This window comes from Ceratotherium simum, chromosome 17 (genome assembly GCF_057802395.1).
Source record: "Ceratotherium simum simum isolate JZ-2026a chromosome 17, ASM5780239v1, whole genome shotgun sequence".
NCBI lineage: Eukaryota > Metazoa > Chordata > Mammalia > Perissodactyla > Rhinocerotidae > Ceratotherium > Ceratotherium simum.
Window position 1 is genome coordinate 18901313 of NC_141916.1, and position 137423 is coordinate 19038735.

At 50.8% G+C, this 137423-nt stretch overlaps 7 protein-coding genes across 17 annotated transcripts; 1 reads left to right on the top strand and 6 right to left on the bottom strand.

Annotated features, from left to right (window-relative positions):
- Nucleotides 1-636: 636 nt before the first annotated feature.
- GPD1 (glycerol-3-phosphate dehydrogenase 1) lies at nucleotides 637-6743 on the bottom strand. The gene is made up of 8 exons (XM_004429005.3): nucleotides 6630-6743; nucleotides 5923-6100; nucleotides 4968-5108; nucleotides 4216-4354; nucleotides 3866-3978; nucleotides 2948-3181; nucleotides 2308-2414; nucleotides 637-1355 (listed from the first exon to the last, which is right to left on the bottom strand). The coding sequence occupies exons 1-8, from the start codon at nucleotides 6668-6670 to the stop codon at nucleotides 1259-1261; spliced, it is 1050 nt and encodes a 349-aa protein (XP_004429062.1). The 5' UTR covers nucleotides 6671-6743; the 3' UTR covers nucleotides 637-1258.
- Nucleotides 6744-9628: 2885 nt separating this feature from the next.
- On the bottom strand, nucleotides 9629-23019 carry SMARCD1 (SWI/SNF related BAF chromatin remodeling complex subunit D1). 5 transcript variants are annotated; one of them, XR_015554948.1, is made up of 14 exons: nucleotides 22809-23018; nucleotides 21990-22177; nucleotides 21655-21697; nucleotides 21438-21560; nucleotides 20842-20964; nucleotides 19665-19781; nucleotides 17998-18099; nucleotides 17275-17436; nucleotides 17086-17183; nucleotides 14731-14866; nucleotides 12989-13111; nucleotides 11441-11542; nucleotides 10706-11309; nucleotides 9629-10217 (listed from the first exon to the last, which is right to left on the bottom strand). XR_015554948.1 is itself a non-coding variant. In XM_004429003.3 (13 exons), exons 1-13 carry the CDS (start codon nucleotides 22983-22985, stop codon nucleotides 11256-11258), a joined length of 1548 nt encoding a protein of 515 aa, XP_004429060.1. In that variant the 5' UTR covers nucleotides 22986-23018; the 3' UTR covers nucleotides 9629-11255. The 5 variants fall into 5 exon arrangements, 3 of the variants coding, with proteins under 3 accessions (XP_004429060.1, XP_087298549.1, XP_087298550.1); XR_015554947.1 differs by having other exon boundaries at nucleotides 10367-11309; XM_004429003.3 differs by having other exon boundaries at nucleotides 9629-11309.
- Nucleotides 23020-23819: 800 nt separating this feature from the next.
- ASIC1 (acid sensing ion channel subunit 1) lies at nucleotides 23820-48759 on the bottom strand. 2 transcript variants are annotated; one of them, XM_087442421.1, is made up of 12 exons: nucleotides 48523-48759; nucleotides 47278-47654; nucleotides 46428-46623; nucleotides 30168-30318; nucleotides 29402-29529; nucleotides 28972-29122; nucleotides 28518-28574; nucleotides 27685-27838; nucleotides 27154-27245; nucleotides 26390-26469; nucleotides 26200-26304; nucleotides 23820-26039 (listed from the first exon to the last, which is right to left on the bottom strand). In XM_087442421.1, exons 2-12 carry the CDS (start codon nucleotides 47637-47639, stop codon nucleotides 25935-25937), a joined length of 1581 nt encoding a protein of 526 aa, XP_087298547.1. In that variant the 5' UTR covers nucleotides 47640-47654; nucleotides 48523-48759; the 3' UTR covers nucleotides 23820-25934. The 2 variants fall into 2 exon arrangements, with proteins under 2 accessions (XP_087298547.1, XP_004429058.2); XM_004429001.3 differs by lacking the exons at nucleotides 46428-46623; nucleotides 47278-47654; nucleotides 48523-48759 and adding an exon at nucleotides 32992-33765.
- Nucleotides 48760-70519: 21760 nt separating this feature from the next.
- RACGAP1 (Rac GTPase activating protein 1) lies at nucleotides 70520-98261 on the top strand. 6 transcript variants are annotated; one of them, XM_087442426.1, is made up of 18 exons: nucleotides 70539-70600; nucleotides 71532-71710; nucleotides 77134-77222; nucleotides 83994-84196; nucleotides 85235-85371; nucleotides 86331-86400; nucleotides 88290-88343; nucleotides 88983-89063; nucleotides 89670-89787; nucleotides 90144-90274; nucleotides 91461-91625; nucleotides 92798-92893; nucleotides 92978-93176; nucleotides 94783-94888; nucleotides 95064-95196; nucleotides 95308-95443; nucleotides 96666-96774; nucleotides 97100-98261. In XM_087442426.1, the coding sequence occupies exons 3-18, from the start codon at nucleotides 77138-77140 to the stop codon at nucleotides 97173-97175; spliced, it is 1899 nt and encodes a 632-aa protein (XP_087298552.1). In that variant the 5' UTR covers nucleotides 70539-70600; nucleotides 71532-71710; nucleotides 77134-77137; the 3' UTR covers nucleotides 97176-98261. The 6 variants fall into 6 exon arrangements, with proteins under 6 accessions (XP_087298551.1, XP_087298552.1, XP_087298555.1 ...); XM_087442429.1 differs by lacking the exon at nucleotides 71532-71710 and adding an exon at nucleotides 83624-83722 and having other exon boundaries at nucleotides 70577-70600; XM_087442427.1 differs by lacking the exon at nucleotides 70539-70600 and adding an exon at nucleotides 70733-71003 and having other exon boundaries at nucleotides 71526-71710.
- A 9704-nt stretch (nucleotides 98262-107965) lies between these two features.
- On the bottom strand, nucleotides 107966-110487 carry AQP6 (aquaporin 6). The gene is made up of 4 exons (XM_004428999.3): nucleotides 110080-110487; nucleotides 109133-109291; nucleotides 108807-108887; nucleotides 107966-108178 (listed from the first exon to the last, which is right to left on the bottom strand). Exons 1-4 carry the CDS (start codon nucleotides 110470-110472, stop codon nucleotides 107966-107968), a joined length of 846 nt encoding a protein of 281 aa, XP_004429056.1. The 5' UTR covers nucleotides 110473-110487.
- A 6784-nt stretch (nucleotides 110488-117271) lies between these two features.
- AQP5 (aquaporin 5) lies at nucleotides 117272-121922 on the bottom strand. Its single transcript, XM_004428998.3, has 4 exons — nucleotides 120155-121922; nucleotides 118929-119093; nucleotides 118437-118520; nucleotides 117272-117651 (listed from the first exon to the last, which is right to left on the bottom strand). The coding sequence occupies exons 1-4, from the start codon at nucleotides 120908-120910 to the stop codon at nucleotides 117466-117468; spliced, it is 1191 nt and encodes a 396-aa protein (XP_004429055.2). The 5' UTR covers nucleotides 120911-121922; the 3' UTR covers nucleotides 117272-117465.
- Nucleotides 121923-128662: 6740 nt separating this feature from the next.
- Nucleotides 128663-133649, bottom strand: LOC101406893 (aquaporin-2). Its single transcript, XM_004428997.3, has 4 exons — nucleotides 133290-133649; nucleotides 130281-130445; nucleotides 129832-129912; nucleotides 128663-128872 (listed from the first exon to the last, which is right to left on the bottom strand). Exons 1-4 carry the CDS (start codon nucleotides 133647-133649, stop codon nucleotides 128663-128665), a joined length of 816 nt encoding a protein of 271 aa, XP_004429054.1.
- Between the last annotated feature and the right edge of the window lie 3774 nt (nucleotides 133650-137423).

Consider the following 137423-nt stretch of genomic DNA (forward strand, 5'->3'; position numbering starts at 1 on the left):
TTTTAATTATTTCCCTCCTCCTTGGCTTTCCCAGCTCCTGAGAGGTGCTGATGTAGTCAATACCTCTTAAGAAGGCCTTCAGATGACAAAGGAGAGCTGGTTTTGGAATGTCAGGACCTACCAACATGGGAACCTGCTCACCCTTCCCTGCCCCTATCAGCCTTTGGGCCACTCTGGCCCCCTGGCCTCCAGGTACAGGGGCTTGTTAGCTGCCTGGCTGCTCTGGAGGCAGCTGAGAAATAGGTACAGGGTTTGGAAGGAGGAAAGGGGTAGAGCCAAGGATGTCCTTGGGCACATAGCAGCAGGAAGGACCCAGCTGACACCTCCCCCCTACTAGAGCTCCTGAGAAGGGAGGCAGGGCAAATAACAAAGGTCACAGGGAGCAGAATGATCTGAGCCTGCTATGAAAAGGTATAGCTCTGTCAGCAGATTAAATTCCTGCTCCCCAAAGAGGGTGCTGGCGGGGAGGGTGGGGGAAGGCTCGGAAAGGTTACGCATGGTGGGGAGGAGCTGGCAGAGAACTAGGAACCAGGAAGGCCTTGGGGAGAATGACAAGCCTCAGGGCGAGAGATGCCAGCGTGGCAGCAACTTCGGTGCCAGGGCAGTTTGGGGGAGGGGGGAGGGGACGACCAGAGGTTTCCTAGTACGCAGATGTTGCTAGGAGAAGCTAGAAGAAGCTTATTTGAGATCTTTGTATTTTGGTAACAAACACTGAGATCCATTGATGCTGTGTGAGGCCTGGTAGAGGTCAGAGCAAAGGGGTTCCTGGGGCCTATGTCAGCTCAAAAGCCCAGACCCCGCCCTGGCAGCCCTTGCTTCATCCCTCTTGTGGCTGAGGTACTTCTTTAGCCACTGAACTGGGCTTAGGGACAGGATTCCTGGTCTGTGTGAAGCAGCAGTGGGGATCCCTTGCCTCCCTCTCCCGCCACCTCCCCACCCCCCCTACACACACACTGAAAGCAGGCAGCACTGGGGCTTGAGTCTACCCCTCCCAGAGGACAGGGAGAGAGCCCCACATCTGGAGAGGGACAAGGCAACTCCATTTCTGGTGAAATGTGGTGGCAAGAGGCTACAGGCTGCTTGGTGGTTCTGGATTTCCAAGCAGGTAGCTGGGCCCCACAGCCTCCTGTCTTCCAGTGAAAAACTGAGAAGTGGCTGCTTTGTGGGGAGTCCCAGAGATCCTGGTGGCCAGGTACCCCAAGCTTCTTCCTGTCTCCATTGGGGTAAAGAAGCTGCCTGGCCTGGGCCCCAGCCCCACTCATATATGTTCTGGATGATTCTGTAGGCAGCGGATGAATTCACCCACTGGCTGGTTCTCGTAGCATATCTTATAGACAGCCATGAACAGAGGGAACCTAGAATGGGGAAGGAGAGACTCAGCTTAGCCTCCTGGTATGCCCCCTACCCCCACACTCCCCACTCACCCCCTAATCCACCACTCCCCTGCTCGCCCGCCTTCGAGCTCAGGCAGACTCTGGCTCTCAACTTCCAATTGCTGAGAATATGAACTTCCTAGGCCTGCTCCCTATCGTATCAAACCTGCATGATTCCTTGGCATGAATTTTTTGTTCCAATTGGGCAAGCCACTTAACCTCTCTGAGCCTCAGTATCATCAACTGAAAAGTGGGGCCAATATAAGAAAGCAGTGGAGAAGTGATTATGTCTTAGGTGCAGGTGCTCAATAAGTGCCAGCTTCCTTCTTCCCATCCTCTTGCCCAGGCTGCTCCCTTTATCAGGAGGCTTTATCCTGACCAGCCATGAGCTGATCTTCTGAACCTGTTTCATACTCTCTTATTCTAGGATTCTGTCTCAGACCAACAGAGCTCTGCTCTGATCAGCCCGTCACCCCCACTGTCTTTGTACTCCCTGAAAAGGAACACCTTGAAGTGTCCAACTCCATCTCCTCACACTTCAGCACCCAGGATAGGATTCAGGGGACAGAAAGGTTGGCCTCTGGGGAGCAGCTTAGACTGGGGGTGATGGACAGAGAGGTGGGATAGTCAGATGAGCTTATTCCTGCTGCCTGAGAGCTCCAACCTCCATAGCAGAGGACAAAGAGGAAAGGACAGAAGGGAGGCTACGCAGAGGGCTCCAAGCAATGTGATATAAAGAGCACTAGACTGGAAAGAGTTCAAAGTCCATGAACTAGCTGGGGCACAGCAGGCATGCCAGACTCTCTCTGAGCTCTATAGTCTCTGTCTGTAAACAAGATACACTTCCCTCTCTGCCCACTTCAGAAGATGATGAATGGGGAGAGCACTTCTGGCTGTGGTTCCCTCCACCAATGGGGCTGTGGCAGACGCTTACTTGTCCACCAGGCCTTTGTGCTGGAGGATGCTGTGTAGCTCCCGGGCTGTCTGGGGCCCCTGCAGCTTCTGCCCATTCAGCATGTCTTTCTCCAGCTGCTCAATGGACTGTGAAGAAAACAGGATGGGTGGATGGAAATGGGAGAGGAGGGTTGTCAGTATGAGGTGGAGAGTCTGGGGCTCAGATGGGATGTGCTCTCTTAGAAGGAAAGAAAGGCTGGGAATGTTCACAGCAGTCTTTTTTTTTTTTTGTGAGGAAGATCAGCCCTGAGCTAACATCCATGCTAATCCTCCTCTTTTTGCTGAGGAAGACCGGCTCTGAGCTAACATCTATTGCCAATCCTCCTCCTTTTTTTTTCCCCCCAAAGCCCCAGTAGATAGTTGTATGTCATAGTTGCACATCCTTCTAGTTGCTGTATGTGGGACGCGGCCTCAGCATAGCCGGAGAAGCGGTGCGTCGGTGCGCGCCCGGGATCTGAACCCGGGTCGCCAGTAGCAGAGCGCGCGCGCTTAACCGCTAAGCCACTGGGCCGGCCCACAGCAGTCTTAATGTTTGTGCTCAAGAGATGCCTCAAGCCAAGTTCTTCTAGCTTGACACCTACAGGGCCCACCCACCATTCTGCATTCTCCCTGGGGCCCACCTTTCCTGTTCGGGCGAAGGCCTCAGCCACCTTGCGGTTCCGTCCTGCGTAGCAGGTAGTGATGAGGTCAGCAACACCACAGCTCTCCAAGAAGGTGGCAGAGGACACAGGGCCACTGCAGAAGAGCTTGGCAAAGGCGATCATCTCCATGAGCCCCAGTCGGATCACTGCCGCCTTGGTGTTGTCGCCAAACCCCAGCCCATCGCAGAAGCCAGCCCCCACGGCCACTATATTCTTTGGGGAGTAGAGGTCACGGGTGAGAAAGAATCCCCTCCTGCAGGCCCCACTTGGAGCCCTCAGCACCTGCCTCGTGCTCCTTCCATCAGCCATGACACACCTCCTGAATAAGTGGGGAATAGTGGAGGGGCTCCTCAACTATTTCCACCTCTTGGTTTTCCCACTTGCTGCACCCCCTACTTTTAGGCTGGGCTTATGCTTCCTGGCTCCCCACCCCTGTCCCATACTCCATCCTTGAGGACATTTCCCAAAAACCAATCTGTCCAGCCAGCTCTCCCATCTATGACTATTCTGTTCTCTATCCCTGATATCCACAGCTCCGTCCAGGATCCAGAGTTTTGGTCATCAGTCTGAGTGTCTTGGACATCTTGTCTCCCATTAGGCTGGATGCTCCCCCACGGCATGTCCTCTTCCCCCAGACTACCCCCTGGAGCTAGAGATAGGGATGTCCCACAAGGGGCTATAGAGAGAAAGGAAGAAGGAGGTCCAATGTCTGACGGTGAGTAATTGGCAGGCCTGAATGACCCTGGCCTTGCTTTTGCAGCTCTTCCTATGTGTGTGGGACTTGGGGAAGGGGAGCAACTGCCCAAGAGTGAGAGTCTGGAGTACCTTGTATAGCTAAGCCAGGCCCTCCTTCAGGACCTTCTCCCCACCCCATAGCTGCCTCTGCACCCCTCTCACCTTTAAAGCTCCACAGATCTCTACTGTGTCCACCTCTTGCACCACGGTAATACGGAAATTGGGTGTCTGCATCAGCTCCTTCAGAAGCTGTCCCTGGGCCAGATCCTTGCAGCCTAAAGTGGGGAGAGGACAAGGCTTTAAGGGGAGACTCTTGACTCTTCTTCTCACAACTGCCCTAAGCAGGAGCTGCAACCCGTTCCCTGGAGGTGTCCCAACCCTCCCCCACCTCTGATGCTTGGGTCTTCTTCTTTTGCCTGCCTTACGGGGAGAAGATGGCTAAGTTGAGGGGGGTATGGGAAAGGGATGTAACTGGAGCTGCGTGTGTATGTGGGTAGTGGTGGGGCTCTCACCAATGGTTGTCTCACAGAACTTCTCATCAGCCACCTCGCTGGCAATGTTGGCCCCCATCAGCACGCTCATGGGGATGCCAAGGCGTTCCCCAATTACTTCAGAGATGAGCTTCAGCCCGTTGGGGCCTTCGTCTACCCCCTGGGCATAGGATGGAGCTCAGGCCAGGTGCCCTTTATGCCCAACTGAGGATTTCCCACCCAGAAATCCTGCCCCTTCCAAATCCACTGTTCATCAGTGTCTCTCCCCAAAAGTCCTGCCCCATTCCAACCCAGCCAAAGCTTGCTGTAAGGAGGAGCCAGCATGAGAAAACAAATCCATCTGAAAACTCTCCTTCCACACACCCTCAATCAACCTACCTCTCCAAGGCAATGTATCCCCTCCACATCCCTAAATGACCTGCTCCTGAGTATCCCAAACCAACTTTCCATTCCAGCCACTGTTCTAAACCAACTCCCCTTTCACACCCCTCAAACCAGCTGGCTTCTCATACCCCCCAGGCATCCTTTGTACACCTCCTAAACCCCCGAGACATCTGTCTCCAAACAATCTCTTATCTACTCCCCAACCAACCTCCCCTTCCCAACAGCCCCCAGCATCTGACTGTTTCTCAAGCCTCCCCAAAGTCAACTCCTCTCCTCTCTCCAGAAAACTCTTGGCCTACTTCTGCCATTTTCTGTTGTCCTCACTTCACCCACCCTGAGCCCCACAACAGTTAGCTGTAGCCCCATTCATATGTAGGTGTCCTTGGCACCTTAATAAGAGATATGCCAATGGTGTTTGCCTTCAGGTGGCCCTTGAGCTGATCACAGATCTTGCCGATGAACTGATGGGGCACCACAAAGATCAGGATGTCGGCATCCGCTGCAGCCAGGACCAGATCTGGGACAGCCACCTGTGGGGGTGACCAGTGCTCGTGGGCCTGAGAGACTTCTTCTAGACCCCATGGAACCCCATTCAGGAGATCTAGGAGCCAAAGAGTGAGGCTGGTGCGGGAGAAGGAAGGGCAGTTTGGGGACTGAATCTGAAAGGGCTGAACTTGGAGGAGTAAGACACTCTATTCCCTCTTCCTAGCCTTCATTCCCTCCAGCCTCAGATATCTTGGGCCCTTGAGGACTCCTGGAAACCTCCCCCCAGCACTCTCCTAGCCCTTGGCTGTGGGAGAGTGAGGGAGGCCAAAGGAGACCTAGGCTTGGCAGGAGGAAGAGGCCAAGTAATTTCATCACCCTGCTCCTTAGGGCCCCAACTGGGAAGGGAGAGCCCCAGTCTTCCTGCTGTCTTCTCTGCTCCCCCTTTCCAGGTGGGGAGCAAGCCACATGGATTTGACCAAAGACCTTAAGTCCAGGGAACAGCATCCAAGTCTGCTAATAACCCAGTGAATGAATAACAGGATTAGACCCCAAGTCTGGGAGCCAGAGAACCTGTCTTTGGAGGTTGTTGTTGCTGTGGAGACCAACTTCTTTGTCCTCTCCCTCTCCCCTTCCTGCCTGGGAGTCCATAAAGGGGAGGAGGGGGGTACATTCAGGTTCTCCTCAGTCCCAGACATTGCCCAGGGGAGCAATTTGGGGGCTGTGCATAGGGGTGCCCTGTGCATGCAGCAGCCCTCCTGAGATGTTCCCCAGGTCCAGGTGGCACCTGAAATGGATCCCTCTCAGCAGGAGGCACCCCTCCACTTCCCTTTCCCTTCCTTGCAGGGTGTTGCGGCTCACCACGTTGGGGGGCAGCTTGTGCCCTGGCAGGTATTTGACATTCTCATGCTGCGTGTTGATGATCTCTGTCAGCTTTCTGCCCCCGACGTCTTCCTCAAACACCCACATGATCACCCGTGGGTCAAAGTGTGCCAGCTGGGCTGCATTGCCACCCACAATCTTGGCGATGGCTGAGCCCCTGGCAGGAGGGGGAGCACAGAAAGTGGAGGAGTGGGGGCGTGAGGGAGGGAACAGGGGCAGGGGAGGGGGCAGTGCTCCACCTCAGGATATCACAGCAGCCCACCAGATTATTTACTTGCCACCTTCCTTGTCACCCCCACCCCTGTGACAGTGTGTCCCTAGTGACCTGGCAGTAGACAGGAGACTCAGTCTACTTCACACTTTGCTGCTGGAGAAGGGGGCCAGCCTTGTGATCTCCCCACCCCACCAAACCCAAGCAGCTTTTCAGGCAGGGAGCACCCTGGAGGCTCCCTTCCTGTGGTGAACAGGTGCAGCTGCCCAGGCAGGCAAGGGCCAGAAGAGGTTTGGACACTGTCTGTCCTGTGGGGGTAGGCACAGGAGAAGATAGCAGCAGGGGTGGAACAGGAACCGGAGGGCATTTCCTACCTACTCTCTGCCTCCTGCCCACCAAGCCTCCCTCCCCAACCCACTGTGTATTTGGGAGAACCCCCTCCCCACCTGCCATACCCCTTGACAGAGCCGCTCACCAGTTGCCGGAGCCTACAATGCAGACTTTCTTGCTGGCCATGGTGGCGCTTCTCTGCCTGAGCCAGCTCAGTGCTACACTCCCCAGCTCCTCTGCTGGCTAGGAACATATAACTCCGCCACATGTGGGTGCAGCCAAGCCCCGCCCCCCAGGGTGGGTGGGGAGGCGAGTGCCCAGGGAGACAGCCTGGCAGAGCCAGGGAAAGGGGAGGAACGGGTAGAGACAGGTGGGGACCACGAATGGGGCAGAGACCAGGCCCCGCTTTTCCTCTTAGGTTTAACAGCTGACAGTGCTGGCAAGCATCCGCCCTTGGCCCCAGCCCAGTTTCCCACCCCGTCCCCGCAATGGTCCCATTTTGAGGTCTGCCAAGAAATAGCCCAGATAAGGAGCAAGTGACTGGCCCCCCTCACTCCCTCCTGTCCCTCAGCCCTGGAATAAATTGCATTCAGCCCTAGTAGCAGATACAGGAATGCTTTCTTTTCCAAGGGAGGAATTGCCCTGCATATCCTCCCAGGACCCCCAAAACGACTCTACAGGTTTGTCCTCTAGCAGTGGCAGGGACCACATGTCACTGGCCCCACACTAGCTCCACTGCAGGGCCGTGGGTGAGTGAGGTGGGTGGGTGTGGGCCCACTTTTGAAGCTAAGACCACATTAAGAGGTAAGGGCCTGCTTTGGGGCAACCCAACCAAGGATAAGGAGACCCCAGGAGCCCCGAGAGACAAGGTCATCTCAGTTACCCACATCTCAGGGTCTCACTAGTGGGCCTCTCCTCATCTCAAAGGATCGCCACCTGAATGTCTTCCAGGAAGGGAGGGTGGAAAGGTCTAAGGTAGAGGCTCTAATGCCAGGTAGCCCACAATTCTCCTTTTGCAGACTCTGGGCTTAAGGAAGAAGAGGACAGGAGAGAAGAGAAGGCAGCCAAGTGTTCACTGTTCTTGAGAGGCTTTGAGCTCCCTTCCAATTCTTCCTTGGGTTTCCAAGCTGCCACACTAGGGGCTCCCTCAGGTTAGTGGCTAGTTTGCAGAAGCCAGAAAGGGGAAGGGAGGCAGTGCCTGGGGCAGCTGTGACCTCTGGAACTTTCTGGTCTCAGATCCTGTAACTGAGAGCAAGTGGGGTGTGTGATTTTGGGGGGAGGGGGAGAACGAAAGGAACACACTGAGCAGTTCAGGGCGCCATATTGCCCCGTAGCCATCTGTTTGACTAAGTGGGGGAGCTGTGGTTTCTAGGCTGATCTGGAGAGTGGGGCAAAGGCCCCTAACACTCCAGCTGTCTGTGCACCTTGGCCTAGAGGGCAGACACCACTGTGTGCTCACATGCCGACCTCTGGGCTTGGCAGACGGCTTAGTGGGTGTTTCCATCCCCCTGGGCTGCTGTTGGCGGGCAAGAGGGGAGTCTGTGTGCAACCACTGGGGAAGGGTGAGTGGGGCATGAGGTCAAGACTGGGGAGAAATGGTTTTCTAAGTTCTAGGGACTGCCCAGGAAAAGCCCACTGTATTCTCTTCCCATGGCCAGGGTGTGAAATCAGTGGTTGACTGTTTCCCTTAGGAACAAAGTTGTGCCTACTAAGAGCCAGCTTCCCACAGATCACTGCGACTGCACTGGCACAGAGACAAAGGCACCAGTGCCAGGCTGCCAGCTGGGAGCACTGATTATGGGTGATGGGAGAGAATGCTTCTGTCCCTGGCACATATGACGGGAACCCCAAAGAATAGATGTTTATGCATAAAATAACCCCCTTGTTTTCGCCTAACTGCTTCCACCTCTCATTTTGCCCCTACAATCATCATTTTAAGTAGTGTGGAGACAAAGAATTTGTTCATTTATACAGGAATAAAAAGTGTGCAGAGATTCAGATTTGGCTCGTCACAGGAAGTTATCTGTACCACTAGAGCTCTTTTCCCAAGAGCAAACTGTAGATTATTTGCTTGAAATTAATAATGGTTCATCAGCCATTCATTACACATGTAATTAGCCTGGGTAAAAACAGATGCCATTTCTATGTCCTTGACATCAATTTTTTCACTCCAAGTTATCACCCACACACATTCTTCTCTGCTTTCCCTACTCACGTCTGATAAACCCCCAAGTTCCAGATTAGGAACAGTGGTTGTATCCTTGTTGAGTCTGATTACATACAGGCTATACTTGAGTATTCCCATCCATGGAGGCCAAGGATAATTTTTTAGCTACAACTTCGGAATATGGCTGCACTCATCCTATGTTCTAAACCACCTCCTTGGGTAGAACTAAGCTAGATAATGGTACAAAAGAGGAAAGTAATGAGCCACCAGGTGGGAAGCAGGCACATTATGATGGGAACTGTAGCAGAATTTCATGCTAATGGGAGTATCAATCTTGAGCAGTCTTCCCAACTCTGCTAATGAGGGCCTGGTTGTCTACAGTATGAGGATGACAACACAGCACTTCCATGTTGACCTTAAGAAGCGAAATCTTCATCAGGGCCATGAAAGTGGGACCTTAAAGAATGGCAGGCACAGGGGACACAAATGTCTTTAGCTGTGCAGGCCCTGGTCTGTTATCTAGATAGGAGCCCTGAGAAGTGGAACTGCTCTAGAGACACGTTCATCAAGCCTAAGGGATCAAAGGCACCCAAGGGCAGCACACTTGAACGAGCAGGTGCCCTAGAGCTCAGGACAAGGGAGAAGATGGTAGTGCCACTGTCTTGTTAGTACCTTCCTAAAGGGAACTGGAGGCAGAACTCTAAGATCTAATGATGAAGCCCAATACTCCCAACCAGCACCTGGCCTGCTTGGACCACTGGGCTGACAGAGCAAGCTCTAAGGTGAGAACCTGAGGTCCACAGGGTAGAAACCTTGTTTTCTACCACATCCCCAGTGCCTAGCACCACAGCTGGCACACAGCAGGTGCTCAAGAAACGTTTGTCAAATAAAATGAACAAACACCATGAGCATGGCTAGTGGTATTGGAATAGAAAGAGCTCAGGGAAAAGCTCTCTCTCAGTAGGTAGGGGGACCCATCCTTTGGAAGAGTCTTTTATTAAAACTGGGTGACATTGATAAGGGGACAGTACAAAAAAATTTTGGTCCATGAAAAAAACATAATAATTCAGTTAATAAAAAGTTATCTTCAACAGGGACACTGTAGGAGTGCTCAGCTTCCTTCTCATGGTTCCAGCCCCAAGGACAGAGGTGGTCCAGCGTCACTGTGGGGAGAACCTTTCAAGGGAGGGGTGGGATAATGGCAGGAAGGAGAAGATGGGGAGAAAATTCTGCTGTTCCCAGTGTGGAACAGGCAGGGATATGGGGCTGGGGGATGTGCTCGCAGGAGCCTGAGGAGGGGGTGGGGAAGCAGGGGCTTTGTCAGTTCTGTGGGTTTAGAGCCCATGCTGAACGGAAATCCCCCTCTGCCCAGCTGTCTCCCACCCTGCTATGTTGTCTGCGAGCCTGGAATATGCTAACTCGGGGACAATACAACCTGGAAGAAGAATCTGAGGCTCTCCTGGAAAGATGCAAAACCATCTCAGTTCCAAGGGGCCAAGATCACAAGGTCCTGCTGCTACCTGAGGGGTCTGAAGCTTTGAGGGCAGGGGCTGGGGAGTCACGATCCTGTGAGGCAGGGAGAGGCAGAGTCACAGACCCGCTCAGAGCTCTTCTCCAGCCCCAGGCGCTTTCACTCCTCAATGCCCTAGAAGTCACCAGTGGGTGTCAACTGGGCAGACAGGGACAGGAAGACAGGGATGGCCCAGGGCTTTTACCCGTTTGATTTTAGGCCTGTTTCTCCATGAAGGGATAGGGCAGGCAGGGTGGAGTGAATGAGTCACACCTCCAAGCAACAGCAGGAAGGAACAGCCTCTGCTGGCAATGACAGTACCCCAGGTTAGATCCCTGAGGCTCTGACAGGGAAAGGCAAGATTCCGCCACCCAAATGCCCTGGGTTAGGACAGACAGGAAGGAATCCCAGAAAGAGCAGCTACAAGGAGTGTGCTGGGGGGAGCAACAGTTAAAGAACAAACTCCAATACTGATGTGGACCCCCTACGAGGGAGTAAGAGAAGCACTGAGACAGCAGGCCGATCCAGAGGGCTGCGGACTGACCTGGGGCTCAGGGCTAGAGGGCAACAAGTGAAGGGAGACTTTGCTCCAAACCTGTGGAGGGAAGGAAGGAAATTGGATTCTGTTATCAGGAGAGCCAAGATCAACTAGCTTATAGAGTGCCCCTAGGCCTGAGTCTCGGAGAAGGTACTAAGGCTCCCAACTCCTAGGTCTCTGAAGGGCAGGATCAGGGTGGCCAGTCCCGTTGAAGACCACTTGGCTTTAGGCCCAATCCAGTCAATGCACTGATTACCACTACAGGTTCTCTCTCTAATACTATCTAGAGGTCCTATGTAGACCAGGGGAGGGTAGAGGCACATGGGAACTTTGTGGGGCAAAGGGAAGCTGGGAGGTGGGAAGGGATGGGGTGGAGAAGAGGGTAATAGGTGTCTTGTGAGACAGCAACGTGAGACCCTCTTCATTCTGGTGTTGTCCTTGAACCAACGGCATCCCCTGGAAGGCCCCAAGCAAGACCAAGGCAGGTGCTATGAGGCAGGCAGCACAGGGCCCAAATAAAGAATCGGTGCAGCCAAATCAGGCTGTGGGAGAGGCCCTATGTATTTCGGATTCCCAGGGCTTGCTCTAATTCTTGCCGTCTCTGCTGCACCTAGGGAGAAAACAGTGGAGGGAGTAGAAGCTGAGACAAACCAGAAGTTGGTGCCTAATATCACAGACCCCCATCAGGGGTGCAGACCCCTGACCTTTTGTCAGTTTCCCCTGTGCACCCCAGGCGACTACCTTGGAGTAGAAGTATCGGCACACAGCCTCTTGAGCCCAGGGCTGGAAGTAGAACTCAGCTCGGCGCTCTTCCTCTGGGTTACCTACCACGTCAGTCATGGTCTGAGGGAGATGAGAGGGGAAGAGAGAGGAGAATAGACCTGTTTCCTTCCTTCCCATCTGTTATGTTATGGGTTGAACTATATCCCCCTAAAAGATGTCAAAAATCCTAACTCCCCAGCACCTGTGAATGTAACCTTATTTGGAAACAGGGTCTTTGCCAGATGATCAAGTTAAGATGAGGTCATTAGGGTGGGCCTAATCCAATATGACTGGCGTCCTTATAAAAAGGGGAAACTTGGACACAGAGACAGACATGCACAGAAGGAGACAATGTGAAGACACATGGAGAACACCATCTGCAAACCAAGGAACGCCTGAGGGCACCGCAAGCTAGGAGAGACCCCTGGCACAGAGCCTCCCTTACAGCCCTCAGAAGGAACAACCCCCGCTGACACAGCGATCTAAGACTTCTAGCTTCCAGAACCGTGACACAATAAACTGCTGTTGTTTAATCCCTCGTCTATGGTACTTTATTATGGCAGCCCTAGCAAACTACTAATACAACACCTAGAGTCACCCCCAGCTATCAACAAGTCATTGCCTGTTCGGGGATCCTTTCTGGCACCCCTCGTTCCTTGCCCCTCCGCTCAGCCTCTATAATTGTAGTCACAGTCACCACAGGAAAGGCGAGAACTGAGGGCACATTTCACACATTCTGTGCTCATTCCTACCTTGTTGCCTGAGCTTATGGTGCTCCTCTCTCTGGGAAATAGCTCAAATCCCAAATTCTCCATGAAGCCCTCCGCAGCTATTCTAGCCTCACTGATCTCCCTTCTTTGAATTATCTTATCGGTACTGAGGAATTCTGATAATGTCTTACTACTTTTTTTAAATCATATTAGCGGGGCTGGCCCGGTGGCTTAGCGGTTAAGTGCGCGTGTTCCACTACCGGCGGCCCGGGTTCGGATCCCGGGTGCGTGACGCACCGCTTCTCCAGCCATGCTGAGGCCGCATCCCACATACAGCAACCAGAAGGATGTGCAACTAGGACATACAACTATCTACTGGGGCTTTGGGGAAAAAAAAGGGGGGAGGATTGGCAATAGATGTTAGCTCAGAGCTGGTCTTCCTCAGCAAAAAGAGGAGGATTAGCATGGATGTTGGCTCAGGGCTGACCTTCCTCACAAAAAAAAAAAAAAAAAAAAAAATCATATTAGCGTAGTTTCTCCAAAGAAAGTGCATGCCGCCTTGAAAGCAGAGATCAAAGCTTCCACTCTGTATCCCCTACAATACGGTGCACAGTGACAGCACACAGTAAGTACCAGATAAACACTTGATGGGTCCACCTCCATTTCCCTACTTAATTGAAAAATGGACCCCGGAACATGCTAAAAAGAATCTGGTCCCTCACTTCCCCCTCTGGCTCTTCTACCAGATGCTACAGAGATAGAGCAAATGTGTGCCTCACTGACCTAAGTCCCTTTACACCTCTCCTGGGTTCTTTACCTTGAGGTCCCGGCACTGGGACTGAAGCCAGTCATTGATGAAACCCTGAGGGTCTCTGGCAAAGCTCAGCATGAACTCCCGCTGGGTCTTCAGCTGATTGATAGTTTCTATTGTCTCATGGATCTGAAAGGAGGAAGGAAGCTCATAACATTTTCAAACTGGGGCAACGCAAAGTTAAACAGCAGACAGTGTCTGACATTTCCATGAGCCACTCCCACCCTGCGTGCAGTGCACTGCCCAGAAATGGCACTAGTGTGCAGAGCCCCAAGGGCTCCGGCACTCAGCATTCTTTCCACAGGTAATTTGCACTGTGTCTCTACAGACCCCACGTGAGGAAAGTTTTCCTTTTAGTTTCTACAGTGTCCACTATAGAGTGAAGCTACATGGTGAATACTTAATCCACAGCACAAATGGGTCCAAAAACACTCTTAGGTAGAAAAGAAGTGGTATGGAAGGCTGTCTGTCTCAAAAGCTGTGGTCCATGGCTTTTGTTCTCTGCCCTATCTTATTCTCCCTACTCTTCACAGCAATTTCATCTATTTGTATGTCTTCCATTACCACTGACAGGGTAATGAGTCCCCAATCTGCAGACCAGAGTCCATTTTCTAAACTCCAACCAATCCAACTGCTTGACATCTCAAGGTACCTTACACTCTCCAAAACTAAATTCACTTCCTTTCGTCCAATACTTGCTTCTCCTCCTGGTCCCAATCTGAATGAATACTACTGTGCACCCAAGCTAAAAACCTGGGACATCATAAATGCCTCCTTCTCCCTCATGCCTCACCCCACCATCCCCATCCAGTGTCCAAATCCCTCAATTCTACTTTGACACCTCTCAATTCTGTCTACTCATTTCCATCCGCACTGTCAGTACCATAGGTTTAGGCCCTCGACATACATACATTACTGCATTGGCCTCCTCACTGGGCTTCCTCCCTCCAGATCTGCCCCTCTTACAACTGACTCTCCACCTTCCTGCCAGTGATCATTCTAAATCCAAGTAGCATCAGTCCCTCCAGTCTTCAGGACGAAGTATAAAACAGTTTTCCCTGCCTCAAAGCTTCCTCATGATTAGGCTCCTGCTTCTCTATCCCGTTTCCTTTCCCCAAACTTCCCATCCCTGGCACCCTGAGCTATATCTAACACGCTAAATGGCTTGTACATCTTGAACATACCAGGCTCTCTCTCATTTCTGGATCTTTACATACTCTGTTCTCTCTTTCTGGATTGTCCTCTGCCTCCCATGCTCCGAAGCACCACTATCCTTTCTTCCATTTCATTAACTCCCACTTTGTCCTTCAAGATTTAGTTGGGGCATCAACTCTTCCAGGAAAGCCTCCCTGTTCTCCTTTGTATTCCCAGAGCATTTCTGGCTTTCCTTGCTTGGACTATGTCTAATAATGTTAATGATGATAATGATAATAACAACAGGAGCAGCAGCTACCATTTGTTTTTATGTGCTAGATACAGTGTCATGTCTTTACATACATTGTCTCATTTAATCCTCATAACAACCTTATAAAAATAGGTATTATGGTCTCTATTTCACAGATGAGAAGCTGAGGCTTAAAACTATTAAAAGCTATAGGCAGAATCAGAACTTGTGTGTCTGGCTCCAGCCAGCACCAAGCAGTGCCTGGCATATACAGGGTGTCAATACATCTTGAATGAATACCAAGAATCAAAACGCTGCAATGGAGGCTGGTGGCAGCCAAACTACCCAGAGTGGAGGCTCCTACCTTGTTGTCTAGAGTAGCAATCTCCTGCTGGCTGGCAGTAGATAGCAGAAAAGAATTCATCTGGGTCTTCAAGGTATCATCCACTTCCACATCAATGTCATAACAAGCTGTCTTTTTCTGATCATTCGGGTCAACACTGGGGAGGAAACCAAAGGGGCCTGGTAAAGGACTTGTACCCCAAGATCTAATTACACAGGGTCAAAAAGATGGCCCAAGAATGAAGGAAACGGGGTTGACTGCAAAAGGGCATAAGAGGGCCAGCCCTGTGGCTTAGTGGTTAAGTGCACGCGCTCCGCTGCTGGCGGCCCGGGTTCGGATCCCGGGCGCGCACCAATGCACCGCTTCTCCGGCCATGCTGAGGCTGCGTCCCAAGTACAGCAACTAGAAGGATATGCAGCTATGACATACAACTATCTACTGGGGCTTTGTGGGGAAAAAAAAAAAAATTAAATTAAAAAAAAAAAAGGGCATAAGAAAACTTTTGGGTGTGACAGAAATGTTCTCTACCTTCCTTGTGATGGTAGCTACATGGTATACACATTTGCCAAAAGTCATCAAACTATACTTTAAATAGGTGTGATCTATTGTATATGAACCTCAATAAAGCTGATTTTTTTAAAAAGTCAATGGTAAAAATTCAAATGTTACAAGATATCCAGTGAAAAGTTAAGTTTCTCCCTCCCCAAAGGAGACCACTACTACAGTATCTTGTGTATCTTTCTCCCTGTTAAACTAAAATTGACCCTGAAAATAAATTCAAACAAAACACAAACCACACAAAATAAAGAGCGGCCTAACTTGAAGCACAGGAATACAGGACACACTAGCTTCTACTGACCCAATGTAGAGGTTGTAGGAGTTACTACAACTTCTACTGACCCAATGTATAGGTTGTAGGAGTTACTATAGCTTCTACTGACCCAGCATATAGGTTGTAAAAATTACTGTTGGCTAAGTGATGGTTCAGGGTCTAAAGAAAGGAAGGCCTTTATTGGAATTAATGTGGAGTAAGGGAGAGAAGGCAGAGAGACTATATCCAACCAGAGAGACATGCAGCTTTGAGGAGGCAGTGCCTTCCTTTACTCCATATCTGCCTACAGATGCCTTGCTCATCCATCTTCTGAACAAAAAAGTAGAGGGAGGTAATGGATGTGGAGTCTCAGATTGGAATGTCCTGCCATCCAGAGAAAAGATGGTAGCCCATCAGTGATGAGCTGATAAATGTCTAACAACTGATTTTTCCAAAAGAATCGGAAAAAAAGCCCTGATTTGTAGCATTTGCCAATTTCTATAGTTTAAATATTCCCAACATGGTTGATTTCAAGCTGCCATTACATTACTGATAAACGAGTTGGGAAGAGATGTGCAGTAATACATTACTATACAGTTATTTCCACCACACAGACACAATAGACATAACCTCAAAAACACAAATACTTGTAAGATATAAGAAAATAATTAGGAAATGATGAGTTATTGAGTATATATTACCCTCATTTTTTTTTTTTGTTGAGGGAGATCGGCCATGAACTAACATCCGTTGCCAACCTTCCTCTATTTGCTGAAGAAGACAGGCCTGAGCTAACATCTGTGCCCATCTTCCTCCACTTTATATGTGGGACACCTGCCACAGCATGACTTGATAAGAGGAATGTAGGTCCATGCCCAGGATCCGAACCTGCGAACCCTGGGCCGCCAAAGTGGAGTGCACAAACTTAACCACTACGCCACCGGGCTGGCCCCACCTCATTTTTAATATAATATATTTAATTGTAAGCTTATAATTTTAAATAACGGCTGTGTTTAACAACCTGTTTGATGGGCCGGCCCCGTGGCTTAGCGGTTAAGTGTGCGCGCTCCACTGCTGGCAGCCTGGGTTCGGATCCCGGGTGCGCACCGACGCACCGCTTCTCCGGCCATGCTGAGGCCGCGTCCTACATACAGCAACTAGAAGGATGTGCAGCTATGACATACAACTATCTACTGGGGCTTTGGGGGAAAAAATAAATAAATAAAAGTTAAAAAAAAAAAAAAAACCAGGGGCCGGCCCTGTGGCTTGGTGGTTAAGTGCGCGCGCTGCGATGCTGGTGGCCCGGGTTCGGATCCCGGGTGCGCATCGAGGCACCACTTCTCCGTTCATCCTGGGGCCGAGTCCCACATACAGCAACTAGAAGGATGTGCAGCTACGACACGCAACTATCCACTGGGGCTTTGGGGGGAAAAATAAAATAAATAAAATCTTTAAAAAAAAAAAAAAAAAAAAACCTGTTTGCAAATTCCTGAAAATCTAACAGTTGGCTTGTGCAAGCAGCTACAAGCCAGCTCCAGCACACTGCCTCCCATACGCATGTTTACCTGATGACATGGTTAATGATGATGGGCTCTGGTGGCATAAGCAAGGCGTGGAGGCGTTGGGGGATCTCCGAAAACTTCATACGCTGAGACTCAAAGATCTGAGGGAAAGAGGAGAAGCAGCTAAGAAGTCGGCATTTTGAGCACTAGTGCTCCATAGACTATAAGCAAAAGAATGGATCCTTTTCTTACCTGCTGGAGGTACTTGTCACAGATGACAAACTCCCGCTCGTGAGGGTCCTGGAGCTTATGTGTCTTAATATATTGCCACAGTGCTTGGATGATCACTGGTCGGGTCTGGGTGTGGATGCCCAGGAGCCGAGCCAGGCGAGGGTCTAATTTAAACTGGGGAGGCTACAGAGAATCAAAGAGTACAGAGATGAAATTAGTGAGCTGGGGCTACAGGCATTTTGTGGTGCAAATAAATGGCCATACATTCAAGCCATTCAACAAGCATTAATGTAGTGCTTTCTTTGGAGCAGAAAAACACTAGGAGGAACTCAGAGATGACTAAGACCCTATCCCCATATTTAGGGACCTTACAGTCTGGTGGCAAATTATCCACAACTAGACTTAAACCTTTATTTTTTATTTATTTATTTTTATTTTTGGTGAGGAAGATCAGCCCTGAGCTAACATCCGTGCCAATCCTCCTCTTTTTGCTGAGGAAGGCTGGCCCTGGGCTAACATCCGTGCCCGTCTTCCTCCATTTTATATGGGATGCCGCCACAGCATGGCCTGACAAGCAGTGCGTCGGTGCGCGCCTGGGATCTGAACCCCGAACCGCCACAGCAGAGCACGCGCACTTAACCACTACGCCACCGGGCCGGCCCCTAGACTTAAAATCTTTAAATGTCAGCCTACTGAGGGGATGCGGGTGTGAAAGCTGGACCCCCTCACATCACCACAGAATACCTGGTAATCCAGCATCAGTAGGACAGTACACCGTACATTCACGTCTCCTGGCCGCTTCACCTGGAAGCCATCCGTCTCCTGGGTAGTGGCGGTCCTGTGCCACTACAGAGAGGAAGATGTCAGGGGGTGCTCTCCCAGAGGAAGAGCTGGGGTGGGAGGGAAGAGCTTCTGTAATGACTGAATATTCAACTTTGATTACTGAGGCTATTGGAGAAGAGCAACAGCATGAGACATTTTTAAAAACTGCATATGGTTTTGGAATTACTGTGTGTGTATAAGTAGATTAACTTTTTAATTCTGACTATTCGGAGTCACATTTTTATTTATTTATTTATTTTTATTTTTTTAGTGAGGAAGATCAGCCCTGAGCTAACATCTGATGCCAATCCTCCTTTTTGCTGAGGAAGACTGGCCCTGGGCTAACATCCGTGCCCATCTTCCTCTACTTTGTATGGGACGCCACCACAGCATGGCTTGACAAGCAGTGCGTCGGTGCACGCGTGGGATCCGAACCTGTGAACTCCAGGCCTGCAAAGTGCAGCGTGCACACTTAACCACTGCGCCACCAGGCCGGCCCCTCAGGGTCACATTTAAATTAGCCTGAATTTTCAGCGTTAATTTTATCCATAAAATGGATAAGACACATGTGCACAGTAAAATAACGTAGCTATCATTTATTGAGTACTTACTGTGTGCAAGAGTATTCTAAGACATTTACTTGGATCATCTCGTTTAATTCCCACAACATCCATAAAAGATAGGCATGATTAAGCCTATCTTACAGATGAGAAAACTAATGCTTAGAAGAGGAAAGTGACATGCCTACGGTCAAACAGCCAGTAAATGGTGGAGCTGCGATTTGAGCTCTGGTGTGTCTGATTCTACAGTCCACATTCTCAGTCACTATGCTCTACTGCTATAAAGTTAAGGTAAATATATTTACAAATTTCTATTGATTCTATGACTTACTTCCCTTATTAGATGGTAAAGACCTTCCCATGTCTCTTAGTGGTTGAGGTTAAGGGGCTGCAGCTACACTGGCAAAGAAAGGAGCAGGTTAAGTTCACTTGGGGCATGGGACTGTCTCCCTCTGGCTTTGACTGTATCCCAAAGAACACTCGCTAACATGGTCTTTAGAACACTGTGTAATCAGGCATTATAATAAAGGATTTCTGATGATTTGGCATGTGAATCTAAACAGAGCACAGACCAGAAGGAAGTCCAAGATCTATAAAGGTAACCTTGGCAAGGACTAGAACCCTATTAGTTAAGCCCCTTCATGACAGCACCTGCTGCCAGAAAAAAGTATGAATGGTGTGTGGATAACTACAGCTCACCATTATTTATAAGCATGATGCAGAGATGGCCTGGCATGTATAAGAGGCCTCCATTAGAACTTCCCTTGAAAGAGGGGGCAGCAACCAGGATAGTAACATTAAAAAGGTGGAACAAGTCAGACTGTAAGAGTTCTTGGGTCCAAACAGTACCAGAACTAAACACAGCCAGTGCCACCAGGAGGTCAATGTGCAAACTGCAATGGTAGTACTGTACATCTGGGGTAACCCTTTATTTAATATACCTCCCCTCTCCCTAGACATTAAAGTTTGGCTCCCAAGTCCATCATCCTCCAGTCACAGAATCAACACCTAGAAGGCAGAACTACTCACTTCTACCAGATGGTTGTCTGGCCCATACAGGTCTTTGTCCAATTCAATCACCAAGGACTTAAAAAAGGAAGAGAACTTCCTCTTTTGTTTGGTGGCATCATATTTGGACAAGGCTGACTAGAGGAGAGAGAGGAGAAGTCATGTTAGAAAAGGCCAGAAGAAATTCCCCAAGACAAAGTCCCATAAAAAAGGAACCCAGAACAACAATAGGGAAAAACTCAAAAATGTCATCTGAGTATTTCTTAGGAAATGGCAAGGTAGGTATCTGTGGGTATTAAACAAGTCACAGTAGCAAAAGAACCCTGAAGAAGCAGCCTAGAACATGTACAGGGTCGCTGACTTACTCACTTCATTTCCCCAAGAGAAAGGAGGCAAGTTAAGCCAAATCGATGCACATAACAAAGCGAGTCTGAACAGAGAAAAGTCTGACTCTAGAGGGGAAATGAATCACAGGCAATAAGCAGCCAGAACAAAAACAGCTTTCTTTGGATGGAATGACACCACCAGCAGATGGACTGGACCTATATAGAAAAGAAGGAGGCTCTGACACTGAGCCCTGGTTCTCCTGCAAAAATGCATTCAAATTAGCTTGCCTGTGAATAGCTAAAATAGAGAGCCAGAGAGTGTAAGGGAATGAAAGGTGAGCTTCCCCAAGGAGCTTCTGGGGTGGGAAGTTTGGGGGCTATCACCTGTCTGCTCATGTTCCCCACGAAGCAACAAAGAGCCTGTCAGAGAAATCTATCCCACTTAAACTGTGAGATGTCTCCAATGAAAGTTGGGAAGATGGAGATGCCAGTGGGAATCAAGGACTCAGAGAGGAAAGCATGGCCTCAAATGCTCAGTGCAAACTCACTTGATTAAAAAAAAAAACACAAAACCTAATTGAATAATCTGCGGATACTGCTACATCCCAATGGCCAGCGGCATCAGGAGGAAGGTAAACAACAAATCAAATCCCAGGACAATAACGTTCTTGATATGATACCACAGTGAGGGCCAAGCTGTGGGAGCCAGACACAAAGAATCATTGTCTTTTAGTACAGGAACACTGTGACCTCTCCCTGCTGTTCCCAACAAGGGCTGTGAGCACCAGTAAGGCTTCCTGCCAATCAGACAACACTGCTTGTTCCCAGCAGCTCCCACCCTAGATGCCGACCACAGTGGACCTTGAACTCACATCTTCCAGGAGCCGTCCTTCTACCCGAAGCTCCCAGGAAGCCACCGTCCCTTCCCCATCCTCGGCATCTGACTTAGCCGGATTGAAAGTGTTAGAAATGAAAATTCGCAGCTTCCGTTTTTGCTGAGGAAGGCAGAAACAGGATTGATGGTGGGGCTTCAGTGGTTTGATGTTGAAGGGTCTCCCCAAACCCCAAAATTACTCCTAACAGGAGTACTGTCTACCCAGTCCCTGGGGTGGGTGGATGGAGAGTCCATCTAGAAGAGGAGTACTGGCCATTGGCCTGAGTGCAAGTGCATACACTGGGATGCCAGGTGGACAAACTCACGCAAGGTGCCAGGTTCCTAAGGTGGCAGAGCTGTTAAAGCAAAAACCCGGAGAGGGTACGTTTCTGGTGCAAGAGATATCAAAAGCCCCTCCCCCTTTGCTATCTGTTCTCATGCTTCTAATGTAACACTCAGTTCGTAGGCGGAAGGGAGAGATATAATTTAAATGCCAAGGAGAGCTGTGCTGCGCCTTTGATTTCTCATCCTGAGCCTAGTGAAGGTTCCCGAGTCCTTGCCTTTGGCTCTCTGTCTAGCCCTCTCCCGAGTTACCTTGATGGGACGTTTCAAAGCCTCCTGGATATCTAGCCGTTTCCGCATGATAGTCTGGTCCAGTTTCCTTTCAAAAGCCAAGAGATCCATATAGGCTTGGGATTCTGGTACCAGTTCACGAATCTTAGAAACAGAAAGATATCATTGGGATCTAGAGCTGACCATCTCTATTCTCAAACCCACCACACCCACAAGAAGACCTACAGCCTGGACTCACCCTTTGAGGTAGAATTTTGTCAGCCATCTTCTTTTTCTTTGCACTGTTTAGAATAAATACTGTTATCAGGTTGGGATGGAACTAGCCAGAACATGAAAACAGGCTGTCAGCACCTCCATTTATAGTAAAGTAGAGAGACTGCAAAGCTTCTCTCAAATCAAAGACATCCCCCTGCCCCCAACCAACATGAGGCATTCTCAAGAATGAGCACCCATCTGCTGACACAGCACCACTGCTTCTTGGTTCAGGTACTCCCACCACCTGTGTCCTCACAGGCCTCAGGCCTCCTCCTTCTCCTCCTCCCTTCTCCCCCCCTCTGCCCTGAGGCGTCTTACTTGTGATTTCGGTTTTGGACCGCCTGCTGCTGGACCTGCTGGATCTGCTGAGGTGCAGGTCTCTTGCGGGACTGGTCCATCCCTGACTGGGCCAGGCCAGGTCGGACTGAAGGGTTCCCCCCATAGCCGGGGGGTCCCATGGAAGGTCCCTGAGGTGTCATTCGGCTGCCTGGCAGCATACCTGGTCTCTACAGAGAGGAGAGGACCCAGAGATGTCATGGCTTCCCCTACTAACCTCACTAATAAAGGTAAAGTGGGGGATGGCTGAGTTCTTTGAATGAAACAAGGCTGGGGGTGGGGTGGAGCACAACAGGAGGGGAGCCTTCTCCCTCTTTAAAACATAACTGGAGCTTCCTCTGCTCCAGTTGTGATTCCATAGGAGAGTACAGCCCAAAAGCTAAGACATAATCAAATTATACTCAAATTCTCCCCAGTCAGTTTTTTATGTGACACACTGGACAGCTCTCCTAGTCCTACATTTACTCAGCACTGTAGCTGACCTCAATTTGCCAGCTACACCTTCCGTGTTCCTGTGGGCACTGGAGCTGCCCAAGCCCTTTTGCACTCCAGCCCTCATATGCCCACCATTTCATCCCGCGGGTTCTATACCCTGACTCCCCACGGAAACAATGCCCCTAGAAGCAGGTGGGGATGCTAAGTGCCTCCCCTCCTTTCCTCTGCACTGTCTCCCCTTACCCCCACTCAGGGCCCGAATCCCTCCCAGGGGAGGTCCTCCTACTTCTCCCCTACCCCTGTCACTCCCAGGCCCCCGCTCGGCCCCGCCCCCGGCCCGCGCGCCCCTCCTCCCGCCCCACTCACCGGATAGGCCGCTCCGGGCATCGGGGAGCGGTACAGCCCTTGACCCGGCGCTGGGCCCATTCGCACAGGAGGCCCCGGAGTCCCGCCTGGGCCCAGAGCAGCCGCCGAGCCGGCCCCTCCAGAGGCTCCGGCGCCGCCGCTCGGAGCCACAGACTGGAAACCTGCCCGGGCCGCCATCTTCCCCGGAGCCTCGGCTGCAGCTGCACAAAGAACCGGAACCGGAACTCCCCCCGCCCCCCGCGCGCCCCCCGCGCGCCCCCCGCGCGCCCGTCTGTCCGCCCGGCCGGCCGGCCGGCACGGGAGGCTCGGGGCAGCGAGACTGTGGGCTAGAGGGGGGCGACTAGCGGAAAAGGCGTGCTGACCACTCCCTCCCCCCCTTCACGGTCCGGGAGGGGAAACCATCGAGACGAGCTCGGGATAGAGAGGCCCTGTGAGCGGGCGCCCCCAGGCGACGGGAGGAAGACAAGGACTGGAAAGGGGACCACAGCCCCGGCCCCAAAGCTCGGAGGAAGAGGGTGATTGAGTGACTGCTTCATCTTGGCGCGGTGCATTTAACTTCCCAAAGCGCTTTGATTGTTTTTTGTTTGTAAGCCCGGGGGGCTGAAGAGGAGAATGCACTGTTTATTCCATTTGACAAATACGAAAGCTGAACTCAGAGTAAATGATTTGGCAAAGGTCAACTAACAAGTTAGCCGTAGAGCCGAAGCCTAGAATCCAGATCTTGTGGCTCATAGCTTGGGACTCATTCCACAGATAAAGTGCCTCAATAACTACCTCGCCCTAGAACTTCAACCCAACTTTGTCCCTGAACTTTAACCTAACCTGCTTCCAGATTTTAAGTTTATTTTGAATTTTGACCCTGCCTCCTCTCCAAAGAATCCTTTGTGATAGGACTTCTCTTTGGGATCTTTGTTGCCTTTGATGCCTCTCTTTCCCTGCCCAGTGGTTCAAACCATGCTTGGTGTGATGGTCAGCCTGTCCCACCCCAGGAGGACCAGGGTCTCCCTGCTCAAGCCTCCTTAACTCCGCCCCTGATTGTTTGGCTCCAAGCCAAACTCAGCTGTAAGCACTTAGTGGGAAGTCCTAAATACTCTTCAAATAAGAGAAAAACGACACTGAAGAGGAGATGGTTGAAACCCAGTTTATTAGACCAGAGGCATGCGTCCCCCATAGCCCTGCCTGCTGTTCCCCATCTGGTGCACACCCCTTGGCCATGCTCCTGCTTCCTTCTGGAGAGGTCTGATCTCTAAGGAACTCCTACAAACTAAGAGTTCCCAAAGATCCTACAGCCTCCCTCTCCAGCACCAGGCCAATGCACAGGTGACCTACTACAGTTCCTGTTCTGGGGTTGGAGACCAAGAGACAGCTGGGCAGAGAAGCTCTGGGAAGGGGGAGGGTTCTGGCCTGGGAGGAGTGTCTGGTGGAGGGGGCGTGGCGAGCCCTCTACCTCACTTATGTTTCTCACTAACATAGGAAGAGAAGGACAGAAGAGCAGAGCTTTCAAGCTCCCCTCTAGGCCTGTCTCTTTCCTCCCACTACCAAACCGTACCTCACCAGAAAATATAAGTGGTGGGCTTGGATATCAGGTGAGGAAAGGGGGCTGTGCACCCAGAAGGAGGGAAAGGCCACTGACTAAGGACCTCAGCTTCTGCCTGTCATCTGCACCGCTCCAGCTGCAGGAGTTACCAATCCACAGCTTCCTCTGTCTCTGACACCCTTGGCTTAGTGTAAAGAGCAGATCTCCATCCCTTGGGTGAGGGCTTTCTCTGCAGCAACCCCTTCCCTGGGGAGGCCACCATCAGCCAGGCAAAGGACTTTGAGCTGGGTGGAGCAGGGGAGGGAATGTTAAGGCTGCAGGGAGGGCAGAGGGTGCCTGGGGTTGGGGGAAGACGGTGAGGCCAGAAAGAGGCAGAGCTTGTGATTCACAGCTTCCTTTATGTCGCCACCGAGACAGTGTGAAGGTTACAATGCGCGTGTCGTCTCCTTGTGCTTCTCAGAGGGATGTGTGTACACAGTACAGACACCAGGGGAGAGAGTCCAACTTTTTATACAGGTGAAGGCATTCAGAGACCAGGGAGGGGGCAGAAACACAGAAAGGGGAACTTGGGGTGGAAAGATGGTTCTTAGAGACAAGAGGGGATGGGGTATAGACAGACAGAGTTAGGGGAAAGTATATACAGAGATATAGCAATATAGAGTCTGTATCGTATAGAAATAGAAAATGCAGATGAGGTTGTTGAGAGAAGCAAATGAAGTTGGGGAAAAGGACTTGGGAGAGTTCCATAAGAAAATTTATGGATGTGGCCCTCTGCAGGGGCCCCTGGGAGAGGGACCAGTGAGGTTAGGCACCAGTGCCCCTCTCCCTGAGCTGGAAGCCAACTAGCTGGATCTTTTATGGGTGGTAGAGGAGGGCTGCCTCTTGGGATTTCTCTCCAGCAGCTCTGGGGTGGGGGTGAACTTGTAGGTATCAGGATGTGGCCAGAGCACCAGGGCCACATCTTGCCCCCATCTCCACTTCTTCAGGGGATCCCCCACCTCCCAAGAGACTTCACATGGTGGTGTTGGGGGGACTAGGGTCTTAGTTCCTGCCTGGAGACTTGGTTGGGGGGGGGGGTCAGTGGGCTGAGAGGGTCTCTTAAGGCTGGGGAAGTCCCCCCCCACTAGCCCTCCCCTTCAAGGTACATTCTCTGGTTTGGGGCCAAATTCCAGACCCCAAGGATCCCCTCCACCCCCCACTGGGAGGGGGCTTTGGTGACTGGTGGCAGCAGAATGTAGGTGGACACTCAGATGACAGACAGCCAGACAGACAGAATTCAGGCTGGGAGCTAGGGGAGGCAGCATGGAGCAGAGAGGGGCAGCCTGAGGTCACTTGCCCGTTCTCTCTTTTTAGTTTCTTTTTTAGATTAGTTTTGTTAAAAATAACAAGAATGGGAGAGAGGCAGGGAGAGGACTCTATGGTCAAGACTCTTTCCTCACCACAGACAAGAGGAAAGGACTGCCCAGGAGTTGAGGGCTGCCTCGGGAGGGGGGAGTGAGTCCCCAGGGCAGATGCGGGGGGCCAGCTGGGGGCCCCCTTGCTCTCCTAGCCCTCCCCATCTAGGCCTTTGGTACAGTGGCCTGCAGGGCTCAGCAGGTAAAGTCCTCAAAAGTGCCTCGGGCCGGATGGTGAGGTAGGATGTTGGCAGCGTATGTCATCCCAGCAGGATGGCCCCGGAGGCTCTCACACGGGTTCTGGGGGAACAGCACAGGACAGCGACTGGTTATCCGAAGGGCCACAGGTGACGCTGGGGAGTGGGGGAGGCAAAGGAGAAAAGGTGGCGGGGGGGGGGGTGGTCCTGGGGTGGTGGGGGAAGGGGCAGGGCTGGAGGGCGCCCCTGTCTCTCTCCCTCACGTGTCTTTTGACGTCATCCAGGCTGAGGGCCACGCCTTTGTCTGCACTGTTCCTTTTGGTCTCCTTCTGGCACTTCCCTCGTCTGCACAGCTTGTGCTTAATGACCTGGGAGGGAGGTTGGGGTGGAGGGGTGGGCGGACTGGAACCCTGCCCCTCTCGTGGCCCCACCTCCATCCCCACCCCCGCTTACCTCATAGGCGTAGTCAAAGAGTTCCAGCACCGTGAGGATGCTGGCCCCGATAAACAGCCCCATCTGGCCCCCAATGTCACCTGCATGGGGGACACAGGGAGGTCAGTGGGGTCAGGACACCGAGGGAGCAGCAGAGCTCACTGGGACAGGGGCAGGCAAGTCCTGCAAAAGCATCAACAGCCTTCATATAGAAGGCGCACAAAGCAATTCTGGTGGGATTTTTATTTTCTTTATGCTTTTCTGCATTTTTCCTCCTTTTTTTTTTTCCCCCAAAGCCCCCCCAGTAGATAGCTGTATGTCATAGTTGCATATCCTTCTAGTTGCTGTATGTGGGACGTGGCCTCAGCATGGCCGGAGAAGCGGTGCGTCCGTGCGCGCCCGGATCCGAACCAGGCGGCCAGTAGCGGAGCGCGCGCACTTGACTGCTAAGCCATGGGGCTGGCCCTGCATTTTTCTACTTTTCTAAAATGAACAGGTATTATTCAGAAAAAAATAATTGTTTACAAAATACTCCAACACTCTTATTCTCTGGGCAGATTTTCCAGGGCATATGAAATAGTCCCATGTTCATGCCCACAGGCCTCTTCAACTTTGCTCTAACAGACAGCCCATCTTCCTCCCCCCACCACATACCCAGACAACAGAGTTTGGGGAAAGGCCCCGGGGGATCGCAGGGGAGGAGGAGCTCATGGGACACTTCGGATGGTAGGGTGTCACACCATGCCCATGGCATGGGAAGGGGACAGGTGCCATCAGCAGCTCACCCAGGAGCCCTGCAATCTCATAGGCCTTCTTCTGCTCAATGGTCTCATAGTTGAGGACTTCAAAGAAAATGTCCAGCACGAGGATGTTCTCCCTGCAAAGGGGTTGGGGGAAGAGACCTAGGTTCAAGTCACATCTCTGTCCCTTACTAGCTAGGTGACCTTAGCAACTTATCCTCTCTGAATATCAGCCTCCATCTCCATCAGATGGGATGCTGATGGGGATACCTGCTTTCTGGGGTTGTGGTGAGGATTACATGTGGTGGTGTATATGAAAAGACGCTCTGTACACTGGTAAGTGTGAGGAGGTGATTCCAGTTACGGCTAAGAGGATGAAGATAGAGGGTAAAGCGAGGAGGAAAGAGAAAAAGGTGCTTCCTCTGCTTGTTCCGACTTGATCTTCCCTCCACGCCCACCCCCAGACTCTTTGCTTGCCTTCCCCATGTTATCTCAACTTCCTCCTCTCTGGCAGCCCCATCAAAGCCCACTCATACCCTTCACAGTCCCAGCCCAAGGGCCGTGTCCTGCTCTTACCCTATGTACTGCTCAGACTTGTTGAACTTCTTGGCCAGGTACTTAGCTGACGCTTTGCTGGGGATCTTGACCATGGACAGCTCCTTGCCATAGCGGGTCAGGTTGCAGGGCATTTCACACACACAGTACTCCTGGTCCTTCTCCACCAGGAAGTCTGCGCCCAGTCAGGTGAGAGGCGCCAGTTGAGCGGTGCCCTTCTGCCAGCACCTTCCCAACATACACATCCTGGCCCTGTCCAAAGGAACCCTGGGCCCCCTTCTCTTTTTCTGACTTGTCCCTCACCTCAGCCCTGTGCCTACCCTGTGTTGATCTTCACCTACCCCCCCATAGGTATTTCTTTCTTTCTTTCTTTTTTGGTGAGGAAGATTGGCCCTGAGCTAACATCTGTGCCCATCTTCATCTATTTTGTATAGGAGATGCCACCACAGCATGGCTTGATGAGCAGTGCATAGGTCTGTGCCTGGGATCTGAACCTGCGAACCCTGGGCCTCCAAAGTGGAGCGCGCAAACTTAATCACTACGCCACGAGGCCAGCCCTCGCCGTGGATATTTCTTAATCCTACATCTCATTCCCTCAGGGTCCTCAGGGGTCAACCAGCTGAGGTACTGATGAGAGAGGGTGAGGGCCCCTCCTAGGTGACCCCTGTTCATTTTTCACAGGAGCCTCTAGAGATACTATTCCCAGCCTTGCTAAAGTCAGACACAGAAGAGTTCAGGTTAAGCTTGATCCAGGAGTTATTTGAAGTTTTAGGAGCTTGGTCTGAAACCCCTATGCATGTGGCTGGCAGCACCTCCTTCCCTCCCCCAGACTGCCCCAGGACAGGGGCGCTCACCCAGAGCAGGATCCGCACACTCCTTGTACTGCTCTGGAGTGCAGTATGGGGCATCCCCTACAGAGGAGAAAAGACAGTGGTGCAGGATGGAGATTAAAGGGGTCTTGTGACAGTGGTGGTACCAAAGGCCTAGAAGCTGGAAGCTGGGAAAGGATGGGAGGGTACGACTAGTCAGCCCCCAGTCTGTCCTGGTGGTGACCCACCCCACAGTCCATCCCTCCTGGACCCTTCCCACCTGTATCCCTATGGGTACCATATCCCTCTGGGTACAGGCAGGAATTGAGGTCAGAGAGACAAGAGCCATATGCATATGGAATGGGGCTGGAACTGGGGTGGGGAGAAGCCAGCTGGTCTTGCTTCCATGTTGGCAGGAGGTTGATATGCATGGGGAGCTGGCGAGGGGCAGTGCAGGCTGCGGGGCCCCAGGACTGTGTCTGGAGCTTTGGGGCCGGACCTGGCATGTGCACCATGCGGCAGTTACAGTTCTCCACCAGGTAGCGTGTCTCACAGTCAATGCGGCAGGCGGTAATGCTGTAGGAGTCGAAGAAATCCGAGTCCATGGTAACAGCTTTGCAGGTGCCCCAGGGCGGGGGCAGGTAGATGAGCTGCTGGGAGAGGCGGGGAGCTGGGGGATGGGGGAACTTCTCCCTGAGTCACCTTGATGGACTTCTCTGACAAGACACAGAACTCAGGAGTCCTGCCCTTCTCCCTCCACAGCCTCTGAAGGTCTCAGAGGTTACAGAGCATTCCCGTTCACTAGATCATTCATGCTTCTGGCTAGTCAGATCGCTGCCCAGGCCCTAGCTCACCTGTCCCTCCTGTTATTGATTGCCCACCACTCCATCTCGACCCCTCAGCACCCCAACCTCCCATGGCCCTCTCACCCGCTGCTCCTGGCAGGACACAAAGGTCTGGAACCCTGGCGCCACGCCAAAGCCCAGCTGGTCGATGAAGGGAGGTTCATCCTGACTGTGGATCTGCACTTTGATGCCCGCTTCAAAGGACGTCTCGTCTATGGGAATGAGGGGGGGGTGTGTGTTGGGAGGGCTTCTGACTCTCTAACCTCCTTCAGAGCTGGGGCATCCTACCTCTCCTGGGAATAAGCACAGCATACACTGGGACTAGGGGGCAGGGGGGATAGTCTATGGGGCCCTAGCCCATCCCCAGCCTCCTTCTGGGGTCACCAGCATCACGCTGCCTTGATGACCCCTGTGTCCTACACACTTCTTTTCTTACCTGGCTTCGGCTATGCATCTTGGTATTTCAAATTCATTCTCACTGTCTCAGATGCTCTCCATTTCTCCCCGTCCTTTTCTCCCTTCTCCCCCATCTCTCTCTGCCCCAAGGCCCCCAAGACCAGACAGACAGCAGGCAGCCCAAGAAGAGAGGGAGTTATTTATAGAGTGAGCGGCGGCCACTGATGGAAAGGGATGGCTGGTTACCTTGGAGAGTAACTGAGCCAGGAAGGGGGAGCCGGAGAAATGTGAGTGTGGCAGTCAGGTAGAGTTGGAGATGGAGATGGCGAGATGCTGGGAGGAAGGAAGGAGAGCCCGAGCCCTGGCTCACGTCCCCCAGGGGAGCACGGGGGGCCCCTGGCGGAGGCTGAGGCCCGCAGCCATGGGGAGGGGGCCCCTGAGAGAGGTGACATACCAGTCTCCCCCCAGACGGGCAAGTACTCATCCTGCTGGATGTCCAGCATGATCTCCAGCCCGTTGCCAGTCCCACCCTTCATGGTCTTCAGCCGCGGACGCCCATCTCGGCCCGAGTTGAACGTGTAGCACTTTCCATACCGTGTGAAGACCTGGTAGGGGCAGAGTGGAGAGCCTGAGAGTCCTGCTGGCACCCCCTACCCACCAAGGGCTGTCCCCAGACCCCCCAGCTGCTGGAATCTCAACAGCATCAGGAATGATTCCTCCTGTGCAGCCCATTCTCCACCTGTCCTCCTTCCCACCCATTCTCTGCCCTTCTTTGCCCTGCTGTGTGCCCTGGAAAGCTGATCCCTGTGGGGCTCACTGCCTGTGCTCCTTTGCTCCTGGATGGGCTTCAGGTTGGGTTTGGTCAAGGGGAGGTATCAGTAAAGGTTCAGAGGGGGAAGGAAGGGGAGATCAGGGTACTTATCCTTCCCCACCCCTCACCCCTCTGAGAATGTTCTAGCAGTGGCTTAGACCCTCTGTGACTACAAATCCTGCCAGGAGGGCTCCCTGCACAGCACTGTTGCCTCCTTGTGCTCCTTCAGCCTGTATGTGACAATTTCCCAATATTGCTAGGTGCCTCAGGCCCCCTTACTGGTTTCCTTAACTGTGCCCACAGCTCTGTAAACAGTCCTTTTGTTAAAGTCTTTTCAACGAAACTAGCCAAATGGAAATGGCTAACATATACACCTCCATCACCAGGATCCCGTCACTGCCATACTCCTAGTCCCTCCTTGAAACTCTCTCCTCAAGCCCAAGCTTCTGGGGCCTTCTGAGACATGTCTTCTCCTGGATTTCACTCCAGGCCTCTGAAATCCTGCTCTCTCCAAGACCCTGCCCCAAACCAAGCTAGGCTTTTTAGTTTCCTCTGGCCATTTGCCCCTTATGTCCATCACTGTCCCATTATCACCAGAATCTGAAAGTAGACCCAGTTGCCATGCCAAGGGCAATGCTCACCCAAGCACCAGCACCTCTGTTTGCAGAATCTGGTCCTGAGCATCCAGGGCATGGCATGTTTGGCAATGCTTGTGCGGAACTTTGAGGGCCTCAAAGAGATCTCAGCCCTGGGGGCAGTCTCCCCACTCTATGCCCTAGAGCGGCCCTTATCACAGCTCTGATTACACAGCCACAGAGAAGAGTGAACCAATTCTTTATGGCTCTTTCCCCACAGCTTCCCTGAATGTCTCCAGGCTCCCACAGATGGGGTGAATGTGCTTTTCCTACTGCTGGATGGTGACAAAGTTCACAAAGCGAGTCACAAGGTGAGTACAGACACAGCCCAGAGAAAGAGAGAGACAGAGTATCAGGCCAGACTGCAGCAGCGGAGGGAGCGGGGGTACTAGGAAATAGAGTCCTTGCCCTCTTCCCCTTTCCGAGAACAGCCTCCTCCTCCCCACTCTAGAAAAGCAAACATGTGCTCTCCATTATTTTGTGGGTGAGGTCCAGAGGTGAGGTAGAGAGAGAACTCTGATGACTCCTAATGCCCCAGCCCCACTACCAGGTTTTGTGGCATTCAGCCACAGGCTCTGGGCTGGACACACACCCATGCCTACCCTCCATCGGGGGATGTGAGGGACTCCAGGTGGCTGAGGCCAGCTGGGAGCTACAGCCTGGCAGTGACTCAGAGGGCTGTGCTGCTAGCCGGTGGACTGCTGCCGCCACCTGGTGGTCCTGTGTGAGAAGTGTCTGCTCTACCCTTAGGTCCAGAGGAAACCAGGTTGACCCCTTCCTTGTCCCATGTTCCTGTATCTCCTGGCCTGCCTGAGGCCCAGTTGCCAAAACCTCCAGACTTTTCTGTCTGCAGTCGGTCCACGATGCACTGATACGATAACCCCCCTGCCCCTGCACTAGGGAGGAGGTAGGGCATGGAGGGATGGCTGTGTGGGGAGGGAAGGACTGGCATCTGGCACCTGGAAGGGGCAGGAGAGGAGTCAGGCCAGACAGAACCGGAAGCTGAACTGGAGAGAGGGTGGGGCGCCACCTGGTCCCTCAGCAGGGAAGGCCCTAGACTCCAGACTGGAAGGGCAAGCAGGAGGCCAACTGTCCCATGAGGACTTCCGCTGGGGAGAGGATCCCTGTCATTTAGAGCTGGGGGAGAGGGGAACGATTTAGAGGAGGACTGTTTTATTCTCCCTCAGGTACACACACACACACACACACACACACTCTGCAGGAGGAGCACAGGAAGACCAAGTGAGGATATAATGAAGTCCCTGCTGTGGGAGCTGCTGACAGAGTGCGGTGGGTTGGAGGTGGAGGCTGCTCCCACCCCTCTGCCTCCCTTCCACACCCTTCTCCTGCACCTCCAGAGACCAGCTGGCACCTGCCCTAGCTCCAGTCCAGGGGTGATAGTCAAAATTGTTAAGGCCAGGCATGGGCACTCACCGTCAGATCAAAGGTTGACCTCAGAGATGGAGTAAGGCCCTAGGCTCTGCTGGATCACAGCGAGGTCTGGGGGAGGGCTGGAGATGCTGGAGGATATTCAGGGAGACACCAGGAGCCTCAGGGCAGCAACTAATTACCACCTAGCACAGATGTATTTCAAGATTCTAACAGGAAGAACAGTACTGGCACAGACTGGGGACTAGCAGCCCAGCTCCAGACCCTGGGGCTCCCTGATGAGCTCTGGCCAGGCCTCTCAGGGCATGTCACAGAAGGTGGGTGGCCTAGGTGAGGTGGAGGAGGCGCAGGATGGTCACCAGCCTAGCCCCAGGGAGCGATGGTCAGGGTGAGCCATGGCAAACACTCTTGGGGTGCCGTGCCAGGTATGGGTCCCCACTCACCACCGAGAAGTTGTGGGGGCCGCAGGGCCCCCCGCAGTAGGAGCAATATAGCAGCATGTCCTCCAGCCGGTGGCAGGAGCGATCGTAGAAGCGGTGCAGGTTAAACGGCTCCCCAGAGAAGGCCTCAGGCCCTGGCGGGGCAAGGGGCACCCCGGGGTCATCACTTTCGTCCAGCCCCAGCATGGGGGCCAGGTAGAGCAAGTCGGGGTAGCTGAGCTGGGACAGCCGTACAGCATTGGTGTTGCAGAGGGTGACTGCCGGGAAGGCCAGCTCCGTGGTGGCCACCTCGTCTAGCAGAGTCACATGTGGGTAGCTGAGGTAATAAGCAACGCGGTCCCCTACCTGACACAAGAAGGCACCCAGTGCCAGGACAAAGGCCACTGCCCATAGGGCCTGCCTTGGCCCTGGACCCCCCTCAACGAAGATGTGGCTGGCGCCATGGAGGGTGCAGCTGTTGGCAAAGGCCACCAAGTCCGTGGGCAAATGCCCTTTTCTGGCCTCCTTCCTCGCTGCCTCCTTTTCCTTCTCTTCTTCCTCCTCTTCTGATTCTGAGTTGTCCCACTGCTGCTGCTGGTGGGGACCCCAAACATCTCCCAAGGGCCCCGGGGCCTCCTCTCCAGAGGTGAATGACACAGAGCAGAAAATCTGGATGGGCATCTTCTCCAAGGGCTTCCTGGCACCAGGGGATTGGCAGGAGAAGGGGTAGGAGATGTGATCCCAGGCAGGGTCCAGCAGGGCCAGCCACCCAGCCCTTCTGCCAGGTCTCCGCAGCCCAGCTGGCCGTCCTGTCTCTCCAGGGCCTCTGTGGCAGTGTGGCTCAGGTGGGCGGGGCGTGGATAGGAGGACCAGCCTGCCCTGCCAGGGAGGGCGGGTGTCTGGGCTGATGAATAATTGATGGCAGTGGGAAAGGGAGGCTGATGGAGAGCAGGCGGGCTGGAGCCCCTCTCCTGTCACCAGCTCCAGCAGGACAGAGGGGGTTGAAGAGAGAGTGGAAACCCTAGAAAAGCCTAGGGTCTCCTGGTACCCACCTCTGCAGGTGAGATGGGACCTAGCAGAGTCCTTTGCTCCGGCTGCCAAGACAACTTCAGCCAGCAACAGTCCCTGCCCCTCCCTCATGACACACACTTGAGCTCCCTCCCATCCTCCAGCCTGCTTCTCAGCAGGTCCCTCAGTCTTCCCATACCAATTCTGGGTCCTCTCTCTCATTCTCACCTGGTCCAGTCATTCCTGTGGGATACCTGAGCCCCCAACTCTCTCGGCACTCTCTCAGACCTCTAATTCCTCTCTAATTTCCCCTGACTCATAATCTCCCCCAATTATTTCATTGACCCCTCCCAATTCTCCCAATACACCCTTAGACCTCGGTTCCCCTATAATTATTCCTTTGATGCTCAGTTCCCTTCCAATCACTGTCCTGATTCCAATTAACTTTCAGTTACTTCTTGAACCCCTAACTCCCCCGCAATCACTCCTTGACCTCCAATTTCGCTCCAGTCAGTCCCTTACCCCATTTATCCTCCCCTCATTCCCTGACCCTTGGCTCTTCTTCAAGTCAGCTCCCTCCCCCACAATGAGCCACACTTAGGTCACTTCCCCTCCTCCACTCCCTTCTGTGGCTTGGGGGGCGGCCCAGCTTCCATTAGCAGAGGTCTCTCACTGACCACAGACTCATTTATGGCCAGTTCCCGGCACCAGAGGAAGGGACTCTGTCTCTTGCAGCTGAAAAGCTTCCTGGCAGATCACCACTACCCCTCCCAGCATGCCCACCCCCCAACAGTCCAGGAGAGGAGTTCGAGGAATTCTTTTCTAGTGGGTGGAAGAAACTGAAGTCAGAGCAGAGACAGGGTCCTGGGTCAGGGGAAGAGTGCTGGGAACCAACCTCGGGTACCCTCAAATCCTCAGCCTCGCAGACCCCCTAACCCCTCAGTCTCTGAGGCTCCCCCTGGCCCCAGTATCATTCCTCGCCCCCAGCCCCTGGCCCTTCTCTCTGCTCTGATTACTCAGGGCCACTGGTCGAGAAACCTGAGCCACCAGCCAAGTCTCCAGGGCTGAAAAGGTGACCTGAGGGGAGGGGAGGGAGGGAGGGAGGGAGGGGAAGTGTATTAACCCTTCCTCTTCAGGGCCAGAGGAAGAGCAGTGTGGGTCAGGCAGGTCTACTTGGGCCTTTCCATTCTTACCCATCTCACAGCCCCAGGCCACACACCCCCTTTTCTCCCCTCACGCACTGCTCCCACACCTCTTTCCTTCTCCATTTGCATGCACAGACCCCGGGTGTGTTGGGAACATGAGGCAGGGTGCCAGGTTCTAGCAGAACTGACTGATGTGGGACCTTTGGCCTCAGCTTTGCTGCCAGGGACACAGAGGCCCCAGAAGAAGAGCAGCCTTTGAGGTCTGGCCCCTCTCCATCCTTCACTATTGCGCTCAGACTGGCCTCCTCCTCTTTTGCCTCAACAACAGCCTTCCAACTGGTCTCCCTAACTCCCCGCCTCCCCACAGTTTCTCCCCACCTGCTCTGTAATTCTGACCATTCTCCCGCTTGAAGACCTTCTTTCACTCCCCAGTGCTGCTTGGTAAAATTCAGTCCCCCTCCAGGAGGACCTATAAGGCCTTTGCAATTTACCCTCCAGCCTCACCTCCTACCCCTCCACCCCAGTCCAGTGTCCAGTCACCATGCCCATCTCCCATTCCGTAGACACACTAGGCTCATCCACAGCCCCATGCCTTCCCTGGACTCCATCTGGAGAATTTCTACTCATTTTTCAAGATCCTACTTACATGTTACCTCCTACAACAAGCCCCCCCTGACTCCACACAGCAGAGTTAGTGCCCACCTAGGGGACACACTGAAGGGTCCAGTTCTGCTCAAGGCCCTTCAGGCATGAGTAGTGACCGGTTGCTTCTTGAGGACAGGGACTGTGAGACTGATAGAGTAGAACTCAGGGACCATGTGGAGAAACAAGAACCAAGAGAGACCAGGAACACTCAGCGCAGGGCAACTTGAGATAAGTCACTGCAGAGATGAGGAGAGACTGCCCCCCACCCCCAGCTGTTGTTCTCAGGCTTCTCGTGGATGAATTCATGAGTTCCTTTTCTGTTTCCTGTCCCATATGCATTTTCTTCCTGCCTACCAGACCTCAGCTCTTGAAGGGCTTTGCATGTCCCCAGGATGTGTTTCAGAAATGAGTTCCAGACTTGGGTTGGGGGTGGAGCCAGCCTAGGCTCAGGCTTGGGCTGGGGAAGCTGCAGCTGCCCATGCGTTCCATGCCCACTAGAGGGCATTGTTCCCTTCCTTTAGACTACCTGGAAGGGGAAGTAGATTGGACTTCCAGAGAGAAGAAACTAAGGCAGGGGAAGCTTCCAGTGTGGGGCCTCACCAGACAGAAGGGCATGCACATACAGAGCAGCTTCAGAGGACAGCAAATCTGGTATGGCTGGACACTTCTTCCTTCACACCAACACAAAGACCCACACTGCACACCTACACATCACTACACAAAGGCACAAAGCCCTCTTGTGGGGCAACACAGACACACACACACACACCCCAACTGCACTTCTTCCCTCCTCCATCATCTAACATTCTCTCCTACCTCATCTCATTCCAGTAGACGAATCCAAATTTTTCACAGTAATGGGGAGGTGAGGAAAGTATCAAGCAACACACACAGACCCTCAAGCATACACAGAGGGCCCCAAGAGAAGCCCCCAAGCAGACACACATGCAGAACGACACTCAATTCTGAACCCTCTGTCCTAGGATGCGACGCTTCCCCAGGTCACTCCCTACCCACTACCTCTCTTAAGCTGTGTGGTTTCTGACTTTCTCTACATGTCTGTCTCAACTCTGACCACCCCTCATATCTGTGGAACTGTTCATGCTTTTCAACTGATATCTCATGGGATCCTTATACAATCCAGTGAAATAAGCAGGTTTGACTAACTTCACCTGCATTTGACAGATGAGGAAACTGAGGCACGGTGACCTGTTCAAGACTTGTAGAGAGCAAGTAGTGGGCTTGAGACTAGAATTAGGTCCTCCCTCTCCAAATCCCTTCTTCCTCCTTCATTCTTTCATTTACTCATCAAATATTGACTGAGTGTCTGTGTGCTGAGGATGCGTGGAGAACAGATAAAGGACCAGGACCCTGCCCTTGTGGAACTTACCCTCTAATGGGGGAGACAGACTTCTGTTTTTAAAAACTGCAAAAATAAATATTGAATTACAAACTATGATAAGTGCTATGAAAAAAATAATGGTTCTATGGGGGTGAATGACAGTGGGATCTGACCCAGACTGAGGAATCAAGGTTTCTCTGAGGAAGTGATGTTTGAATTGCAATCTAAAGAATAAGGAGGAGTAATTAGGTGAAGGTCTGCAGGTGTGTGTATGAGGGGATGGTATTCCAGAGAACAGACTCGGTGCAAAGGCCCTGAGGGAAGAGAACTGAGAGGAGGAGAGGAGCTGTAGCCGGAGAGGAGGGTAAGGAGAGGCTTGAGAAGCAGGCAGGACCCAGACCCCTCAACACCTTGAAAGCCACAGAAAGGATTCTGGTCCAAGGACGATGGGAGACTCCCCATGGAAAGACTTCAAGTGATCAGAGCAGTGTTTTGAAGAGCCCACTCTGGAAGGGCCAGAGGGGTTGCTGGAAGACCCATTAGGAAGCCACTGTCATGGTCTAGGTGAAATGTGGAGTGGTGGGGCCGCTTGGAACAGGGTGACAGAGTGGAGATGTTTAGGAGGCAATGTTGGCCGATCCCATTGAGGGAGGTGAGGAGATGGAATGTCAGGGATGATTTCTAGTTTGCATAAGTGGGTGAATGGTGGGGTTGCTCATGAGATCAGGAATACAAGTCAAGGACCAGTTTGGGAGGTAAGATGATGAATCTGGCTTTGCACCTGCTGGTTTTTTGGAGCCTTGGGGACATCCAAGTGGAGATGTTAAGTGGGAAATTGGCCACAGGGGCTGACGCTAAGAGGAGAGCGCTGGGCTGAGACATACATTTGGCAGTTGTCAGTGTGTAGATGGTAATTGAAGTCATGAGTGAAGATGAGACTGCCCAAGAATAGACTATAAAGGTAAAAAAAAGGATAGGAAAAAGGCCTGATTTGGCAGTATCCACTAATGCTAAACAGAACCCTAACCTCTGACTTACCCACAGCTCCTAGTTCTATACCCAAGCGAAATGAGGGCATATGTCAACCAAACACATGAAGAAGGATGTTCCTAGTAGCTTTACTTATAACAGCCAAAAACTAGTAACAACCCAAATTTCTAGCAAGAATAGAACGGATAAATAAATTGTGGTATATTTATATAATGAGATACTACACAATTGAAAAAAAACTAACTACTGCCACACACAACAATGAGACTGAATCTCATAGATAATCATAAGCAAAAAAAGACAGACACGAAAGTGTATATACTGTATGGAGAATACATATATTCTAGGAAGTTCAAGAACAGGTGAAACTTACCTATACTGACAAAAGTCAGAATTATGGTTAACTCTTGTGGGGTAGCATTGACTAGGAGAGGGCCTGAAGGCACTTTCTGGGGTGCTGGAAATGTTTTACACTTTTATACCAATCTAAATACATACCAATGTAATATGTAAAATATTACATTGTAAGATACACCAATGTAAAAATATACCAATGAAAAATTCATCAAGTTGTACCACTAAATCATACCCTCACGATTTAAAAGCAGAGGAAAGCTTGGGATTGAGACTTGAGTAGTGCCAACATTTAATGGCCAAGTAGAATAGAATGAACTGGCAAAGAGACAGGGAAGGGTTGGCTAGACCAACGAGAAAAATCAAGAGAGTACGGTTGTCAGAAAATATTGTTCAAAAGAGAGGTGGTGGTCAACCATTTTGAATGTTTTTGAGAGATCAAGAATAAAAAATGTTTGTGGGATTTGGCAACGTGGAGATCATTAGCAGCCTCACTAGACCATTTTGGTGGAGTGCTGGGGATGGGGAATGAAGGCAGCCTGGAGTGGATTAGAGAGTGAGTTAGAGAGGAGAGAATAGAGATGCGGAATATATACAAGAATTTTGTCTGTGAAAGAAAGCAGAGAGAGAGTGTGGGGGCTGGATGGGGCTGTGGAATTGAGAAACGTGTTTTGGATGTTACCTTAAGCTAAAGCCTGATACATAGAAAGTGCTCCATAAACGTTAGCTGTCATGAAAACTATATATTTTAAGATGGGAGACTCTTAAGCATGTTTCAATGTCAATGGGAAGGTTCCACTGGAGAGACAAAGTGACTATAGAGGAGGGAGAGGCAGAATCTTTAGGGTAAAATTCCTATAAAGATAGGAGGAGGTGGAGATTTCAGCCTAGATAAGATGGATGTTCCCTTCTGGGGGTGGGTACCCAGAGGAAGAGGAAGATCTTGTCTGAAGCTTCTATGTTCTCTGTGAAACACGAGGCAAGGTCATCTCCTGAGGGTGGGAGGGGACTAGGAAGGGTGGCTGTTTGAGAAGAGTGGAGAAGTTTGCAGTAATCATTGGGGAGAGCAAGTTGACCAGGAGAACACAGTGGGGCTGCCAGGCAGCACTGCAGGTCCATTAAGGATGTTGGTTATGAATGCAACATGATTCCAAGCTGGCCTGTTGTGTGACTTCCTGTGGCAGAGCCTGGCAGCCCTGGAGGCACCCTGAGGAAAGTCAGTGATGGGTCCATCTAAGGTTGGGACTTGGCCAACTGGTGCAACGAAAAGGCAGAGGAGTCAAAAGACTTGGTGTACTCCACCTGAGACTGAGATTCCTTCTCCTCTGCACCCTTTCTTTCCCTTCCTGCCTCACCACACTGCTTCTTTCCAGAGCACAGGCAGGTGGGGAGCCCACAGCACCCTCCTCCGCCACACACACTCCCGCTCCTCCAGTCAGGCACAAAGAACCTGGACTTAGAAGATCTGAAATCAAGGCCCCGCTCTGTCATTCACCATCTATGTGACCTCAGGCACGTCACCCAACACCTCTGAGCCTCAGTTTCCTCATCTTTCAAATGAAGACATTTGCCTCCCAGAATCATGAGGATCAGAAGAGCTGAAGTAAAGGGAATTTGTAAATTGCAAAGTGCGACTGAAAGAGATGATTAGTTTTGCTGATAGGTGCTCTGCATGCGACTGAAAGAGATGATTAGTTTTGCTGATAGGTGCTCTGCATGTGACCAGGGTTTGCCCGCACACAAGCTCTCTCCCACAGCCACACAAAGCGAGCTGCGTGTGCCCACGCACATCCCCACGTGTCCACTTCACACCCCAGTCTACGTCCACTCTCCGACTCTCAGACACAAACAGGGAGCTGCACATGTGTGCTTGCACACCTGGGGCAGACATGCAGTGAGTGTGTCATGAGGAAGGCTGAGTTGGCTGCTGTCCATGGTCAAGACTACTGCAGCAGTCTCTCCCCGAGGGATGTGCCCAGCCTGGCATGATGATGTGACACACTGACTAGAGACACACAACGCTAAGCTACACAGGCCCCCAGGACTGTCAGCTGTATTGAGGGGGCACAGATGAGAAGGGTGGGAAAGGGTTTTCTTTCCAAGAACTCACAGGAGCTCAGAAAAATCACAACTTCTCCTCCTCCTCCCTGAGGAGTGGCCTTGGAGAGCCTGGGGTGGCAGAGTCTCTGTCCTTACATTTTCTTAAGGGAACTTCCCCTCAAGGTGAATGCACAGCAGTTTCATGCTCATTTTAAAATTTTCCACGAGGAAGAGGAAGGCAATGTGTCCACGAAGGTTGGTACTGCACATCCATTCCACACATGGGCCAGCATGGGCTTACCAGAGTCTCCGAGGCTGAAGGAGAGGCTGCCCCTTGGCAAAGAACAACTTCACAATCCACTTAGAGCCCCCTTTCCTCATGGGAAATTGGGCCCAGCAGTTGAGAAATGGAGCCCAAAGAAACTATGCCCAAAATAGAACCCAGCAGTCCCAACGCCCAGCCTCATCCTCCACCCCAACTAGGTATTACTTCTCATTCTTGCTGCCTCCTTCCCAGTTTTGCCTCCCAGAATCCCCACACAAGAGTCCTGACTGGAAGATTCTCAGCCAGAGGGTAGAGGCTCCTGGATCAGCCACCTCTGACATACAGTGAGGAAGGGCTTGTGCCTGGGGGGCCTGGCCAAAGGCAGGCAATGACCCTTGCCAGAGAGAACTGGGCTGGTCATTGGCTGGGGGAGGATGGGGTGGGACCACCACACCTTCTATACACCTGGAGTTTCTGAATAGCTGAGCTGAGCTGGGGAGACTGGAAGGACTCCACCTAGATGTTGAGGGTCCTCTCATCCCTGGCACGTTGCTCCTTGCTCCGAAGCCCTATGGCTTCCCTTAGTACCACCCCACCTTCTCAGCTCTGAGCCTCCCTGGGTACTGCATTTAACTCTAAGCTCCCTGAGGGCAGAGACAGGGTCTGCCTGGTCACCACTGCCCTCTGGCACCTAGCACGGGGCTCTGTCTGTCTCTGTCTGTCGCAGGAATGAATCAAGTGGACTTGACACTCCCCAATCCCAGCTCCTCGTTCCTAATATTCCGTCTCCCTCACCATCGCCCCAGAATTGAAATTGCCTTCAACAAAAGTGAGGCCTGCTCAGAAGCAACCTCCACCCGTAGCAGAAACATTCCAACCTCTCTGCAGGCCTCCCCTCTGCTTCCTGGACACACACCAGGTGCAGCCACGCCCGGGCATCCCTTTGAGTACTCCACAGGCATGGAGGCCTCCTCCTCCCCACCCCTCCGCTTCCGGCTCTGCCCCCAGAGGCACCGAGTTACTTACATCAATTCTCTATTACTTTAGCCAACAGCCCAGAGATCAATTAACTTAGAGTAGCCTCTTAGCTGAAGGCACTCCGGGAGAGGGGTGGAGTCAGAAAATGGCTGGGGAGGAGAAGGAAGAGAGGGAGGAGGTGAGAGAGGAAAGTAAGTTACTCAGAGGATGTTTGTGTGTGTGTGTGTGTGTGTGTGAGTGTGTGAGAGAGAGAGATGGGGGGGGCAGGGAAACAAGGAGAGAAGGAGAGAGGGAGAGAGGGAGAGAGGGAGACTCCAACCCAGGGTTCTCTGGATTCTTGCAACTGGCTCTATTCCAGTCTCCTCCCTCCAACCTCGGGCACTTCTGAGGGAGGGAGGCAGGGAGAGATGGGCAGGATAGGCTGGAGGAGGTATCCAAGAACGCCTGGTGGGGGGCGCCCCTCCTCGAAAGTTAACTTCTACACTAAAGCCTCCCTGTCCCTCTGCAATCCATATGTGCTCCCCTGTTGACGCCTCCCCGCCCCCCCCCCCCCCCCCGCCCTGGCCACGCACACACCAAGACCGCTGGGCCTCTGGGTAGGGTGGCCTGTGACCCTCCTTTCTCCTTGCTTAGAGGTCTGGGCAGCCTTTCCCCTCAGGAGCCCCTCCATTCCCTGCCTAGCTGGAGGGAACAGATCCAAGTAGTAAGGTCAGCATTCCCCAGGCACTCTTGGTCTGAACCCCATGGGGGTCGGGGGTGAGGCAAGCTAGGGTGTGTGGGTGTGAGGGGTGTCAGTGAAGGGGCAGAGCCGACCCTGGGAATAAGGAAGCTCCCACACTAGTGCCGGCTCTCCCTGGGACCTGCCTGCTTTAAGGCTCTGCTCTGCTTGCTTTAAGATGACCTCTCCCTCCCCACTCTGGGTCCCGGGATCACCCACCTCCACCCACTTCTTATATCAGCATCTCACCCCACTAGGTGCTCCAGAAGATTCCTGTCCCCCTCCAGAACCTTGAGGGGGATTTCTGTGCCCACCCCCCTCACTCATCCTCTCCTCTGGGGGATTCCTGCCTCTACTCCAGGGTCCTGGGGGGACTCCTGTGGGCCCCTCAGCGATTCCTGTCCCCCATCACTCATCCCCCAATTCCACGCCCTCCTGAGAGAGAATACTATCCCCACTGCACACCCACTCAGGATTTCCATTCTCTGCCTTCCCCTTCCTTCTCTTCCAGGATCCAGAAATGAATTCCTGCCTCTCTCTCCCCCAGGGAAAGGCTCTGGGTCTCAGCTGGAGGAGGGGGGTGGCATAGGGCAGACTGGGCAACCATCTGCCAGCCCCCTCCCCTTGGTGCTGTTCAGCATTCCAGCCACATTGGGGCTCCCACTGCCAGGGACAGATAAGGTGCAGCTGGAGGCTAGCACCAGCTGCGCTGTGCTCACTTCCCCGGCTCTCACCCAGACACCAGCAGACAGCTGCGCCCCCCGCCCCCTTCCACGGAACCCCTGCCCTGCCTTGGCCTGGCTGGCCTTGAGGTGGAGTGGGAGAGTGAAGCCTCAGACCCTGTTGCCCGGGAAACCAAGCACCCTACCACAAAGGAAAAGAGGGGGCCAGGGAAGCGGGGGCCTTGCGGGTGGGTCTTTGGTTGCTCTTTTGGTAGCTCAGGAGAGAGCTGCTGAGGCCTGCTCAGCTGGACTGCCGTGGGGAGACTTCCCCCATTGCCCTCTGGCTCTTCAGTCCCAAAGGGTTTCCAAACCAGTTTCTCTCAGATATAGCCCAGGGTCCCCATATTTAACCCCACTCTCCCAAGCTGACTCAGCCCCAGTGGGAGAATGGACCTGGTCAAACACTCTGTGACCACCAGTCCCTCCGCTGAGGTGGAGCTGGCTTCAGAAGCACTTCTGGGGGCCATGCTTGTCGCTGCAGACTACCACCAGTGGAGCTGGGGGCTTTGAGGGACCAGAGTGTGCCCTTCCTATGCCCCCTGAACTGTCCTCCAGGAGCAGGGTTCTTATTGTTGGGTGAGCATTGTCCTTGGACCCCACAGAAGCTTTCACATGTGCCCATGCACACTAGATTTTGCAAACACCTTGAGCTAGGGCTTGGACCCCCATTTAAGAACCTCTGCTCTTGAGATGGCAGAAGATGCCAACATTGTCTCCCTAAGCTCTGACCCGATAGACAGATGTTTTCTGTCAGTGCCACATCTGCACTGATACACACCTCTTGGCCTAGCAGAGAATGGCAAGGATGGACAGGCAGATGTTAACCAGGAGACCAAGGAGAGGACAGAGAAGGTGGAGCATCAGGCAGGGTGTGTCTGCACCCCTCAGCAGCAGGGAGCTGGAGGAAAGTGCCAGAGCCCTTCTCCTCCTCCCGGGAGATGCCAGACATGGACTCACAACTAACCTCCCATCGAAACTCCCATAGGAACATCCCTATGGGCAGAAGTGGTAGAATTCCTGACAGGGAAAGGGGCCAGTGTGAGGCCAGCCAACGAGGGTGGAAGGATAGGCTGAGAGGTTTGGGTCCAGCCAGACTCAGGGTCAGGTCTCTGACATGGGCTCAGAAACAGCAAAAACCTGGTCTTCCCTGACAACCCAGAACCAAGAAGTGCCAGTGTTGGGCCTGCAGGCTACTGGCTTGTTTATCTCTGTCCCCAGCAAGAGGAAGAACTCTGATTGCTCCAGAACTTTGTGAACCAACCATATCTCCATTTGACTGCTTAGAATTGTCCCCTAAGACAACATGGACCAATTACATTTCAGTGTCTCCATTTCCATGAGTCAAACATGTCTTAGCATCACCACGTGGAATCCTTTTGGACATGAGGGACAAATGGAGCCTCAACTGAATACTCTCTATTGATTAATTGTACCCCCACTTTATATCTTAGCACCTTTCCGGTTAAGCCAAGCAATTCCCTCCCTCATCCAACACTACAAACCATCCAGACTAATGGGTTTTCTCTATTTTTCTTGGTGGTCCCTTCTGCTTATGCGTTGGGTATGTTGGAGGGAAGGAGGGCTCTGGCTTTCACTTCCAACTTCACTACAGTTCTACTACTTTTGGGAACATAGCTGGTGAGCCTGGGAACTCTTTGGTCTCGGGCTTTGGGTAATCCAGAACTCTCCTGTTTTGAAGAAGGAAGAGAGGGAAGGAAGTGGTTCTTGTATCACACTAAGCTTCCCATTAGCTCAGCTCAGCAAGGAGTGTGGTCACATTACCTCTGTCCAGCAGGACTGACAAAGGCCAATGAAACCAGTCTGCAGAGCTTAAAGAGATTGGAAGTCTTGTGTAACCTCAGCAGGAAAAAACAAGCATGACCATGGCTCCAATCTTTCTACACAAACAAATGAGTTCATGCTCTCATAATGCTAGGAGCAAGCAAGCAAGTGGGAGAGAACATGGGCAGGAAGAAAAGGGAGGAGAGCGGAGAGTTGGGGCAGGCATGGAGAGCAAGGGGGCCCGAGGGGTGACTGGGTTTTCAACGAGCAATGGCCAGAATTGGAAGTGGACACGCTGACTCCAGGGTCAGCAATATGAACAAAAAGAGCACACTGCATTGGGACTTAAGGAGACATGAGTTCTAATCCTGAATCTGTCACTAATCAGCTGTGTGAGCTCGGGCAACTCATTCTACCTCTCTGTGTCTCAGTTTGTGAATCTGTAAAATAGAGATAATATGGCTATTTATCCAGGGGATTGAAGGAGAGCTGAGAAAGCATTCTGAAGAGTTACAAGCATCGTCCCCTCATTTGGTGTTATTTTTCATACACAACTCCAGATTCTCTGGTCCCTTTCCAGCCTCTGAATCTAACCCCTCAGGAATCTGTGTGACTTGCCCAGGATCACCTGACACGTGAGATGCCAGTCAGTTCCCCTAACCCTCCCTGGGGTGCTGACTTTGAGACAGCCCCCTCTGTGGGGGGTGGTGTGAGTGTCTGTGAGGATCTCCATTTTAAGAAGCAAAGGGAGCCTCCAGTTCAGCCATGACTGTGTACCCCAAATCATCTCCCCTTCCTCAGCCCCCGGCTCTGTGGCTATTGCTGGCGGTGGGGAACTCAACTGGACAGTGTGCGTGTGTGTGTGTGTGTGTGTGTGTGTGGGTGGGTGGGTGGGTGGCACAGAGAGAATTATCTGTCTGGCTATTTAAGAGAAAGCTTCTCTTCTTGTGTTTCACAGTGCTTCTCAAACTTTAATTCAGATCACCTAGGGATCTTGTGAAAATGCAGATTTTGATTCAGTAGGTCTGGAAAGCGGGGTGGCAAAGTCCTGCATTTCTTTCAAGCTCCCAGATGATGTTCCTCAAACCTCATTTTGAGTAACAAGGCTGCAGCTTACTTAACCACCACCCCCAGCTCTGACACCTGTGGCCCAGAAGGTAAGCTTGACTTGACGGGGTCAGGGCCATGCCAGGCTGTGTGTGGCGGGGTGTATGCATCTGTGTGTTGTGTGCTATGGGCTCTCTTTCCTGCCATCATGGACACAAGGCTGAGGCTCAGGCCATCACACAGAGCAAATGCGCTGCTGTGCAGAACAAAGTCCCCTCCTGCCAGAAGTGAACCCCAGGGACACACAGCTTCCTCTCCCCGAGTAGCAGCAAGCGAGCACGATGAGGAGCCTGCCTGCTCCCGAAGTCTCCTCCTCCTCTGGGGGTCGGGCTGACCCACGCCCCACACCAGGGGACTCACTCACCACCTTGAAGTCTTCGGCGCTGCAGACCTCCCCCCGGAAGTGGCAGGAGAGCAGCATGTCTCGAATGTCGTGCCCCGCGCGGTCGTAGAACTCGCGCATGTTGAAGGGCTTGGGCTTGAAGCTGCGGAAGTTGGCCTTGTCCTGCAGTATCTCCAGCTGCTTTTCATCTGCCATCTGTGTGTCCGGTATCTCATACCTAGAGCCCGGGGGGGAGCGGCGCATGCATCAGCATGACCTTCGGTTCCTCCTTCCTTTGGCCTCCAGTGTCCCATACCCAACCTCGTGGGGAGGGGAGGGAGGGCAGCATCCAGCCCTGGGGATCAGGCCTGGGCATAGGCATGGAAGGAGAGCTGGGCATGTCCAGAGGGCCTGCCTCATGGGGTCTGAGAAGACGGAAGGATCTGCAGGGGCTGCCCAGGGGCTGGGCATCTCAGCACATGGGGAAGGGTGGGGTGGGCAGAGAGATCAAGGCGGTGGCTTTTAAGCTATAGTCTCTATCCTTTAAAGATCGTCTGCCCCCATCTCCCAAGTGAGGAGAAGATCAAGATATAGTGACAGGATGGTGGGCAAGGTCACTCCAGAGAGGGTGACGATGTCTCACAGCTCAGGCTGGGGAGGGGCAGAGCTGTTTTGGACTATCCTGGGATCAGAGATTGGGTGCCCTTAATTGAGCACTCAGCGGTACCCAAATTCCTTTGCTGTCAGTGGCAGGTTTGGGGAAGGGGCTGGAGGGCAGCGTTGCCTGGGCTTTATGGTGGGTTAGAGGGGCAAGCACCCTGATGGGGTCTCTGGGAGCTGGGATGCATGCAACTCCAGGAGCCCGGCTGGAGGATGGGTGGGAGCCACCCACCTGTTGTTGAGCAGAGCCAGCAGCTCCCCAGCATGGTACAGGTCATTCTTGGAGACTTGGCTAAAGCGGAACTCGTTGAGGTTGCACAGCGTGACGGCAGGGAAGGTGAGCTGGGAGGCAGCCACTTCATCGAGCTTGGTGACGTGGTGGTAGTGGAAGTAGTACTGCACACGCTCGGTGCAGACACACAGCAGCACAGCCAGTGAGCCCAGGAAGCACAGGGCCCAGAGCGCCCGCTTCAGCGACAGTCGCTCGTAGGAGAAGATGTGGGCCAGGCCGTGCAGTGTGGAGCTGCTGGCGAAGGCCTGGATGCTCACCGGCTGGACACCACCCACTTCCTCCTCCTCAGCCTTCAGTTCCATCCTGGGAGAGGGGATCTTGGGGGTGGGAGGGGGGTGTCTGTCATTGTCCTGGGATGAGAGTGCACATGGGGTCCCTCCAAATGTGTCCATCCGGAATCCCCATCTCCAGAGGTCACTGCCTCTGGGGCAGGAGACTTCCCAGGTGTGTGAGCCCAGAGGTGGCTGGCAGAGAAACACACTCCCAGAAGAGGATTACTCCAAATGCAGGGGCTGGGGGTGGGCGGGTGGGTGTCAGCTCAGGCCAATAAAATGCTCTGCCAGGGAAGCTTCCCAGGCCAAGGGAGACCCCAGATGCCGTCATCCGAGGGCGAAAGGGAAGTCCCAATGTTCCCACAGGCAGGCACAGGAGTTCCCTCCAGATGTGGGGTCACTCTGGGACAGGAATGTCCACCCCATCCTGGAGATTAAAACTCCCCCGGATGGGCTGAACCCGAGGTCAGGAGCTCGTGGTCAAGGGTGTCCCCAGTACTGGGCTTTCGCCCCCGGTCAGCTAAAGCGGGGCCAGAAATCCCTCAAGGAGGTGGGGAGGGGCCCAGCCTGAGTCCTCACCTGCGGGCGTCTCCAGTTCTCATAATCGCGCAGCCTGTATGTGTGTATGTTTGGGGTGGGGGTGGGGGGTGGGGGCTGGAGGGCAGCCTGAGGTGGATGCGTGGTGGGGGGGGGGCGCGGTTCCCTATGACAACGAACTGTCCCCGCCCCGGACGCAACCCTCCCCACCCCACAGTCCAGCTTCTCGACGCAGCCAGATCCCCTGCCCGGCCCCCGCCCCCCTCCCCAGCCACCGAGCCGCCCCAGCAGCTGGGGAAAGCGAGAAGGGAGGAAAGTCCCGGCTTCAGGGCACTGGGGAGTCCCGTAGCCTAAGACGAGGGGATCGGAGACCTACCTGAGGGGGCTTCGGGAACCCAGCAACCGGCGGCAGGTCCTGGGGCGTGGGGCCGGACGCGGCTCAGCGCCGAGCGGCGGAGGGGCTCATGGCCCGGGGTGCGAGCCGGCGGCCGCCGCGGCACGCCGCGCAGAGCCCTGCAGGGAGCGGCCCGCCCGGCCCGGCTCGGCTCGGCTCGGCCCGCCCGCCCGCGCGCGCTCGCTCGCTCGCCTCGGCAGGATCCGCACGGGCTCGGCGCGGTGCGCGGTGCGCGGTGCGCGGTGCTCTCAGCCCTGGGATCTGCAGGGATCCATCGTCCGGCCGGGAGGCGGCGGGAGGGGAGGCGGAGGGGGAGGAGAGAGGGTGCGCGTGCGCGCCTACGAGTGTCTGCGAGGGTGTCTCTGGGCCGGGGTGCGCGTGGGGCCCCTGGACCCCGGAGCGGGACCGAGGGCTCCCCCCGCCGCCTCGTCCCCTCCTCCCGGCCGCTCTCGGCGGCGCTGCCTCCCTCCGGTCCCGAAGCCGTCTCCCTGCCTGCGAGGCCCTATGGCTTGTGTGTGTGTGTGTGTGTGTGTGTGTGTGTGTGACTATGTGCGGGGTGTGTGTGTGTGTGTGTGTGCGCGCGCGCGCGCGCGCGGGAGGGAGGGTGTCTGCCCCCAGCCCTCCCCGCGCTGTCTCCTCCGGATCGATGCTCCTGCCTCTTGCTACTGCTTCCTCTGGTGGCACACACGCGCGTGCACACACATACACGCAAGCTCCGAGTCACACTTGACTGATTCAAGCACTTGCCCGTGTGGAGACACAGTCGCACATACAGACCAGAGTTACACCACACCACTCACAGCCACACACACACCCCACAGACACCCACACATCCTAGAGGCCTTGCCCACAGGACAGGCACTCACGAGCTTACACGTATTCACCTGTTCTTATCCCTGCTCCCCACCTACATGTGACACGTACACACATGCACATATGTAAACAAACACACAGCGTTGGCTACCCAAACCCCATCCTTGTAGCCTTGGGCTTGCCTTGGGTATATTTGCAGCTCCTCACTGCCAAACCTCTAAAGAAGGAGCAAAGAGAAGGGAGGAGAAATAGCCAGAGGTCAAAGGAATTTGGACAGTCAAGAAACAGGGAAAGGGAAGGGAGGAGGGGGGTGTTGGGAGGATGGAGAGTTAGGTGGGTGAGAGTGGACAGGGTGAGGAAGGGATGGAAGGGGGAGCTGTACTCAGGCATGGAGCAGAATTCTGGGGCCCTGAGCCCAGAGCTGAGAGCTGCTCTTGTAGCCCTCACCTTTCTCCCTCCCTCCTCCTTTCTGAGAGGCCTTGGGGGGCCCTCCCTATCCAATTAACAGAGAAGGAGCAATCAGAGGGAAGTTGTTAATTTGCTGATGCTCATTAGGGGCTCTTAGCACAGAGTCTGTTGAGGTCTGATGGTGTCAGGTGATGAGGAGGGGCTGAGGGGGACCAGAATTCTATCTCTAGCAACTTGTTCACTCCACTTGCAGGCTGGTGCAGCTCTGGGAGAAGGGAGGTGAGAGGTGTGTTCCCAGGGCTTTAAGTTAGAAGAAAGAACGTGAAATGAGAAGGGGCTGGCACAGTGGAAAGAAGTTGGATGAAAAGTTGTCAAAGGTTGGGGTCAGGGGACACATGGGAAGCCAGAGAAGGGAGCTGGAAATCCGTAGAGGGAGTGTGGGCTTAGGACTGTAGAGGAGGGAGAATGGGATCTGTTTACTAGGAGCCTGGGCACGGTGCTGCCAGAAGGAAGGGAGGCTCTTCGGTTCTGGTCTTGAGTTGGGGAGCTGTCCAGCAGCACCAGGAGGTGCGCGAGGGCTGCCATGTCCCCGGGCAGCCACTGGGTGGCAGCACTCTCCCAGATTCTTAGAATCAACCCAAGGTGGGCATTTGAGAGTGGGAATTCCGCCTGGGAGGGCCCCAAGCAGGGAGTCAATGAAGCATTGGGCAGAGCCTGATTCCTGAATTCCAAGTGTCCTCAGGAGGAGGGGAGAACCATCTTGGAGCATCTGTAATTCCCCTAACTCCCTATCCTGGCAAGCTGAGTGACACGTGGAGCTTCTTCAAACGGCTGCAAATTGCTTCAGTCACCTGGGATGTTACTGTGGGAGAAGCGGGGGTGGAAGAAAGGTGATGAGGTGAGGTGGAGGCTGGCAAGGACTGATCGAGGCCAACGAGCAGGCTCAGGAGGCGTCTAGGAGAAGATAGGAGATGTGAATCAGGTAATCTCAGCTTCTAGACCTGGCCATACCTTTCATTAGCATGGGCCAGTCTCTTGCCCTCTCTGAGCCGTTTCCTCATCTATAAGATGGGAATAATATTTATTCCACAGGAGTTTCTGAGGATTACATGAGCTAATGCATAGGAAGTGCTTAGCACCTTAGCTTGTACTTAGTAAATCCTCAATAAGTCATTATTATTATTAGCATTAGTGTTTGGATCCAGTGGTAAAACCACCAGTGCAGCCAAGTTGTTTTTTTTTTTTTTGAGGAAGATCGGCCCTGAGCTAACATCTGCCAATCCTCCTCTTTTTGCTGAGGAAGACTGGCCCTGGGCTAACATCCATGCCCATCTTCCTCCACTTTATATGGGATGCCGCCACAGCATGGCTTACCAAGCAGTGTGTCGGCACGCGCCCAGGATCCCAACCGGCGAACCCCGGGCCGCCGCAGTGGAGCGCGTGCACTTGACCGCTTGCGCCACCCGGCTGGCCCCAGTGCTGCCAAGTTTGACAGTGGGTCTCAACTCGGGCTGCACATTTGAATCACCTGGGGAGCTTCTAAAAATGCTGATGCTGTGGCCCCACCTTAGACCAATTAAATCAGAATCTCTGTGGGTGGGGCCAAGATTTCCTAACTTTTCAAGACTTCTGATATTGAGAAACCTTGATCTTCAGAATCCATGGGCCTGAATCAAGGCTTCGTTATGATTCCTTGTATGACAGGCCCCAGCCTTGGAAGTTCTTTCTTATGCACAACCTAAGTCTTTCATGCTATTGTTTCCTGTTCATTTGAGGTGAGATGGATCCCTACACACACACACACACACACACACACACACACACACACACACACCCCTCCCCGACCTGTACAGTTCAGCAAACGTTCATTGAGGCTTTTCCTGTGTCACACCCCAGGACTGGTCCTGGGGATGTGGTGAGGAGTGGCATAGTCCCTGCCTTCAAGATCTCTCAGTGTCAAAGGAGAGATGAGCGTGTTGACGACTGACTCTAGTGCAAAGGCCAAGAGTGAAATTGAGGGACCGGCCAGGGTCACCAGCACAGAGTGTCAGAGGGGCAGGTCTCACCGACAAGGGTTTTTGGTGCAGGGATGAGGAAAAGGGGAAGTCGGCTTTAGTAAGGTGACACTAGAGGGATCCAAGGACTGTGACTAGTGTCCCACAGCTCCTTCTTGCTTCTCCAGGCCCACCTACCTGTTGTTCAGGCCGTGACAGATCCTAGCTCCTTCACTCGCCTTCTGGCTTCTTGTCCACACTTCCCTCCTCTCTGGCCCCTGCAGTCCCTAGACCACAGTACCCTTTCTCCCCTGGGGCTGAGAAATAGGCCTGAAGATATTCCTCCCTCCGCTGGCATGAGGCATCTGGCCAGGACCCACCCAGGCCTTTGGTATCATGCTGACCCGGATTCAAAGCCCACCTCTGTTTCACCAGCGCTGTGTGATCCTGGGAAAGTTACTTAACCTGTCTGAGCCTCACTTTCTCCAGAAACCATAAAATCTGGCTAATGCCCACAGTGATGAAACAATGTGTGCCTAGTAAACAGGAGGTGTTCCATTGAAAGTGGCAAATATTTTTATCCCTGTAGGGCTGATGGGGGCAAATTCCCCATGGACACTTCCCCTGCAGATGGCCCCATCTGCTCTAGGTGCAGAAGCACCCTTCAGCCTCTCAGAGACAGGGGAGAGGAGGGAGGGCCAAAGAGGGGGACAAGGCCCCCTGGGACTCCCAGGCAGCTCTTCTGTGCTCCCCGCATGCGTGAAATCACACACGCCCCAATCTGTCTGCATCCGCTTCATCTGCCAGCTCAGCAAATGCAGAGACAATTAAGGAGTTAATTAGCAGGCGAGGGGAAGGGGCTGTGGACCTGAGGCTAATGGGACCCATCAACAGCCCCCCCTCCGGGTCCAAATGCTCTTCTTACCCTCCCCTCTCCTTTCTCTGCTACCCTTGCCTTCCCCCCGCCCCCAACCTGTGCTGTTCTCCTGTCTTCTTCCTCATCCCTCTCTCTACTCTCTCTCCTCCCCTACTTAGCTTTTCCTCCCTTTCCCACCCAAGTCACTGCCTTCTCCATCTTTCAGGGGCTCACCCTTTCCTCCTCCCCATGTCCTCCTCTCATTCTGGCCCCTCTTCACTCCCCACCCCTTCTCCCTCTCCCCTCAGCACCCCTCCCTCTCCAACTTGAGTGTGGGTCTCAGAAAATGTGCCTTGTTCACTGGTTCACGAGTGTGGGGCTCTGTATCTGCCACAGGAGTCGGCGGGTTCAAGGTTCCCTGCCAGGCTGGGTCCCCACCTCTGCAATACTGAAGGGGGCGCCTCTGGTCCTCACCCTCTCCCAGCACCTCTCACTCCTGGCTCTCTGGGTGTCTCAGGCTCTTTCCCGTGCCAGTGCATCTCTGGGGAGCTCTCACCCCATGCTGCTACTGCTGCCTCTCTCGGGGTCTTGGCAGTTCGTCTGCACATTCAGGACCATGCTGGATACTACTTTTTCCTCCCTTCCTCCCTGGGGGCGGGCAGATGGTCACCTTTTTTCCATCACAAGTCCCAATTTGTGTGTCATCATGTCATTTGGGGAGTCACGGCTTCAGAGGGAAGGGATGATTAAGGAGAAATCATAGAGGTTGAGAGACAGAGAAAGGCAGAGAACAAGAGAGAGGTAGAGAAATTGGGGCCAAGGCAGAGATTAAAAGGGCAGATGCAGGGTTGGGAGGGAGGAGGAGGAGGGGCAGGGAGCAGAGAGAGAGAGAGATTGAGATGGAGAGAAGCAGTAAGGAGAGATGTAGAAATAGACATAGGGAAGAGACAGCTAAGGTCCCACTCTGCTTTAAAATTCTGGGTCTTTGAGAAGAGAGAATAAAGGCCCACCAAGTGCCTGGGGCTTTTCCCCTTTCAGGAAACCTCCCTGGTTATTAATCCCTTACCCTAGCACTGACTTCCAGTTCCCTCCTGCACCAGCTGCCCTTGTCTCTCTGTTTTATGGGCTCTGGCTGCCCAGGGAGCAGGTCTGTCCTCTGTCCTCCCCTCGCACCCTCTCCCCAAGGCGAGGTGCTCCCCCAGAGTGGGCAGCGGCTGTCTTGACCTCCAGAGGAGGCGAGGGGGGATGGGGTGTGTACAAGGAAGCTCCCCGGGAGGGGACTGTGCTCCATCCACACTCAGTCGGATCCTGGGTGCCTCGAGGGCAGGGACTGTGTCTCAGCTCTAGGATGCCAGGACCTGGCCCTGCCTGGCAATTGCAGCTGCTCAATGGTGTTTAGTGAGTTGCATAAATGAGGAGCATCCCTGGGGGCCATGGCTGCATCTGGGAGTCCCCTAGGCTTGGGGACACCTTCCTTCCTCTGCATCAGCTGGCCCTGCAGGGCGCTTGTGGCTCTGAGCTGTCCCCTAGCTAAGCACAGTCCTTCCCTCTCTCCGCTCCCCCCCACAGGAGGACCCCTGTACAGCCCACACCTTTCCCATGGACCCTCCTCCCACCTTACCCAGGCCCCTCTGGAAGGCGCAATCTCAGCGCCCAGGGCGGCCTCCGAGCCAGAGGAGGCAGTGCCAGTGAATAATTCATGGGGCTGAGAGGCCCTTATCTCCCAGGCTGGCCCCACCCGGGGCCCCTTCGCTGGGGCTCCGTCCTGCAGTTCCTTGCTTTATCTCGACGCCCAGCTTGTAGTGCAGCCCGCCATATCACGGGCAGAAGGGGAGATTAATTTTCTGGTTTTGCATGGACAAGGAGGGGAGGGGGCAAGGGGAGGTGTTGGGGAGCAGAAGCTGGGATCTTTCCGATTTCAGACTCCAGCGGCTTAATCCTCTCCCAGGCCTGCAGGAAGGGGAGGAAGAGGGTGTTGCAAGCCAAATTTCATCATCAGCGGCAGCCCCAACAGAGGGAGGAGGAGGCGAGGGGCAAACAGACGGGAGAAGCAGCGGACTGGCGCAGAAAGGGGAGTTGTTTGGAAACAGGCTAAGAGGCGGCCCTCTCAGCCTGGGCTCACAAATGGCTCAGTGGCTGGGACTCCGGGGCCTGTGGGGTGCACACGTGGGCACATGTATGTGTACACACAGGAGCCCCAGCACATGGCCATACTCTTAGGGAAGTGGCACCAGCCTTGGTGTCAGCCACACCTCACACAGGGCCTGGCACAGAAGAGTCTAAAAGAATTGTTGACTGACTGAGGGGCCGAATGTCTGGGGGAATGCTGATGAGCTGAGCAGACACAGCTCCACATGCTCCTGGAATCTGGCTCTGTTATCTTTCCATCCTCCCCGTGGGCCCTGGTGCACGCGGACTGCTGGCTCCCTCGGTTTGCTGTGCCCCCATGGTTTATGTAGGCCAAGGAAGGTGGGGACACTGGCCTGGGGAGCCTGCAGGTCTCTGCTGCTTCTGCTTAGATGCTGCAACTACCCAGAGCTAGAGGAATCTGCCACCTGTTAGCTGAGCACCTATTATACACCAGGACCTGGGCAGGGCAGCCGTGTGTGCCCCAAGATCAATTAGAAGTGAGTCTTGTCTTTAAGAAGCTTATGGCCCAACTAGGATGACCAGACACATAAGTAATTGACTCTGATGTATGACAGAATGTGATGCTTGCCAGGAAAGAGCTACTAATAAAGTGCTCCAAGGAGGGAGGGAATTGATTATGGCCAAGAAAGTGTCTTGGAGGATGTATAGCATTTGAGATGGGTTTTGAAGGATGAGTAGGAGTTTGAATTGGCCGTAATGGCATGGGAGGGAGGCAAGGCATTTCAGGAGGAGGAACAGTATGGAAGAAATGATGATAGGGGACCAGGGTGAAGCAAAGAGATAGTAATTTCGTCTTTCTGGTGGGTGAGGGAAAATAGTGAGGGTCAAGGCTGGGGAGCAGGCAGAGGTGAGGACATGAAGGTTCCTGACATCGTGTGGAGGGGCTTGCATTTGTCTGGGTCACTGGGGAGCAACTGAAGAGTTTTGAACAGAAGGTGGCATGAACAAAGTAGTATTGGGGAAAGATGAAGACAGCCAACATGATTGAGTATTTGTGTGCTGGATATTGTTCTAAGTGCTGTGGAAGTAATTCTCTCATTAAATCCTCACAACCACCCTCTTTAGGTAGTAATATCATCCCATTTTATAGATGAGGAAGCAGGGTCATGGAGGTGTTGGCAATAGAATGGGAACTAACTGAAGTCAGCAGAAATCACAGATGGGAGGTTTAGGATGATAAATTCTTTAATGTCTCAGGCACTTTTGGGCATGGAGAGGAATACTCATTATTTTTTCTACTTTGATGTCCAATTTATTAATTTTTATTCAATTATTGACATTCCCCTGGGACTGGCCCCGTGGCATAGCGGTTAAGTGCATGCACTCCGCGGCTGACGGCCCCGGTGCACACCAACGCACCACTTGTCAGGCCATGCTGTGGCGGCGTCCCACATAAAGTAGAGGAAGATGGGCAGGAACGTTAGCTCAGGGCCAGTCTTCCTCAGCAAAAAGAGGAGGATGGGCATGGATGTTAGCTCAGGGCTGATCTTCCTCACAAAAAAAAAAAAAAATTCCCCTGAATATTCTTATACTATTTACACCAAAAAACTTATGAATTTAGTAAATTATATTTCCCAAAATATTTAAACATTGATTACAAATAAAATCAAACTCTTCATAAATCAGGTTTTCTTAAAAGCTTTAAATATATTTAAAAGCAGACAAAACAGGGGCCGGCCAGGTGGCGCAAACGGTTGAGTGCATGCACTCTGCTCTGGCTCCCCGGGGTTCGCCAGTTTGGATCCCGGGCACGCACCGATGCACTGCTTGGCAAGCCATGCTGTGGCAGCGTCCCATATAAAGTGGAGGAAGATAGGCATGGATGTTAGCCCAGGGCCAGTCTTCCTCAGCAAAAAAAGAGGAGGATAGGCAGATGTTAGCACAGGGCTGATCTCCTCATAAAAAAGAAAAAAGCAGACAAAACAAACAATATTATGAGGATTGCCCAAAAAAGCGCATTACAAAAACAATATCATGAAGTTAAATTTCTTTGTTCAATAGTTCTAATATTATTTTCTTTATCCTTATTCTTTTTCCTTCCTAGGGTAGGATTTTCCTGACTTAAACTAGAGAGTCGAGGTTTACCTGCTGCTGCAGGGTGAGGCTGCAGATTGGATGGACTGGAGATGATGTGGGTCCCAGCACAAAGGTCCTGGCAGGGTGGGGCTTCCAAGGAGATTTTCCTGGACTTTGTTATACAGCGCTTCGCGGATTTCATCAGGAACTCTCTTCCTAACGCTCAGACCAATCATAGATTCTGAATTTTTGTGTGTGACCCTAATCTTTTCCCCAAAATGATTCTAGTTCTGAGTGTCTTATCTTTACAGTACAGCCCACTGTGTTCCGAGTGGGTCTGGTCTGTAAGTTAAGTCTAAAGCCCTTGGTGGATTGGTTAACTGGAACCACATCCTTTCCTTCTCATCAGCCGCTAAGTCCGCTGCTATTGTCAGCTCGCCGCTGAAGCAAGGGGCTAAGACCAGGTATTAAGGGCCTGAATTAGAGCAGTGGCAATATAAATAAAAAGAAAAGGACAGTTTTCAGAGACTCCATGAAGGCAAAATTGACTTTTATTCAATGGGACAGAATAGTTTCCCACATAGAATCAAAAGAAAATCCATGGAAGGCCCTTTGTACAGTATAAGCACCATTAAATCCTAGCTGTTTTTGCTTTTGTTATTATGTTGCCATTCTGAGACTGCCAAGGGCAAAGCCTTAGGGAGTTCACCCAAATTTAAGGAGTGAATGGAAGGAGGGGAGGCAGGAAAGGTAGCTGAGAGACAAAGGGAACTGAGGAAGGTTGGTCAAAGAGAAGAACCAGGAGAGAGAGGTGTCCCGTAGACCCAGGGGTGGGAGGCACGAGGACAGTTAGGTGTGCTTTACTGAGGTCCAGCAGAGGAGGCAAAGGTCTGAACTAGGGTGGGGACAGGATGGGTGTGTCGGGAGGGAGAAAGGAAACAAAAGAGGTGAGCGATGTCTTGGAATTGGCAGATGGACCTGCTGACGAGGGGCTAGAGGGGAAGTGGGAGATTCTAAGGCCCTGCACCCTGGGGGTGGGGTGCCTGGGCAGAGGCCAGAAAGGAAGGTTGGAGTGGCCCTGGGTTCCTACAATGCACAGAACGAAGGATCCCCACTGTGACCAGGCTTGACCATCCTCTGCAAACAGAAACTCTTCTCTCAGCTGTGTGGCCCTTGACCTTCTGGCGTCGCTATCACCCTCCATTCAACCTCTACCCTTTTCGTGCAAATCAGAATCAGAGAAGTTTAGAACTGGCAGGGTCTTTAGAGATCATCTAATTCAGCCTCTACCTTCAACTATTACCATTTAACAGATGAGGACACAGAAGCCAGAGAGCAGAAGTGGCACAATTAGTGGTGACAAAGCTGGGATTAGAATCCTGGTTTCCTGACTCCTGATCTAATATATTTTACCTCTGTCACACAACCTGGTGATCCTACTGCAAGAGGACTTGGCCCCATGACACCCAATATCACCTCCTGCCTAAAGAGACTTTTCCAGGTAAGTAAGCTTTATTTTGGCTTGCCAGACCAAAAAGCCCTGGCATTGGAGTAGGTTAGGGGGCTTGGCAGTGGTCGCTGAAGGCATGAGCCATCAGAAAAGATGAGACCCTTCTGTGCTTATCAAAGAACAGGGGTGATATTGGGGGGATTTTAAGAAATAGCAGGTCGTCAGAAGTGGGGAGAGATTAGAGGCAGGAGATGGAGGCAAGGGGACTCAAGAGGATGGGTTCCCCTGGGATCAGCAAAGCTCTGGCCTAAAGCCTATGGGAAAAATTGAGAGGGAAGATAAATTAGTGGTGGTGGGCTGTGTCCTATAGGGATATGGATCTGGAGACCAAGGACATGAAGACTCAGTATAGGATAGGATGGATGGCTTTATCCAACTTCAGAGCACCACAGCCCAGCCCCCAAACTGGCAGCACCCCTCTGTCTCCCCTGGGCCTCTGACCACTCTCTGATTGCTGGTGGTAATTGCTCTCCATTTGGCAATTACTTAGCTCATTAGTTGTCTAAAGGAGAGCATCAGCCTAGGGTGGGGGTGATCAACAAAGAAAGTAATGGGGAGGGAGGACTCTAGGGGAATGGATATGGATCTGGACCTGGAATGGGGCTGGAGTGTGATGGAGGAGGGTGGGTCTTGCATATCTGGCTCTACTCAGCTGGATTCCTATGCTCAGATATAGTTTGGAGGAACCACTTTTCAACTGTAGTATGGACACCAATACTTTCACTCTCCAGTACTGTACCATCCCTGATCCAATAGCACTCTGCATCTCTCCTCCTCCACCATCATCAGTATTACCATTCTCCAACTTTCCTCCTCCTCCGTCATCATCACCACCATCACCATTGTGGTCAGCAGCCTCCAAGGTGACTCCCAATGACACCCTCCTCTTAGTATTCATGCCCTTGTGTAATCCTATCCCCTCAAGTGTGGGCTGTATTTAATGACTCACTTCAGCAGAGGGGATGGGACATGACTTCAAGATTAGGCAACAAAAAGACAGTGGCGTCCATCTTGGGTACTCTTACTTGCACTGGGGAAAGCCAGCTGCTATGTTGTCAGCTACCCAATGGAGAGGCCCACATGGCAAGGAACTGAGGGAGGCCTCAGGCTAATGCCCAGCAAGGTCCAAGAGCCCAAGAGGAATTGAATCCTGTCAACAATCATGTGAGCGAGCTTGGAAGCAGATCCTCCTCCACCAGAGACTGCAGACGAGATTGCAGCCCCTGCTGATACCTTGTTTGCAGTCTTGTGAGAGACTTGGAGCCAAAGGCACCCAGCTAAGTTGTACCCAGATTCCTGACGCACAGAAACTATGAGATAATAAATGTGTGTTGTTTTGAGCCGTGAAGTTTTGGGGTAATTTGTTATGTAGCAATAGATAATTAATATAGCCACCATCACTACCACTACCACTGTCATCCCCACCATCACCATCATTACCACCATCACTACCACCATATTCAAACACACATCCACAATATCACCACCATCACTGCCAACACCACCATGCTGTCAAACTCACCTCCACAACTGCCATCGCAGCCATCAGCACTGTCACCACCATTCCTATCTCTACTTTAAACTTGAATATGGATTCTATCATGAGCACCATCACCACAAGCATCACCTCCAGCTGCAAAAGTCTTTCTTTTTTTTTTATAATTTTATTTATTTATTTTTTCTCCCAAAGCCCCAGTAGATAGTTGTATGTCATAGCTGCACATCCTTCTAGTTGCTGTATGTGGGACGGGGCCTCAGCATGGCCAGAGAAGCGGTGCGTCGGTGCGCGCCCGGGATCTGAACCTGGGCCGCCAGCAGCGGAGCGCACGCACTTAACTGCTAAGCCACGGGGCCAGTCCCAAAAGTCTTTCTAACACCCAATATATACCAGACTCTATGCAAGCCCCAACATTACAAAGAGGTAGGTGGCATAGTCTATGCCCTCAGAGAATCAGTTGGGGACTCTTTTGGGAAATCAAGACATATTCATAAAAAATGAATAGTAAGTCAAGGAAATCTATGCTAATTGTGACTTTGGGTGGTAGGGAAGGCTTCATGGAGGAGAGGTCCCCTAATTTGGGCCTCAAAGGATTGGTGAGATCCTGGAAAGGGAGTGGGGGAGGGGAAGACATGAATCAGTGTGATGTGTCAGGAGGAAAATGGAGTGAGGAGATCTGGCCGGAGGAGAGGACCATGCAGGGGAGCGGTGGAAAATGAGGTTGAAACCAGAGAAGCAGCACATGAGGTATAAAGCATTTGGGCAGGGCTCTACCCTTTCCAAAGCATTCTTTGTGCTAAGTTGGTTAAGTAGTGCTGTCCTCTTAAAGATCTGCTCAGTTTCTCAGCTCAGCCACGAGGAGCCAGGCCTGGGACTGAAGCCTCGAGTCTTCTGCTCCAGCAGGAGGCAGTGTGGAAGGGTGGGATTGGCAGACCTGAGTCGCGGTTCCTTCCAGCTGATAACAATGGGCAAGTTATTCAACCTCCCTGTCAATTACACCTACCTCTCGGTCTGTTGGATAGACCAGATATTGTATGAAAAACACTGCGTGTGTTTCCAGGCAGCCTGGAAATAAATGTTAATTCCAACTCCTAGCCTCCCAGCGCCCTCTCCTGCCCAGCACCTTGTCCATTCACCTGGTGGCTGGGCAGAAGTTGTCTCACTGGTATCCAGGCAGACCCACCACACTGCACAACTCCAGGGGGCACCATTTACACATGGACATGAGGGTAGGAGGAGTTAGGAAAGGGACACTATTGACCAGCTCCTTCTGAAACCTCTTCCTTCAGAATGTCTTCCAGGATTGGTCCAGGAGAGTTGACTTCTCAGTTCAGGCCCGTTTGACCAAGAAATCATCTGCCTTTCCCGGAGAGACTACACCCTCCACCCACTGGGGAGGGCAGGGCCCAGAACCAGGATCCTGGGGCTGCAAGGAACCCTCTAGAGCTTCTGGATGAGGCTCAGGCCCATCCTTCAGCCAGGGAACGTAACACGAATCCCAGGTAACAACAAGACAATGCTGTCCGCACAATTATTTATAGCTCTCCTATCCTGGCTTTGTTGATACTCACCTCCCTCCTAGGACATAGGCGTTATTTGCTCCACTCTCATTTTATAGATGAGTAAATGGGAGCTCAGAGAGGTTAAGTGATGTTGCCCAAGACCACTGAACTGATGAGTGGCTGAGCTGAGCCCAGGTCTCAGGATACCAAATGCCATGTTGTCCCCCCACCTCACCTGCCCCAAGGCTCAGAGAGGCTCAGTGACTTGCATGAAGTCCCTGGCTTGGAGGCAGTACGGGAGTTAGAACCCAGGCCTCCTCTCCAGCCCCTGGAGCAGTGTTCTTTCTGCTCCATCACCCTGCACCGAGTAGAAAAACTGCTTCAGGAAAACAAGTTTGGCAGTGAAAAGGGAGACAGGATGGGAGGGGAGGGAGGAGAGAGCTGGAACCCTGCAGTGACTGTGGAGGATGGGGTCGATCTGGAGATGGGAGGGCTGGGACACCAGGGTCCCCAGTTGGCTGGCGCTGGGACCAGCCCTCCCCACTCCATCAGGCCTGGGGCTGCAGGCTGCCAGTGCTCCTCCACGCAGACCCCCCGAGAGCCCGAAATCAAATATTCCTCCTCCCCTGCTCAGGCAGCCTTATTGCCATTGACAGCAAATGTATTGCTCTAATCTTTTCTCATTTTGCCAGGATGGGCTCCATTCTGACCTCCCTCCCAGCCTTGAAGGCTTCACCGAGGCGGGAGGGATGCGCCAAGGTGGGAGGGAGGTGCTGGGGGTGGGCTGTAAGTGGGGCAGCTGCAGTGATCCCAGATTCAACCTGGCCTTGTCTCTAGTAGGCTGAAAGAGACTCAAGAATTTGGAGATCTCTGGGGGGCACCCATGATTGAGGGTTTCCCTGTGAAAGCAGATGGGAAAAGCTTGGTGAGCCATGAGGGAGCAGGTCCTAGGGCCCCAGAGAAACAGACTTCTGCAGAGCTGACAGGCCTGGTGTGTGTTTGTGTGTGTGTGTGTATGTGTGTGTGTCGGAGCCAAAATTCTAAGCTTGGGAGATGGTCCTGTTGAGACGGGGGTAGGCAGGGTGTGCCCACACTCTCCAGAGTGACTGGCCTGCCCCGCCTGTCCTGCTGTCCACTCTGTTGCCCGGAGAAGCTTTGCCAATATGAATGCCCCCTGCTCCTCTGGCTGCCTTTCCTGGTCTTCCCTGCTTAGATGAGCATTCCGGCTTGGCAGACCTCAGAAAGGCACCATGGAAGGGCCAGAGGTATGGGAGGGTGGGAGGCACTCAGCCTGGGGGTCAGGGCTGGTGCCCAGAACCCAGGCAAAGGGGGAGACGGGCTGAGTAGGGCAGAGTGATTGTGGGGAGGAGTTTGCTGCTCAGAGCCAGTTGGGGGTCCATGAGAAGGGAACAGCAGATGAGTGGAGCTTGGCCAGGGAGTAGAAGAGGGTGGCACATGTAGAACAGGGGTGTGGCGGGCAGAGGTGGGGGGGTGTCCAGTCCTCTGGCCTGAGGGGGCTGGAGGCCCTGGGCCCTTCTTCATTTGTTCTGTTAAAATCAACCCTGAACGTTTGCATGTGTGTGTGTGTGTGTGTGTGTGTGTGTATCTGTCTGTCCCAGGGTAAGGAGAGTCCCTGTGTCCCATCATGGTGAGCACTTGTCTGTCTGGGTGCACCTTCAGCTTGGGCTGGAAAGTCTTCTGGATGATGACAGTTTATGAGTGTGATAGGGCCTCATCCTCTGGGGTATGTGCATGGGAGCCCACTTCTCCCTTTGAGGTTCTCTTGCCCTTGCCAGGGAGAAACTCCTGACTGGAGAGCTTGAGTTGGGTCAGAGCTCTGCCCAGGGTTCAGGGTTGGGGTGGAGGGGTGAGGGGGTGAGGGAGTGGAGCGAGGGTGCTGGCCTCTCCTGTCCTCCTCTCTGGCCATGAGCTGCTGTCTCCTATTGCTGGGAAAGGCAGGCCCACATCTTAGCAAAGGTCTTCTCATAATTATTCCCTCTTTAGCCAGAACCCCCTGCCTGGACTGACATTCTGCTCCTCTCTGATTGTCCCCAACTCCACCTTCAGAAAGCCTTCCCTGCTCCACAGGTCTCCATCTGCTCCCTGCACTCCTGAGGTTCGTGCAAAGGTCACTCACTTGGGATGGTCATCTGTGACCTTGTTCAGTACCTTTTTTTCTCTCACTCCCCCCTTCCCCTTGCCTGACGAAAGCTGAGGAGAAATGTGAGAAACTTTCTATGTGGCAGGCCAGGAACTGGAACTCAAGGTCCAACCAGATAAGAATTACCACTCACTATCACAGATGTGTGCACAGTGCTGAGTGACCTGGGACAGGTCACTGTCCCCTCTGGGTCCCTTACCTCCCCCGGCTCTGGAGATAGATCTCTCTTGCAGAGCCTGGTGTGTAGCAGAGCCTGGTGTGTAACAGGTCAGTTGTGGTCTGTGGACCCAGGACTGGGACCTTGGCCCCACCCTCTCCCCGTTTGGAGCAGCCTTCTTGCCCACAGCCTCAGTGTCCGCATCGCACAGGGCTGCAGCGCCCCCTGGTGGCCTACAGCTCCTTCTCTCGTGTAGCTGGTACCATGGCAGCTGAAAGGGCCTTCAGAGAATATTTAGACCAGAGGTTTCCATCCTTTTGAATTCCACAAGAATTTCCACAACTGCGACATCTTAGTAGTTGTATTTTTGATGTGTTGACTGATAAAGTATGTAATGACTGAGTTCTGAATCACATCATTAAAACTCATTTGTATTTTATTCATCCCCAGCAACAAAACTGTTACACAATCAGTTACACCCAGATGGGTTACTCACCGTCTTCACGGAGCCAGGGGCTGAATCTCCTGTGATCACTCCAAGGCAGCTGCAGTTTTGGAACCACAGATTTAAACCATTCCTCACATCACAGATGAGGAGACAGGCCTAGAGAGGGGAAGAGACTGTTCAAATTCACACAGCTAGTGAGGGGCTTGCACCAGAATTTGAATTCAGGTGCCTAAATAGGGAGGAAGTTGCAGGCAGAGGGTTGAGGGAGTAGGTGAACAGGACCATCTCCAAGAGGTGCAGAGAGCCCCCACCCTGAATTCAGGTAAAACGTGCCTAGAAGAGCTGCAAAAAGAATCTAAGGGGAGGAGACGGCAGAAGAACAAACAGAGGGATGAGTGGAGGGGAGCAGCCAGCTCTGCTTCAAGCCCTTTCCCCCATATTCCTAGACTGCACAGACTCCAGGCAAGTCATTTAACTTCTCTGAGACTCTGCTTTCTCATCTGTCAAATGGGAACAATTGTGGGAACAATGCCTTTCCTACCCAGAGGACTGTTGGGAGAATCTAAGGAAATGCGTGTGGAAGCTCTGGGTGAATAGCAAAGTGGTTGTGGAAGGGAACTTTGCATCCATAATTTCCTTTTTAATCTTCACATCAGCCCTGGGAAGTAGATGCTATTATTCTCATTTAACACTGGAGGTAACAGAAGTTGAACAGAGAAGGAGAGAGCCTAGATTTGACTCCAGGTCTGACTCTTGAGGACTGGCTCTTGGCTTGACTTCTAGGGTTAACAGTTAGTAGAAGTAGTACTTGTTACAATTTACATAAATCTCTGGTCTTTTTTTTGAACCAGCTCCTCTCTTCTCCCTCTTCTCAGCCTGTCTCCCTACAGTTCCAGCCACCTTGAACCCAGAGTAGCCAAGTGTCCTCTGACTAAAGCACAGGCAGGCAGTGTCTCTTGCCTGGGACAGGGTTAGCTGAAGTGGGCACAGAGAGGAGGGGAATACAAGAGTGTGGGGGGGCAGTAGAAGGCCTGGGCCATCAGAATCACCTGGAAAGTTCTTAGAAAATCTGAGTCTCACTCTTCACGATTCTAGGCCTTGGATCCATATTTTAGATGCTCATGACCAGCAGAGCGTGAGAAAGGGATGGCGAGGCTACTTTACCTTCTTGGATGTAGCCATGCGATAGCTATTATAAAGCAGTGATTCAGATCCGTGGCATCAGCATCACTTGGAAATGTGTTAGAAGTGCACATTCTCGGGCCCCTCAAAGACCTACCGAATCAGAAACTCTACTGGTGGGGCCCAGCGGTCTGCATGTTAACAAGAACCCTCGCAGATTCTGAAGCACACTAACGTTTGAGAACCGCTTGTATAGCGTAGGGACCCACTGAAGGTCGGGCATGTTGTTAGAGATGGATCTGTGTTTTTAAAGAGGCTGGAGTCTGGTGGAGATGCTTGGAGCCTGGGCACGTTGGAGAGGCACAGGTGTGTTTCTGAAGGGGACTTGGTTCTATTAGAGTCTGGTTTAGTTTAACATTTTATTCATTGTGAGAGAGTGATTCCTAGGCATGAAGCAGGGAAAACCACAGATTTGGGAAGATTTTTTTTTGTTTTCATTTTTTTGATGAGATGGAGAAAAGTCGTCAGAAGAAAGAGAGGAAAGAAACAGAGAGGGAGACAGGGAGAAACAAAATAATAATAACTAAGACTTATGGAGCACTTACTGTGTCCCAGGCACTGTGCTGAGAGTTTTGCAAACTGTCTCATTTTTTTTTTTTATAATTTTATTTATTTATTTATTTTCCCCCAAAGCCCCAGTAGATAGTTGTATGTCATAGCTGCACATCCTTCTAGTTGCTGTACGTGGGATGCGGCCTCAGCATGGCCAGAGAAGTGGTGCGTCGGTGCGCCCCCGGGATCCAAACCGGGGCCACCAGCAGCGGAGCGCCCGCACTTAACTGCTAAGCCACGGGGCCAGCCCCAGCAAACTGTCTCATTTAATCCTCCCAACAGCCCTTTACCCTATAATTATCATCCCCATCTAATAGGTAGACAAATAGAGGCACAGAGATGTTGCCCCATCACACAGGTCATAAGTACTGCAAGTAGAGCTTGAACCAGGGCCATATAACGCCAGAGCCCATGCATTTAACCATTGTGCTTTGCTGCTTCTCTTAGAGAAATAGGAAGTACAGGCCTGTCATTTGCTTAGCAACTTTCCATGGCCCACTAGTGCCTCAAGAATTAAATTTAACTTATTTTGGCATGGTGTTCAAGGTCTCTCACCCCGTGCTCTCAAAATTCCTTCCAGTCTTACCCCCCACCCTCCACCCCTCCCATCAAGATCCTTGCACTGGGTTGACTTCATTTTCTCTTCACGCTTCCTGACGTCTTCACTTCCCATTCCCCTCCCCGTTGGGATCTTATCCATCCTTCAGCTCAAATGCCTCTTCTTCCAGGTAGACTCTCCTGGTTCCCAGCCAGAAGTGGCTCGCTTTCCCTGAACCCCCAGAACACAGTGCCCACCTCCGCCCTCTGCGTTGTTTGTACCCCACCCCACCTCCGTGCTTGGCACACTTCCTGGAACGCAGAAGTGCTCAGCACATCTTGGTTTAATTGACAAAGGGAATTAATAATTCTCGAATGGAGGTAGAGATCAAATGAGATCAAATGAGAAGAAACCGGGAGGCAGAAAGAGAGAGGGGGAGAGAGGATGAGGACAAACCCTGGGCGGTGACCACACGGAGCGCAGCCAGGGACCGAGTCTCCCCCCGCCCCGCCAGGCCTCCCCCACTGCCCAGGGACGGCTGGTGACAGTTCCTCTGTGGCGACTTCTGGGCAGGCGGCCCGCCGCTCGAGAGCTGGGGCGCTCACCCGCGGCCGCCCCATTAGCATAAATCCCATTAGCGGCTCCCGGCGCGAGGCGGCGTAATGGTCCTCGTGCATCCTCCGACGGCGCGTTCCAGTAAACGGAAGCTCTTTTACAGCCATTACCTCGCTGGCAGCTCAGAACTACCCGGCGAGTGGGTCTCACCAGAGGCGAGAGATTCACGAACCAGGCCAAGATCGCGCCTCTACCAGTAGCAGAGCAGGGAATCGAACCTATGCTTTCTGGCACCAGCTCTCGTGCTTTTCCCGTTACAGGGGCAGCCCCAGGATGTCTCTCTACCCAGAGAACTATAGTTTGGGAAGAAGGGGGGTTAGGAACCCCCCTTAAACACACAGACACACAGACACACACAGCCTGACCTTTCCTGTGCTTTCTTCTCACCAGCTGGTGAAGCCGGGAAGGGGGTGGAGTGGAATGCGAGGGGTGTGCTTGTGCCTTAGGTGGAGGGAGATGTAGGGGGGACAGTGTCTCCAACCCCCATCCATCCTTTGGGACACAGGGATTGGTGGAATGCTACCAGCATCCCTTTGAACTCAGCTCCGCTCCCTCGATGGCCATTTATTGGAGCTGCAAAAGCGGGAGAACATAACAGTAAATCAGAAGAGTGCCATCTCCCCTTCTCTGGAAGTTTAAAGTCTAGCAGGGAAGATAAAGGAATTTTTACTGAGCACTGACTGTGTGCCAGGAACTGTGCTAAGTGCTTTACATGGATATCTCATTTATTCCTCTCAACAACTCTATGAACTCGGTATTATTATGATTTCCATTTATAGACCAGTGAGCAGAAGTACAGATGACTTGCGAAAGGCTGTGTAACTGGTACCTGGAAGAACCAGGAAGATGAAACAAGTGCAGTGTCATGTATGAAAAGGGAGGTACAGGGTTCTCGGGGAGCTTGTCGCCTAGAACCTAGCAAAGGCCTGGTTCCAGGCCTCTGAGACCTCTGGAGCAAGGCAGGAAGCATTGAAGCTGCCCAGGAGGGTGCGCGTAACTTAGCCAGGTGAAGGGGCGGTGGGGCTGGGGAAGAGGAAGTGCAAATGCCAGAGGGTCAGCAAGTGCCACTCAGGGGCAAGAAGGCCAGTTAGGAGAGCTTTGTTAATTGTCTTCACTGAGGAGGAAGTTGAAGTCATTAATGATTTTAAACGAGAGGGTCATGTTTAGAATTGCATTTTTAAAAGATTGCTCAGGGTGTAAAGAATGCGGATGAGGGGTGAACAGTTTCCTTAGTGGCTTGGACTACTGAATTGGACTAGGGTGGTTATGGTAGCAAGGAGAAAAGTGGGCACATAGAAGAGATGCTTAAGAGTCTCGCTCAGTAATTGGATAAGGGGTGAAAGAGAGAAGGAGAAAGCTGAGTCATTTTACACCCCCTTCTCTCCCTCACCCCTAGGTCCAATCATTTAATAAGGCCATTTCGTTTCATGAATATCTTTGCCACCTGACCCCTCCTTTCCGTCCCCACTGCCACTGGTCTAATTCAGTTCGTGTCCTCTCTCCCTAACGATAAAGCAAGAGTCTTTTTACCTTCAGATTTTTCCCTCTCCAGACAATCCTCCATGCCATCTGAGCATATGACCTATGTAAAATGCAAACCTAGTCAAAGTCAGTCCAAGCCCCATTGTCTTGTCATTGTGTCTATTATGGGATAAAGTCCAGTCCCTTCCTAGTCTGGTCCCAACATACTTTGCTAGCTGCTGCTTCTCCTCCTCAGGACAAAGCTGCCCAGAGGCATCACACCCACTGAAGCCCCAACATCACCTGCATGTTGAGGTAAATGTTCCTTCACAGCCCTAAACCTTCATAAATTGTTTGCTTGTATGTTTATTAAATATACTCGTGACTCATTCCTGAGAGTTCACATGATCCTCCCATTGCCAGGAATTTGCCACCCCCTTCTATCTGGTAAATTCCTATTCAGACAAGTCCTAGCTCAGATATCAAGTCTCTGTATAGGCTTTTCTAACACTCCCACTCCCCAGATAGGATTAATCGCTTCCTGATCTGTGCTTCTAAAGTATTTTAAACATATTCTGTCCTCACACTTATTTAATTGTATTATAGGTATCTAATGAGGCACAGGCTGATGCAATCAGTGAGTGCTTGAAGGGTGTGGAGGATTAAATGGGCTAACACAGGGGCTGGCTCAGCGGTTAAGTGCATGCGCTCTGCTTGGTCGGCCTGGGGGTTGGAGGTTCGGACCCTGGGCGCGCACCGATGCACTGCTTGTTAAGCCATGCTGTGGCAGCGTCCCATATAAAGTAGAGGAAGATAAGCATGGATGTTAGCTCAGGGCCAGTGTTTCTCAGCAAAAAGAGGAGGATTGGCATCAGATGTTAGCTCAGGGCTGATTGTCCTCACAAAAATAAATAAATAAATGAGATAACATACATACAGTTAATGTTTCCTTTCTTCATCTCTTCCCTAATAATATTAATAACAATCTGTATTACAGTTTACAGAGTGTAAACTTTGAAAGTGTTCCACACACTCTCTTGTTTGACCTGAGAATAAGCCTGTGAGACAGGGATGGTACTATTATTTCTATTTTACAGTTGCAGGAAGTGAAGTACAGAAGGGTTAGAAAGTGGTAATGCAGCTGGTTCAGTGGTATGCCTGCCTTACAAAAGCGCTTCATCGGTATTTGTTTAAATATAGTCAAGTTTTCTGGTTACAAAACCTGTGATCTTTCCATTATACCACAGTGCTTCTTCTAAGCGTTAGCCAGTATTTTTTTCAAATTGCGGGTATCGCTCATTACTGAGTAATAAATTCAATGACAAAGGGACAACCAACATGGGGCAGGGCGGAGTGGGGACAGAGACTAGAAACGTTCGGAGTACAGGGTTCTGTGATATTTGGCTGTAATGTAAAATGTATTTCTCACCATGGGGCTGGATGAAAACGTATGAAATCCCCGTGCTAATGCTAAGTTCTAAATGAACGTTTATTAAATGGAATTATAGCACTTTCATTTTGTATTTATTTTGGCTTTCCAGAGCTGTCTCCTCCATTCGTAGCTACTGGAAAGCAGAGATCATATCATCTTTATTTTTCCGATTCCCAGTAAAGGGCTTGTTACGAATTTGGCGCACTTAATAAATGAACACCTGGATGAAGGCATCAATGAATGAAGGCATTATATAGTTCAGTAAATATGGTTGCAAATGACTGCTGTCCTATCTCTCTCCAGAATTCTTCCGTTCAACAAAAAGACTCGACACTGTTCAGTTGACAGTTTCCAAAAACTTTCCTGCCTGGGGGAAACAGTGAAGCCAAGAATAATTTGCACTCAAGAAGCATCACTTGCCCTTAGTCAACATGGTATCCTGAATGGCTTCAGGCAAGGGCTACGGGGGAAAAAAGAATAAAAACCTGTTGACCATAGTCAAAATGGCTGCCTTTGGCGTCTCTTTACCACCATGCGCATGCCCAGTCTTGTCCCCGCCCCTCCCCCGGCCCTGAGGCGCGCGTCGCAGCGTAGAAGGACAGCGCGGGAGGAATAAATTTCTCTGTGATTGGTCGGTGCAGGATTTCAAACCCGGGCTGAGGCGCGGTGCTGCTCTGCCGTTGGGTGAGGCGCGGAGGGAAGTGGAAGGCGGTCCGGGTGGGGCCCGGCGGACCCGGCCAGGTGGGCGCTGGGGCTGCGAGAAGAGGTGCGTCTGGCGCCGGGTTTGCGGTAGGAGGGAGGGCGTCTGAGGCGGTGAGCCGTGGCGATCGCGGGGTTGGGGGGAAGGCGGCACCTCCGGCTCCCTCCGCTGGGGCTCTCCCAGTGCCGGGAGCGGCCTGAATGGGCGGTGGCTAGGGAGCGGGGGGCTTCTTTCTTGGCGCCCTGTTTTCTGGAAAGCCGGGGGCGTCTTTTGAGGTGGTGGCTTGAACAGGACAGGAGCCACCCCAAAGAAGTGGCTCTCAGTTAAATACAGAGTTTGGGAGTTGTTGGGGCAACAGCCCCATCCTTTTCAGAGGAACTGGGCTTTTTCGAAGGAGACAGCCCTGGTGTTGGAGAGGCCGGGGCGGCTTGAGGTGGAGCCCCTCTCCCTGGGAGCTGCGTGTGTCTAGGTAGGCTGGCCCAGGCAATGACATGTTGCCCTTCCCAACCTACTTCTTAGCCTTAGTAAGAACGAGGCCTTACTTTTACACTTTCATGTACATTTCTCTTCCCAGGATTTCATTCATAGGCGGAGTGTGTGTAGGAACGTGCGGCGGGTGGGAAGATAAGCTTTTTTTCTTTCTTAAAGAAGTGTCATTATCATTCTTTTTAATGTGTGGGATGAGCTTTTCGAGTTGTTGAAAGTGTTTAGAGAAGGCGCCTTTCCTATAGCTTAATCATTCAACAGGTATTTATGAAGTGCAAAATAGAAGTACAAGCCAATCCTATTTGGCCTTAAAAGAGCTTGCAGTTTATTTGGTGTGATAAACTTAAAAAGATAAATGATGATGGTGAATCTAGTAGGCCTTTACACTGTTGAGAGTACTGTACATTAGTACAGCCCTTTTAGAAAATATTTTGGCAATATCAAGAGCCATAAGAGGTTTTTACCCTCTGATATAGTAACCCCAGCCTTGGAAATCTCTTCTAAGGAACAGGGCCACCTGAAGAAAAACACCGTCCACAGTGATGTTCAATTCATTCATTCGGTGAATGTCTATTAATCATTTGCCAAGTGTCAGGCACTGTTCTGGGCACAGGGCCTCAGCAATGAACAAAACAGAGAAAAATCTCAGCCTTCTTGCAGCTTACTGTTGGAGAGACAGACAATAAACAAGTAAGTTAATATATGAGTATGTTAGATGGAGATAAGTGCTTTGGAGCAAAATAAAACAGATGTGTTGGGGGAAAGGATGCAATTTAAAATAGGGTGGTTAGGAAAGACCTCACTGAGAAAATGACATAAATCCCTGAAGGAGGGGAGGGAGTGACTGTGCCAAAGATTCCAGGCAGATGTAACTGAAAAACTGGAAATTACCTAAATGTCTGAAGAGGAGAATGGTTGAACAAATAGTTATTCATCAACTTTTTGGAACTTAATGGAAACATGATAGAAAAAAGCAAAACAAAATTATATATAATCTGTGATTGCAATTCTATGAAATATGCATAATGGGCAAAGATTAGATGAGAAGGTATATATAGTTTAGGGTGGTAGGTTTTAGTTTCACTATTAAGAAAACAGTTTTTTTTTGAGGAAAATTGGCCCTGAGCTAACATCTGCCAATCCTCCTCTTTTTGCTGAGGAAGACTGGCCCTGGGCTAACATCCATGCCCATCTTCCTCCACTTTATATGGGACGCCGCCACAGCATGGCCTGACAAGCGGTGGTCGGTGCGCGCCCCGGATCCAAACCTGCGAACCCCGGGCCACCGCAGCGGAGCGCGCGCGTTTAACTGCTTGCGCCACCAGGCCGGCCCCGAAAACAATTTTTTTTGAACATGGAAAATTCACAGTATGAGGCAGTGTTAATTATATTTGCCAAATGAGTGTTTTAGATAATAAAGAAGACATTATTTTGGACTGAAATGGTTAGTGAATGCTTGAGTGAATTGGTAAGACTTATATTAGACCTTGAAGAATGGATGCTTCAGAGTGGGAAGAATTCACAGAAGAAAAAAAGGAGAACTTAGTATGCCGAGCTGGTAATAATTTTCTGAAAAATAATAATTCAACTCCTCCCTTCCCTGTTTTAGTCTTCATTCATGTTGGACTGAGGACGTTCTGTTTACTCTTTCTGCAATTGATTTGCTGATAAGAACATTTGGTTTCAAGATATTCCTTCTGCCTGCCAGTTGTATAGAGGCTTTCGATATGGCGAAGCAGAAGCTGGACATTTGGGAAAAGAATCTTTCTGAAATGCTTTCATATGCAAGAATCTTGTAGGATTAAGACTGTCTTAGGGAATGGTTTTCCTTAGCAACAGAGAAACTATATTGTTGATTTCTTGGGAATCTCCAGATTTAGTAATGTTCGTGAGAATGTTTTTCATTAAACCTCTTTCCTGAAAAACTCAGGCAACCTTCCATTGCTTTGTCTTGAAATGTGTAACACCCTTGATGCATCTAAAAAACCTGATCTATAGGTCTTGTAATAATGTTGTTTGTAGGGGGAGGAAGAAGAGGATAGAGACTTTTCCCAGGATACTCTGCAGTTAAGATCTGTAATAGTCTGTTATTCTGAAGGACGATGTCTGTCTCTTGGCTGCGTGATTGAAATTAAATTGGGGACTCAAAGCAATCACATCAAGCTGCGACTCTTTCCTGGTGATGCAAAATTGCTCCCTTAGGGATACTCAACAGATGGGGAATCTGTAACATGGTAACTTCTCCACCTCTGGGGCTTCTCATCAATAACAGCTGAGATTCTCTAGCACCTTTTTGTTTAAAGTGCTCCACAAACTGATTTCTTTGCTACACATAGGGATCATTTCAGCTTTCCCGAAAGGCAGCCGCCTCTGTAGTGAAAAGTGACAGCTGTTTTACAGCTTCAAAGCAATGTACGACAATATGACTTTGTTTTCATTTCCATTCACATTAGTATATCTCCCAGCTATCGAGCCAAATAATAAAGGGGGGAGAAATAAAGAAGTATTCATGAGAGCGAAAATGTGACCCAACAGGAAAATTAAGACCATTTTCAATTGACATTGAATAGGATGAGTAAATTTTAGCTTTTTGAGTTACAGTTTGGCTGAGATATCAGAGTTAGTACTGATGCAGAAAGATATTTTTGTCATCTATAAATAATTCCTGAGAGTCACTTCTATAGAACGTTAATAAAAATGCATGGTCCCCAGCATATAAAGAGAAGAGGATTATATTTTGCTAGTGCTGTTTTTGGATTACCCTAAGTAAACCTATGTAAGAGGAAAAACTAACTCTTCTCAGATGCTGCAAGCCTCATGTAGAACAGCTTGTTTAAGGGCCTAGACCTGGTCAAATTTTGCTGTCTCCTCCATTCTTCTTGGTCTGGGTTCCAGCTATGATTTGGTAATCGCTGTTCTAGGATGTAAATAACAGCTATCAGACCAAAACAAAAACAAAAATTTCATACCCGCTCTAATAATAGTTTGTATTTTTATGGTAAGGTTCAATTTATACATTATAAAACTTTTACCTGCATTAATTGATAATATTCTCTGAGGTAAATATGACAAGTATTGTTTCTATTTATAGATGAGTCTCAGAATTTAAGTGACTTACCCAAGGTTATACTATTTTCTTTTCATCTGTATTACATATTGATATTCAGGTAGAATGGAGATTCTTTTGACAATAGAATCATGGGTGTCTGTCTGTATGTATGTGTGTTTGTTCTCTGACTTCCTTTTATCAAATATTTATTTTTGAATACTGAGTGTGTGTGTAATACAGTAGTGCCAAATGTAAGATTTCTTCTCTAAAATTTACAGTCTACCTGGGACATAGGGTAGAGACATGGTAAAGTTAAATTAGAATGCAGGGTGTATGTGTTTGAGTGCCAGCTGAGCAAAGCAGTGCGGGGAAGGTCAGTTGAAGCGAGTGATGATGCCCTACAAGTGGTGAGGGGATGGGTTAATGCACATGAGAGAAGTCCATAAGGTTTGGTGATTGCACTTATAGAAAAGGGACTACCTTAAGATTATGCTGAGATTTGGACTGAGTGATTGAGAGAATGATAAAAGTAAGGAAATTAAAATTGGGAGTCAGTAGGGTAGGGGGTAGGTATGTCAGTGGGTAGGGAAGTTGATGACCTATGTGAGGGGGAAGGACAGAACAATGTCTCAGAATCAAGCTGAATGTCTAGGGCATCCCAAGCAAACTGAGAGCCACAGGATTGGAGATGGGAGAGAGGCTAGAGCTGGAGGGAGAAAGGGTGAGTTGTCTGTAGAGACGTAATAACTACAGTGAGATAGTTTGATATGTTCTTCGAGAGGTTGGATCTTTAGGGAATGTCTTGTGTTGAGAGGGAAGATTAGAGGAATATCCATAATCAAACTATTTGTAAAACTCTAAATCTGGAGACTGTGACGAGCTGACCGAGTTAAGGGTTACTTACCTCTTTGTTGCTTAGTGATAGAGTACTAGGAGTTCAGTTAAACTGCTCTCTCCTCGATCTGAGGTATCATGTTAGGAGAACAATGTGGATCCAGGTAGTTGTATGAGATAACAGTTACCATGGTGAGGCGATGTCCCCAGGTAGGTTCTCTGTGTCTTTAGTCTTTTCAGGAATCGTGATGGTTGTGTTTTCAAGAGAGTACCTCCCCCAACCCTAACTCTAGGGAGTGGTGTGCACAAAGAACATAGGAGAGAACAACAGTGGACTAGAGGAACTTGAGAAAATGTGAGGATTTCTTTTAAACGGGAGAAAGGATCCGGTTGTTGTATTGTCATTTAAGGCATAAAGATCTGAATTTTTTTTTTTTAAACAACTAGTTTTTAATACTCTAGTCGCACTGTGAAATTTTCCTTATCTGCGTTCTTGGACAGATCGAAGTTTTCCTGTGTGCTGAGCTCACTGTCTTATAGTCTCAGAATCTACAGATGAGAGCCGAGATGATAGAAATCAATACCCCGTGTTAAAACTGATCAGTGCCTTCCATTTTTACTGGGAGCCAAAGAAAATCATTTGAATAGGCTACTGACTGCCCTGTTCCTGCTTCTGTCCTGTAGCGCAGGTATTTTTGCCTGTTTTGTCATATTGTTAAATTCATGGGCATCTCCATGACTTCCAGATCTCTTCCTGCCAGTTTTAATGCTATTCTTTTAGTCTTGTTCTTAGTTTAGAGAAAGATCTTTGTAATAAATTTGTTGGGCTGGTTGCTTAGCAGCTTGCTGTGTTTATGTAGCTTGGAACAGATACGTTGCCATTTGAAAATGTTTGTTTCCGGCCCTGATTCAGGTGTACGTATATTGCATCCAAGCTTGGATTGGATTGAATTGAAAGGTTTTTTTGCTATTAGAGCAATCATCATACAAGTACAAATGAATAATTCTGCGGCATTTAATAGGAGATATCTTTATGTTTATATATTCCTTTGTGCTTTGTGGTTATTTTTTTTTTCTTTCTTGCCCACATAGGCTTATGGTATGATCTTATAAATATTGTAAAATCACTAAATCTTCATAAAAGAGTTCTTAAAATTTTATTTAGATGCATGAAACAAGGACCTGGAGTAGAATGTTGAAGGGGTGGTTAGGAGAAACATAAGAAGAATCCTTTAATGGTATTTCTGAGGACATTCAATTTTCAAATGAAATTTGATTTTTTATTTCATTTCCTTGATAATTTTCATAACGTCCAGTCCATGTCTTTCTTTCTTGACTGTTAAATGAAGATCTTATTTCCTCAAAATGTTCCCAGTTAAAATCTATTCAGAAAAGAACTGCTTGTAAGGACACCATTTTTAATGTAATATCAGCAGGCCTTTGGGGGGAAATGTGAAGCCCGACATTCACTATATAGGACACAGTAGCACGTGATTTTTCCTTTGCCCTTCCAGCTGTGAAGGTGGTGTATTGTCTCCTTGGTGCCAGAGTGTGGTACGACATAGTCCTTTGCCTATACTTAGTATAAATTTATTAGACATAGTCCCTGCATGCAGTTCAGCAGAGAGCCCTGCATTACAGAAATAATTCTTGTGCTGCTGAGCTGGCGATTTCCCCACTTAATCACTCGTGTGACGTCACCTGTGCCGTTGGTAAGAAATGTGCTGACCATGTCCTGAGTTTTAAAAGGCAGTTGCAACAGGGGTACTAGCTAAAAATGAAATTAAAAATAAACCCCTTAAGTTACATTGAAGGTCTTCAAAGTCCAGAAGGGTTAAAGTGGCAAAAGTGTTCTGTTAATCAGTAGGCTTGACCAAAAACCACATTTTGTAATTGGTCACCTGGTAATCAACTGACGTGCTTGTCCCTAATTGCTTTCCTCCAGGCTCCAGAGTGAGCGCAGAGTGGAGGAGGAGAGGTGGGCAGGAAGGGGTGTTATCTTCAGAGGTCTGAAATGCTTTTCTAATTTTCGAATGAGTGTTAACGTTTCAACTTTGTTTTTATGATAAGAATTACACAAAAGATCAATTGTTGGCTTGAGATTCTTATGATGGTTGCTACAAATGGAAGAGTCCAGATGTTAGTCCCTGATGGCTCTACTGGATTGCTGCTGAATCTTTTGTCTGGGGGAGGAGGCAGGACCCCTAATGTATATTTGATTTCTTGGCAGAGAGATGGATACCACAATGCTGAATTTGCGGAATCTGTTTGAGCAGCTTGTCCGCCGGGTGGAGATTCTCAGTGAAGGAAATGAACTCCGTAAGTCATTCTGAGCTGGCCTGTAAGAAGAGAAAAAACAGATTTCAGATTTGGATTTTCTACAAAGCTGAAGTGTGTTCAAATCTTAAAATTGTTTTTCTTTTGGGTTACCTGAAAAGAAAGTGATGGTCACTTATCCATGGTCAAAGCTTAATGGACACTCTTTCTAAATGGACCCTTTTTTTCTATGGTTCTTTTTTTTTTTGTGAGGAACATCAGCCCTGAGCTAACATCTGCCAATCCTCCTCTTTTTTTGCTGAGGAAGACTGGCCCTGGGCTAATATCTGTGCCCATCTTCCTCCACTTTATATGGGACACCGCCACAGCATGGCTTGACAAGCGGTACGTCGGTGCGCACCTAGGATCCGAACCTGGGCCGCTGCAGTGGAGCGAGCACACTTAACCACTATGCCACCGGGCCAGCCCCATCTATGGTTGTTCTTAAATGCATTACCCAGATTGTTTTCATTATCAAGGTTCTCTTTCCACTCAATAGTTGGCCTTAGTTACTAGTTTCATTTTCATACCATGAACTGGGCAAAATCTCCTGAGTTTCCATGGGTGTTGCTTTTTTGTTTAGAGTAGTACTGTAGTTTTCTACAGTCTTTATCCTGGGCTTTCTTTGTGTCTATAAAACATTTCCAATTGAAGAGGAGAAAAATGTCGTAATTTCTTTTTGAAGAAGGGACTATTCATCTGCTTTTACCTACTTTATTTATTTGATACTTAGTATTAAAAGGTGGAGATTGGGTGGAGATCTGGGGAGAAAAAGGAGGTGGTGAGAGAGAGAACAGTCGCCTGGGGAGAAGATTAGTGAGAAAGGAAGGTGGGCTGATGGCACTGATTTAAGTGAGCTAAGGAAATTATTCTTTATCAGCTTTTCTATGGGTTGCCATTCAAATCCTGTTTCAGATTTTCATTGGTACCTAATTTAGTAAGTATTGCTCTTAAGTCAGCCTCATTGGTATAAAGGTAATGCAAGAACTATGTCTTAAATTTTTTTTTTTTTTTTTTGCTGAGGAAGATCAGCCCCGAGCTAACATCCATGCCAATCCTCCTCCTTTTTTTTTTTTTTTTTGCTGAGGAAAACTGGCCCTGTGCTAACATCTGTGCCTATCTTCCTCCACTTTATATGGAACGCCACCACAGCGTGGCCTGACAAGCGGTGCATCTGTGTGCGCCCGGGATCCGAACCTGGGCCACTAGCAGTGGAGCATGCGCACTTACCCGCTACGCCCCGTTAAACCTTTTATTAAATCTCCACAATACTTAGTGTAGTGTCTTACTTAGGCCATTCAATATTTTCTTTAATATGATTAATGTCTTTAATAGCTCTTATCCACTTACAGACCTTTCAAAACAATATTCTATTTTCTCTAATAGCTGTTGCATGACCCTATCATCTGGTACCAGCTCAGTCACCATGATGGCATACTAATTAGGCTTCTCTTTGAGGTCACATCATCTCAGAAGATGGATTACTTTGGAGTCTACTGGGAAAGAGTATTGAATCAGAGATCTTAAAATTCAGGTTCATTCAACAGATATTTAGTGAGTACCTCTCACAGCTTCTAGCACATGTTGAGTCGAGGGAAAGGGATGACTAAATGGCTTCATGGAGAAAAGTAGAGTTTGAGTTGAGCCTTAGATGTAGGGTAGGATCCCAACAGGCAGAGATAAAAGAGGCGTTTAGGGTCAAGAGAATAGCCTGAGTGCAGGCAAGAGGATGTGGGGTCTGAGGGGAGTAGGAGTAAGGGAGAGTGACACGATGAGAGCTGTGCTTCTGGAAGATTACCCTGGCAGAGGTGGAGGCTAGGAGGCTAATTAGGACATGGTTGCTGTGGCTTGGGAAAGAGTCGATAGGAGCCCTGACTGGAGTGGTGGTTGTGACGATGGAAACGAGGGGAAATGGGTGGAAGAGGTGGTGATAGTAAGATCTCTTGGACGAGGCAGCTGATGGGATGTGGGGACAAGGGGGGACTCTGAAGTTTGGAGTCTCAGTAACTAGTGCTGTCTTTTAACTGTTATTTCTGTATCTGTTTCTCCATCTGTAAAATAGGAGTTTACATGTCTTTATCTTCTTTGTGAGAGTGCTGTGAAGATTTGGGGATAAAATGAGATACTAGTTGTGAAAATATTTTGGAAGTAATTATGCCGAAAAACCCCCCAAGATATTTATTTTTACAGATACTCTTATTTTATAAGCAAATTTCTATCTTCCCATTGATTTCTGTTATAAAATCGAGGTACATTTTGCCTCCCTCTCCAAATCCCTGACTTGGAACATTGGCTTTTGAGGAACTAAAGTGGCTCAGTATTTTCTAGACTCTAGAATCTCCTTTCTGCAACCACCCCAGTCTCTGTCATCTTCTTTGATCATAGGAATTCCTCCATGCCTAATAAGTATCCCAACTACTTACTTGTGTCTTTCATCGTAATAACTTCATTCTTCTTTCTCCTTTTTGTATAGTTTTTTTTTTTAATAATTTTATTTATTTATTTTTCCCCCAAAGCCCCAGTAGATAGTTGTATGTCATAGCCGCACATCCTTCTAGTTGCTGTATGTGGGACGTAGCCTCAGCATGGCCGGAGAAGCGGTGTGTTGGTGTGCGCCCGGGATCTGAACCCGGGCCGCCAGCAGTGGAGCGTGGGCACTTAACCGCTATGCCACGGGGCCGGCCCATATAGTTTTTTTTTTAGAGCTAAGTCCAAGGTTACTAAAAGATCAGAGTGAAAGTTAATATTCAAATAAAATGACTTTAATAGCCTAGGTATTTTGTTATCTTTGTTTTCCCCAGTCTATGTGGTTTTTATCTTCTGTTTTTATCATGAGCTGCCTGAACTATTTTGATGTTGTTGGTGTGTAAACTAGGAATAAATATGTTATCAGGTGCCTATTGTGTGTCAACACTGTACTAGGTCTGTGCTATACTGTGTACAGTAGGCAGTACTAAAGTGTACATGACAGGGTGCCTGTCTTCAAGAAGATTATGGTATTTAAGTTTCAGAGACAGGATTCTTTCTCATGAAACAGAAGATAATATAAGTATCAAAATATATGCTTTTGGGAAGTATAGAAAAATTTAACGTGGAGCAAACAGATTAAGAAAGTATTCATAGAGCAGATGGGACTAGAAAAATGGGTCCACAAAGACGAGTAGGTAGAACATCTCGTTTGGAGTGCATAGCGTGATCACAGTGAGAAGGCAGAAATGAGCTGGCTCTATTCTAGGGGTAGGGACAAACTAGCTTGACTAGAAAGAAGGTATTGTGTAGTGGTGGGAGGTAAGTCTATGATTAGACTGGTTAGGTAGGCTTGGATACCTGAATTTTAAATTTGATCTGAACAGCAATTCTTCATTCATTTGTTCAATGAATATTTCCGTGCCTACTATGTGCTAGGCAGAGTGTAAGGCACTGGGGAGAAAAGAGCAAAAGAGACACGAGGTCCTTGCCCATAAGAAACTTAGACCGGAGTGGGGGAGACAAAAGGAAGAGCCTGTGCAAAGGCCCCAGAAAGAGTGAGCTGAGAAAACAAGATTTCTGGAAGTGCTTTAGTCTTTTTGTGAACTATCAACCAAATTCTGATTTTTTTTTTTTTTGGGAGGAAGATCAGCCTTGAGGTAACATCTGATGCCAATCTTCCTCTTTTTGCTGAGGAAGATTGGCCCTGGGCTAACATCTGTGCCTATCTTCCTCTACTTTATATCGGATGCTGCCATAGCATGGCTTGACAAGCGGTGCATCCGTGCACGCGGGGGATCCGAACCTGTGAACCCTCAGGCCGCTGGAGCAGAGCTCGCGCACTTAACCGCTATGCCACTGGGCCGGCCCTGATTTTTTTTTTTAATGAATCAAAGATTATCCTCAATTTGTTTTAAGGAAATTTCCCTTTTCTTTTTTCCTTTTTGATAGATGAATTTCATAATTTAATATTTACATGACTTTTTTAAGGAGATAATTTGAATTTAATAAATCTCTTGACTGTGTACTTCGTGACAGGGGCTAGTACCAAGTCAAATTGTGATTTACAAACTGATCCAAAAAATGCCATGTTTGTTGATTTCCAACATCAAAATTTTTCCTGGTCTGTGCCTTGTTGAGTGCCTTGTTGACCCATCCTAGCAAACTTAGTTCATAACAGAATTGTACATAAAAAGTAATATCTGGGCCGGCCCCATGGCTTAGCGGTTAAGTGCGTGCGCTCTGCTGCTGGCGGCCCGGGTTCGGATCCCGGGGCGCACTGACGCACCGCTTCTCCAGCCATGCTGAGGCTGCGTCCCACATACAGCAACTAGAAGGATGTGCAGCTATGACATACAACTATCTACTGGGGCTTTGGGGGGAAAGAAAATAAATAAATAAAATCTTAAAAAAAAAAAAAAAAAAAAGTAATATCTTAGTCATGTATGCAAATGTTCCAGTTTTGGTCTAACATGAACTAAGCAGAACTAGTAATTTAATCATGTGTACTATTAAAATAGGAGTTCCTTCCTTGAAATGAACTGATACTTTATTTGGTTTGAGTTCCATCGTCCAACTTTATTTGGTTTGAGTTCCATTGTCCAATTCAGTTAACCCTGTAATGTATGCAAATAACAATGAATAGAAATTAAAATCCAAGTTTAATAAGACTTATCAAGAAGGAGGATACTGGCTGGCCCCGTGGCTTGGCGGTTGGGTGCGCGCTTTCCGCTGCTGGCGGCCCGGGTTCGGATCCCGGGTCCGCACCAATGCACCGCTTCTCCGGCCATGCTGAGGCCGCGTCCCACATACAGCAACTAGAAGGATGTGCAGCTATGACATACAACTGTCTACTGGGGCTTTGGGGGAAAATAAATAAATAAATAAATTAATTAAATTAAAAAAAAAATTAAATAAAAAAAAAAAGGAGGAGGATACTAAAGAACAAAGAAACCAGCAAAATGAGGTCAAATGGAAATCTTTTCATTCTCAAAATTGTTTTTCAATTCAGTAAATGTTGAATGTGTATGCAGCACTACATTTAGAAACATTTAATTGACCACAGTGTGGAGCTAGATAGTTTTTAGACTGTATTGTTGAAAAGTGTGTTTCTTGTTCTTTATTTTTTGATATTGAAATATTACATACATCAGAAGAGTACACAGATTATAAGTACACTGCTTGATGAATTGCTGAAGTGAACATGGCTATGAACCAGATTTTTAATTTTTTCCTTGTGAATCTATAATGATGAAAGAGTTAAATTTGCAAAAGGATATACTGTTTGTTTTCTTTTTCTTTAAATTAAGGAGAAAAAAACTTAGTAATGTGTTTCAAACTGCTAACTAAACCACCATATGATTTAAAACTATTTGAATTGTAATAATATATGTATGTTTTTTGGATCCTTGATATTTGCATTGTCTCAGATAACTAGCTCATAATATCCTGTTTTGCTAAAATCTATTGTTTGATAAAAACTGAAGGTTCCTTATGTATAAGACTGAGTTTCTCTAGATTGAATTGGTATCCTAATTTGAAAGTTTGAAATTTAGTCAAATTATTAAAATTGCTTAAAAAGAGCACTAGAGGGGGCTGGCCCCGTGGTTTAGTGGTTAAGTGCGCGTGCTCTGCTGCTGGCGGCCGGGGTTTGGATCCTGGGCGCGCACCAACACACCGCTTCTCTGGCCATGCTGAGGCCGCGTCCCACATACAGCAACTAGAAGGATGTGCAACTATGACACACAGCTATCTACTGGGGCTTTGGGGGAAAAAATAAATAAATAAATAAAATTATAAAAAGAGCACTAGATTGTTCCTATGCTCTTAGGTTAAATTCAAATAGGAAAAGTACCCTTACTACCTAAGAAGCTGCTGGCTTCGTGTGAATTTGGCCTATTTTCAGCTCTAAACTGGGTTAGTTTGACCAGGAGTAGCTGTACACCTTAGAAACTTCCTCCAGGACTGGCAGAGAGTGATGCTTAGAGATAGATTGAGGTTAACGAGAAAATAGTAAGGCATCGTAGAAGGACAGTCTTTGCCAATGGCGGGTGATAAGAGTGAATGCCACCAGGGTTATCGTTCTTTGAGGTGCTGCCTTGGAAGTGACACTCTCTTTGCAGATGTTTGAAAAGAGTCCACATTCCACTATCAGTGACTCACCCAAAGCTCATAGGATCTTTTCTTCCTGTGTCTTTCCCACTGGAATGTTTACATACCCTTCAGGGCAGTGTTAAACAGCAAAAGCAAATTGGCTCTTTACTTTCAAATCAATATTGGTATAATTATATAGCTGAATGGAATTGCAGGCCTAGACATCTATAATATTAGTCTACGTCTACCGGAGCATATTACAGCAGTTACATTTGAATTTGCCTTTTAACGTCTCTCTGGCACAGCAACGCGTGACTCTAAAGGAGTCTGTTTTTGTTTTATAGCCATAACTGTCCTGGTGCGTGACAGCTGCCCCAAAGGTATCCTCCTTTGATTGCCTTCTGTTCAGGAGCTTTCAGTGTTGGTGTTACATCTGGAGCCAGGTGACTAATGAGTTACTTATTCTATAGCAGATGCCACTGGCTAAGCCAAGTAAGTGGCCTAGTGAAAAGGAATTGCTTCCCACCAGTCTCTCATCCAGAGTTTGAACATGTATCCAGGACCTGCTCCTCGGTATTTTCAGCTGGATTTGGCCATAGTTTAGCTGGTCTCTTAATTATGTATTTGCAGTAAAACTAACCAGAGGACTCATTTATTAGAGCATTTATAACTCTGTTTGATGCTTGAATTATTAAAATTTTCCCCTTTCCTTAGAATTCATCCAGTTGGCAAAGGACTTTGAGGATTTCCGTAAAAAGTGGCAGAGAACAGACCATGAGCTGGGGAAATACAAGGATCTTTTGATGAAAGCAGAGACTGAGCGTAGCGCTCTGGATGTTAAGCTGAAGCATGCACGCAATCAGGTGGATGTAGAGATCAAACGGAGACAGCGAGCGGAGGCTGACTGTGAAAAGCTGGTGTGTATTGTTTTCTGTGCTAGAAGCGGGACGGCGGGGGAGGGGGAAACATCATCGGATCATGTTTCTAGTTGCCAGATATACCCAGTTTCTTCCTCCACGTTAAAGAACTAAAAGCAATCTGTCCATTGACAACTTATCCGTGATTGGAGCTGAAACTGCAGTCTAGGAATCCTGTTCTTCATAGGTTGGAATTTAAATTTTTTCCTCCTTTAGACTTGAAACTATAACTTAATAGACAGATTTCAAATGAGAATTTAAAGAATTAAAATTAGAGGAAAAGGCAGGGAATTCCTAGCATACTTGACCTGTCACAAGATAATTGGCCATCTCTCATGCTACCCAGAATATCTTCATCCTTATATCAATAGCTACTGTGTCACTGATACAAGCAAGACAACTCTAAGTCTTTCCTTCATCACTGCTCCTAGTTCAGGGTAAAGGGCTAGATGTATTAAACCAGTTGAGCAATGTGGTAACATAGAACACTATCATTCTGATGTACCAGGGGGGTGCGTCATGGTGCAAAGGAAAGAAAGCCTTTACCAAGAGGGACTAATCCATCTTGGTACAGTGTTAGATGCCTCAGTAAGCTCAAATTGTCTGGTTCTGGTGCATCACAGCTTTGTATCCATTTTAATGCATTTTGCTCCACCATTTACAAAGGTGGGTGGCTACTTTGTCTGCAGAAGAAGCCAATAATTGTCCTGATAAAATAACACTAAAGTGCTTTTGCTATGTGAAATCTATTTTGAGACTCTCATTTTGCAATACTCTCTCCTCTTGGATTAGCAGTTTGATCCAAAAGTCTTGTAGCAGAAACCCCGCTATTCTAGATGGAGTTCATTTACCAGTCAGAAATCAGAGACACAGTCTGGGCTTGATGAGAATTAATATGCTATTGGTGTAGCAGCCTTCCTGAAGGATCATTTGCATAATGCTGTATTTTAATGTCTTCTGGTCTGCCCATCCCATAAATTTGAGGTGAAGCTTTCTCCCCTGCTTAGTTAGGATGTTTTACTCTGCTTTGGTCTGTAGGAAAGACAGATTCAGCTGATTCGAGAGATGCTCATGTGTGACACATCTGGCAGCATTCAACTAAGCGAGGAGCAAAAATCAGCTCTGGCTTTTCTCAACAGAGGCCAACCATTCAGCGGCAATGCTGGGAACAAAAGGTGGGGGAACTGCATCTGTTGTCATCTGACACAAGCAACACAGCTGTCAGAAGTTCTTTTATCTGAACTCTTAAATATATTGCTTCTGGAATGTGTGCTGAATAAGGCAGAAAAAGACTGGAGGAAGGGTAGATGGGAAATTGTCACCGGGGCCTCCCTATTTCTTTTCTTTTCTTTTTTTAATCTTTCCTTAGGATGTTGTTTCACCATGGGTGAAATTTTTATGTTGGTGCTAAATTGCACATCAATAACTAATCCTGCACATTGCTAAGGAGCCCAAAAGTGAAAGTGGCAGTTCAGCAATACTTTCGCTGTTTACTCTCCTGAGAGGTCTTGTAGCTCTTCTGGTTTAGAAAGGCCTTCTGTGAGCCAAGACCAGATAATAATTTTGGTTCTACTGCATCACTATTTAAAATAGTCTCAATCATGTCTTGAATTTAACACCCTCAATACAACGTGTGGGGAAAGGTCAGCACTCTGAGAGCTATTTATTTTGTTGCCTGGTTGTTTTATGGGGAATCTTTATAACTAAGAAGATGTACGGGCTTAATTTCTTAAAAAGTTAATGCTGGGTCATACTCTGTGTTGTAGAAAGCAACTACAGTTGAGATCAAATTAAATTTCCCTTTTCTGCCTTGTGAATTTTAGTAGCCTGTAGTACCAACTCAGCAGGGAATAGCACCCATACCCCTGAGTCTAACTTTCCTGAGTAAGGCCTTTGCTGGGAAAGCAGCTGTGCTGCATGTGTAGTTGTGCATGCACGCACGCACACACTCCCTCATGAAAGCCATCAAAAGCAGCCCACCACAGCTAGGGGTTGAGCTTGTAGTTATCTCCAAAGGGAAGCAGTTGCTGTGAAATTGCTGATGTGACCTGACTGGTATGGTTGTTCAGGGTGTTGGTGGATTTTACTTTCCCAGTCTTCTGTGTCTAACACTTGTATTATTTCACTCCTCTAGACTGTCAACCATTGATGAATCTGGTTCCATTTTATCAGATATCAGCTTTGACAAGACTGATGAATCCCTGGTAATGGACATTTGCTCTCTGAGAATTATCTGTTTCTCTTACCTCTGCTTCCTCAGGAATATCTCTCCTGCCCTCTCTTCTGGAATTCCTTTATTACTACTTTATTAGTTGATGTTTTATAGATACTGAGCTAGCATTTTAAAATATAAATCCACACAAGCTATAAGAGACTGGCTTATGTATTTATTTATTTTCTGGAAGTGAGGATACGTATTCAGGCTTTGGCATGAGGTTAAATTTATTTAATGGATCTGTAAGCTGCATGTACTAATTGATTATATCTTGACTTATTAAAGCCCCAGCTAGCAATAAAAAAATTAGCAAGACTCTATCCAGGCAGGGTTATTGGCTCCTCTTGGGGGGAAATAGACTTGTGCCTTGTTTCTGAATTAGTTTGGTTCTTAAGGAAAACTTAGTCATATTTCACGATTAGAAGGAAACCAATGCCCTGGAACTTCAGCCAAAAGACTGCTAGAAGTTTGCAGGCACCGTATAATGCTTTGATCAACAATGGTTAATGTGTCTAAACTGTTTCTCACCCTGCTTTTGTGGGGCGGCACTCTTCTCTTAACTTATGGTGGTGTTTCTGCCTAAAAGGTCATCTCCTAACATTTGCATCTTTGATGTTCAGGAGACTGGTAGTTTATTGGTTTGTGTATCTTTTCTGTTTTACTGGCTGAAAGCTAGCAAACAAAACAATAAATCAGGAGGCTATTGGTTGATTTTCTGATGATAACAAAACAAGAGACAACTACTTGTTACATGGTCTAAGAGTTTTCTGTCCAAATTTAGTGTTTGGCTAGGGAAATAATTGCTATTTTATAGATATGAATATTAGGTATCACCTTTTTGAAATAAGGAATGATATAGATATAATAAAACAAGAATATATTATTAGCTGATTTTGGAGCTAGACCTATGATAATGATATCTGTTGTAATGGAAACTGAATCAAACAACATTACTTAACCATGAATTGGAGAGGTTAAATTTATTTAGCCAAGCTACTATTTGCCATATTCAACTGTTTCTGGATTTTGTGTTCTCAGGGATTATAAGGAATAGGGAAGTCACAGATAGCTACTAAAAATGAATGCAAATGGTTAAAATAAGTGAAGTGAAAGTAGACCACAGTAAAAGACAATTCTTGAGTGGTGATGTATTTTTTAGGGCCCAAGGAAAAGAGATGATTAAGAGACATAAAACCTGGGGCCGGCCCCGTGGCTTAGTGGTTAAGTGCGTGCACTCTGCTACTGGCGGCCCGGGTTCGGATCCCGGGCGCGCACTGACGCACTGCTTGTCCGACCATGCTGAGGCAGCGTCCCACATACAGCAACTAGAAAGATGTGCAACTATGACATACAACTATCTACTGGGGCTTTGGGGAGAAAAATGTTAGCTCAGGGCCGGTCTTCCTCACACACACAAAAAAAGGAGACATAAAACCTAAAGTAGAACTTTTTAAGTGGCTACCTTGTACAGAACATCTGATTAGACAATAGCAATCCCTAAGAGCAAGAATCACATCTAACACGATCACTATAGTAGATAACATTCTGTAAGTTCTAAAACTAATTACAAAAACAATCAGAAATAAAGGACCAGGCACTGGAGATAATCACGACAGAAGTTGATTCTTTAACCTTTTCTTGCCTCTGTGGTATTGATTCCTGATTCTATTATAATAGCTTCAATTTTTGAAAGAAAACAAGTTAGCTTCCTATAGCTCCATAGCTATGACACTTGGCACCCTCCCTTCACCCCTCCCCGAATTGTAAATTGGGTAGTCTGACTCAAGAAACCTTTAAAATTCTCTGTAAATTTATTTACACAGGGTTTAGGGGAGGCCTAACCAAAGAAAGAAATTAATATGGTATAATTGTCAACAGGATTGGGATTCTTCTTTGGTAAAGACTTTCAAACTGAAGAAGAGAGAAAAGAGGGTATGTATGATTTTGTTTAGGTTTTTTTTTTTACAAGGTAACAATAATAGAGTTTTCTCCTGAAATTTTGCCATGATCCTGCATTCCTGACATGTTGCTCTAGCCATTGTTAAACATATATTACAAAGGAAGCCCTGCTGGGGGGTGCTATTGATGTCCCTGTCCTGTTTCACTGTTCTGGGCTGCTCTCTGTTCATTCATCCAGTGGAAAAGGATACACTTAAGTTTGGTTTGAGTTGTCATATGAATTTTTATGCAAGACTTTTGTGCTCTGATATAAGCTTCAGATGAAATTTGTGTATAATGGGATATACAGAGATCTATTTGTGTGTGCTTGTTTAGGGTACTTAATATGTTTCCAAAGACTTCATATCCTTAGATAGGATTACAGCTCTGCTTTTTCTGGTGCTGTCATCTAAATTTTTCCAAAGCTTGCTCGTTTCTTCTAGGGCATTTTTGTGTTGGTACAACTTAAGCTTCATGTGGAAATAGGCAATGAGAGAGAGCACATTGTTTGTTATTTACTGTAGCCCTGGTACTTAGGACTTGCATCCAAGTTGTCTTATGGAATAATTTTATCTTCTGTGCTTCACATCTTCTATTTGGCACTAAAGTTATTGGTCTTTGCCCCCTCTCTAGCGCTCTAGTAGCAGACAGTTCATTGATGGTCCCCCTGGACCTATAAAGAAAACTCGTTCCATTGAGTCCACAGCAGACCAGGTAAGAATAGTCAGGCCAAGAGGATTGTGGTTTTGGACACATCAGAGATTGGTGTCTCCAAGCATTAAAAATCCTGAGGCAACATTGCAGTGTTATTTTGAGAGAAATGCTTGGTGAGAGTTTTTCTGTGTAATAAGATCCTATCATCCATATGAATGGAATTACTCTAAGCAAGCAACTGTCAGCTTTATGTTTGATTCTTAGTTGCTGTATGTATACCCCTGTGATCTATATTTCTGTTCTAAGGTATGAGATTTCAACTTAAGAGTGTTTTGGGGGGCCGGCCCCGTGGCTTAGCAGTTGGGTGCGTGTGCTCAGCTGCTGGCGGCCCAGGTTTGGATCCCGGGCATGCACCGACGCACCGCTTGTCCAGCCATGCTGAGGCGGCGTCCCACATACAGAAACTAGAAGGATGTGCAGTTATGACATAAAACTATCTACGGGGCTTTGGGGAGAAAAAGGGGCGGGGTGGGAAGAGTGTTTTGGGTTGGGGCCTTAAGTCCTGACCAAGACTCAGGAATTTTTCGACTACTCCAAAACACCCTATAGTGGAGGTGAAATTAGATTCAAATGTTTATCCTTCCCTCATTATTACTTTTGTTTCAGGGGAATGAATCCATTGTTGCAAAAACTACAGTGACCGTTCCCAATGATGGCGGTCCCATTGAAGCCGTGTCCACTATTGAGACTGTGCCATATTGGACGAGAAGCCGAAGGAAAACAGGTCTGCTGGGTGTGTGGCTGAATTGCCTGTGTAAAACAACTGGTAGAATTTGGGGAGCTCTGGTTTCCCAGAACATTTCTGAGGCAGGGATTGGATGTGCTGGGTAGTTTCTTACTGCACTTATTGGGGACCAGAGCACTGCTTGTGTCAGGCTCTACCTTTGGATAGCTGGCCTGGCCTGTGTCACTGGTGCATAACTTGTTATTCTTGAAATAATGTTTTTGCATAGCCATTATATTCACTTCTGATTATGGTTACAGATTACTGGTTATCTACCAATTATATTAAAATTGGAGTTAAAATTCAGAAGGAACAAAACACTTATGACTCAAAGCTTAAAGTTGCTTGTTTTCTAGGTGCTTTACAGCCTTGGAACAGTGACTCCACCTTGAGCAGCAGGCAGCTGGAGCCAAGAACCGAGACAGACAGTTCCAGCACTCCACAGGGTCACGGAGGGATGCGCCTGCATGACTTTGTCTCTAAGACGGTAAATCTGTCATCGCTCCTCCTTCTTTTGGGCACATTTAATTTTTTAATTGTGAAAGTGATGTATACCAGGAACAAATTTCAGTACTTTAGTGTTATAAAGTTAAATGTTGAATGTCCTTCCTCCTTCCAATCCCACTCTCCAGGGGTAACTACTGGTTACAGAAGGCATGTATCTTTCCATCCTGTGAGTAAAAGTAAACTAAAAGAAAGCAACTTTTCAGAAGCAGTTGTTTGTGCTTTTTAGTGATACATATTTACATTCTATGCTTGAATATGGCACATTTTGACCGTTGTCCCATTTGACTTCCTCATAAAAACCCAAGCAAACTGACTGAGATCAGAGGAGTTAACTGACTTGTTGGAGCCACCTGCAGTGAGTGGCAGAGTTAACGTGGAGGTTTTCTGACTCCTCGTCCACAAGTTCTTTCCACTACTGCACACTGCTCCCTTATGCAAATAACGTTATGGATGACCTTATGCAAGTTACTTAGTCTGTTTTTGCTTCTATTTCCTTATCTTTTTTTTTTTTTTGAGGAAGATTGGCCCTGAGCTAACATCTGTTGCCAATCTTCCTTTTTTTTTTTCTCCCCAAAGCCCCAGTACATAGTTGTATATGCTAGTTGTAGGTCCTTCTGGTTCTTCTATGTGGGATGCCGCCTCAGCATGGCTTGATGAGCGGTGAGCAGGTTGGCACCCAGGATCTGAACCAGCGCCACCAGGCCGGCCCCTATTTCCTTATCTTAAAATAAAGAAAACAGGGGCTGGCCCCGTGGCCTAGAGGTTAAGTTTGACGTGCTCTGCTTTGGTGGCCTGGGTTCAGTTCCCGGGTGTGGGCCTACACCATGTGTCAGCAGCCATGCTATGGCGGTAACCCACATACAAAATAGAGGAAGATTGGCACAGATGTTAGCTCAGGGCGAATCTTCCTCAAGCAAAGAAAGAGGAAGATTGGCAACAGATGTTAGCTCAGGTCTAATCTTCCTCAGCAAAATAAATAAATAAATAAATAAATAAAAAACAAAACAAAACCTCCTTTGTAGGATTATTGTGAGAATTACACAAGTAAATATGTGTAAAGAGATTAGGAAGTTCAGCACATTCTGAGTGCTTTAATAAATGTTGGTTGATGATGATAATTTTCTAATTCATACCACTCTGTTCCTTCTGCCCCATTTCATCCTCAGGTTATTAAACCTGAATCTTGTGTGCCATGTGGAAAGCGGATAAAATTTGGCAAGCTGTCTCTGAAGTGTCGAGACTGTCGTGTGGTCTCTCATCCAGAATGTCGGGACCGCTGTCCCCTTCCCTGCATTCCTACCCTGATAGGAACACCTGTCAAGATTGGAGAGGTATGACCTGGGGGAGCCATCATTGTGTTATGGTTTCTTTAGCTTTTCCAAAGCTTAATGTCAGTTTTTGTTCTAAAATTAATGATGCCAAGTATATTTCCTTCCACGAATAACGAATGGAAATTATAAAATGTTAACTTGCAGCAGAGTCCTGTTTGGGTTTGTTTGTCTGTTTAGTAACCTTTCCAAATGAACTCCTCTTCCCTTTCCTCCCCACTTTCCCTTCCCTCCCCTCACTCCCTCCCCCCTCTTTCTTTCCTCCTCTTCTCTTCCTTCCCCTCCTCATCCAATCCTATTTTGTAAAATTTCAAACATATACAAAAATAGAGAGATTAGTATAACTAACCCTGGTTCCTGTCACTCAGCTACCACAATCACTGATTCACACCCAGTCATGATTTATCAATACCCCCATCTCCTCCTGGCCCTGTCCAGTGAATTATTTTGGAGCAAATCACAGCCATCATATAATTTTATCTGTGAACATTCTTTCTCTTATATTAGAGATATTCCATTCTAGGCTATTAAGATTAGGTTGCTTATTTCTAAACATTGATTCAATCTATTAAAAAATTATTTATTATACAAGCAACATTAGCAAGAATCAAAACAAAATGACTATGCTGCTACCCAGCCCCCAGCAAATCAAACATTTACTTTTCTTTAATCTTAAGAGTTCTTATCTGTGCATATAATTTTTTACAAATTCTCTGTGCTCTAATGTAGAACCCTGGAGTTCTCCCCTACAGATAGGTTTGTGTCAAAATCAACTGTGAGTTGTGTTAAATAATTTTTCTTATTAAGGGTAATTCAAGTGTAATAAAGGGTTCTTTTTAGAGGAATAAATTCGTTGATATTGAAGGCCACACCTGTAATTTCCTTGTTGCTTGCTTTCTGGGACCCTGGCGTGGAAGGGATGCAGGGCGGAGTTGTAGCCAGTGGTCTTATTGCTTGTTCCCGAAAGAGTGTGGTACATGTGACCGTAAATCAGTCCTGGTGCAGAGGTAGGAAAAGGAATTGAGCGTCTCTGTTCTAATATATGTTTTGGGACTAGGAATTTAAAAATAGACATGTTGTCCCAGCCTGAGTATTAGTCTGGAGATGGCTCTTCCCGCTGGTCTTCATCTGCTGGTCTAAGTGGTATAAATAGTCATTTAAAGCTCTCTTTTCAGGGAATGCTGGCAGATTATGTGTCCCAGACTTCTCCAATGATCCCCTCCATTGTTGTCCACTGCGTAAATGAGATTGAGCAGAGAGGGCTGACCGAGGTAAGAGTCACCCCTGAGAGAGGGTGAATTTATTTGTGTTAATAGTTAGGTGGTTCTTAACTGAAAGTGTTATCTTGCTAATAGACAGGCCTGTATCGGATCTCAGGCTGTGACCGGACAGTAAAAGAGCTGAAAGAGAAATTCCTCAGAGTGAAAACTGTACCCCTCCTCAGCAAAGTGGACGACATCCACGCTATCTGTAGCCTCCTGAAAGACTTCCTTCGAAACCTCAAAGAACCCCTTCTAACTTTCCGGCTCAACAAGACCTTTATGGAAGCAGCAGGTGAGGGCAGATCTTCATATGTGAATGTGAGTCCCACAGGGGCAGGAATTTTTGACTCTTCTGTAGTGAACAGTTTTATCCCCTGCCTAGTACGGTGCCTGAAACATAGTAGATGCTCAAATACTTTGATGGATGAATAACTATATCCATGTTCCCCATGCCTGTCCTCTTCCATCTGAACTATATAGGGTACTAACAGGTTTTTTTGTTGGTGTTTTTTGGTAAAGTTTTAGGTTGTCCTTTTGAGCTTGGAGCTATCTTTGATTTCTTTTCCTCACACCCTACATTTAATCCATTTGTAAATCTTGCCAGCAAAGGTCGTGTAAAATAGGTCTTAAATTTGTAATTTGTCATTCCTTCTACTACCGCTCTTGCCATCTCTCACCCTGGAGTGGTATAAGAACCTACTGATTTTCCTGTTTCTACTCTTGCCCTCCACAGTGTGACCCTCATCCAGTAGCTAGAGTGGGTGGTCCTTTTTAAATTTAAATTAGGTGATGTCCCTTCTGTCCTCAGTGTCCACCAGTGGCTTCCCATCACTCTCAGAATAAAATCCACGGTCCTTAACACGGCCCAAAAGAGCCTACATGACTTGGCTCCTGGTTATGTCTGTAACATCATTTCCTTCAACACCCTTCCGTTCTCTCCTTCCTTTCTAGTTACACTGGAATTCTTGCACTTCTTAGAACGTGACCCAGCTTCCTCCCGTCTCGAGGCCATCACATTTGTTGTTGTCTCAGCCTGGAATGATATTTGCATGATTTGCTCCTTTACTTCTTTCAGGTTTCTTTTTTTGGATATCTTGTCCTCAGAAACACCTTTCCTCACTACCTTGTCTAAAATAACAGCCCCTGTTACTTTCTAGCTTCTTGCCTGCCTTATTTTATTTATTTATTTATTTTTCTGTGAGGAAGATCGACCCTGAGCGAACATCTGCCAATCCTCCTCTTTTTGCTGAGGAATACTGGCCCTGGGCTAACATCCGTGCCCATCTTCCTCCACTTTATATGGGACACCGCCACAGCATGGCTTGACAAGTGGTGCGTCAGTGCGTGCCTGGGATCCCAACTGGCAAACCCCCGGCCGCCGCAGCGGAGCGCGAGCACCTAACCGCTTGTGCCACCGGGCCAGCCCCTTTCCTGCCTTATTTTAATTACATGTATCACTACCTGATAGATATTTGCTTTTTGACTAACTCCTCCAATAGAATGTACATTCCATGAGGCAAAGTCTTTGTTTAGTTCGGCTTTATCCTGAGCACTTAGAACAGTACCTGGCACACAGTAGGTCTTAAACATGTTTTATCAGCGAATACCTTCTTGATAATTATAGTCACTGCAGTTGTGTGTCTGCCTTCCTACCACATGTGTTGCCAGCTGCTTTCCCTAACTGCAAGAGCCGGTTTTTTAAAAGTTTCTGATTTCTAAATATTGAGCTGTTAGCCAGTATCCTGCTTGTTAATGAAACTAGAGTCTGATGCAGTCATGAACCTAATCAGAAGTTTCAGAAGCTTACTGTATAGATGAGACTTTGTGGTCGATAACTTGGAAGGCTGCTGTCAAGGGAAAGAAGTCTAGGCCTCTTGTTGCTTTCTTTTCATTTACAGAGATCGCAGATGAGGACAACAGCATAGCTGCCATGTACCAGGCTGTGGGTGAACTGCCCCAGGCCAACAGAGACACATTAGCATTTCTCATGATTCACTTGCAGAGGTGAGTCCAGCAGAAACTTGTTTCTGGGAGTTAGAGAATTTTCCAAGGGGAAGATAGTGTGGGTTAGGTGTTAGGGAGGGAATGTGAGGAGTGAATTGTTTTCTTGTAGAACTTATATTTTGGTCTGCGTTTAAACAGAGGGGCAAGTCTTCTAATTTAACACTCTTTTGCTTAGAGTGGCTCAGAGTCCAAACACTAAAATGGATGTTGCCAATCTGGCTAAAGTCTTTGGCCCTACAATTGTCGCCCATGCTGTGCCCAATCCAGATCCAGTGATAATGTTACAGGATATCAAGCGTCAGCCCAAGGTAGGCAGGCGTGTGTGTGTGTGTGAACTTGTATAACATGATAACATGAGAGAATGATGAGAGGTAAGCTCCAAGCTTTGGAAGTTTGCTCATATATTTGGTGGCTTTTAGGTGGTAGAGCGCCTGCTTTCACTGCCGCTGGAGTACTGGAGTCAGTTCATGATGGTGGAACAAGAAAACATTGACCCCATGCATGTCATTGAAAACTCCAACGCTTTTTCAACACCACAGACACCAGACATTAAAGGTGAGTCCTAAGTGGTGCTTCTGGAAGGGCCTGACTCCCTCTCTGGTTTTGGTCCTGTGCCCTCTCCTTTGCTAGAGCCCTCTAGCCTTTGCTAGAGCTGTTTGAACTTCATCTTCTTCTATAAAAATTAAATTCATTTTGAGAATTCTAACATTAAAGGAAAATTTGTACGGTTCTACCATTCTAATTTTTTTTCACTTTTCCACGTTCTTCTTTACCCATATAGATATTTTAAAACATAGATATAATAATAATTAGATATAATTTGTTCTTATTTCGCTTAGCGTATTGTGAGAACCTTTTCTGTTACTATATAATCTTATTTATCATTTTTATGGTTGTAAACTATAATTACTTAAATGTTCTATTAGGTATTGATGTTATTTTTCAACTTTTCATAATTATAAATAATGCTGCCATCGACATTGTATGTATATACCTTGTTTGTTTCCTAATGATAAATTCCCAGGATTGGGAATCACTGAATTAAAGCGCTTGAACATGTCTATGTTTCTTGATATGTTTTACCAACTTGATCTCTTAAAGGCTTTTGCCAGTTTGTATTGCCACCAAAAATGTATGAGGCTGGTTTCATTCCAACCTCACTGGCGTTGGGTACCTGTTCTTTCATTACTGCAAGTTCCTTCTTATTTATTTATCTTTTTTGTGAGGAAGATCAGCCCTGTGCTAACATCTACCAATCCTCCTTTTTTTTTTTTTTGTGCTGAGGAAGACTGGCCCTGTGCTAACACCCGTGCCCATCTTCCTCCACTTTATATGGGACGCCGCCATAGCATGGCTTGCCAAGCGGTGCGTCGGTGTGCGCCCGGGATCCGAACCGGCGGACCCTGGGCCGCCACAGCAGAGTGCATGCACTCAACTGCTTCACCACCGGGCTGGCCCCTGCAAGTTCCTTTTTAAGGGAGCATATTGTTTTTTCTAGTATAGGTAAAAATCAAATGGTTAGGTGTTAGATTTGTGAAGTTTGGAGTTTGAGACTGACCTAAATCAGGACGTGAATGTCAGCTGTTCATTGAGCAGCTGCCTGCATAGTTCAAAAGATATGCTGGTGTGTTACAAAATGATGGCAAAAGTAATCTCTGGGGTTTTACTAGGTCTCTAACCGTAGCTCTTAAATGCTTCACAGGGTATTCAGCTTAAGACTGGCCATGTGCTTTCTTTTTTCCCCTCCTTTAAAAATGTGTCTTGACTTTGATTGCAGTGAGTTTACTGGGGCCTGTGACCACTCCCGAGCATCAGCTCCTCAAGACTCCTTCCTCCAGCTCCCTGTCGCAGCGAGTCCGCTCCACCCTCACCAAGAACACTCCCAGGTATGTGGAGTTGGCCTGTTCAGGAAATGAAAAACGAGTGCTTCCTCAGACTTCTTTCCCATCGTACTGAAAATTATTGAAAGAAAAATTGAATTAGATCTTAGCTAGCAACTAGACTTTAAAAGAAACCTGGAGCCATAAGGATCCCGTTTTTTTAAAGGGTCTAAAGGTCTTTGCTGTTTCCCGTCTCTCATCTCAGGTGACAAAGAGTAGCTTACAGAGGAGTTGAGGGTTTCCTACTGTGAGTTGATTATATCAAGTAGTGTTATAGCTTATTTACCATTTTTTATAGACTGCTTTTCCAGTTCATTCTCTTTTTCTTTAGATTTGGGAGCAAAAGCAAGTCTGCCACCAACCTAGCACGACAAGGCAACTTTTTTGCTTCTCCAATGCTCAAGTGAAGTCACATCTGCTGTTCCCTTCCAGCGTTGACTGACTGCAAGGAAGAGTGCACCTGTGCTCTCCTCAGCCTCCTGTACTCATTACTACTTTTAGCATTCTCCAGGCTTTTAATCAAGTTTAATTGTGCATGGGGGTTTTATTAAAACTATATATATCTCCCTCTCCTTCTCCTCAAGTAACGTAATATCCACGCCTGTGCTGTCATTGCTGGAGCTTTTAGTTGGGAGATCTGTACAGGGGTGGAAGGGTGGTATGGAAGTCATGGTGATTCTTTAGGGGGCTGGGGGGCATCCCTTTGGCTTAAAGCCAAATGTTGCTCATGGAATGACCTTTCTCTGGTGTCATTTAGAACTAATTTCCCTGAGACAATGACAGAAGCCCTACCTCTGGTAAGACTGACGTCTCGGGGTGGGAAGAGGGAGGGGAGGGTAAAGAAAGGTTTGCACAGAGGATTTAGGATGGCTCGTTCTGAGAACTTGGAAGTTCCCCTTCCCCCATTATGAACTGAGCTGTAACATGGAGCCTTCATAAAAATGCAATAGAGTGAGGATGGAACTGATGATGGGAGTATGCTTAGCTTTAAATTGGATTGATTAGGTTTAATAGTATGAAGTGGCACAACCTTGTAAAAGTGATACTACAACTTGTATTTATCTCCAGTGGGCCTCTGGGTGGACTTTGGGTTTCGTTGGGGGTCAAAGCCATTTTGTTCTTAAGTTGAATTCATTCTGATGCTTGACCCCCCTACCCCTGCCTTGTCCATTAGAGTCCCACTTCTAAAGTCAGTATGCTGTCTATTTGGCATTTCAACTAACAATTAAAAGTAGGCTAAACGGGAAGATTGTCAATATTTTGTGTGGCAAGAAAAGCCACAGTCATTTTGTCTTTGCACTTTGGATGCTGAGATCTTCCTGTGGAACGTAGCCACATCTAGATACATGTAAGCTTTTCTTCTATTAAAATTATTTCCAATGTCTATAAAAACGCTTTCTTCTATAGAATGTTTCTGACCCATAGTGACCCTTGTCTGTAAAACACGTTTGGAATAATATTTGGAAAAAAGTAAATAGTTTTTTCAAAATGAATGCGAGGTTGGTTTTCTTGTCCTGGAAGGTTACCTTCAAAGCCTTTTTTTAGAAAATATTTTTCTCAAAGTGTTTTGCGTCTATTGTTCATCCCCACCCCCACCCCAGCTTGACCACCACCAGGAGTTTGTTTCTTCGTTTCTCATTCAGTCTCTTTCATTGTCCAAATTAAAGTCCTAGATTTGTCCTATGACAAATTGAAGGAACTACTTTAAACAAAAACCAAACTTTTTAAACAAGTCTTTAGGGATCAGAATGGTACAGATTAAAAAAAACACCAAATGACTCTGGCTGGCGGACTGCCTGGAGCATCCTTCACTGCTGGAAGTGACTCTGGAGTGAGCTGGGATGATTAACTGAGGGCACCTGCACTTGGAACTCGGAAGCTGGTGAACAGAATGTATCTGAGATTGAACGTAAACAGTTGCAGGCTTAATATGTAACCGTGGAGAGAAGAGGCGACCTACTGGCTTTTTTCCCAGGAGGTGGCAGCTCTCACAGCAGTGCCCATCTGCCTCAGCAAATTGACAGAGGATGGGTCCCATCTCCCTTTACCCCCTTTACACACACACGCCTGTTAGGGTTTATTTTTTTAAATTTTGTCCTAGATGCCACAATCTCTTCTTATGTTTCTGTAAGCCTAGTGTTGGCCTGGCTCCACATTTGCTGTTCTGTAGTATCTCCCCAAGGTGCATTTTAAGTCACTAATGTAGAGGAAGTAAATGGATTGTATAATGTTAGTGAAGGCAAGACTACCCTATGCAGGAACTGATGGCCCATTAACGAAAAAGGAAATGGCCCTGTGTGTCAGATGTTGGCAGCCAGTTGCTCAGTTTTAGGCTAGGCTGAGAGACCTTAGCCATGAAAATAATTCTGATATTAGCAAAGGGAAATATGTAGCCACCTTCACCTTCTTTAACAGTACTTCATGTGGAACAGCTTGACTTTTGAGGGCTTTCTTAATTAAATTATACTTCCTTGATGTGAGATCTGTGGAAAGGGTCCAGTGCTTTGGAGTGCCTGTCACCCCCTCTCCTGCTTCTAACCCTTTCTGACGCTGCCTCTCATTCCAGCTTTAATGTAGTTTAACTTTACTATCCCACTTGCTAATAACCGGAATCTTTAAATCTTTAAATCCGTTCTCCTCCATCAATCTATGTAGGACTCCTCTATGTTTGATGTTTATTTAACTGGGCAAGCATTACATGGTTTGATTCAGCAGTAACAATTTGCGTTTATTACTGGGTGTTTTAAGGATTTCTGCTTCCTTAAGAAGGTGAATTCATTGCTTGCAGAAATAGAAGACAAGAAGGCATCTGAGTTTCTATTGGAGGACTGTAGGGTACTCAATTGATTTATCATGGCAAAAATAGTCATTTTTGGCTATGTACTGAACCTATAGCATTGAAAGGGGTCTTGACCGCTATGCCACCAGGCCGGCCCCGGAAAGGGGTCTTGAATTCTTAATTCATGCTTAAATTATTGGGCAGCACAAAGTGACAAGGAGTGCTAAGTGCAGGGAGCAAAGACGTCAGGCTTACTGTTTTTGTTTTGTTACAGTAGGTCCTGTCTGCCCACCTCAAGCTTCAGACAGATAGACAGACACATACATCTGCATATACATACGATATATAGTTTCCAATTGGAAAAGCATGTATGAGACCCACTGCTGTGCCTGGTATACCAAGGGGTTTGCTTAATCACACATCACCTTTTCTTAGACCCTCAGCTTGAGCAGGGAAAGAGCTGTTGCTGAGTCCACCTCTGAGAAGCAAGAGTGGCACAGAGTTTAGTGTTCAAGTGAGCACAGCTCACACAGTAGGTTCTCGATCAATGTCCTTTGATGACAGTCTTGGTCATGACTCAAGTTTCAGCCACTGATGCGAAAAGCTTTTATGCATGCAGAGTAGGGGCACGTTAGTCATTGTGCTTTTAGTATAAACAAGGTTTGGAGAATGGCCACTTAACCTAAGAACTTAGTAATTTTTTAAAATCTGCTCCCTGTAGGTGGTATATTTTGTAAATAAGTGAAGGCTCCAGGCCAGGAGGTCTTTAACTTGTATAATTTATTAGACTCTGGTTCTCAGAGTCTGTATTTGTTGATGGTTTCTATTCACAAAGTCAGGTGGAAAACAGCTTGACGTCACCAGAAATAACCTTGTAGTGTGTGGGAGCCTTGTCCTCTGCAGTTGTGTGGGATGGGAAAGGAGGCCACTTTTCAGGGACTCAGCGTTGGAAGCAGGAATTTTCCTTTTGTCTACCTTCTCACTCTATAACTCTTGTCAGGCTTCATTTAGTTGCATTGTTTTTATACAGCATTGCTCTCATCTCACACAGTTGGACACCATCTGTGTGCCAGGCTCAGACACATGTAAATGGATATTTAAACTTCTAATAAAGCACTTGCCAGTTAATATCTTCTCTGGTGATCAGAGAAGATGGAATTAAGAACTGATTCCCCATAAAGCCTTTAGGAAATATAATATGGTGGTTTACAACTTACAGAGCACTTTCATTTATCATCTTACTTGATCTCATAATATCCATGTGTGGTGGGCAGGATGTGTTGATATCCCAATTGATAAATTCAGAGAGGTGATTTGGCTCAAATTCCCACAAACGAATGTATAGTTCAGCTGGGATGAGAACCTGGGGGTTACAGCTCCTACTCTGGAGTTCAGCTGTATCGTGGGGCCTGTTAATATATTGTTAGGTAAGTAAATGGTTTCACGTAGGGCTGTATGTGGATGTGCTTATGTACGCTCAACAGATGACCCAGAAAGAGCAGGGAGGCCCAGACTGCTGGGAAAAGCATTTGGGACAGGAGAATGTCTTCCTGGTCGGGGTTATTGTCTGGTGGAATGGAAGACCTGGGCTTGGTGGCCAGGGCTGTTTTCTGTGTGAAGGAGGAGGTATGAGTGCTTGAGGCTGCTCTTGGTGGGAGTCTGTTCTCAGGCCACCCGTGTGCATCTTGTGTGCTCTGAAGCCCAGAGCCAAGAACAGGCAAGTCTCTGAGCCAAAGCCCTCAGCCTGCTTCTAGAAACGTGTCAGCGGATTAGCTTATTGGCTTTCCCCCTGAGTGGCATTAGCTCTCACTCCGTCTCATGTTCATCATCTGGCTTTGAGGAAGAAGCCTCTGAGTGATCTCTCTTCAGCAGCCTGCTCTGTGCCAGGGCTTTCTGACGGCTGTTTAGCTTTCTCTCTCACCAACCCTAAGGCCCAGGGCTCTCCAAGACGAGGTCGTCAGTCTGTCGTGTCCACATGTATGCACACCTGGGATCAGAAGCATACTTTAGACCTCAGAGAAAAACATCAGCTCAAAGGAAAATGAGTCTGTGTGGTTAGTGGCCTAAAGTCTTTTTATTGTCAAAACTAACATTTGGATCTGTCCTTAGGTGAGTTTTTAAAATGGAGTTACTCCCATCACAGAGAAAGCTCTTTCTGCCCGTGAGATGATACAGTTTGTTCAGATTTTAATAGAGCGAGAGATACAAAGGGGCTGGGATTTTTATTCCTCATTGGAAAGCAAAGCCTGCTGGTGGAGGTGCTTAAGGGAACCGCCTCCCCTCCTCCCAAGGAGCTGGCTGCTCTCTCCCCCTAGGTTAATATACGTTGACTGGGGCTAAACGCCTGGTGCTTCTGGCCAGAGTCCAGCCCCTCGGTGGAGCAGCCGCACTGTGGAGATACAGCTGCTGGCATTAAAGGGCTAAGCCCTTTCCAGCTGCTTTGCTTTAACGGGAACTGCCTGCAGTTGGCAGTTTAAGGGAGCTGTCTTAGCCCGATTAGGAGGAAATGACTAATCTCGGCATCTTCTCCTGGCACTGGCCTGGAGGCTCTGGGAAGATAACCCGGTAGGGTGGGAAGTGGTTGGATAAATGGCCTTGGAGTGCTAGGTGATTATCTCCTCAAAAATGGTCGTCCTGGCTTGGCACTGTTTGTCTTTTGTTTTGCCTCCTTTGTGCAAAGAGTGAGGTTCTCTTCAGTGGACTCTCGGGCACTGAGGGCGAGGAGATGTTCACTGTGAGGGGTGGCCTGGGTATTTCAAAGCTGGAATAGGAACAAATGTGCAGAGGAGTTGACAGCCTATGAGGGCAATGGTATCCATTCCCCTTAGGGGAAGGAGAAGACTTGAGACCCTCCATTGTGGTCCCCACTTTGGCCTTCCATTCCCCCTTTCTTTAAAATCTCATTTAAAGAACCAAGATTTGAAGGAGAAATGATCATTTCCTTGATCATAAGATGTGCTTAAAAATATATTTTAACACCTCTGATAACTGGAATATCTTATAATCAATGGCATCTTACAATATGTAATGCAGTGTTTTTTCTTTCTTAGTAGCTCATAAAATAGCGGTGCATCTTATTATCAACGTTATTTGGGTTGGGAGTGTTAGCTGTTTGTGGGAGATAGGCTGTTGGCTAGGCCAGATGTGGAGGCCAGGGAACCTGCTCCTGATCTGTGGTTGGAGAGGAAAGCAGGGGGTTCCCCCATGTCTGAGGGAAGCTGCGGTGCAGGACAAGCAAAGCTCAGCCCTAGGACATGGGGCACAAAGAAGCAGACAAGCGATGTGTAGGATCGGATCGAAATCTGTCCCAGTCATGACCCCCCAGAGCCGTTACATGTGACCCCCGAGTCTGAGAAGGGGGAAAAAAGCCATTGTGAGTGAGTGAGGCTATGACCAAAATAATAAAAAATAATAGCCCTGGTGGAGTTCTGAAATCACGGTGTGGTGCTAAGACATTCGGGCGCTTAACACATAAGAGAGATTAGAAGTGTTAGAGACTCTGGGCAGGCAGTCGGAGTGTTCAATACAATCCTTTGTCCAATTTGCTCACCAAATCCACAATACGAGAGGAGGTCTTTCCTTGAAACTGGAAGGCCATGGTTTGGGGACCAACAGAAAAAGGACAGATAGTCAAGTTAAGGAACCTACTGCCCTGAGATGAGAAGTAGACTAAAAGCATAATTTTGTTTGAGAAGGTCTTCCTGTTCAGGGAGAGAGAGGTGGAGCAAAGTGTTCAGTGCCAGGACGGGTGGGTGCAGAGTGCGGGGAGCTCTGAGGAGGGAGGGAGCTGGAGGCTTCAGAGAGCCTCGGAGGTGGTGACATTAATGCTGGATCTCAGAATCAACAAGGAAGCGTATTCCGGGCCATCGAGGAAGCCCCTCCAGCCTGGTGCTTCAGAACTGGACACCCCCGCCTGCTGTCCTGGCCTCTGACCGTGGGCTGGGCCTGGCCTGGCTGGGCCTTGTTCCACCTGTCCTTGGAGGTGAGGTGGACTTGCTGGTCCCTGCCTCTGTCTCTGGCCTCCTCCAGCCCCAGCTCTGGCAATAACTGCCCCTTTATCTGACTGACTCAGAGTTCGGAAAGAGTTTTCCATTTCCCCCTTTTCTGCCCATCAACTGCAGCCTATTAACCAGTGCTGTTGGACTCCTCCCTCTCACAAGCCGCCCTCTCTGACCAGGCCTCTCTGCAGCTTTTACTGAATATGTGACCGCTCCTCAGTGTGGCTGCCCCTCCCTGAGAAGTGATTACAGATCTCCGCCGAGATCTGTAATCACTTCTCTGCAGACCCCCTCTTCAGCTGCGGACCCCCTGCCCCAGCTGCCCCAGTGGCCGCTGCTTGGCCGGCTGCTTCGTCTTGATTAGCCCTTAACTTCTTGCCTCCCTCCTTCCTTCCCTCTCTTCCCCCTGACATTGCCCAGCCTGGCCTGGCTGTAGGTTAACATCTCCCTGGACAGGGAGCTCGTTTCTCACGCTGCGCCGGGTCATGGAGAACAGTGCCATGGGCCCAGAGGGACGGAGGTGATACCGTCTCCTGACCCAGCGGAGTCTCCCTTCAAAACCCCAATCAGCTTGTTCCAAACCACTTGACCTCATTACAGATCAGAGGTCACAGATTTTGATCTGTGCTACCTCTTAAACCCTCAGCTTCGATGGCTGCTCCCCTTTTGTTTATGTAGCTTTCATATGAAATTCCAGATGCTCAAAGCCCTGCTTCTTTTCACCCCTTTATACCCACCCAGCCTCCTTAGCCTCATCCCCGAATCTCCCCCCAACCAGCTCCCAGCCATGATCACTGCAACGTTCCACTTCTGTGTTCCGAGGAGGTCCTCATCTCTTCCTCCAGTTGGATTCTTGACTCCTCTTTCCTCTGGGATCCTCCTCCCTCAACACGCACACTCACACTCTCTCTCTCCTTTGCTCAAGCTAAGCCTGGGGTATGGGGAGGAAGCGATCCCTTCTTTAGTAAGAGCCTGGCCACGTTAGAAACTGCAGGGGAAGCAGCTGAGCTCATTGGCAGAGAGAATGGCATTCTACCATGAGGATGGGCAAAAGAGCGGCCCCCGATGGAGAGCAGACTGTGCCAGGCACAGCGCTAAACACACACATCCCATGTAGTTCTTCAAGCCCCTTGCGAATAGACCCCATTTTCCAGGTGAAGAAAGTAAGGTTCAGGATCCTTAAGTAACTTGCTCAAGTTCACACGACCAGTAAGTGCCTGAGACTGTGTATAAACTCTTTAAACCCTTTCAACTGCTATTCTACCTCCATGTGGCCTCTGTCTTATTTAACCTTGGTGCACAGAATCCTTTAGGTCACAGTGATTTTCCTTGGAAGGTGCAAGTCTCTGGATCACGGTCTTGCTCCTCCTCTCCCCTCAGTCCACAGAGCCCAAATGTGTCCCAGAGCCCTTCGTGGTCTCTCCCCCTTGCACAGTGTGGTCCCAGATTAGACTTGTCCTCTTTACACCCGGAGGTGGCAGTGGGGGTGGGAAGCAGAGAGGGGCTTCCTGCCAGCCAATGGGTAAGCGACAGCCTAGGCTCTGCGCTGGCATCATCTGCTCCTGCTAAGACAATCATCAACATAAAAGGCTAATTGTATTAATCACCCAGGCACCCGTCCTGAGTCCCCCTCCCTTTCGGGAGAATTATGAATTGCAATTGCAGATGGCTCTGCTGATTGAAGGCAGTGCTCAGCAGGGAGAAGGGCCAGATCAGATTACACACCATTAATTAAAAACTTCCCCTGACAAACGGGAGGAAGGGAGTGCACACCAAGGGTCTGCCTGGTTGGGTCTCTGTCCTCCCCATGCGCCCGCCCACCACCCCCTATACCCTCCAGGTACAGGGGCTGTGACTGTGAAGCCCACTGCCCCTGGCGGGAAACGCTGAGATTTGGCTCCCAGAAGGCCAGCCCTTCCCTCCTCCAGACAGATGGCCAGCTGTCCTATTAAAGGGCTCCAGAGAAGGAGAAGCTAACCTTTGGTTACTCATTCCTGTGTCTAACTTTGGATGCTCTTCAGATTCTAACCTAATTCCTCACTTATCATGAAGCTCATGTCCCCTTGCTCTAGTCTATTGGGACAGAGCACAGCTTTAAAGAACTGCTTGTGAAAATAGCCCCCAGCATTCTCCTCAGGCAATCGCCCTTCCCCTCCTGGTCCTGGAAGGTCCTGGGACAGAGGTTACACAGTCTGGAGTAGTGGGTGGGGGCTCAAATGTGGCTGGCTGGGCACCCTCGTCCCGGCTACTTCCACCCACAAGCATAGGCTCCTCAGCTGCTGTCATCTTGGCTCATTTGGAGCTGTAGCTCCTGAATTTCCCTCTTGATCAATTACTGCCTCCCCTCCCTCCCCAGTCATTCATTCATCAAACTTTTATTGAGCACCCAGTGTGTGCTTGGCTTGGGGACACAGAGATGATTTGTCTAGGAGCTTAAGAGCCTACTGCAGGAGCTCCACCCCCTGCCCTCCTCAACCTTCTAGTTCCTGCTCACTTCCTTCCTCTGGCTGCAGCTTGTCGCAGCCCCCCTGGAGCTCTATTTTGGAAAATTCTAAGCTGGGAGCTGGGGAGACCTTAGGGGGCTGTGGTACTGAGCTAGGTGACCTTTAGCAAGTCAATCACATCCTTCATACACACACACACACATACATCCAGCTGTCCCTGCTCGTAAAAGGGCACAGGAAGCCCTGGGCTCTGAGAGATTGTGAAGATGGATGAGTGGGGCCCAGCTTGGAGAGATGTGACTAGTACTCTGTGCTGACAATATTATAGGACACTGAGCATGGCTGCTGTGACCACGAGCACTGGAGACTCAGCTCCTGCACTGGTCACAGGCTGGGCCCTGTCATCCTGCCCTTGGAAGACTTTGATAGCCCCTCCCCCATCCCCAGCCCCTTTAGAGACATCATGGAAAAGGACCTATCTTTTTTATGGATTCGGTTGCTGCATTTCAGGGTACCATGGTGATGGGCGCCATAGAGATGAGAAGAACTGACTTTTATTGGCTTGTCTCTTCATTCTCGGGTCCCTTCCCAACCCCCCCTCCACACATATTCACAGAGCTCCCAGGTCAGTAGAGCCAGGAGAGGAGGCAGGGCCTCTAGTAAGTGGGTGGAGCAGATGAAATGAGAACATCCTCCTCTCTTTTCCCTCCCTCTCAATCATCTCCCTCTCTCCCTTCTTCCCTCCTCCCTCCCATTACCAACAGCAATTGTATTCAAACCCGATAATGACAGTAACAGCAACAATAATCATCATTTATTGGATTTGTTTTTCTAGCATTTTAACTTCCAAAAACATTTTCCAATCTTTTGTTTGTTTTCACAGCAGTCTCTGGGAGAGGATTGTGCCCATTTTACAGCTGGGAAGCTGAGATCCAGATAGGACACCCAGTCCTGGGCAGAGTAGATTTATAGCAGCTTGTAAATATTAACAAACCAGTTGAGACTCTGGCAGTCCCTCAGAGGCACTGAACTGTGACTCTTGGGTCCCTGGGTCATACCCAAGTTTCTACCATCCTTGGGACTTATTCAACAGCTTTTTGGGGATCCTGGCAGAGCTGAGAATGAGGCTGGAGACGGCTTCTGGCCTAGGTCGTGGACTGAGGGCTGGGATGGGGAGTTCTCTCTCAGGATTGTTCCTGTGAATGGGTCTGTGGGGGAGAAGGCAGGCAAACACCTGGGGACAGCCCACCCTGGGAAAGGCCTTTCTGGCCCAAACTTCCCTAGCCTATAGCCTGCCCCTCTGCCGGCCCGAGGAAAGGTTCCTCTCTGGTCAGTTCTTCCCAAGGAGGGGTCCTCTCCTGAGCATTTGGAGGAGTGAGGAATGAAGATCTACAGGGAAGGCAATCTCTGTCCTCAGGAAGCCCCCAGTCTGAAGGGGGAGCCATAGGAGCTCAGAGGCCATCCCAAGGCCTGATTCTTCTGGGAAGTCTGGCCCCTTCTCCCCAGGGTTCAGGTGAGAAGTTGGGGTTCCCTGAGGTCAGTCCCTATAGCTCTCGCTCTCTAAGCAGAGTGGCTGTCTGGGCTCCAATTCCCTTTTCTCCAAGACATGGAGATCTGGAGGCCCAGGACCCGCACTGGGGTCCAGATGGATGAGAGAAGGGGAGGGCAATCATGAATTCCCCTGCCTCCCTCTGCTCTCTCCCATTAAGAGACGGAGGAGGAGGAACCTGAACAGATTTGCTCCACAGATTCTTACTGTCTAGAAATGTAACACCAGGGATAGGGACTGGCAACCCCCGGCCACCTTGTCAGGACACAAGGCCAAGCCTCCCCATCCCCTCTTGTGAGCAGGACACCCCCCTTGTCTGTCCTGTGCACCCCCACGCCCCCCCCCCCCGAAACCTGAAGTTGGGTCATACAAATCATGCTGCCACCTTCAGGGCTCCTCTCAGAAGCCTGAGGGTGGGGGCCCAGTTCTATGCTATCTGACCCACACTCTCCATTTCAATGTCCCCTGAACTGGGCTCAGATTCTTTCTTCTGGGGCTCTACCCCTACCGCTGTCTCCACCTCTGTGGTGCCCTTGAGGATGGCCAGTCGCTGGGTCAGGGTCTTGGTGTCAGGGAACAGGATAAAGTTGTAGATCAGCGAAGCCAGGACAGCCCCCGTCAGGGGTCCCACCCAGAAGATCTGAGGAGGCAAAGAGAAGTGGGCACCCTGCTCGTGAGCTATCAGAGTCATAAGGTGGCTTTGGGACCCCTGTCTGGTTCCTTAGTGTTGGACTTGGTCTCCCAGGAACCCTCGCGCTGCCTACAAGGTGGCGAATTTGAGAAGCACGTGTCCTGCCCCCCGAGGTCAGGCAGGTAGGGGGACTTTGCCTCCCACAGGGCAGGCCCAGTCTCCTCACCACTCCTGCCTCTCTCCTCTTGCCTCCCCTGTTCCAGCCAGGAGCCCTGGCTAGTGTTCTTCCTGTCTCTGCTGGCGTGTGTCTATTTCTGTTTGTCTTTTTCTTTATCCAAGTTTGGAAATTGGTCCAGCTGGAGAAAGTGAATTAGGAAACAGCCAGGACTTGAGGCCTGGGCCAAGGCTGCAACTCCCGCCCTGGTCAGTCCACTGGTCTCCTGGGCTATTGAAGCTGCAGAGAAAGGAAGTACCAGCCAGGATACTCTCCCTGGTCTTCTGAGCTTAGGGAAACCTCCATTGGGGGTCAGATGGTCTGTGGTAGGGGGACTTGTCTCCCCACCACTGGTAAAAGCCGCAGTCCCCATCCCCTACTTGGGCCTCTCCCTTCCTCGGGGCTGTCAGCAGAGGGTCTCACCCAGTGGACTGTGAACTTCCCCACGATGACCGCAGGACCGAAGGAGCGGGCTGGGTTCATGGAGCAGCCGGTGAAGTAGATCTGGGGAACGAGTGCTGGTTCAGGGTGTGAGGAAGATTAAGGCAGGCCTGGGATGGGACAGCACCCTCTGCCCTGGCTCAGAGCCCTGGCCCCAGCCTTAGCCTCCACAGCACCATATCCTGGGCCTGGAGTGTGGGGCATAGCCTTAGCCCCAAGGGAGATAATTCCTAGCCTTCAGGGCCCCTGCAGCCTCCCCAGGGAGAGACCAGTGAGTGTACCTGCACAGTATCCTGTTTGCCTCTTACCCCAATGAGGTGGCCCACTGCCATAGAGACTCCAATCATGGCGGCTGGGGAGCCTGAGGCCTGACGGCTGTCAGTGGAAGCAAAGACACAGAGCACCATCTGCAGGGTCAGAACTACCTCCACTGCCACCGCTTGGCCGGTCGAGACGCTGTTCCGGACCTGGGCAAGGGGGTTACACTGGAGCCAATGCAGGTTCTGCCAAGGGAAGGTGACCCCCTGGGCCTCATTTCCTCACTGTAAGGGGGTGACACCTCACCACAGCCAGTTCCAGGACTTAAGGAGATGACAGAGCAGGGAGAGCTGTGTGGTGGGGTTCAGGTCAGCCCACTTGCTCCCTGCAGAAGTGAGTGGCGCTCCTCCTACCTCCCTGGTTGGTTGAGGCCAAGGGTTCAGAGAGGAGGCAGGGGCACAGGACTGGCGGGAAAGGAAAGGCTCAGAGAAGCTGGGGTGCATGCTTGCGAGCAGCGGGAGGAGACCGCGGGTGGCAGTGGAAGGAGGAGATTTGAGGAAGTAGGTGGAACATAGACGATTAGGGGAATCTGCGGAGAGGGGCGGGGGGGAGTGAGACAGGCCTCAGGGTGCTGGGGAGGGAGGAACACGGGGAGAAGATGAAGTGTGTGCAGGGTCCCTGCCACTACTCACAGCCCCAGCCCTCCCTGGCTACCATGACCCTTAAATGCCTGGACCTTCTCCGACTCCTGCTCCTTGGTGTGGCTCCTCCCTGACTCACCTGGTCCTCGCATGAGGTCCTAGTTCCATTCCTGCTCCTCCTGCCCTAAGGCCACAGTCTGGTTACCCTGGGGCCCAGGGCCCAGCCTAGAGCAGGTGTGGAGCATGTGGCCAAGTTGTTACCTCACTGTCCCCTCTCCTCGGGCCTGGCACTCCACCCTTACCACCTGTTTGGATACCCCCTCCTGGTCCTGCCAGATGCCCCTCCCCGCACTTACCACATTGACCCCAAGGGTCTCTCGGATATGCCCTGGCGTGACCCCGTAAAGCAGAGCGGCCCCCACTGTGGCCCCTGCCAGCTGGGCGGCCACATAGGCCACAGCACGGGGCAGGGAGATTTGGGAGGCCACAAGGAAGGCCAGCGTCACAGCGGGGTTGACGTGGGCCCCACTGGCCTTCCAGGTGACTTGCACAACCATGGCCGTTGCCATGTTGATGGTGATGGCGATCTGCAGCACAGAGGGAAGCGTTGAGGGCCAGCGCAGAGCCGAGCCCACGCCAAAGAACACGTACAGCCCTGTGGCCAGGAACTCAGCGAACAGCGCCTTGCTGATGGCCGACCAGAGGTGGCACACCAGCGTCTTGGCCAAGCAGTGTCTGCCCGACTCCATTGTGTCCAGGTCCTGGTGCCTGGCTGTTGCCTCCTTTGCTCTCTGTTTCTCTTGCTTCTGATCTCCTCTGTCTCCTCTGGTCTCTCGTCTCTGGCCTGCTCTGCCTGTCTCACTGCCTAGAGGCTTCTCTAGCTCCCACCTGCAGTTCCTCCACCAAGGACTGTGCTGGGAGTGGGGTGACAGGGTTATGTGTGTCTGGGTGGGTGGGAGGTGTTGGGGTGGCATGAGGGGTGGTGCTCACATGCCCGTTGCACCCTGAGCTCACCTGACAGCTGGGGGAGGGAGGCGGTCCCCAGCCGCTGAGCTGGAACCTCCGGAGTTTCCAAGCTGGACAGGCCTAACTCTGCTGTGGGCAGAGGCCCAGCCTGGGGGCCGCAGGTGCAGGAGCAGTGGTGGGCGTGGCATTCCAGTGTGCTCACATCCCCCATGTCAGCTTAGACAGAGCAAGATCATTCAGATCCCCAAGTCCAAGGCCTGCTTCAGAGGGTCCTGTGCATTCTTGGGGGGCTCCTGGTCCCTCTGTCTGCAGGCTCTGCCTCCAAATGGGCTCTACTCTTCTGTGGCCCATAAGCTCAGATGTGAAATAAGCCCTTTCCTCCATTCCCACCTAAAACCCCACTCACAGAAAGCAGATGTGATAGAGTCAGCTTTACTGAGGACATGGGCCTATGTGGGTGCAGAGGGGAAAATGGAGGAGGGGTTTATTCCACAGCTAATCAGACAGAACACATGGCAGTGGGCACCTCTGCCAGCTGGGAATTTCCACTGGTCCTTCACTCACTTCCCCTTGTCCTCCCCCTCTGTTCTCTGTCCCTCCCCCCTCGAGTCTCTCCTCTCCTCCTTCTCTAGGGCCAAAACAATTCCTCAAACGTCTCACACAGGGCAGCTTAACCATTTTTGTGGCTCTGCTGCCCTAGAGGCACCCTCGCCCTAGGCTCTGACCTTTTATTCCCAGCCGCTTATCAAGGTATTTTCTCAAACAAAGGTGTTCCCTTCCTAAGAAGAACCTGTCTTGCTGTTAAAATAACTGTCTTCACTTCTTAACCACATCTGGGTGCCCTGACCTCACCCCTGGCCATATCTCCCTGCCCAGTGGATGTCCCCTGTTTGTCCTCAGGCTCCTCAAACACAACCTGTCTCAAAATGAGATCCTCATCTCTCCCCAGTTCTCCAAACGCACTCCTCCTGTTTTCTCCAGCTCAGTTGATGGCACCTGGGAAGCATCCTTGACCCTTCTCTCCTTCCTGCCCCCATCCAAGAAGGGCATCAAGTCCTGCTGATTTTGAATCCTAACTATTTCTTGACTGTGCCCTCTTCTTGCCACCCCTGCTGCCCTGCAGCCTTTAACCATTCTCTCCGTCTGCTCCCTTGCTCCGCTCCAATCAATTATCCACACTGCAGCCCAGTGATCTTTCTCAAATGCAAATCTGATCCTGCTGCTCCTCCGCTAAAATCCCTTCAAAGGCTCCCATTCCCTCTGTGAGCTCCATGCCTGGCCCTCTGGGATCCTGTTCCTCTTCTCTCTCCTCTCCCCAGTCCTTGCCTTGTCCTTTACCCTCTGGCCTCACCAAATGGCCAGTGGTTCTGGAACACTCCATGCTGGTCTCTCCTTGGAGGATGCCCTCTCCTCTCCTTGGAAAGCCTTTCCCACATCCTTTGCTGGGGTAACTCCTAACCCATTTCTAAGGCTCAGCTTTGATGTCACCTCCTCTTTTTCTGGGGGAGGCGCCCTGCGTGCTCCCACCATACCTGGGAATTTTCGTACTACAGTCACCATAGGGTGTTGTCATGGTGTTAATGTGTCTCCCTCAATGAGGTGGTGAGCCCCTTAGGAGGCAGGAACCAAGTTTTGTTCACTCCTACATGTAGTGTTTTGCACAGGAATCGGCCATAGTAGGTGCTCAATAAATATCTGTTGAATGAATGAATGAGTGAATAAAACTTTCTTGACCTCCTGGAGGCAGGTGATTTTCATATCTGCTTCATTTCAGCCGGCTATTCTTACAGCCTTGTACTCGCCCTCACCTGGGACTGGGCCCTCTGAAATCTTCAAGTGAAACATCCCAGCTCTGATCACAGGCTCTGTGCATCCACTCTCCCCTGTCTCAGTCCCAGTAAAATCCCTTCCGCATCCCCTTTCAGTTCTTCCAGCTGCCCTGGCTTCACCCTTCCCTCTCCAGCTAGATCCCCCAGCATCTCACCTCAGTGCCCCTGTCCCAGCTCCCTCTTCTCTCCACCCCACTCCCCACATCTCTCCATTCTCATTCTCCTCCACACCCCTCTGCCCCCCATCTGTGCTGCTGAGCACTGCTGGAGAAACTCGCCCAGCCGTGTAGACTGCTGCCATGACAAGTCCATGGTGTCTGGCCCCAGCAGGGGTGGCAGCTCTGCTCAGCAATCCTTACACCACCCTAGTCGGCTCTCTCCCCAGTTTCTAAGGCCTACTTCAAACCTTCCCCACTCTCTGCAAGTACCCTACTCACTCTGGTTTTCTTCCAGCCAATCAACTTGCCTCCTGTTCCAGCTAGAAAGCGAAACTAGCAGGCAAGACGTCTTCCCATCCTTCTTCCCCAGGCGCAAACTCACCTGCAGCTGCCCCATGCCCTCACCAGCTTCACTCTGGCCCTGAAGAAGAGGCAGCCCTCTCCTGTGTCTAAGTCGGGGGCCCGTCCCTGTGCTCTTTGAGCGACTGGGGCCATCTCTTGGCCATCCCGTCTCAGCTGTGCTTTTCTCTTCTCTCTCTCCCGGCTTCCTCTTTATAACCTGCCCGGGTAATCATGGAGTAGTGGAAGGACCACGGGTTTGGAATGCCTTTCCTCTTTGTCTCTCTTTCGAGACTTTGCTCAAGTCCAGTTCCTCCGTGGAGCCTGTCCTGATTGTCCTCTTCAGCAGAATCAGGGCAAGCTTCGTAGAGAAGTTGGGTTTGAGCAAAGCCAGTGGCTACTTCTGGCTTCGGCCCCCTCAGTGCCTCCACTGTTCCAGCACAGACTCCCATGCTTGCCTGGCATAGAGGAGTCTTTCAATAGATGCTCAAGGAATGAAGGACTGTGGCTGTGGGGGCAGTGTGTGTGACATTCCTCCCTGGCACGGTGGGTTCCCTGCCTAGGGGTTGTCCCAGGGAACCTCAAGGGCATCTCCTTTTCTCCCCTCAGACAGGGCCATGGAGCGCTTTGGGACAGATACTTACCAGTCCCTACATCTGACCTAGCCTCGGTTTCTGCACCTGTGCACCAGGCACTGAACGGCAGTGATGCCTCTCTGTTGAGAGCCTTTGATCAGACAGTACAAGGGAAAGCATTTGAACGTTGCCATGTATATACTGTTCCCCTAACCAGCGCTTAACTTCTGCGGCCTCAGTTTCCCCACTTATAAAATGAAGATGATAATTCCCACCTCCCCATGTGTCGTTAGAGTACATGTGCTGATACCTAGGAGAGTGTCTCCAAGTCAGAAAATGTTGGCTGTTAGAATTGGCACTCCCCTCCCCTCTCCAGTGAGATAGCTGTGAGGACTGGGCTGGGGCGGGAAGGGTCCTAGTCGCTGTGGCACCTCTAGGACAAGCAGCACTTGCGGCCCCTGCTCTGGGCCCTGGAGGCTGAGACCATTAAGGCGGCCCCTGCTCTGGGCCCTGGAGGCTGAGACCATTAAGTGCAGTGGCAGCCTTTGTCTCCAGCAGGCCTGGAGCAGAGCGTCCTGGGGGCCCTGCCTGGCATGGGACAATGTCCTTTACCCCCTGAGGCCAGGTGGGCATTAGCCAGGGCTTGCTCAAACTCCAGCCACTAATCTCCCCTGGACCCAGCAGTCCTAGGCTCTAATGCCACACTTTGAGGTCACTCAGCTCAGAGGCCTTTTGCCAAGGCCCCCACACCTGGCTGCCTAGAGCTGCCTGTCAGGTGGCTGTGTGCTTGTAACCTCCCAAAGGCCTGTCTCTGGCCTCCCCAGACTACTGGGGTGGGCATCTCCATGAGGAGGTGTGTGTGTGAGCATGTGCATGTGCACCAGGGGCAATATGAGCTCGGGCTGAGAGAGCTGACCCTCCCAGCAACCCTCTTCCCGTCCATCCATCTAGACAGGCAACCCTCCGTCTATTCCCCGCCTTCACCCCAGTCCTCCTCCATCTCTCCATCATGTGGTAAAAACTGGCAGCCCCTGGGCAGAGGGGGAGAGGGGGAGGAGGAAGCCTCCCATGGAACAATCAAAGCGCTTCCTGGGTTCCGTCTTCAGGTGGAGCAGAGGGTCAGAGAGGCGACTGAGCATGTGTATGCGTGGTTATGACACGCACCGGTGCCTCTCGGAGAGTGCATGGAGCCAGGCTCCTAGGTCTGCTCCCTAGCAGCCCTTTGAGAGAGAACGTGGCTCTCCACACACACGGAGGGAGCAGCCTATGCCGGGAAGACGCAGCCCCTCGGGTACACGTGAAGGTCGGTGTAGGTGTGCGGGGGTCGTGTGTGTCCGTGCTCCTGGGCGCGCAGGTCTTTGTGAGCCCAGACTGAGGAACGCGTGAAGCTCAGACACCAAGGAGCACAGCGCCCTCTGCTGGCCCAACAGCCCCGACCTGTCAGCCCAAAGCCCGAGGCGGACCCTCGCCCTCTGGCCGGGCCTGTAACTCCCTCGGCCTGGGCGCCCACCCACCCTTGAGGGTCTGTCTCTCATAGGCCCCAGTTCACCCTCGGGGCCCGTCAGAGAAAGGAACGCAAGTTGCTGGGCTGGATGGAGGGAGAGACCAGGCTTCCAGTCATGGCTGTGCTTGTACCTGAGTCTTCTGGAGACTGAGGTCTTTTCTGTACGCCCTCCCGGATAGTGTGGGGTGGGGGTGGACTGGGGGTAGCTGGCCTGCGAGACTCCTCGTGTCCTCCACCCCCCGCGCCCCCTCTGGCTGGAGCCCAGACCCAGGACTTGGGGAAGAGGAAGCGCAGCAGCGGTGGATTCGGCGGACGAGGTCCCCCCCTGCTGGTCGGAGTGGGCACTGGCGGCAGAGGGACGGAGGCGCGGGCGGGGGCCTGCTCCTGCACTGAGGGTCTCACACACGCTGCCCTTTGGGGTTCCCTGTAAGACGACGGGGCGTGCAGGGCAGGGGCAGTTGCAGCTCCCATTTACAGATACTAGACTCGAGTCTGGGGGAGGGCTAGGCAGTCTGCCCCTCCTCACCTGTGTCCCCTGGGGCTGACCCTTGCCCCCCAGGGTGGATAGCTTCTCCCACCCCTTCTCAGTCCATCTCCTGGCCCTCCCGACCCCTCCTCTTCTGAGGTAAAACTTAAGACCACCAGGAGAGGTTCCCATACTAGGGAGAAGGGGGGCCTCAGGTTCAAACACTCTCAGGAGAGCAGACGCCCAGAACTAGGGTGTGGCTGGGGTCCCAGATGTGTGCACGCTGGTTTTTTTCTCACACTATTAGTTTATTGAGCACTCACTCTGAGGCACCTGGCCCTGTTTGCACAAGGGTTTTACTTCCATCCACTGTCTCAGTTTATCCTCACAACCCATGAGATGGGTACAAGTATCCCCGTTTTACAGATGAGGTAAGTAAAGCTCAGGAACTTATGTTACCCAAAGTTGTGCAGCAAGATTTGAACTCAGGTTCTCCAGCTCCAAGCCAGACTCCTTAACTATGACACGGGGCTGTGTCCTGAGCTGCTCATCCACATGACTTCCACCCTTTTCCCCACAGAGAGCAGGCTGGTCCCAGGAATCGAACTCTCATCTCGGATCCCCACGACAACCCTGTGAGGGAAGCATTTTCTATCCTCATCTTATAGCTTAAGCTTAAGGGATGGGGGCTTGGCTAGTTAAGGAGGTTTCCCAAGGAGTGTCAGCAGCAAGGGGACAAGCGCAGGTGAAGGCAGAGCTGCAGGCCCAGAGGGGAAGATGGCGGAACACTGGCCGGCAGAGGCAGGGGAGAGGAGACCCGGAAAAGACCTGGGCCGCTGGGCCAGGTGTGGCTTCTGGAGATGTGTGTGTGTGGGGTGGTGTGTGTGTGGGGTAGGGGGCAGGGGGTTGCTCCTTCTGAGCACAGGATCCCAACATGTCATCTTTCTGGAACATCGCAGTGCAGAGAGGGACCTCCAGGGCTGTGCCTCCTCCCTGATGACAGACCTGGCTGGTCACCCCCTTGGCATCTCAAGGGGCTACTAGCTGGTTCACCTCACCTCCACCCTGCCTGGCACACCCGGGCACTGGTGTCAGGCCCTCCTCAAGTGGCAGGGACTTGACATAGCTGAGGTGGGAGGGGAGAGCAGGCAAGTGACTCAGTGAGGATCCCTCCTTCTCTGCTCCCACTGCCCCCTCCTAACCTCTAGCTCTATGTCTATATTTGGTCTCCTCTCTCTCCCCCCACCCCCATCTCTGACTCTCTAGGTCTCCCCTGGCCTCAGCTTCCCTTTCTTTCCACAGAGGACTGTGGAGCCTGTGGGGGAGGGTGCGGGATGACAAAGAGGAGAAGTGATGTGCTGGGGTGTCCCAAGGAGAGGCTTCTGGGGAGAGATGAGGCCGATCATGAATGTCAGTGGTTTATTGGGTAAGCCTCCACCCCAAACACCAGCAGCCCTACTCCAAGCATCCTTGACCAGAAATAAATAAGGCAGCAGTTAATGAACCAGTCTCCCTCCTAAGGAGCTCTAGGGAGGGTCAGCCTCTCCTGTCTTAGGGGCTGGGATCCCTTTGGATCTTGAGGAGGGACTGGGAAGGGTTGGGGGATTCAGGCTGCAGGCCACTCCTTCCCGGCTTGGGTTCACAATCTCTGAGGTCTGACCTCAGGGCAACAGTCTGCCCTGTCCCAGAGAGACCCCCTCCCCACCAGGGCCCAGCCCCTGGCTCCCACCCCAAGAGTCCCATCATGGGTTCCTGCTCCCATCTCTAACTGTGCAGCCTGGGGAACCAGCACCTCCTCCCCGGCCCAGAGGACCCCGCTGTGGGGGAAGGAAGCTTTGCTGTCATATTTTTTTCTTTTTTCCCGTGCGGTTCGGGAGCTGAGGAGCTGGCCCCAGCCTGACACTGTCAGTGAGCGGTCAGCTCCATGGTCTTCTTCCGCTCCTCCCGCTGCTCCTCCCAATCCTCCTCAGGCTCGTAGGTGCCCTTGATGACGGCCACACGATCACTCAGGCTCAGGGAGTTGGGGAAGAGCAGGTAGAAGTAGAGGATGGCAGCCAGGGCTGCCCCCAGGATGGGCCCCACCCAGAAGACCTGGTGGAGGCAGAGCAGCGTCAGGGGGCTGAGCCCCAGGCCTCAGAGATCAAGACCTCCCCCCTCCAGAGGACAGACCCATGGACCCTCAGAGGAGATGGACATACAGACTTCCAGACCTCCAGAGGGGAAGACTTCCTCCCACCTCAGGGACAGACATACTGACACCCCACTCCCCAATGACAGGGACATGGAGCACAGACACCCAGATCCTCAAAGGAGACACACAGATCCCCAGAGGGACAGAGCTCCTCCAACCCTACCCTAAAGAGAGACAAATGAACCTTCAGAGGGAATAGACATGCACCTCCTCAGAGAGACGAACAGAGAGTCCTCTCCCTTCCACAGAGGGATAGAGACAGACTCTGGAGAGAAAGACTATGAGCTCTCAAAGGAGGTGACGCACAGATTGTCTAGAGGGACAGACACACAGGAAGGAAGACTCTCCCAACCCCCTCAACAGGGAAAGATAAATAAAACATCAGAGAGGACAGATACACAGACCTCCGGAGGGACAGATACAAAATCCTCAGAGGACATCAACACGGAGGGACAGATCCCTTTCCTTAGTCCCCAGGGGCTCAGGCCATATAAATCGACCTCTGCCCTTGCTCTTGCTGCATCCCATCCCCTCTTGTGTCCTTTTCTCTCTCCAGCCACTGCTCCCACAGCCCACCCTCAAGCTCTGGGTCCACAGCACCCAGAAAGTCCAGTTAGCTCTTGGCTGCCGTGGCTGGGTTTCCAGGCCCTCATTGCCAGGGAGCCAGGGGAGGGCCCAGACTCACCCAGTGCGCGGAGTTGAACCGCCTCATGACCACGGCGGGGCCCAAAGAGCGGGCTGGGTTCATGGAGCAGCCGGTGAAGTAGATCTGGACATAGGGAGGGAGGCGGTGAAGAGGGCAACGTGCTTGTCCACTCCCACGGGGTCCCCGACTCTCCCAGGGTCACCCAGCAGTTTAGGGGCTCAGCCATGGCTCCAACTCAAGTTTCCGGATTCCTAAGCTGGTGACCTCTCCCTCAACAGGTCCCGACGCCCCTCCTCTCTTCTCTGTCCTCAGCTTGGGCTTGCTTTCCTGCCCTCACCCCAGCTCCCTCCCGCGTACTCCCATCTTTCCTCAGGCTAGAGAAGGTTTTGGGGGATCAAGTCTGGCCAGAGTACAGTAGCCCCACTCCAGGCCTTAACTTCACTCAGTGGTCGGGAGGGGTGCTGCTCCAGGGCCCCATTATCTGCCCCGAGGGGCTCCCCCCAACCCCAGCCGCGTGGCAGCACTACTCACCCCCACGAGGTGGCCCAGTGTGACGGACAGGCCGACGGACAGGGCTGGGGAGCCCACAGGGCTGGTGCGGCGGGAGTCAGTGGAGGAGAAGATGCAGAGCGCCAGCTGGAAGGTCAGGATCAGCTCCACCACCATGGCCTGGCCTGGCGTCGTGTTGTTGTTGAGCTGCAAGGGCAGGATGGGTTGGACCTCTGCCTTCTCCTGGCTGTATGGCCAGGGGCTTGGGGGGATGGGGCTTTGGGCCTCTAAGGACACCTGGAAGCCCAGCCCTGAGTACGTCACATCAGGGAGGTCACTTGCTGAAATGACTATCTATTTCACAGTGTGCACAAAGCTTGGAGCTCAGGCCAGTGGCCAAAGGGCAGAGTATGAGGGGAGCTTTTCCTGGACACAGTCCTGTCAACGGTTCTGCCCAGTCCCCAACCCCCACAAGCTGGCATTTACCCTCCCTCCTGTGGGCAGCTGCCCAGTTTGCCTACTGCACCCTCCAGCCTGCCTCCCGCCCGTGCCTGACTTGCTGCCAGTACCAACCTCAAACCCGTCTCTCCGGTGGGGCTGACTCACGGCTTGACAATGGCCGAGAAAATCCTCCTCTGTGTTTGATTAATGAACCCAGTTTGCATGGGACATGGGGGCTGAATCTGGGGCTTGGGGAGGAGACAGCAAGGGGCCAGGAGCAGGAACCAATATTCAGCAGAGACCCTATGCACTGGCTCTGCTTTAGGCGATCCCACACATGGTTTCTAAATGGAATCCCCTTGACACCTGTTGTGGTAGCTTATGATCATCCCCACATAATGGCTGAGAAAAATGAGACCCAGAGAGGCCAGAGTCACCCGAAGCCAGGATTACAACCCATTTCTCTCCGATGGTTACATGAAACCACTCCACTGAGGAGGAGATAGGGACTGTGAGGGGCCCAAGAGGAAGGCAGAACTCAGAGATGAGACACGAGAAAAGGAAGAAGTTTCAGGCAAGAAAGGAGGGGCAGTAGGCACCAAGAGAGGCCAGGACGGTGCGGCAGGAGGGGAGAGGGCAGAGGAGTGGGTATGAACCAGGGAGTCTGGGCAGGGGCACAGCCAGCCTGGAGATTCATCTTCCTCAGCTTAGAAGGCTGCCACCTAATGGCCCACTCTGTGGCACCCATTCTTGAGATGGGCTGTGGGTGCCTGGTCCGGAGCCCGCCCCAGGGTCCCAGTCCCACCCCCAGCCCCATGGGCACTCACCGCGTTGACTGCCAGATTGCCCCGGGCATTGAGCGGTGCCAGCCCATAGAGGATGCCCGCCCCAGTAATGGCGCCCATCAGCTGGGCCACCACGTAGAAGACAGTCCGGAGCAGGGAGATCTGATTGCCCACAAAGAGGGCCAGTGTGATGGCGGGGTTCATGTGGCCTCCGCTCACGGGCCCCAGGGCCTGGACCAGGGTGCCTATGGCCAGGCCAAAGGCCAGCGAGATCTGCAGGATGGAGGGCAGCGCCGACGGCCACTTGAGGGCCGAGCCGAGGCCTAAGAAGACGAAGACGAGAGTGGCCAGGAACTCGGCGAACACGGCCTTGAAGAAAGCCACGGAGCACACCTCCTTCTTCATGGTGGCCTCGGAGGCGGGGCAGCTCCGGCCGCGGCAGGGGGCGCCCGTCGGGGAGGCGGCAGCGGCGCAGGGGGCGGCGGGCTGGCTCTCAGTTGCTGGGCAGCACACCCGGGCGCGCACTGCGTGGCTAGCGGCCTGGGTCAGGCCCTGCAGGGGCGCGTTATATACCCGGCGGGCGCCCAGCGCGGGGGGGCAGTGGGCGGCTCCCGCGTCCGGGGGCCCGCGCAGCACGCAGAGTGGAAACGTCGCCGCAGCCTCGGGCTCGCCGCAGTCTCCGGCCCCGCGTGCCCCTGGCCCAACGCCCGCCTCCCCGACGGGGCAGCCGCGGACCCGCCTGGACCACGCCACCCAGGCGGCGGTGTAGACGGGCCCGGCAGCCGGGGACCCGCGCATGGTGCACTCCAGGCGGCTCGTGCGCTCTCCTCCGCGCTGTGTCCCCCAGGCTCCCTGGGAGACTTGGCTGGGTCGGGGCTCTCGGGTACTACCGACTTCTGGGCGTCTGCCTCCTCTGGGCCTTTATCTCCGGCCGTGGTCTTCCCCTTTTCTTCTCTTCGGTCTCCGGGTCCAGCTCCTCCTTTTCCTCCTGTGACCTGGCCATCCTGACCCAGCCTCACCCCCGGTTGAGCTGGAGTGATGCGATTCCCTGAGGACAGCGCCACTCAGCTCCAAGCCGGCCGGTGGCGGGGGCGGGCGGCCGGGCTGGGCCTCTACCCCGCCCCGGCCAGGCAGGCCTCCGGGGTTGGAGTGGGGGCGTTTTGGGAAAAGTGGCTCCGTGCCAGCCTGCCTCGCGCTTGTCGATCCTCGACGCCCAGTAGCCAGGCAATCCTGGGAAGAGGAGGCAGACCCCGGGAGGCGCCCCTCCTCGGCAGCTGTCGCAGCCCCTCCAGGAGCACAGCCCTCTAGGGAATCCCAGCCAGTCCCCGAGGGAGGTGGGGGCTAGGAGTTCCCTTTGTCCATAGTACGGGAGGGGGCATGCCTGGGTTCCGTTTTGTTTGGGGTCAGGGAATGGGTCCTGGGACTGTGGCGGAGGGGCGGAGGGGCGGAGGGGGGTCCGGGAGGGTGCAGGCACACCACTGCCCTTCCACGCCGGGTCTCGGCCTCGCCGCCGCCCTGCCAGAAGCCCCCCCACGCTGGCTATCCGTTTTCCTTGTCCTGCTCCTCCTCTTCCTCCTGCTCCTCCTCCTTTCAATCTCCTGAGTCTCCTCTTCTTTCAGACCCACTCTCAGTCTTGAATTCTCTCCCTCTTGCAATCTCTCTGCCTCTCCTCTGTCCTTCTCCTTGTCTCTTCCTCCAAACCCCGGCACTGTTTTTCACTTTTTATCTCTCTCTTCAGTCTCCCTGTCCTTCTCCCTCTGGCAGTCTTTTTCCTGAATCTCTCTCTTTCTCATTTCAGGCTCAGTCTGTCTCTTAGGCTTTCCCTCTCTTTCTCCCGCCCCCTTTTCAATTTCCCTGTTTTTTTCCTTCCTTCCTTTCACAGTCTTAGCCTTAGCCTCCCTATCTCCGTCTCTCTATTCACCTCTCAGTTTCCATCTCCTCTTTCTCCGTTCCTCTGCTTCAATTTCTGTGACTTTGTTTCTCCCTATCTCTACCTCATTTTCCATGTCTGCCTCTCTTACATGTGGGCTTTTTCAGTCCCCCCAAAGTCAAGTCCTCCCACCCCTGGGCTGAGTGACACTTTCTCCCAGTTCCCAATCCCCCGCCTCCTGTCTTTGCCCCTTCCCTCTGAGCTCCCAGCTGTTCTCCACCAGCCCTCCCACCCCACCCTCTTCCCATCCCCAGGTTAGGCATGTGGGGAATGAGGCTGGAGGGCCCTCCAGGGCTTGGAGGAGGGGCAGGGACCCACCCCCAGGATCCCAGGAGAGGAGTTACACTGAAGACCCCACCACCACTCCCGTGATGTGTCCTTGGGAGGCACTTAGCACAGTGCCTTGCACAGAGTAAGGCTCAGTAAAGTTTCCTCATGTTGTGACTATCATTTAAAAAGCCCCCTGAGGGCTCTGTGTGGAGCTACGCCCCCGGAGGGTGCAGCAGAGGGAGAGAACAGGTGCTCCTCTATCAGTCTGTCAGGCTATGGCTAAAGGGAGGGGCCCAGAGGAAAGCCAAGGATCTGGAGGAGCGGGCTCTGTACTCCGTGGCAGGTAAGAAGCCAAAGAAAACAGGGACCAAAGAAACTCCGCTGTTGTTCCTGCTCTGCTCCCAGTTTCCTGCTGGAGCAGCTCCTCCCCCAAGTCTCTCCTCTTTAGGCAGGAGGTCTGTCTGTCTTTTCTGCCGTGGGTCCTGGGGCCCTGCCCCTGGCAGAGCGTGGCAGCTGTATACAGGATTTTCATCTGGGCTCAGGGCTCAGGGCGGGCCTGGCCCAGACTGGAACAATGACCCTCAGGACCCCAGAGGCCTTTGGGGACCAGGCCCTTTCACAGTGGAACTTGCCTCCAATCTGCACCCTTTCACCTTCCATCTCATCCTCTCTCTCCAGGCACTGTCTTCATGAATCATAGGTTGCAAACTCCATCATCTTGGAGAGGGCAGGACTTGGCAGTGCTCACAGGAGGCTGGGCCACCAAGGGAAGCTCCTACCTGAGGACTTGAGGCCAATTTTTTACAGCTAACCAAGGGCTTTGGCCTCTGCTGTGTGACTTAATTCTGAGCTACCTGTGAGGCATCCAGACTCAGAAGTGACTGCTTTGCCCAGGGTCACACAGTGACCTGAGATGGGACTCTTGGGGTTGTCAGGAATGGGCCTGGTGTGGCTGAAGAAGGAGACCCCATCTGTCAAGGCTGCTCAGAGGGGGCCGCTGGTTACGTTTCCTAGGCCTGTGCTTGAGGCCCTTCCATCTCTCTCCAACCATCAGGGGCACTCAGTCCCTAGGGTGTCACAAGAAACTACTGGAGCTACGGTGTCCTGGAATTGTCTTTGCCCTGCCCTGCCAGCCCCAGAGAAATGCTTCACTGGGACCTCTCTGGGCTGGGAGCTGGGTGTCCCCATTTGTGGCAGTGGCATTAGAATCTCTCCGGGAGAGCCCCTTCCCTCTTCTCCTGACATAGGGACCCCTGGATTCCCTGGGAGCAGTTGGGGGCTGGGGGCAGAAATGGTAGGTTAATTGGCAGCAGGTGATGCCCCTGGGGCTCCACATATTCCCAGTGTTGGGGAAGAGTCATTCGTTCCTTCCACAAAGATTTATTAAGCACTTACTATGTACCAAGCACTGTTCTAGGCACTGGGGATACAGCCATGAGCTAGCAGAGAATGTCACTGCCTTGTGACACTAATATACTAGTGAAAGGAGACAAACAATAAACACTGGACATACATAAATCATATAGTACGATAGAATCTGTAAGTGCTATGGAAAAATAGAATATGTTAAAGGGGACTGGGTGTGCTGGGGTAGGAATGGAGTTTCTTTGAAATTTTAAATGGGTTGTCAGTGTAGGTCTTATCGAGAAGGTGACATCTGAGCAAGGACTTGAAGGAGGAGAGGGAAAGAACCATGCACATACCTGGGGGAAGAACATTCCAGGCAGAGGGATCAGCCAGTGTTGCTGCAGCAGAGGGAGCAAGGGGGAGAGTAGGAGATAGGACAGAGGTGACAGAAGTGGACAGAGCTTGTGTGCCACCAAAAGGCCTGCAGGCTTCACTGGAGAGAGTAGAGGCCTAGTGTGGTCTGACAGAGTCTTTAACATGACCCCTCTGCTGCTGTGTTGAGAAGAGCCTGGAGGGGCAGGAGTGGAAGCAGGGAGACAGGTAGGCGCCTGTCCAGAGAGAGATGGTGGTGGCCCGGACCTGAGGGGTGGTGTTGCAGGTGACAGTGCTGGGATTCTGGATCCCCTGTGAAGGCAGACCTGACAGGATCCGCTGATGGAGCTCTCCTGGCGGGTGAGAACGAAGAGTCGAGGATGACTCGAGCTCTTTGGCCTGAGCAGTTGGAAAGATGGAGTTGCTATGGGTTGAGATGGGAGGACTGTGGGAGGAGCAGGTGTGGGGAGAAGAGCAGGGGGTCAGTTTTGGACATATGGAGTGTTAGGTGTCATCCCAGACTCTGGAGGTCCCTGCCCTGACTTCCCAACACGGTGCTACAGCCAGCATGAGGGGACCAAAAGGGACTGTTCTTTGCTCTCTCTGGAGGCCACACAGCCTGCCCATGTCTTGGTGCCCTCTCTCTCCAAGGTGACACTTGGGTCACAAAGGATGCCCATTTTGGCCAGGCTGGCAGTGGGAATTTGCCACCACATGCCACCTTGGTTGAGCTTCTTATTCAGCATTGAAATCCCCTCTACACCATTCCTAACAGCAGCTCTGGGGAGCTCATGACATGCCAGAGACCCCAGTCTGTCTCTTGGCACCTTGGACCGTATTGACCATTTCTAAGCTGTGGAAGAAACGGCACTTATTGGCAAATGAGCATTTATTGAGTGCCTACTATATGCAGAGCACTGTGCTAGACAAGACAAATGATGGAGGATAGCTAGGAGAATGCCATCCAAGAACTGGAAGGAGCCCTGCCCCAAAGGGCTTACAGCCTAGCTGGGAGGCATTGAATATAAACAGAATCACTGCTTAGAGATACAGAACAACATCAAAGCAACATCTGCAGGTACAAAGTCATCTGGTACCGAGTTGGAATTTGGGAATGGATGCTGCTGGGACCCAGCGGTCAGCCACCTCCTCCCTTCAGCTCAGAGGCTTCTTTGTCCCCAGCTTGGGGAGCTAGAGGCCTATGCACCTGCCTCCATGTGGCCCTGCCTCTGTCTGATTTGGGGTGTGTCTGACCTCCACTCTCCTCCAGACTGGGTGCTCTCCAAAGGCAGAGACCAGCCCGATGTTTTGTCATTTTTCTCCCTGCCGTGCTGCGGCCCTGCCCCAGGCCTGTTTCCAATAAGACAGTGGGTTGGGCTGGCCCAGCTGTGTGCTCTGGCTCCTGCCAGGGGCTCCCAAGTGGGGCCTAGGACTTGCCTCAGCATAGACCTGGTCTCCTCTGACTTCTCAGTGGAAAGATCATGGGATTTTGAATAAGAAGGCCTGAGTTCAAGTGTTGGTTCCACTGTATACTGCTGTGTGACTTTAGACCAGTCTCTTAGCCTCAGTTTCTTAATCTGTGAAATGGAAAGAACAGCATTTGCTCTGCCTATCTCACAGGGTTGGCAGATAATCACAGTACAGTATAGGGCTGGGCTCACAGTGGGTCCTGACTGATACTTTGGTAAGAGCAGTTCTGCTCTGAGCCCAGGGTGGTCTTGGCCTGGAATTATCCAGAATGACCCCTTAATTGCCCGATAGGATGGTCAGAATCACCTATGCTGTCAAACCTCTTGTCTCAAGTTACCTGCCACGTTTCTTAAAGAGTAATGCGTCGCTTAAGGATGCGTCGTTCGGCAATTTTGTCTTTGTGCGAACATCATACAGTGTACCTACACAAGCCTACCACGCACCTAGGCTATGTCGTACTGATCTTAACAGGACCACTGCCATATATGTGGTCCATTGTTGAGTGAAATCCATTGTTGACGGAAACATCATTATTGGGAACATGACTGCAGTGAAGCCCTGCATGGCTTCTGTCCTTCCCTGACCTGCCTGAAGTTTTAGGAGGATTAGATGAGCTAATGTCTGTAAAGCATCCAGCACAGAGGCTGGGACACAAGAGATGCCGAATAGGTGTCAGTTCCCCTCAACCCCCCATCACTTTGAATCCTGCTTTGACCTCTGACCTCAGTGACCCCAATCTGGGCAAATGGGGCTGGAAGTGGTAAGATCACACATTTAGTTTTGAGGGAGATGCAATCCAGGAAGTGAAACAGAGAGAGAGAGCAATTCTTGGCAACTTCTAGAGAGATCTGTTGGGGTGAGGCGGGGTGGGGATGAGGTGCCTAAGACACATGCCAGCTTGGCTCGCAGCTCAGTGCTCTGCTGCCTCTGAACTGCCAGAGCAAGGACACTCAGCTACCAGGAGTATAGCCCCGGAGGTCACTTGGGTCTCTGACTCGACCCTTCCCCCAGTAAGGAGGCCAGGTTGTCGGGGATTTGGGAGAATCATGGCCATAACACCTATGGCCCAGGGCAACCTTTTTCTGACCCTAAAGGGAGCTTTGGTCAAGGAAGACAGAAAAGACATAGAGGAGGAGACAATTACAGAGATGTTCCTCATGCACAGTCCATCTCTGAAGGAAGTGGAGAGGAAGAAGGGGCTGGAGACTCTGGTGCACAGTGCCTGCTTGGTGCAATGTGGGACAGACCCAGATAAAGCCTTGAAAGCATGGAGGCCACAGACCATGGAGAAGGGGACTCCAGGGGTGAGTCTTAGGTTAGCTATGCGGCAGCTGGAGAAGGGGGGAGGGAACGGATGGTCTGGGTGTTGGGAGGAAGGAAGGTGGAGAACACCCAGTGTGCGCTCAGGGTCGGGAAAGGTTAAGAGGCTGGACCACAGAGGGGCCAGCCCTAAGCCCATCTCCTTCTGGCTGCACCTTGGGGCTCCAGGGCTCTCCTTTGCTTTGACGACCAACTAAAGGAGGTAAAGGAGGCCCAGTGTCAGGTCCCTTCTGCGTTCTTCCTGTCCCCCCAGGAAGCAGAAATAAAACGATTCCAATAATGCATGATAATGGTATGAGGAATTACAGTTCACACAGCATCTCTACATGCATCATCTCACTTAATCCCAGTTAATCTCATTTGAGAACTATTGCACTGGCCTGGAAATTTAGAAGCCTGGGTTCTAGACACAGACCTGCCTCTGCCTGGACATGTGGTTTCTCTCCTCTGGTCCTGAGAGTGCTAGGCTGCTCTCTCCATAATAACTGTCCTGCGGTGGGAGCCGGAAGAGAGGGAGGGAGGGAGGGGAGGAGAGATTCCTGGGGAGGGAGAGCTGCTGCCTGGGGAGGGGGCTGGAGGTGGGATGGGTGATGGAGGGGTGTTGCCTGGTGTCTGTGGTTGTGTGCCTGTGTGCCTTGCCCAGCCAGTCATAGGTGTGTGCTGGGTGAGAGGGCTCACTTGTGAAACTGAGTGTCTCCTTTCACGAGTGTCTAGTTGCAAATCTCCCCCTGTCCCAAGACAAAGGCCAGGGGCCCACAAAAGGTTTTTGTTTTCCCTGTCACAGTGGGAGGCTAATCTCTAGGTCTGGAACCAACCCCTCACTTCCGCCCCGCATGGGGGTCGCATGCACACGTACTTGCACATGCATGCACAGTCTGCTTCCTCTTTTGGAGGGGTCCTCCTTCAGGGCAGAAAGGAGGTCCTTGGTCACCCAACCTTCCTTTTTTCCAGAGGCCACTTCTCAGGGAGCCTTTCTCTGGTCAATGCCACTCTGCCTCTAGCAATGGGTCCTGGCAAGTCTCAGGGCCCAGCGCTGCAGCATGGTGGGGGAGGAATTTTCGAGGAAGGGCAGGGTAGGAGTTGGAAATACACCCTCAAAGTGGCCTCCAGGCCCTCATCTTCCCTTCTCCTGGGGAGCATCCTCTTGGAGCTCCTGGGGACCACTTGTGGCAAGGGCTCATCCATTGCAAGGAAGTGGCTTTATTGCAGGTGGGGGAGGAAGAGGTCAAGGGGGAAGTAAGAGGTCGCTGGCCAGTGCACACTCGTACCACCACAGGCACACCTGTTCACAGTCAGGAGCATGCACAACCCTGCATGTGAGGACAGAGGCACTCGGGGACAAACAAAGACCAGACTTGCACACTAGCAAAACCCAATAGGCTATTCCCAGACACCCCCCCACCCCACCCCGCCACCAAGGCGGGTTCTGTACACTTCCCTCCCACCCCACCTAGTTACCCCGGGCAGGCTCTCCAGAACCTTCCTCTGCCCGCTCACGCGCCCTCCCTCTCCAGCTCGGTCCCCAAGACTCCAGTTCCCTGCAAGGGGCCAGAAGGTCGAGCACTCGCCACCTGCAGCCTCAGGACAGGGGGTCTGCCAGGCTCACCGCTACCCCCGCCGCCCTGGCTGCGGCCGTGCACGCCCTGGAAGCAGCTACTCTGCACTGGGGGCCAGCTTCGGACCGGGGGGGAGTGGGGGCGGGGCGGGCCCTTCCACCTCGGGCCGGGGCCCGGCGGGGGTGGCGGGTGCCCCGGATCCCGGGCGCGGCCTCGGCCCGCAGGCGGTCGCTCCGAGCTCCTCCGAGCCTGGTCCGGGGCCGTCGGGGCCGGCCGGAGGCGCGCTCAGGCCTTGCTGCCCCGCGGCGGGCTCTGCGGCGAGTGCAGCTCCACCGACTGCCGCCGCCGCACCTCGCGCTCCTCCCAGTCGGTGTCGGGCTCCAGCCCCTTGAGCACCGTCAGGCGCTCCTGCAGGCTCTTGGCGGGCGGGAACAGCACGTAGTTGTAGATCAGGGAGGCCAGGATGGCGCCCACCAGGGGTCCGATCCAGAAGACCTGCGGGCGAGCGGAAAGGGGGCTCGGGGCGGCAGGACGGTGAGGGGCTGAGCCCAGACTCCCCCGCGTCCGTCTGGGCCTGGGGACATGCTCCTCTCCCCGCTTGGTGTTGGAAGGGGTCTCACACGATCAGTGTAGTAAAATGCGTCTTCGCCTGATTAGTGATGCCAGGAGTGTTGGGGAAGACTGGTTAGTTTGGGGGTTAAGGGTGAAAATCCCGAAGTTGCCTGCCTAGGTGAACTTAGACAAGTCACTCATCCTGTCTGTGCCTCAGTTTCCTTTCATTATGGTGATACCTACCTCCTAGGTTGTCGTGAAAACTACATGAGTTACTATTTACAAAGCACTTAGAGTAAGGCCTGGCACATACTAAGCACTAGATAAGTGCTAAATAATAAAAATATGTCAGTGTTAGCTAGTATCCATATCACCATTTATCCACTTCTAAGGCTTTGTGTTATCTGTTTTACACCAGCAGCCTCACTTAATCCTTCCAAAAAGCCAATGAGGCGAGAACTGCTGTGATCCTCTCTTAAGAAATGTGGAGGGGCCGGCCTGTGGTGCAAGCGGTTAAGTGCGCGCGTTCGGCAGGCTGCGGCGTCCGGGGTTCACCGGTTTGGATCCCGGGCACGCACGACACACCGCTTGTCTAAGTCATGCTGTGGCGGCGTCCTATATAAAGTAGAGGAAGAAGGGTATGGTTGTTAGCCCAGGGCCAATCTTCCTCAGCAAAAAAAGAGGATTGGCAAATGTTAGTTCAGGGCTGCTCTTCCTCAAAGGAAAAAAAAAGAAATGTGGAAACAGTCTTCAGGCATCAGACCTGAAGGGTGGAATCCAAGGCTGCCGAGGGCCGCAGGAGGAGGACTGTGGAGAGTTTGCTGTGGCCCACCCCACTCTGTTCCAGCCCTTGCTGGGATGGGTTTCTGGGGGAAGGGGAGGCAGGAAGTCTCAGCCATTACCCAGTGGTCATCAAACTTGCCAGTGATGACAGCTGGAGCCAGGGAGCGGGCAGGGTTCATGGAGCAGCCGGTGTAGTGGATCTGCAATGGGAGGCAATGGGAGGCGGGGGTCAGGGAGGGGAGGGAGGTGAGGACAGGGCAGGAGACTTTGTGCCCCTCTCCAGGTTGGCCACAACCTAAAGGGACTCATGCGATGGACCATTAAGTTCATGTTACATTTACAGGGCTCTGTATTCATTGGAGGCTGAGTAATGGCTGAGTGATGTCAGGGAGTCAAATCCTTGGGACTGTGTTGGTATCTATCCCTCTTGGGAGTTCTGTGTAGCTGTCCCTCTGGGGGTCTTTGTCACTTTTGGGGGTTTTGTGTATCTGTCTCTAGAGTGGTCTCTGTGCCTGTTTCTTTGGGGACGGTCCCTCCAGGGAGGGGGGAACCAGTGGCCATGACCTACCCCGAGGAGGTGGCCCAGGACCACAGAGAAGCCGATGGAGAGGGCGGGGGTGCCCAGGTTGTCCGCACGGCGCTCATCGGTGGAGGCGAAAATGCAGAGCACCAGCTGCAGGGTCAGGAAGAGCTCCACGGTCACGGCCTGGCCGGCTGTCGTGTTGTTGCTGAGCTGGGGACAGAGAGGGGGCGGGTGGGGGAACTGAACATGCTCCCCACAGTGGCTCCATCTTGCTGCCCACCTGCAGTCAAGCTTCCAGAGAGGCTTCAGGTCTGGGAGCCAGAACACCTGGGCCACCAGCCACCTTCACCTAAACTACTGACAGCTTCTTGTGGTCCCCAGGCCAGAGGTAGGAAAACTGGCTCCATAGCCCATTAGATTTGGGGGCTGGGTTTGTGTGCCTACAATATGAGAGGAAAAGGCTGCTGAGATCCAGAATTTCTGTTTCCTGAAGAACGTGAAGATGTTTTGATTGCAGCAGGAAGCTTTAGACCCGGTAACAGGAAGGCCTCCTCTCTCTGGGCCATAAGATACTGGGGTAACCAGAGGCCTGTGGTCTCTTTTCCTGTGGTCAGAGGGCTCCCAGGGACAGGATCTAGGGATTCGGGTCTGAGGCTGGTCCTGGGGGGGCCTCTTCCCCCGTGAGTCCGGCATCCCTCTTTCCTCTGACCTTTGCCTGTTCCCCTTGACCTTGCCTGTTCCCCACTGTTTGAGGCCTCGGTTTTGCTCTCTGCACATCCTGTGGAGGTTGGGGTGGGGGCGCTGGAGCCCCATACTGCGATGCCTCTACACCCCCGTGGGGTGCCCGTGGTCCCAGCAGATCCGGACTTGGGTAACAAGAGAACCTGGGGCCAAGCAGAGAGGCAATTTCATAACAGAGCCGCACCCAGCACTGGATTTCTCTCTGGGTTTTGTCATCCTGTGCCCTGCGCCCTGCCCTCCGGGGCTGGGCACCGCACCGGGTGGAGCTGTGACGGCTCTCACCTCCCACGCTCCTTCTCCAGGCCCTGAACCCACACCCTGGGTCCTAGCCATCGAGCTGGCACCCTTGAGTCTCTCTAGGATCTAACCTCAATCCATCCTGTCGTGGTCCAATCTCAGAGCCTCTAGTGGGGGGATGTGAATAGAGCTTTGAAGGCAGATATTTAGAGCCTCTGAATCGCCGTGAGACCCTGTTTACTTTGGCCTCAGTTTGTCCTTCTGTAAAATGGGGGTAACAAAATGGACTCTGGAGGACTGGGAATGACAAGGGCAGAGCCCCAGCCCCACTCCCACTGGTAAACGGCTGCTCTGCAGGAGATGGTGCGGACGTGGGTTTGGTGTCAGACACTTCTGGGTCCGTTTCCAGGGGCTGACGCTCACTGGTTCTGTGATTTGAGTCAGTTGAATGCTGAGCCTCAAGTGACCACTCAGGGTGGAAGGATCACAGAATTCCCCCTACAGTGTTGTACCAAGATGAGATGGTATCTGGCCTGGCACAGAGTAGGTGCTCATCAATGGTAACTTCCTGGTGGCCAGGCTGGCCTTTCCAGTGACCTCAGAGGACACCTGGGACAGCCTTGGGGGTCATCTAGCTCCCTCTAGCCTCAGGGCAAGTCAGCCCCACGGTTGCCCCCTTCCAGTCAGGCAGAGTTCTCCCCACTTCCTCAAGATGGTCAATGCTGAGCAATAACTTGGGGGAACCTTCTAGACTCTTCCCTTCTGAGGGCCCCAGTCAACTGCGAAATGACAGAGGAGCAGGACTGAGTGTCCCCATGGCCCCTTAGCACTCCCATTGCCCTGCTATAGAGGAGATTCCCCAGCCACACATTTGGAGACTTTCTTGGCCATGCTCTCAGGAAGTTCCTCTTTCAGTCTATCTGGACCTCTTCTTGCTACTCCTCAGACTGTTCACCATTGTGGCCACTCTAGCCTTTTCTCGGCCCTGAGCCCCCAGCCTCATCATATTTTCCATTTTGAAGAAGAGAGAAGTTCCCAAACTGGGACACCTCTGCCCCTCGCATGAGGAAGGGCCACCTGTGCAGAAGAAGGAGTGCCCCAGGGACTGTGCAGCACTCTTCAGAGACGTCAGAGCTCTCATCCAGTGGCTCAGGGATAGAGCAGGCCAAGAGATGCAGGAGACCGAATGTGAAAGAGGCTGGTGCTGTCCTGGCTTGGGATGGGGGGTGGAGTAAGAGTTGTGTAGAGGGGACACAGACCGTCCCTCCCCACCCATGCCCTCAGATACCCAGGCCTTACACAGACCCAGGAGAGGGAGGGGACCATCACCCTCAGTGCCCAAAGCACCCCAGTCCCCAAGTAGCCACTGTTCATGTAATCAACGGTTAGCCTATGGGCTCCGGGGACCTTCTCCAGGGTCTGGAGAGACCTTGCCCCTTCAGCTTTCCCCTGGGTTCTTTCTGGTACTTTCTCTGGTGTTGACAAACTGTAGAACTTTTGGCTTGTCACTTTCCGTCTCTGAGCCTCAATTTTCATATTCCTTAGAGAAGGATATACCCATCCCTACCTTGCAGGGCTCTTGTAAGTTGTCAATGCGTGGCTCGTGAGGAGCGCCTGCCATGAGGCCCACACACAGTAGATGCTGAAGATATGTCGGGTCCTTCTTCCCTGAAGACCCTGTGACTAGCACTCTGAGATTCCTCCCAGCTCAGATGACACGTGTGCCTTGGGACCCTGTCGTCTGCTGAGTTCTAGCCCAGTCCTCACTGTAATGCAGGTACAAAGTCTGACAGAAACTTTGACACTGCTCTTCCTCCACAGGCTCAGAGCAGAAGGTACCAGCAGCCCCGTGTATATCTTGCCTCCACTCTGACGTTGCTCCTTCATTCCTGCTTCTCCTATGCCAGCTGTGTTCCTGGCTCCAGCATCTCTCTCCCTCCCTCCCTCCCTCCCTCTCTCTGCCTCTCTCTGCCCATCCAAACCCTCACCAAGATCTGCTCCCTCCCATCTCATCCTTTACAAAGGAACCGCCCAGGACCTGCCCCTTGAGGAAGGGACCAAGTTCTGGCTACTCACTGCGTTGACAGCCAGGTCCCCTCGGATGTCTGGTGGTGTGATCTCGTGGAGCAGAGCAGCCCCTGCCACGGCCCCCAGCAGCTGAGCAGCCACATAGAATGCAGCTCGGAGAAAGGAGACGTGGCAGCCCACCAGGCAGGCCACAGTCACAGCGGGGTTGATGTGGGCCCCGCTGACGTGGCCCAGAGCCTGCACTAGGGTGCCGATAGCCAGGCCGAAGGCCATGGCAATCTGCAGCACAGAGGGCAGGACCTGTGGCCAGTTGAGGGCCGAGCCGAGGCCAAAGAAGACGAAGAGGAGTGTGGCCAGGAACTCTGCAAGCACGGCCCTGGAGAAGGCTATGGACCGGAGTTCCCACATGCTGTGGACCCTTCCGTGGGCTGGCCCAGCAGTCTCAGGGGCAGGAAGCTTGCGGCTCTCTCCCTCCCTCTCTCTCTCTCTCTCAGGGTCTCTGAGGAGGCTGGGCCATGGGCATTTATAGGGGCCTTCCATCCTGGCTTTGGACACGTGGGGCGGAGGTGGAGTTTGGGCCAATACCTCTTCTCCCCTCTGGCTGCCTCCTGCCCCCACTTCTCACCCCTGCCCACTGCATGCCTATCACCCCATCTTGGCCTTCACAGCTGACCAGTGTTCCCCATTAATGAGCTCCAGATAAGGCCTGACGTCCCCTGGTTTTCCGTGTTTGTTCCCTCGCTTACCCCAGGGCTGCTGCCCCAGGGCCTCCCCCACCGGTTCTGTGAATGGCAACCTCTGTAGGGGATTGGGCCAACCCCCCTCTGACTCGATCTGTTGGCCAAGGCAGGGGACACACCTCACCCAAAACTGACCATGAGAGAGGATTCAAGGCTACCCCCTCTAGTGACTGAGAAATTCTTCCTGCTGTCTGACCTCCAATTACTCCTTCTTGAAGGGGATGGAAAACAACTGGTTGGCTTATGATAACCTTCCAAGGCATAAAAGTTTTGTATCTCTTCTATGCTTGCTTTCTTATAGTCAATCACCCATAAGTTATTAAGCTTCACCTCCTCCCTGGAACTCCAGCCAAATAGCAGCTCCCATAGCCTGGAGGCAGGGGGTGGTTTCAGTGACATTGCGACCCTGACCCTGGGGGATGAAGTCAACCTGGGGTCAAGTGAGGAAGCTGACGATTTCCATCCTGGCATCACCCTGGTCTAATCTGTGACTTACCCTTTATTGTCTGTCTGTAAAAAGGAGATAATAAGCCTACCTCATGGGATTGGGGTTTGGATTAAATAAAAAAAGGTATGTAAAATGGCCCACAGTAAGCTGTCAATTAATATCAGCTATTATTGAAAGTATTATTTATACTTTGTAGTATTTATACAAATTATTATTTATACTCTGATGAGGAGAACAGGTCTGGGACCCAAACTCACCTGTCAGGGTCCTAGAAGCTGTGACAGGCTCTAGGCACCCCTCAGAGCTCGGAGTCACCCAGGCCACAGGGGGAAGACATTTCTGTGGGGCAGTGAGCTATGCAGGCTCAGGGAGGCTGCAGTGCTCGGTAAGCCACTCTCCGGCCTCAGTGCCCACTCAGCCCAGCATTCGGCAGTGCCACCTCCTGCCATCAATGCTGCTCTGGCCTGGGGTCTAGGAGACATTTAGGTCTGGGAGTCCCCAGGTCCCACTCTCTGCTCTTCCCTACTCCCTCCAGCCCTGCTCCCTTTCCCGGGGAGCCAAAGGCAGGGTCAGGCTTAGAGTGGGGTCAGGAGGACCGGCTTCTGGACCCTGCTCTACCTCCTGTCCAGCAGGTCCCCGGGCAAGTCACAACCCCAGGAATAGAAATCTGGGAGGGATTGGAGACTGCAGAATGGAGCCCTTGGTGTTGTATCATGGGGAGCATTGAAGCCCAGGGAGGGCGAGTGACTTATCTAAGGTGGTCCAGCAAGTTAGTGGCTGAGCTGGGACTGCAACTTGATCTGGAGAGCTTTCCACCACACCCTACACTGCCAAGTCACACTCCAAGGCTCAGTTTCCTTGTCTGGACAAAGGGAGTAATGATGCTACCCCACAGAGTTGTTTTGAGGATGGAGTAAGATAAAGAATGGGAAAGTATTTCACAACTGAGAATGCATCACAAATATATACCACGACTTGTGAATCCTGCTATTGAGGGGGAGGAGGAGGAAGCGAAGGAGGAGGGGAAGAAAGAAAGAAGAAAATGACCCAAACAGAAAGGAAGCTCCACGAGAGCAGGGATTCATGTGGGGTTTGTTCTCTGATGCATTTCCAGTGCCTAGAATAGTGCCTGACACTGATTCTCAATATCTCTTGAATGAAGATGACTCCCCCCTCCACCCCTACCTCCCAGAGGAGGCTGAGAGGAATCCAAATGGGCTGGAGTCTGGGGTGGGGGCCCTGAACTTCCTACTCCACACCCCCACCTGCCCACTCTGACTCCAGCACCCAGTAGATTTCCAATGACTCCAGGCAAAGCTCCCCCCTGCACCCGCCCACCTCCCCTCTCCTTTTCTAGGGCAGAGCTCCTACCTGGCACCCTGGTCCTCTGCCCTCAGTCATCTCTCCCCAGCCTCATGGCATTCCAAATGCTCTAGGAAGAGATTCAGAGGGCAAGGGTGGGGGGTCCCAAACCCTGTCTGGTGAAGGGGCTCTGAGACCCACCCCCAGACTCAGCCCACTGAAGGAGATGAGGACCCACGGGGTCTGGCATGGCTGGGCCTCTGCCCCTACCCAGGAAATGTGCTGTCCCCTCTCCCTCCTTCTGTGGCTTCATGAATCACTTCTCCTGACCCTCGGACACACTCCCCACACCAAAGCTGGCTAAGTTCAGGTCTGAGCCTCATGGGGCCCTGGGAAACCATCCCCACAGGCCTTATATGAGATAAAGTTGTGACAATGGATTCCAAATCCACCCTCAACCAGTGAGCTGCTGCATGCCCTTGAATGGGCCACACACCTTTTCTGGTCTCTCCTCTTTGGTCAAGGTGTTCATGATCTTGAGAGAGAGTGACCCACTGACCTTTGATGCTGGGCAGGACCTCTCCTAACCTAACCAAGTGAAAATCTCTTACCTCCTGAAAACCCAGAAGAGGTGTCATGGCTTATCTCTGTAGCCCATTGATCCCCAACCCAAATTTGCGTTTGTGTGCGTGTGTGTGTATGTGTGGTCATAGTCACAGTCATAAATTTAGAGCCCAGTGGGGTCTAGAGTGGGGGTCTCAGCCTATGGATCTCATTTTACAGATTAGAACATAAAATTGGAAGAGATTGAGACTTGCCCCTGTTCCGTTCTGAGCCTCAAGTCTGGGAGGAGGGGAGGGCGCCCACCGTGACTGGGCCGCTGCTATGCTGTGCCTTCCCTCTGAGCCACGGAGGAGGAAGGCGTTCCAGTCAAAGCAAAGCTTGCGGGGTTCGAGCTGTGGTTCCTGGCGGGCAGCTGCGCTCCCCTGAGGGGAGGGCTGCATTTGTCTATGGTGACAGATACACCGCGTCTCATGAAGTCCAAGGTGCTGTCAATTGTACGACGCACTACTAATAGAGTGTGACAAAAATGCTTTCTTGGAGATGGATGGTGGTGATGGTTCCACAACAACGTGAATGTACTTAACACCACTGAACTGTGCCCTTAAAAATGGTTAGGATGGTAAGGTTTACATTATGTGTATTTTACCACAATTAAAAATAATTTTTAAAAGTCAGTGAAGGAAAACGACCCCAAAAATCCTTTCTTACCAATTTTTATTCTGTACTTATTGAAAGAAGTCTTTTAGATGTATTTAGATATCAGTTTTTAAAGTTGAAATCACTCTTGTATGTGCAAAAAAAAGGACATATAGGCAAAACAAATTGGCTAAAGTAATCCTAAATTTTCTTCACATTCAGAATTCAACTTTCCTAAATCCTTTATTTTTATTTATTTATTTATTTATTTATTTATTTATTTATTTATTTATTTATTTATTTATTTATTTAGTGAGGAAGATCAGCCCTGAGCTAACATCCATGCTAATCCTCCTCATTTTTGCTGAGGAAGACCGGCTCTGAGCTAACATCTATTGTCAATCCTCCTCCTTTTTATTCCCCAAAGCCCCAGTAGATAGTTGTATGTCATAGTTGCACATCCTTCTAGTTGCTGTATGTGGGACGCGGCCT

Excerpts from the sequence above, each read along its gene's own strand:
- GPD1 (XM_004429005.3), bottom strand. The coding sequence starts at position 6,670 with ATGGCCAGCAAGAAAGTCTGCATTGTAGGCTCCGGCAACTG. Across the intron at positions 6,101-6,629 it reads ATTGTAGGCTCCGGCAACTG|GGGCTCAGCCATCGCCAAGA; the intron begins GTGAGCGGCTCT and ends CCCTCCTGCCAG. Across the intron at positions 2,415-2,947 it reads CCTTCGCCCGAACAGGAAAG|TCCATTGAGCAGCTGGAGAA; the intron begins GTGGGCCCCAGG and ends TTTTCTTCACAG.
- SMARCD1 (XM_004429003.3), bottom strand. The coding sequence starts at position 22,985 with ATGGCGGCCCGGGCAGGTTTCCAGTCTGTGGCTCCGAGCGGCGGCGCC. Across the intron at positions 21,561-21,654 it reads ACAAAATTCTACCTCAAAGG|ATTCGTGAACTGGTACCAGA; the intron begins GTGAGTCCAGGC and ends TCTGTTTCTAAG. Across the intron at positions 13,112-14,730 it reads TTGCTACTCTAGACAACAAG|ATCCATGAGACAATAGAAAC; the intron begins GTAGGAGCCTCC and ends TCCTCCTTTCAG.
- ASIC1 (XM_004429001.3), bottom strand. The coding sequence starts at position 33,648 with ATGCCCATCCAGATTTTCTGCTCTGTGTCATTCACCTCTGGAGAGGAG. Across the intron at positions 30,319-32,991 it reads GCCCCCACAACTTCTCGGTG|GTCTTCACACGGTATGGAAA; the intron begins GTGAGTGGGGAC and ends TGCCCCTACCAG. Across the intron at positions 27,839-28,517 it reads GTGTGCGGATCCTGCTCTGG|ACTTCCTGGTGGAGAAGGAC; the intron begins GTGAGCGCCCCT and ends GACTGGGCGCAG.
- RACGAP1 (XM_087442425.1), top strand. The coding sequence starts at position 77,138 with ATGGATACCACAATGCTGAATTTGCGGAATCTGTTTGAGCAGCTTGTC. Across the intron at positions 77,223-83,993 it reads CAGTGAAGGAAATGAACTCC|AATTCATCCAGTTGGCAAAG; the intron begins GTAAGTCATTCT and ends CCCTTTCCTTAG. Across the intron at positions 94,889-95,063 it reads CTCATGATTCACTTGCAGAG|AGTGGCTCAGAGTCCAAACA; the intron begins GTGAGTCCAGCA and ends TCTTTTGCTTAG.
- AQP6 (XM_004428999.3), bottom strand. The coding sequence starts at position 110,472 with ATGGAGTCGGGCAGACACTGCTTGGCCAAGACGCTGGTGTGCCACCTC. Across the intron at positions 108,888-109,132 it reads CAGTGGGCCACCTCATTGGG|ATCTACTTCACCGGCTGCTC; the intron begins GTAAGAGGCAAA and ends CTCGTTCCCCAG. Across the intron at positions 108,179-108,806 it reads GGAAGTTCACAGTCCACTGG|ATCTTCTGGGTGGGACCCCT; the intron begins GTGAGACCCTCT and ends TTGCCTCCTCAG.
- AQP5 (XM_004428998.3), bottom strand. The coding sequence starts at position 120,910 with ATGCGCGGGTCCCCGGCTGCCGGGCCCGTCTACACCGCCGCCTGGGTG. Across the intron at positions 119,094-120,154 it reads GCAATCTGGCAGTCAACGCG|CTCAACAACAACACGACGCC; the intron begins GTGAGTGCCCAT and ends CTGCCCTTGCAG. Across the intron at positions 117,652-118,436 it reads GGTTCAACTCCGCGCACTGG|GTCTTCTGGGTGGGGCCCAT; the intron begins GTGAGTCTGGGC and ends TGCCTCCACCAG.
- LOC101406893 (XM_004428997.3), bottom strand. The coding sequence starts at position 133,649 with ATGTGGGAACTCCGGTCCATAGCCTTCTCCAGGGCCGTGCTTGCAGAG. Across the intron at positions 130,446-133,289 it reads GGGACCTGGCTGTCAACGCA|CTCAGCAACAACACGACAGC; the intron begins GTGAGTAGCCAG and ends CTCTGTCCCCAG. Across the intron at positions 129,913-130,280 it reads TCCTGGGCCACCTCCTCGGG|ATCCACTACACCGGCTGCTC; the intron begins GTAGGTCATGGC and ends CTCCCATTGCAG.